General features: G+C 41.2%; 2 protein-coding genes and 1 long non-coding RNA gene across 3 annotated transcripts; 2 read left to right on the forward strand and 1 right to left on the reverse strand.

Moving 5' to 3' along the window:
• The first annotated feature begins 215 nt into the window (after nt 1-215).
• Nucleotides 216-84,365, forward strand: MCM9 (minichromosome maintenance 9 homologous recombination repair factor). Its single transcript, XM_060030035.1, has 13 exons — nt 216-509; nt 2,855-3,165; nt 11,707-12,023; nt 12,492-12,573; nt 16,273-16,473; nt 20,309-20,434; nt 21,877-21,996; nt 51,485-51,659; nt 70,956-71,158; nt 71,781-71,984; nt 73,091-73,173; nt 73,897-74,042; nt 79,325-84,365. Exons 2-13 carry the CDS (start codon nt 2,862-2,864, stop codon nt 80,796-80,798), a joined length of 3,435 nt encoding a protein of 1,144 aa, XP_059886018.1. The 5' UTR covers nt 216-509; nt 2,855-2,861; the 3' UTR covers nt 80,799-84,365.
• ASF1A (anti-silencing function 1A histone chaperone) lies at nt 24,169-38,008 on the reverse strand. The gene is made up of 4 exons (XM_060030034.1): nt 37,611-38,008; nt 31,688-31,803; nt 27,230-27,406; nt 24,169-25,938 (listed from the first exon to the last, which is right to left on the reverse strand). Exons 1-4 carry the CDS (start codon nt 37,717-37,719, stop codon nt 25,726-25,728), a joined length of 615 nt encoding a protein of 204 aa, XP_059886017.1. The 5' UTR covers nt 37,720-38,008; the 3' UTR covers nt 24,169-25,725.
• Nucleotides 84,366-102,485: 18,120 nt separating the features above from the next.
• On the forward strand, nt 102,486-122,817 carry LOC132436956 (uncharacterized). The gene is made up of 4 exons (XR_009521937.1): nt 102,486-103,294; nt 109,711-109,842; nt 112,437-112,597; nt 122,108-122,817. It is a non-coding gene; the product is annotated as an uncharacterized lncRNA (long non-coding RNA).
• The last annotated feature ends 9,211 nt before the right edge of the window (nt 122,818-132,028 follow it).

Raw genomic sequence — 132,028 nt, forward strand, 5'->3', positions numbered from 1 at the left:
GGCCTTGGCTTTGGCGGAGTTCTGAGCCGGAAAGCCCGGGCCGTACACTCCCTCATAGCCAAAGCACAGCCCGGCACTCCTCCCCACTACCGAGCGGCGGCTCCGCCCAGTCCCGCCCGGGACCCTACTCGCCCCTCCCAGCCAGCCCTGCCCCGCCCCTCTCGTCCCGCGGCGGCTGGTGGGGCGCGCGCCCGCCCGCTTCTCCACCCGGAAGAGCCACCTGAGCCGCCAAGTTGAGGCAGTGCACGTCCCGGCGCCCCTCGGGAGCGCGGGGCCGGCAGAGCCGCCCGCGTGGCGCCTATCTCGTCCGGGCGCAAGGTGGGCGCGCTGGAGCCTGCGCGCCGCCGCGGCCGACGGCGCCCCGCGCGGCCCCACGCGCGCGCCCCGCCCCGCCCCCACCCGGGCCTCCTCCCGCCTCTTTGGACCCCGCCGATCGGCTTGAACTCTCCGCGCCCCTCGGCCTCGGGAGCACTGCGCCCTCGGTGACTTCTTACACCGCGTATCCGCCAGTAAGTGACAGCCGCTGCCTTGTTGCACCATTATTATTTTTCCCATAGTGCGTCCCAAGTCTCGCCCACACCCTGGTTAGTTCCAAAACTATTCAACTCTGGGACCAGGCCGGCGATGGAGCTGCCCGCAGCCGAGCCTGGGAAGTGTCAGAGACCTGCCGAATTCTTGTAGGGTACGGGCTACGTCCAGAGACGGAAGTGTGGAAAGCAGTTCTCTGGGCACAAATCGCCTCCACGTTTGCCGAGCGCCCGCGGCGAGCCAGGCATGAAGGAGGCGCCGACCTGAAGCGGGCGGGCGGGGAAGGGGCGGTGCCAGCGGGGAGGGTCTTGGGACGCGGAGGGGCGTGGCTCCCGGAGGGGCGGTGCGGCGGGGGGCGGGCTGACGCCTGGGAGCCAGCTAGATTGCCGCTGATGCATTCTCCCGGATTTTTCTTGTTGGCAGTTTACTCAAGAGGATAAGGTAGCACAACTTGTCTTTATTGATTTTGTCTTCAAATGTTCCATAAGGAAAAGGAAACGGAACTTGAAAGTTGTAAAACACTGCCGCCAGTCAATCTGGGTGAGCATGTTTCTAGCGTTTGCAAACTGCTAAGAAATATTTGATTAGTCAGTTGTGTCCAGGTATTGAAAGTGAGTGCTATTTTTTTTAGTGATGCTATTTCAGAAAGACTAGGCGAAATTTAATCTGATCTTAATCTGAACCATGAATTCTGCGGCTGTCTCCTTCCTGCCTTATGTGGAACTGCCTTTTAAATTGCTAAATTTGTGGCTCCAAATTTAATATGCATTTATAGAATCTTAGAGATTATTTTATAGCCACTCTTGGGATTCCAGATTTTTTTTTTTTTTTTTTAGCAACGGCCACATCGTGAATATATTGTATGATTAGCTGTTCCTTCCCAAGTGCTTTTTCTGCTTTATGCTTAGGTGAATTTATATTACCTAACCCAAACTAAATACTTACCAATATAGTGGCCTACACGTCTCTTAATCTCACATTGGCATCCTCTAGGTGTCAGGATTCTTGACCTAACTGTGGTATACCATGCCCCTCCCCACACACCTTCTAGTAGAAGGCAAATATTGCTAATAGCACGTGTAATACATATTTAGGATGCTAAACTGTGAATGTCATGTGAATGTCAAAATCTTCTTTAATCTTTCTGTTTCTAAAGCCTAGTACAATAAACGTTGGTTGAACGAAATTAGTCAGAGGACACTTATCCTTTGACTAATAAGAATTTCTTAAATGATCAGTTTGGACAGTTTATTTGTAACTGTCCATTGTCACATCTGGGATTATCACTGCATTTAAATTTAATCCTTCTCTTCTTTGTGCTCCTATTTGTATTGCATTTTTGCCACTGTTAGAGCACCGTTTCATTTGATCTGTACCTTGGTTCTTTGAGGGCACAGAGGACCTTTTATTATGCTTTTTTCATTTCCCAGAATAGTGCCTTGTACATGGTAGATATCTACGTGTATACATGAAAATAGAATGGGGGTAGGCCCTTTTAATCTGTAGGTACAAATTTAAAAATATGTACATATAGCCAGGAATTTAATATACTGTATTTACTTTCAATCATAGTGATTTATTAGAGACCAATTTCCTTTCCTCAGTTTAATGATCTAGTTTTTTTAGACTCTTGACAGCTGTTTTTGCTGAAGCTAATAGTTTTCCTAGGTTAGAAAAAGAAAATAGGAACAAGTTCACCTCCAAATGTAAATTTCTAAAGCCAATTTGTTAACTATTTAAGTCAGAATTGCCGACCAATCTGAATAGTAGTGTGTGTTCTGTTTAAGTAGCAGAATACAAATGAATGTGCGCGTGCGTGCGTGTATGTAACTAGGTTGTGGGGAGACAGAGAGAAAGATACGTTTTTTATGTGACTAAAATGTAGAACCAGGATGCTTGCAAAGAACTCTACTAGGAGTAACTTAAACCAAAAGACTGGCATTTAAGATTTTATACTTGAGAGCAAACGCATATATGGAATCTGATTAAAGAAAAGGCAAAGGACTTTTACATGACGTATTATAGGGTTAAGAGGAGGAAGTTTGGGGAAAAGATATGGGCAAGGCATTAGACCATTTTGGATTTCGGTTATCAGCACCAACATAATTCTTTGACTTAAAATTAACTTCACTCACTGAAAAAAATAAGTTTGATAAGTGACTGTGACTCTGTCAGATCTAATTAAGATTTGAATTCAGATAGTATTTTGAGATTAGAGTGTGGCCCAAAGTCAGAATGATTTATAACCAATCTTTTTGTAAACTAGTGTATAAGTCTAGAAAATCAAAGGTATAATACAGTCCTTTGTCTTTCTTTTGTTACCTAGATCCAAGATGAATAGCGATCAAGTTACACTGGTTGGTCAAGTGTTTGAGTCTTATGTTTCGGAATACCATAAGAACGATATTCTTCTCATCTTGAAGGAAAGAGATGAAGATGCTCATTACCCAGTTGTGGTGAATGCCATGACCCTTTTTGAGACCAACATGGAAATCGGGGAATATTTCAACGTGTTCCCTAATGAAGTGCTAACTATTTTTGATAGTGCACTTCAAAGATCAGCCTTGACAATTCTCCAGTCCCTTTCTCAGCTTGAAGGTGTCTCCATGAAGCAGAATCTTCACGCCAGGATATCAGGTGAATCACTTAAGGATTTTACTGCCATGTTATTGTTTAGAAAGATTTTGAGAAATCCCAACATATATTGAATTTAAGCACTAAGAATTAATTGACATTTATACTTTAAAATATATCCATTATGTAGTTGATGGTCACTTTTGGAAAAGAATCATGATTTTATACTGTTTTCTCTGGACATTTGGGAGGCTGGGGTACTAGTCATGCCAACTGAGAGGAGGGAGAATGTGTGGAGGCAGTATATTTGTGTGCATATATACATATATGTATGTGTGTACAAAACTAGTTCAGCTTTCTGAGCTTTTATGACTCCTGACAATGAAAGAATTGATAATTCAAAGAATTAGCAAAGTGGTAGATGCTACCTAGTGATCTTCAAAACTATTTTAGGAAATGCATTATTTTTATATATCAAGTTTAACATTGTGCTGGCCACCTATTAGGCACTCAATAACTTTTTTTGAATGAACGACAGATAAAGCCTCTTAACTTTAAAGAAATCACAGTGGAGCAATCAGCAACTTGTGGTGTCAAAGCTGTGTCTTTGAATTCCTGCACTCTTTGATTAAGTTGGAGAACACATGTACCATTTTGTTTAAAAATAACTATTTACTTTATAGTACATTTTAGAAAGGTGGGGATTTATAATCAGCAAAAATGATTACTGTGATTCCAAAAAAGGTTAGGAGTCACTATAGAATTTCTTGGAGATAAATTAAGATTCAAAAAACTTCCAGACATTTGATTTAAGTGAAAAATTAGTATCTGAGTGAAAAAATAGTATCTGCGATTGCACTTACTGGAATAAAATTATGAAGATTATTAATATTCATGCATCAGACACTAGGTAATCTCTTGCTAGGATCAAGAAGAAATGTCCTCTTCTGATAATGTTGCAGAAGGATTATTAAAAGAGGCTTTAGTTAATGTTATTGAAATGGTATTTAGCAAATGGTTTTAGGCTGTCCTTACATTTAGAAACTTTTCCATGCTCAGTTTAAATACTAAAGTTCTGTCTGCCTGAGTGACTCTATTGGTTTCAGGTGAACTTAGCCTAGTTCTTCATTATTCTCTGAGAAAGTGAGTTGCAAATTATGTCACTACCATAGTAACATTCATTCTACAAGCATATCCCGTGTAGGCATTTGCTAGACACTTGGGAAACCAAAACGAATATGGTATAGTCCCTCATCTAAAGGAGTTCAAGGCTGTAGGGGAGACAGCTATATATTCAAATATTTCCATATCGTGTATGTATGCCCACAGGTACATGCATATGTACATATTAAACATAATTGTAAAGGAGCTTACTGGCAGCTTTTACTTATGTGATGCATGCATCACTCAAGGTACGTGTGAGATATATTAGCTCACTGGGCAGGGAGTGAATTGTCCTAGGGGTTTCACCCAAAGAGTCAAGACTAGATGGTGAGATTAGGGAGGGATGCAGGTGTCCCAGGCAGTGAACCAGGGATGGGAAAAGTCTGGTTTTAGGTATATTGCACCTCCATCTTGGACTCCAGACAAGTGAATTAGTAAAACCCAGGATGCCTCTGTGGTTCAGTCTCCCTAGGAACATTGCATTGCTCTTTGTCTTCTGGGATTTTTATTGGTCGAAAGTTTACTTGCTATTCCCAGTGGTTTTGATGAAAGGTATTCAAATACGCAGTTAGCATCAAAGTATTGAATAAATGAGGAAGAAAAAAATAGCCTTCACGTGTTATTTAAAGTAGTGTTTCTCAAACATTAATGGGCATCAGAATCACCTGTAGGGCTTATTAAAGCGCCGATTGCTGGGCCCCACCCCCAGAGTTTCTCACTGAAGAGGTCTGGCCTGGGGTCCAAGAATTTGCCCTTCTCAAAGCTCTGAGGCTGATGCCGATTTCTAGGGACTGCACGCTGGAAACCATGGACCTGAAGTAATTGATCTGGACATATCTCTAGCACAGATGTGGACATGTCTCTGTTTTAAATAAAAATTTATTTACTTATTTTGATCCGTGAATGAGTCAGAGAATGACAAAGGTTTTTGTTGTTTAGCACTAATGGTGGCTTAGTGCCTGATGTACCCTGCTTCACTGGGATAGTTGAAGAACACACTTAGTAGCATACAGTAAGACAGAAAGATTAAAATGAATTGACATTTCTATCAAAACACTGTCCCTTACCCTTTTTTAGTTCTAAGGTTTTGATTTTCATGGTCAGTTTTGCTTAACATTATGTTACTTTTATCTCTGTCTTTATATTATAAATTTACTTTAAAACTTGTGATATGAAAGTAAAGACTCTGAAGATCCAAAAATGTACTCACCTCTGCTACCCTTTTCTTAATATAGTTACTTTATTATACAAAATAAACCACTTAATGGTAATGATATCATGTTTTAGACTAATTTGCTTGATTCTAAAAAAAAAAAAAATGTTTATCCTAACAGGTACCATATACATGATTCCATTCAGTAAGATAAGAACATTAAGGATGGCATATTGCCCCATATTATAAAAGTATAGAAGATAATGAAAAGCTAATCTTAGAAAAATTGGTTGTAAATGTTTACATAGTTTTTTCTTTAGAGGTGCTGTAATTGGGTTTAGACACAGGCCCCTTGTTGGAGGTGGGCGGCAGGGAATTCACTCTTGCTGGCCACACTTCAGGAGGGACACAGAGAAGGTTGGTGAGCATATGAGGGACACTTGTGGCTGAGCCTGACGCCCTCCGCCTCTCACCTGCCTTCTTCCTGAGTGTGTAATATCTCTCCAGCACATCTCCTTATGCTGATTGAAATAAAATCAGTATTGCATAGACTTGTCATGACCCAGCATGCACAGGCCTAAGTTATCATGTGCAAGGAAAGGAAGGTGTCTCTGGACCTAAGGAGTATCTTCTTTTGCACTCTTCCTGGCAGAAGTTTCCTCCAGATATAAGAAGCATCTTTTATGCAATGATGCATTCATTTGACCATTTTGCTTAGCTGTTCCATTTGTGTCTGTGTGAGGGTGCTAGCCTGGACTTAGGGAAGTTTTCTTGCAAAAGGGTAAACATGAGTGTACTCTTCCTGGCTGAGTGAACTGGGGAGAGTTCTCCAGACAAAGTAGCATGCCTAAGGAAAGCTACAGAGGTACCACGAAATGCACAGAAAAATTCATGCACTTTGTCTGGACTAGGAGATCGGAGGCCAGATGTGATAAAGGGAAGGCTAGAGAGAGAGGGAAAGCCCATTTCCCCTTCTCTTATTCTCTAATTTTCTCCTTATCTAAAAGTACTTAATAAAGCACTGGGCTGGGCACAGAGGAGCATGGAAAGGATCTCAAGAAGTGACGCTACCCTCCAAATACAAAACAGTTAGGGAGCAGGCGCAAAGCAATACGTGACTAAGGTCCTAAATGACTGGTTCAGGCAGTAAGTGATTATGAACGTCCCTATCATGTTGTCATAGCATTTGGGGCAGGTCGTGTAGGATGTGATCTAAACAGGAGCTGAGTAGGCAATAAGAGACGTTAGGGCATTACTATTAAATGAAAGGAGGGGAGGGAGGTTTAGCGACTGTTCCCACAATGTAAGCCCCTTTTTCTATTCTTAGAGGTATTGATATGCAAGTCGATAGAACTATGGGACTGAGGATTTAAATAAGAGGTTCTTCAGGGTTATTATGTTGAGAAAGTTACAGATCCTCTCCAGAAAATGCAGGTGTATATATATTTAAATGTCTGCCTGAATTTCAAGAGGTTCAGGGCTTTCCTAAAGCCCAGCCATGGCCTCTACTCAAGAATCTGGATTTAGATGAGACATGCATCCTGGTAAGTTACCATCTTAGGGAGATGGGTAAGCCAGGTGCTAGAAGTCAGTCACCACTCATACCAGCACCCCCGGGGGAAGCATGGAGCCTATGGGGGTGTGGTGGGCGGTGGCCAGGATGACCAGGAATCCTTTCTGTCTCCCTTTCAGGAGAGAGGCCCCTCTTTCAACTCTGTGTCCCCTCTACCCTCCATCTACTCTCCTTTCATAACAGTGTTTTGACAGAGTTCATGCCTTCTTTAGCATAACCTTCTCCCATTCACCCTTTCACCTCCACCACACTGAACGCACCCACCCCCACCTTCCCAGTGGCTGCCTCATGGCCAGACTGAGGGACGAGTGTCGGGATTTCTCTTCCTTTATTTCCCTGCTGGATTTGATACTGTTGCTTCCTCCCCCCTTATGAAACTCCAGCCTTGGCTCCACTGACAGCACTGTCTTGCCCTTTCCTCCCTCTCTAGCTGTGGCTTTTCTCCCTGCTCTGGGAGCCTCTTCCTTTACTGGTCCTGTAGGTGTGAGGTCCTCAGGGTGCAGATGTGGCCATCTGCTCCTGAATCCTGCGTTCTCTTCCTGATGGGGTGGCCTCCATGCTGAACCTAGGCTTCAGCTGCCACTTATAGAGCAACAAGCGCCAACTTGATTGATTGATTGCTTGATTGCCAGAATCTGTCTCTTAAGCTCTGTATTCAGAGATCCTCTTGTCCGTCAGATGTTTCAAACTAGAGATATCTTCTTGCAAACTCAGTGTATCAAAAAGGGTAGTCATGATTTCTCTCCCCTCTCTGTGCCCCCCTCCATCTGAAAATCGTATTTCCTTATTTATTCTTTCAATAGATGTTTACTGATTGACTACCATGTGCCTTACAGAATTCCCTGACTTGGTTAATGGAAACCAGAGAACTAGGAGTCGCTCTAAATTTCACCCTCTTCCTTATACCTTATCTCTAATTGGTTTCAAAGCTCATGTAGTATCTTTAATATCTATTCCTCCCTTCTTCCTTGCCTTCCTTTCATCTATCTTTCTTTCGAGTTTTTTCTTTTTTAATGCTTACTATTTATAAAGCGATGATAATATAGTAGTGAATAAAATTTACCTCTGCCCTGCCCCCATGGAGTTTATATTCTAGAGTGGAAACATAATAATTATGTATCCTTTTTATTTAAATTGTGGTAAGTGGTATGAAGGAGAAGAACATTGTGTTAAGGCACATAAAAGAGGGAATTTAACCTGAAATGGGTTAAAGAAAGATTTCATTAAGAAAATTATGTTTAAGCCATCCTTTTAAGGGGGAAAATGATAAGATTACATATAAGAACTGTTTAAATGGTGCTTGCTATGTGCAAGTTACTTTTCCAAGAAACTTTATATGAATTCTTTTAATCTTCTTGTGATCCTATGAGGTAGGTTTTGTTGTTATTGCCGTATTACAGGTGGGAAATCTGAGAGGTTATAATTTGGCCAAGGTCACACAGCTAGTGCGTGATAGAGCTGTGACTCAACTCACTCATTCAGGCTCCACAGTATGTATTCTGAACGCTTATGTTGCTTCTTAGTGTGGGTATTTTTGAGGGACAGAGTAGGGAGGAGAGTGTCAGGCAAAGGGGACACTGTATGAGAGCATTTGAGTGCCCAGAGGGCTTGGTGTGAGAAGAAGCCCGTCACAAAACGTCCTGTGGTCCAATCCCACATTTGGTTCCTTATTCTTAGATCTGGGAGCAGCATGGAAGGGTTTAAGTGGAGGAGATTAAAAGTTAGGCCTTTGTTATTTCTTGCCTGGATTACTATAGAAGCACCAGGGAATATGGTGTTTCACTCTTCCACTTGAAGATGCTCTTCAGAGTAAGACACAGAATCAATTTAATAGTAGCTTTTTAGGAAAAAACTACAATAAAATTATACATAGCTTCATTTTTAAACTGAAGTTTGTTTTTAGGACAAAAATAGCAAGCATCTAACTAAATGATTATGTTAAGACCTCATTCGTTATATGTATGACTTCATCATATTGAACATCCAGAGTCTGCTGAATTACACTGGGCAGTCTGTGGTTTCACTGGGCATTCTGCTCTGTGCATGGCATCGGAGGAACATAGCACTCTCCCTAACCCACTTCTTGTGATCTTAGTTTTTCTTAAGTTTTAATATATTGACAGTAGAATTTAAACCGAACAATCAATTTGCATCTGAAGCAGAGCTAGGAATGAGAGTAGTAGAAATGGGATGAAAAGTGTTATTTCTTTAGGAGCCAAGAAAGAGAGAATGGATGTTTCAAACATCTAAGTGTTTTCAAAAATATAATTGTTGTTAAGTTCTCTAACCCATCACTTTTTTTTCCTATTCTCCTCCTCACTTTGCTCATCTTTCTCAGAAGTAATTTTGATAGATTTTGTTTATACTTTAAGAAGCAAATTGGGTTAATAATCCTGTTTCCCACTTGAGTATCCTTTTACATACTTACAATAGAGAACACTTAGTGATTCTTTGAAAACTTAAAAAGTAAAATTATTATAAAAAGTATATTCAACCCAGCAATCCTACTCCTAGGTGTATGCCCAAGATAATTGAAAACAGGTATTCAAACAAAAACTTGCACATAAATGTTTGTAGTAACATTATTCATAATAGGAGAAAAATGTAAACAACCCAAATGTCCATCAGCCGATGAATGTATAAACAAAATGTGGTATATCCATACAGTGGAATATTTAGCCATAAAAAGGAACGAAGAACTGATACATGTTACAATATGGGTGAATCTTGGAAATGTATGCTAAGTGAAAGAAGCCAGACACAAAAGGGTGCATATTTTATGATTCCATTTACATGAAATGTCCAGAATAGATAAATCCTTAGAGACATAAAGTAACTTAGTGGTTGCCAGAGGCGCAGGGGAGGGGGTATAGAGACTGTCTGCTACTGCGAACAGGGTTTCTTTTCTTTTTTTTTTTTTTTTCTTCTTTGCGGTACGCGGGCCTCTCACTGCTGTGGCCTCTCCCGTTGCGGAGCACAGGCTCCGGACGCGCAGGCTCAGCAGCCATGGCTCACGGGCCCAGCCGCTCCGCGGCATGCGTGATCCTCCTGGACCGGGGCACGAACCTATGTCCCCTGCATCGGCAGGCGGACTCTCAACCACTGCGCCACCAGGGAAGCCCTAGACCTGTTCTTAATGAAAAGCTTTTGGTTGTTAGTTTGGCTTTTACTTGGTTGTAACTAGAAATACTGGTGTGTTCTCAACATTTAGCTACATGCAGCTGAATTAACAGACGCCTGAGATGAGCACTGAGAAATGAATACAGTGGGTATTTTAATGGCTAAAACCTGCTTTATTCCTGCCCCAACCTCTCTGTCTATTCCTGCATGTATGATGTAGCACTGGTGAGCCCCAGGGTGTTTTAATGAAGCGTTCCCTAGGAATTTGGAAATAGGAAAATAAGTTTGTTTTCTGATAGTTAAACTGTAAAGTTGACACAGAACAGAGCAGAGATACACAAAATCATCGTAAGCAAAAGTATGGCTCCCTTACTGGCAAAGTGTGATACAATCCAAGTTCAGATAAATAAAGAGTATTTCCATTAGAAAGCAGGCAAGTCAGCCTTGGAAGCATAGAAAAAAGAGTCATAGTGGCAAATGTTGCAGTGCCCACCCTGTTTATACAGTATAGGATATATGGAGAGAGAGTCTCAGCCAGCAGCAGAGAAAATTCAGGTCTGTCTGTAGACGTCTAAGCTGTATCACCAGATTAATGTAGGCTGGCGCCTTAAGCATTCAGTTCATCTAACCAGTCTGCTGCTTTTTTTTTTTCCTTAAATTCCTTGCATCCCAAACTGCCTTCTGATGACAGTGATGATGACAGTGATGATAATGATTTGGCTTTCAGAATAGATCTATAAACAGGGAGAAAATGTTCTGACCATAGAAACTTAAAGTGTAATCATGCCTATTATGGTTATTTCTTATGAGCTTGGCAAATCCAATAGATCTGTCTTCAGTGTTCATACTTACCAGGTTTCAGAGCTAAGTTCAAGGACAAGACCAGAGACCACGGGACATGAACCAGTGTAACAAATGCTCCCTTGATAAACCTGTTAGGAGGCAGCCTTTGACCATCACAGACAGCATCTCTCTACTCCAGTGGTGCCTTGTAGCCAAATACGAGAAAGAGGGCATTTCCACATAAGAATTTTCTTTGGCATTTTGCACCTTTTAAGTTGCCTGTTTATTAATGGTGAAAAACACAAGGTTTTTAAAGGATGAAGTGGTGCTGTAGGTAAACCTCTAGGTAATTCAAGACTTGAAAACACTATCCGATTTATGTATTAATAAATCCTGAACCTAACTAGAAAAAGCACTAGCCTTTGTTCATTCCACTACCATCTCTTTATCATTCAGCTTTGATTTTATGTGTGGCATGTGGCAGTATATTCTTCATTGAATGAGGTTAAAATTATATACTGCGTTTACATCCTACTGAGATAGCCCTCTTAAGAGAATCAATTCTTTTTTTAATCCAGGTTATTATCAATATATCATCTAGATACATACTTTTAAAGAGAGTCCTTTGATAATTGTTATTTGAAATAATTCTTTTATATTTTCTTGAGTTGACCTTTTTTCTTAAGTAAAACACAGAGATTTCTTTTTCCTGAAATTATACTTTCTCCCTCAGGAAATATGAGAAAAATGTATTGCATGGAGTCACATCCCAAGTAGAAGTTCATGTGTTTTTGTTTTGTTTCTCCATCAGGATTGCCTGTTTGTCCTGAGCTGGTGAGGGAGCACATCCCTAGAACCAAGGATGTGGGACACTTTTTATCTGTCACTGGGACAGTGATTCGAACGAGTCTGGTGAAGATCCTGGAGTTTGAGCGGGATTACATGTGCAACAAATGCAAGCATGTATTTGTGGTCAGGGCCGACTTTGAGCAGTATTACACCTTCTGTCGGCCATCCTCATGTCCCAGCTTGGAGAGCTGTGATTCTGCAAAATTCACTTGCCTCTCAGACTTGTCTTCATCTCCAACTAGGTGTAGAGATTATCAGGAAATCAAAATTCAGGAACAGGTAAGTGGTCAAATAAATGAGAAAAATAACAAATTAGAAGAAGTGTTTTTCATCTGTGGGCAAATTGCCAGGACTAGGGAACACATTTGTAATCTGTTACTAAGAAATAATCAGAGGCACCGAGTGATTTGTCTTATGACTAGATGCAGGAAAGAACTGCCTCTCTTTTCTAGTTAAGTAAATGTTACTGTGTTTAGTAGTTGGAGCATGTGTTTATTTTGCCCATCCACAAGGTAGATTATATTTTGAGATATTTTCCATATGGATGTTTTTATTTTATTGTAGTTTTAGTGAATTCTTAAACTGATAGTAGGCACAAGTTTCAAGAAAATTCCATAAATCCCCATCGTAATTAAATTGTGTGATAATACCAGAGAAATAGAAACAGTAATTGCAAGAACTGCTAGGCTTCTGAATACTTAGTATGTATCTGAGCATACTCAGTGTCTGCTTTCTTTTCCCTGCTAGGTTCAAAGGCTATCTGTTGGAAGTATCCCACGAACAATGAAGGTTATCCTGGAAGATGACTTAGTAGACAGTTGCAAATCTGGTGAGAATGTTAGCTTATATAGTAGGTCCTAAAGTATTGACTAGGAAAAGCCACTTTTTATTTTCCCAAGATCACTGGCAAGTGAGTGTGGGGAACTTGAGAACAGAGACTGGCATGAGGAGGTAGGTAATAGCAGGAAAGAAACTGGGCTGGAGTTCAGCGATCTAGTCTAGCTGCTTGTTTTACAGATGAAGCACCTGATTTGCCCATGAGAGCTTATCCTTTGTGTTTCCTCCTCTTATTCCAAACAGCTTAAAAACTGTTGCTTTTACTGTTTGCCTAGCAATTTCCACTGGCTGTTTAACATTTAATTTAAATTGAAGGTGGGTCAGAAAATGCAAATGATTGTTGTCAACGATTGCCTTTCAACTAACTTCAACATTTCCTGCTTTAAGTATTTCCCACCCTCACTAAGAACCCCTTAATCTCTATTAAAAAAAAAAAAAACTAGCACCAATGTGTCCCCTGGGCAGTAACAGGTATGTCTGACCTCTTATTTCATATCCCAGTGCTCCCCTACTGGACAAGTCGAAAATGCTTTATGTCTCTAAATTCCATCATTTCCTTTTCTTAACCCTAAGCTTCTCCAAATGCCTCATTTTTACTGAGCTGCCATTTCATTAAAATGATGAGGCAAAGGCTCTATGGAAACAGAGTTCAGTATCTAGAGTCAAGAATAATTCCTTGTCAAAATATTCTCCCCTTCCACCAAGAATCACCAACCCATAGTTTGAAATTTATGTCAAATATATTAACAGTTCATACTTGTCTAAACAGTATTCTAAGTAAATAACAGCTTCGATCATGGTTTGCCTGCTAAATGGACAAGGCTGTGTCAAAGTACCTTGTTCATATAAGACTCTAGATTTTAACCAGAATCTGTAATGTCTGGATCAGCAAAGCAGTGCTTGTATGAGCTTAGCCAGAACATGAAAATGTCCTTTGAAAGAGATTAAGATGTTTTCATGCAGTTCATCTAAACTAAATTCTTTCTGCACTTAAAAAAAAAAAAATCTGGGCTTCCCTGGTGGCGCAGTGGTTGAGAGTCCACCTGCCGATGCAGGGGACACGGGTTCGTGCCCTGGTCCGGGAAGATCCCACATGCCGTGGAGCGGCTGGGCCCGTGAGCCATGGCTGCTGAGCCTGCGTGTCTGGAGCCTGTGCTCCGCAACAGAAGAGGCCACAACAGTGAGAGGCCCGTGTACCGCAAAAAAGAAAAAAAAAAAAAAAATCTTAAGCTATTTTTCTTTCACATGTCACTAATAGAGAATGGATGGAAGCAGTCTGTCATCAGCTGTCTTTCATTTATCCATTGCTACAAACCTCTGTGAGAATCAGAAGACATAAATGGCATAATCCTTGCCCTTCAGGAATTTACAGTCTAGTTAGGAACCCCAGTCTGACGTTGCAGAGTAATAAAGTTGGAGGTTGTGTACTGATAACTGTTAAGTGCTGCAAGAGATCAAAGACGGGTCTGACCAGGGTGGCTGCAGTGGTAAATATGCTGCAGAAGATAGAGGGGACAAAGAGATTGGATTGTAAAAGTAAGAATTTTAGCTTTCTGAAAATAACATTTTTTCCAGTAACATTTACTATGGAAAAACATGCAAGTTTCAAATTAGTATCTATTGCCTTGGACTATCATGTATACCTCACAATTGTTCTGATGATCATATGAATCTTTCTCTCAAATATCTGAATAAATGAACACATGTATATATTAAAGGGTGTTTAATGGTATTAGTTGCTTTACAAATGTAAAGTAGGTTTACTATAATAATAGCTAATATTTATTGAGCATGTATTCTAGATATTGCATGAAGTACTTTATATATATTATCTGACCCAATTCTCACTATAGTTCTGTGATGTAAGTATAATTATTCCCATTTTGTAGGTCAAGAAATAAGCTCAGTTTATTAGGTAGCTTGCCACACAGCCAGTGAGTGGTGGAGCTGGGATTTGAATCCACATCTGATGAGTCAGTGCTCTTGTCCATTCTTGAGCACTTCACATTTTCCACATTACTGCTGCTTAGTAAAGTCAGGTTATTACTAGTGGGTGCAATACCTGAAAGTTAAATTTCTCATTTGACTTAATGTAGAAACAACCTATATATAACCCATTAAAATGACCGTAGTAGAGAATTCTTTGAAGTGCTCATATAAAGTTGCCCTGGCCATTTTCATCTAAAAAATTGGGGGCAGACAATATAGTAAGTGATCACTATTCCCGATTGGATTTGAAAACCATCCAGCAGTGGTTGAGGAAGTATCTTGAAAATGTGTGAAGATTTAATGTGTTCATCACCATTTACTGTGAAGTTGCCTTTGGCTAGAAATATGCCTTCTATTTGGTGAATTGCTACCACCAGTTCCATGCATTTAGCATTCACAGAACACTTTTCTTCAGGAAATCAAAAGCCATGCAGATTACACATTATACATTGACATTTAGAGAGTGAAAGGCATTTTGTATCAGCAGATATCATATATTTGACATAGGCTTGGAAATGAAGACTTGCCTGTTAGTTCAGAGTGTAAATACTAGGATTGGATTTAAGGTATGTCCAACATCTTATGTTCAACAAGATTGAAATCTGGGGGACTAGGATTATCTTTCCTTTTTTGCCCACTTTTCTCCAGTACCAAAATATCGAATGCCAAGCACTCACCTATACTCGTTAATTGAATTGTATGTAATAATAAAAACAGTTGTCATTGTGCCTGTAAGTTACCCAAGGCCTCTTAGGAAAATCTGTAAAAGTTTAATATTCTACCCATCAATTAGGAATGGGAGAGTTTCCTTAGATGGGAAGGAACCAGCCAAGAAAGAACAAGCAGAGTTGTATCTTCTGCTTTCATAGCTTATGGAAAGGAGCTTTGAAGTAGAACAAGTATTCATTCATTTCTTAGTGCACTCATTCTTTTGTTAATTAAAAAAAAAAGGCAGCGAGTGAATGTTAACAAATGCAGTTAAGTAAAAATGAAATATACAAGAAACTAAAACTAGTATAGTATCCATTATCTCGAGATTATCTCCTTTCCTGACACCAAATTGATTATGCAATTGACCCTTGAACAACATGGGTTTGAACTTTGTGGGTCCGCTTATACACGGATTTTTTTCAATAGTAAATACTACAGTACTACACGATCCATGGTTGCTTGAATCTGCAGATGCGGAACCTCAGATTCAGAGGGCTGACTGTGGACTTGAGCATCCGTGGATTTTGGCATCTGAGGTGGGTTCTGGAACCAATCCCCTGCAGATACTGAGGGCAGACTGCACTTTAACCTTTTGGCTGCAATTCCTACCTCCAATTCTCCTTAAGTGAGAACTATATGGTTAGAGATTCTGAGAGGATGAACATTTCACCCAATATAATCATGATGAATAAATCATCCAGTAAACTATTTTCCCAGGGAAAGTTTAGAATTTGGTGTGATTATCATGTGGCAGATTAAGAAAAATTAAAATGCTGGCTTTAGCTTCTAGCCGTGCAAATACAAGTGCCTGTTTAAAAAAAAAAAATCGGGACTCTGTGGTGTTCTTTTGCCCCAAATGGTTTCTGGAAGAATGTGTACTACTCTAAACCATGGTGGGGTAGTGGTTTATTTCTTGGTTCTGGTCCTTTGTCGAGTTTGTGCCCAAGCAGGCAGGATGCTACTGCTGGACTCACTCGGTGCTTTGTCCCAGGTGATGACCTCACTATTTATGGGGTTGTAATGCAACGGTGGAAGCCCTTTCGGCAAGATGTGCGCTGTGAAGTGGAGATAGTCCTGAAAGCCAATTACGTCCAAGTAAATAATGAGCAGTCTGCAGGGATCAACATGGATGAGGAGGTCCGAAAAGAATTTGAAGATTTTTGGGAATACTATAAGAGCGATCCTTTTGCAGGTTTGTGTTAAGGGTATAGAGCTGATAATTATTAACGGCATTTTATTCATTCGTTAAATATAATGTTTGTGATTTACATGCTATGTATCAGTGAGTGTGTTCAAAGGGAGTAGCATTAGTCAGTACCTCTAGCTGTAGTCTCCCTTTGCAGCCCTTTTCTGGTATAATCTTTTCTATTTAGAGATCTTACTGGAAATTCCAAGAGATTTTCCATTTCAACTATTATTTTAACATCTCTTATATTGCCAAAATAGTTTCAGAGCTTTCTACCTTCTTTACCAATTAAATACATACATAGTTCTGCCTTAAATAGGCAAAACTCATCCTATTATGAAACTTCATCCTATTAAAACCATGTCTTTTCTGATGTATCTGATACAGTTAAGACAGCTTCACACAGTTTTAGCTGAAGATTTAAAAATATGAAGTAGGAAAGAGATGCAAAAAATAATCTTTGTCATCACAGCAAAAAATTTTGACTGACACTAAGATGTCATTACACAGATTAAAACATTATAGCCATTGGGTTTGTAGAGTATTTTTTATTTTAAAATCCCAAATGTATAAAACACCAATTAAATCTTCAAATGTCTATTTTCATTCTTCCTTGGAGGTATCTTCTGAGAAAAATAAACGGAAGCCAGTAAAAGACTATTTCTGATAAACCTCACCTCAAATCTAATACACAGTGATTACTTTATTCTTAAATCACATGCTGAACTGGACAGATACTATTTCACAAAAAAAGACTTTCAGGGACTTTCCTGGTGGTCCAGCGGTTAAGACTCCATGCTTCCAATGCAGGGGACGTGGGTTCGACCCCTGGTCGGGGAACTAAGATCCCACATGCTGCGTGGCTCAATGAAATAAAAATTAATTAATTAATTAACTTAAGAAAAGGCTTTCACTTGCCTAAATATAGGCAGTTTGCTTTTATTTTGTGGGATGATTTTATTTTATTTTATTTTGCTTATGTGTGTAACACAAGTATGGTAGTTACGGATTATTCTTTTATTTGATCCACACAGAAAGAAGCAAAGGTCTCTATGTTGTGGCTTTATTAAGCAAACCTTTTAAGAATCATGTATTTTTAAATAAGTTTTTTTACTTAAAATTGTTTCTTAGGCTCAAATCCTCACAAAAAATCTGTAACTCTTCCTTGGAACGTAATCATTCCTTATTAATTCCAGTGCCACAGCTACACTCCACCTAGTAACAGTGAAGGAAGGGCATCATACAGTGTTCCAACTAGGCCGTCAGAAGTTCTCTGTGCTGGTGATTAGTCTATTTTGTTTTAATTAGAAGGCCATAGCTATACATCTCATTTACTGGATGAAAAGAAGAAATTAATATTCTGTGAGAAGACAGGGAGAAAACGAGGCAACTATTTTCTTTTTAGCATGAACAGATTCTGCTTTCTTCATTTCCTAAGTACCAAGTATCAGCCCACTATATTTTACCATTTCAAAGTGTATGTGTGTGTGTTGGGGGGTGTGGGGAGGAGGGTGGAGGTGGGGAGCTGCATCCAAAAGCGTGTCTTCATTTTGCTGGTCTAAAGCCAGAGATGACTTCACTGCTCAGCTCTGGGAGGTTGGCCTGCTTCATTAAGCTCTGGTGCTGTGAGTATTGACGAGGAGCTAAAGATTTTCTTCTGATCTACACTGATCTCAGGGATCCCCTGGCCCTGATGCATAGAGGCTGGATAGAAACCCAAATATAGGGGTTGGGGTCTTCTGGGCCATCTCAACCCACTCCAGGGTGACTCATTTATCTTAAATCCTAGAAGTTCTCTTCCTTGGGGTAACTGAAGGCCATGCCACAAGAGTGGATTACATGGGCACACTATTAACATGGTCTAGAACCAGAAATTTGAGAGGGAGGGAGGGAAGGAATGGGGTAGCATTCACCCTAATGCATTCTCTTCCATGATATAGTCATGGGAGCTTCTATTGCCATGACCCAAGGAATCAAGTTTTTCAACTTTAGATGACAAATTTAGGGAATGGACCTTCCCCTTTGCTTTTCTCTGGTACCTCAGACCTGACTTCAGAGTGTATCTTTTGTGTTGACCACAGTGTGAGGAAACCTTGAGATGAGAAACAAGCACAAGTAGTACAGGTAATATAATAGTTAACAAGTAAGTAGCTCCTACTATGTGCCAGATACTATTCTGTGTGCTGTGCACCTATTAGCTCCTTAACAACCCTGCGAGATACCATCATTATCTCCATTTCACAGATAAGGAAATGGAGGTGGAGAGAGTAAGAGACCTGCCCAAGGTCAGACAGCTAGTGAACAGTAGCACTGGGCTCTGCCACCAGAGCCTGTGGGATGTGCTTCCTGTCAGCACATTAGTCACTGAATCCACCTTTACTGAAAAAGCTGGCTCTAACAGCTCCGGCTTGAGTGTCTTCCAGGCCAGTTTGCCTACTTGTTCCCTGCTTGCTGAGGCTATTCTTTCTTTCTTTGTATGTGTAATCTCCAGATTCTGGTCAGAATTTACATACCTGCTGTCGGGTCTTAACTATGTAGATCTCAGACCTTTCATCTTTTTTCTCTAGACTTTCTACCTCAGGAAAGGAGGGATTCCCTCCAGCAGTTAATGAACTTCCTTCCAGGATTTACTAATGCTTCTTTTTGGTTCCCTTTTTACTAAAATGTTTTCTTTCTTTTTCATTTCTGCCATCCCAGGTCACATCACCATAGCTTAATTGCCGCTGAGTCAATTTTGATTCGGTAGGAAAAGTAGCCTTTGTGCATAGGGACACAAATTATGGAGGAAGGCCCTTTCCTTTATCTTGACGGAAAAGCTTCTGGAACTGGAATCATCAGCTAAAGTAGTACTTCTATGATTATTTTCCTCCTCAAAAGAGCTATCATTGAAACATGAGTACAAGCTCAGAGTTAAATATAAAAGCCCTCAAACGTGCAGATTAGTTACCAGCATGTGGACATTAATTTCTGGTAACTTGAATGCAGACATACAGAGTACCATCACAGTAGTGAATTCCGTGTAAGACAGACTCCGTAGGGGCTTGTTAGAGTCTCGTAAATTCTGTGGGCCTCATTGGTTGATTGGCCAATGACAGAATGAAATACCTACTTTATTCATTGATGGCATAGGCAGATCTCAGATTTGGTGTTTGATATTTCTGAAAACAGAACCTAAAACCGTGGTAATCGCTTATGTAAAGCATTTTATCAGAAGAATCCTGAGACCTCCAGCTTGGATTGCTAGAGTTGTCGTTTATAATGATCTTCTAAATATCCTGATACGTTGATGCTTAGTCTAGATAAGACAATTTACCAAACTGCTCAGAGCAAATGCTGAATTGACTTGCAGGATGGGTTGATTTTACCTCTCTTACACCTCTGGAGAAGCTCCATGAGCTCCAAGTTACCTTTTGTATTTAAAGATTACAGGCGTCTACAATCTGTCTCATTGTTTCTGAGATGGAACACCTTCCTTTTATTTAGGCAGTGGAGTAATTTTACTGAAATTATTGCACAAGAAGTGCAGCTGGTATTATTTTTAAGGGATAATGTTGGTCCAATGAGGGAGAAAAGAGATTTCTTTCTGTCCCTTGTAAAGTACGCTAAATTTATAGAAACAAACAGGGAGCACCCAGGAATAAAAAGAATTTTCATCTCATGGCATTATAAGAAGAGGACTTTTAGGACCAAAACAAAGTTATTCACTCCTTTTAGTCATTTGGAAATGGTACCCTTGATCATTTTAGAGCATAGAGTGTTTCTAAGAAGATAGGATAGAAAGGGAAATTTCAGCTAGGATTTCTTGAAAATTATTGGTAACTCATCTTTCTGCCTTTCCCAGGAAGGAATGAAATATTGGCTAGCTTGTGCCCTCAAGTTTTTGGAATGTACCTAGTAAAGCTTGCTGTGGCCCTGGTGCTGGCTGGTGGGATTCAAAGGACCGATGCTACAGGAACACGGGTCAGAGGTTAGTACCCATTTAAAATTTTTGAGAAATATTAACACACAGAGTAAGAAGAGAAGCTAGAATTTTTCTTTCCTGAATAAAAATTGCTTGTTGAGCTTTATTTTCCAAATGTAATCTTTTAAAACTGACAGTTGTTCACTATGTAATACTCAGTCCAGCATCAGGAACTACTGTGTAGAATAACAGTCTTTCCAAAGACTTTCAATGAGTATATATTTTTGTTCCAGCCTATCAGGGTGCCACAAAATAAAATCTTTACATTTCTTTTACTGTCTGTGTTTTTCATTGGATCCCCAGTCTCTCTCCAAGAGGAAAAGATAAGAAATAGTGCTTTTTAATGTCTCTAAGTCAGTGTCTCTCCATCTGTGACTGTCAGTGTGTTTGTCTCAGACTGCTGCTCTCAGTCATCTGCCTGCTGGTTCCCCTTCTGCTGGTGGGTAGCAAACGTGCCATCTGCCAAGAGGTGCTGCCATAGGTCATGCATTCCAGCAAAAATTACTCTAAGTGTGTAATTACATCCAAATGGCAGAAAGCTCTTTTGTGGTTAACACACTTAACTGACCTGACTCTGGCATAAACTAGGTTTATTATGGCCCTCATATAAGCAATATGAGGGTCATAACCAAAGGCTTAACCGAAAGACTAAAAGGACATTATTGTAAATCAGACTGTTAGTAGGGACTTAAAAACCATACTGTACAGTATAGAATAGTAAGTATAATAAGGTTTATGTGTATTGTATGTTTTGATTACCTACTGTTTGCAAGGCCTTCTGCTAAATGTTGAGCTTATATAGTATTTCCCTATTAATGTATTCAGAAAATACTTGAATATTACTGAATAAATTTGCTTGATCAGTGAGATAACATATGCTGCAGGATGCTCATATGTTCATCTATGTTATGTTTGAAAAATAAGAGTACTCGATATTTCATTAAACTACTAAAATTTTCATAGAACGAAAAGGTTTTCACTTAACTGTTAGAATCATAAGTGATTTGGTATTTATAAAGCACTTATGAAGTCCCAGACACTTAAAAATACTTAAATAAAAATAGAATAAAATACTTATATGGTGGGATGGAAAGATTTAATCACAGTATTTTGATACTTAAAATAGATTAAATAAAATCAGAAACTTTATAAGCCAAAAATTTTTTAAATGTTAAACAGTCTTAAACATCTGGAAATAGCACAAAAATCTGTTAAAAAATTTAGATTTTAAATGGTATTCAGAAATCAATTAAAAGATTGTTATTTACTTTGAAAGTCAACTTTTCTAAGATATTCTGGTTAAATCCCTCCTTGAATGACCTTAAGCAAAAGCACCATATAAAATATAAATTGTGTGGGCATCCCAAGTGGACCATTTTCTTTTTGATTAATTACACTTACGAGTCTTTTCATAGAAATTTAAAACTACATTATTTATATTTTTCTAGGTGAATCTCATCTTTTATTGGTTGGGGATCCTGGCACAGGGAAATCTCAATTCCTCAAATATGCAGCAAAAATTACACCAAGGTCTGTGCTCACCACAGGAGTTGGATCTACTAGTGCAGGTATTTTATGTGACAATTTCAATTAATTTAGTGTTACTGCAGAAGCTAACACAATGGTTGCTTTCTTGTGAAAAAGTACCTATAACAGGATACATTTCAAGATTTTTGAGTTACTGCCGAAAACCTAAGTAAATATGTAGCATTACTTTTGTAGCTCCAAGAAAATATTTTAAAACCTCCACCTTCACTTAAAGTTATTTTCCAAAAGCTTATTCCATATATCTTTTTGCATCTTAGTTTTGAATGATCCTATTCAATTTTCTCATTCTCTGATTACTTTCAAACATGTTTATGCAGCATCTGTTACTCTGTGAAGACCCAGCAAACAGTGCTGAAATTAATAGGGGGAAAAATCTCACTTCATAAAAGTACATAGCTGGCGTAAAGCTTAAGACATTTTCATGCTCATGGATCTCACGGGCAACAGTAATTCCTACTGAAAATTCTTAGGTAGAAAATTTGTCTTAGTATGTGGAAAGCGTACTTTCATCATTGCAACGTGTAGCTTCATTCATACATTGTAATGATTCTTCAACAAGTATATTTAAAGCCTTTGCTGATATGTCAAGATTTGATTATAAAGTGACTTCAGGAAAAAATTATTTTAAAAAACATGTTTTGATGCCTTTTTGAATTTTTACACTGTTTTGATTGGGGAAATATTTCTCCTATTCTCCTACAATAGGCCTTTGGTTTCACACATTTTAAAAATGTTATTTGTTACTTGTTAGGGTTGCCTACTGTCCGTGGCTTGTGCTCAGATTTCTTATGAGAAGCTTATAGTCGAAAACTTATCATAAAACAGCAAATGCTCCATTAATGGTCCTATGTAACAAGAGCCCCATTTTAATGGACTCTTAGGTTTTGAAATATAACTAAACAGTACATTAAGCACTGATAAGAAGGGATTTATGGATTGAGAGGCGTAGACAAGCTTTAGGATACTAGAGGCAAGCATATATGAAGAACACTTCATGTGCATTTTAAAATTGTTATGACCCAGTGTTCTAGAGTTCTGTATTAAATGATATTAACAGCAAACAAATAAAGGTGTTTCCCGAGTTACAATGTGGAATGTTTCCTAAGTTAATTATATGGAGTGTCAAGAAATGAGTCCAATTTGTGGACTATTAGTAACTTTAGAGTATTTGGACAGTTTTAAAGTGAATGGCTGATGAATTCACTGTATTAGCCCTTTTCCTTCTTTTTCTTATTGCCAAATTCATAATCCGAATATGAAAGAAATGACAGGTAGAGGGAATATAAATTTTAGAACTGTAGAAAAGTTATTGCTACTTCTTGTCTACCCAAAGGGCGAGACTAGCCTTTCTTTAAACTGTATCACAACCCATTAGAGGGTCATAAAGTTATTTCAGTGGGTCAAAACCAGCACTTTCAAAAAAAAAGATACTAGAATATACTAGTGCACACAGTAAAGGTGCACTATTAAGGGCACATTTTCATGAAAATTGTTAATATAAATATATATTTGTGTTATCAGGTCATACTTAAATTTTTTTTTTTTACCATGGATTACATAAAAAGTTTTGAAAACTGCTGCCACAGGCTTTCTTGGTAAAACTAGAACCCCCAAACCTGAGGGTAAGACCACATGGAAGCCTACGGTTGTATAAGGTTATAAATGAACGAATGCATGCACGTTTCTCAGACTTCTGCTTGTTTTCTCAGCTCAAATGATATCCTCATTCCCTCTAGCCTACGCGCCTATCTCTTTTGTGGCAATAACTAATTTGTTCATGTTTATCTTCTCAGGACACAGCTATTTACTGTGATCAGAAAGGGAAAAAACAGTTCTAAGCTTTCTAGCTATAATTCAGGCAGCATCTAGCTAAACAGGAAAAATAAAAAACCACCTGTGCATTACAGTTTCTTAGTTCCTAATGTCTGAATACTAAATATTTTAATTTTTAAAATTATCTTATAGAACCATAAAAATTTTAAATAAGAGATAATAGTTTTTAAGTCTCAAACTTTTGTGAAAATTGGCTGTTGGTTTACAAATTGATATAAAAACCTAACCCTTTGATGTCAGTACAAACCAATCATAATTGATCAGAATAAAAACTCAGCAGTGAATTGATTTGGAAATTTGGCTTATATATGCTTTATTCCTGACAAGCACATATTGTGTTCTTGTTATATTAATCACTGAGCTCTTGGTTGGAAAGTATTACTTTTATTTTCATTTTAATATTTTAACATTTTCTTTTAATTGCAATTAGACAAAAATGAAATTTTCTTCATATGGTTTTAACAGGTGGATGTATTTTACTTTTAAAGTCTATGAACTAGTTAGTGGACAGTATTTTAATTATCTGGCATATTAAATTTCGAAGTTTAACATTTAGCAAAATTTTGCTTCACAAAGTCACTTTTTAGAATGACAGGAAATATATACAACTGAGAATCCATATGCAGACAAATGCCCCTTTCCCTTCCTCAAAATAAGCTTTAAAAAGTGCAGTATAAAAGTTTGAGATATGAAGGCACTGCATAACTCTGCATTATATGGCTAATGTCTTGCTTAGCAGCAAGAGTAATGAGAATATTCTACATTTAATTTACTGGAGCATAAGAAACTTTTTGAGGAAGGACCTAGCTCTCATCAGTGAAAAAGAACTTTTTGGCCCATTTAGTTAATGCATTCCTTTCCAAGACTGCTTTTAAAAAACTTACCTGGAAAAGCTATCTAAAATATGTCCACCACAAATATGCCTAATCTTATTGTGCATGAGTGTCAGGGGATATGGAGAAGAGTACTACATGTGAAAATATATATAGTTCCAAAATAGTAACTTATCTATTATGATAAAGCTAAATATATCTTTCCAAATCCACTGCTTTTATATAAATGCTGCCAACAACAGATGACCTAGCAAAACAGTTTTAAAGAGTTAAGTTCATAGTAGTATAAATCTAACGAACGGAACGAAGTCATTATACTCTCCTGCTCTTAAACTTAGGGAGTTTGTATCTGCTCTTGACCTGCTGAATTCACTGGGTAGTAATGATGTATGATTCAAGGAGTGTTCTGATGTCCTAAACTGTTATAAAAATAAAAATCATAGCCAGAGGACCTTACAACAATTAACCACATTTGTTGTCTTAGAAACCAAACTGAATGCTGGCTAACATTATATGAACTGAACAGTAGCCATAAGAGGCTTGAAGGTGGCCTGGAAAATCAGATCCTACAGTTCTTGGTAGCATACAGTTGACTTCAAATCCCTTCTTTAAGGGCATGCCGTAAAAAGAATGAAAACTTGCTCCTTAAATCAAACCAAATTATGTGTTATCACAGGAAGACACATTTTAGTTGAAGTTAACTTTGTTCTTTCAAAGATTAGTAAAATAGTGGTCCAAAGATTATTGTCCAAGAGGCTAAGACATCTTTACAACCTGGTCTAATGATTCACTTTTCTTTATAAGTGCTTTAATTACATATAGAGGAAAAGAAAATAATATATATGTTTTAATCAGATTAGTTTCAGAACAAATAAAATAACACATTAGAGAAAAAAATTACTTAAAAATAGTTGTATTTATATTCCACAATTTGCTCAAATACTGGTTTTCTTATAAACTTTCTACAGGATGTTTTTTAAACAAATTCTTCACATTGTATCTTGACTATGGACTTACGGAATTTCAGGGAAATAGTTCTGTGTGTTTTTATAGCTTAATTTGTACTATAGGGATGGCAGGTGGTCACATGCAGTCCATGTGGGATTCTAACATGACATTTAGTGAGTTTTCTGATGTGGACCATCCCTTTGATGCTGAAGGTAATGCATCTGTTGAAAGAAGTGATTGTAGATTTGGATTACTGCTCTCTGCATCTTCCAGTTTTTCTGTGTTATCTTCCCAATTAATGTGGAATCTTGTGACTCTGGGATTGGATGCCAAAATGTTCCTTTGAAGCTAGAGGAAGAAGGAAATATATAAATGGTAAACACTAAGAAAGTTAGATTACCATACACAAATAGACCTTAATAGAATGGTTCTTTATATTAGTACTCCTTAAGGGCTAATTCATATACAAAAGTGTAAGTCAAGTAAAGCACATTAAACATAACATAAACAAGAAATAGGGCCGAAGCAAAGAAATTATTTTAGTCTAATGGAAGCAAGATGTGGAGAACCTGAGGGAATTATCCAGCTCTTTTACTATCCAACAAAATATTCTAACTCTGTACTTGCTTCCTAAAGGGGAGAGAATCTCTTAAATGCTTCAGAGGATGCTTTATTTAACAAATTAACATGCTTTCCAGATTAATGTGGTGTTTCTTTACTAATATTTTCAAGGAAAATGAAAAATATTCCCACATATGACCTCTCATTATTAATAGTTTCCTATCTTTTGATTATTATGGCTCATTCTTAGAAACAATATTCTAGTTTCTTCTCTTTTTGCTATACAAGGAACCATACAGGTAACTAATAAATTAGAAATGGAACGTTCCACATCAGAATAAAAAACCTTCCAGCCTTATTATCAGAAAGGAGAACATTCCATTCTACTCCCATGTAATTTTTCTTGCATGGTCTGGCAGATAGAGTGTTATGTTCAATCTCACAAAAATCACCAGTTACTAAACTATTACGGCTCCCAATGGAAAATCATAAAGTACTTAGTATTTTTGAGAATACCGAATCACAGATTTTCAGCTTCTCACTCAGAAGCTACGCTGTTTTCACCACCAGATAATATTTAAGACCTTTAGTTTAACCCCTGAGAACAGCACATAAAGCAAGGCGTACAGGAGTTTTGAGATAACAACGTTCCTATGAAAAACAAACACAAAACTTCCCCCCACAATTTTGGGAAGAGTTACAGACAAAAATATTATTGAATAATCAGTAAAACATGAATTTGAATGTCTAAAGACTGAAATGGATAGAATCATGACGTATGGGGAATGCCACACAGGGAGCCATTACTAGAGACCTGTTTCTTATAGGAGGCACTTCCAATTTTCTAAATCATCAGAGACTCTCAAGGTGCCGAACCAACAGTAATTACTAATGACTAATCTGGAGGTAGGGTTTGAGGTCATCCCTGGTAATGGAACAAAGATTAGTTTGCTCAGTTGGCACAAGGACCTCAAATTTATTTTGTCTCAAAGCCATTTTCATAGTGTACCATGAAATGGCAATTGCTTAAAAAAGTTGTATAGTAAAATTAATGAAAAAGGAAAAATCAGAGCATTACCTTAGAAAAGTCTGGTTTTACTGGCGGATTTTCCCTTAATTCTGTCTCAGTATATTCATTATTTACATAATAACCAACTCTAATAAATTCTTGACCTCGATAGGTGCATGTAATTAGCACAACTGTTACACCTACTGCATCCGCATCTGGAATGAGTCCCGGATTAGGTGCATCAGCCTAGAATAATTTAAAAAGAAAAGAAACACACGTCACAAAAGGTTGTTAACCATAAGCAAAACTGGAGTTTTGGTTACACTGAGCACCTTTGGTTAAGGGTGCAGCAACCAAAATGTGGAAATCATACTGGGAAGGCAAATGCTCACTTTTTTTTTTGAAACTGACGTATAGCTAGAAAATATAATTCACGTGTTTCTCCACAGTATACCTAAGAACCCTGGGCACCTGAAAGCATCACTACATCTAGAGAAAAATAATTCTGGCTACAGTGTGTGGTTGTTCATGAGGGATTATGCAATATTCAATAATAGAACCTTTTATAAAATATAGTAAGCAAATCAATAGTCTTATTAATTCCAACCTTTCCCAGTCATAATTTTCAGACCTAAATTAGTAAATATTCAGTTATCTCCATATAGCCTTTTGGCAGCAAATGTTTGTTATCCAGTTTCCCAGGACACATATTCTCATATCCACTCATCCACCCTTCACAGATATTCTAATAGTAAATTAATATAAAACTGAAAATGGAATGGAAATAGTTATATAGATTTTCAAAAAATACAAATAGTCCCACATATGGAAATTCAATGAAGGTAAAGATTGTTTGAGGCAGATGTAATCAATGATCTTGTTTTGAATCAAAGTGCTGTAAGCTGAACCTTGAGGAACGCAGAAGGTGGGGCAAGTGAGCTAGAGGTGGCTGAGAACATAAGTGAAGGCTAGCGCCCTGTCCGCAGCCGTGTGGAAGACAGTAAGGACACTGGTTGGAAGGAATCACAGACTGGGGACAGGCAGTGATGGTGAGGCATTGAGCATGACCTGAAGCAGCTATTCTGAGTGGTAAGTGCATGAAGTCCCAGTAAGTGCATGAAGTCCCAGCAGATTGGCTTACTCTTGCTACGACACTAAGGACCATCCCTGGGCCTCGGTGAACACTTCAGCCAATGTCTTAGCTTGGGAACTCTTCTGACTAGTGTTCTCAATCAGGCCATTATCATAGAAGACTCATGATTACAGTATACCTACCATGTGTAGGGGACACAAAAAGGCATAAAACACTCACCTAGTTACCCAGACTAAAAATCTGTCACCCTCAGCTTCCCTACCTCCTCCATCTAGGCAGTTTCAATGTTTCCCATCTCTGACAGCAGAATTCAAGTCTTTATCTCTTATCTGGAATATTGCTAAAACTTCCCTACTGGTCTGCCCCAGCAGTAGCCTATTTGCACTGAGGCCAGCATTTGCTATCTAAGCACAGATCCATTCCCATCCCTTTACCAGGTTTTAAAACCTCAGATGATTACCCTCATTTCTGAGATAAAGATCTCAGTTTTTAACTTCATTTATAAGGCCCTTCACAACTGGTCTCCACCCAACATCACAACCCCTTTAACTCCACATCTCTTGGTCTAGAAATGTAGGTTCTTTAAAATGTAATAATAAGCTTTCATGCCTCTGTGCCTTGCATATACTCCTTCCCTAACATTCTGAAAAATTCATCTTTGAAGCTTGCATCAAATGTATCCTTTTTAGTGAAACCCTTTCTAACTCAAAGGTGTAATTAATAGCACTCTTTATGCACTCATATTATTCAACAAAAATTCTCTTTTTTTTTTTTTTTTTTTGCGGTACACGGGCCTCTCACTGTTGTGGCCTCTCCCGTTGTGGAGCACAGGCTCTGGATGCGCAGGCTCAGCGGCCATGGCTCACGGGCCCAGCCGCTCCGCAGCATGTGGGATCTTCCCGGACCGGGGCACGAACCCGCGTCCCCTGCATCGGCAGGCGGACTCAACCACTGCGCCACCAGGGAAGCCCACAAATTCTCTATTAATGTATGTCCAATGATCTAAATATGTTTCCCCTTCAGTCTTCTCTGCGATTCTATGCTTTATCTCGGGCAGGCATCCCATCCAGCTCATCTTTGTGATCTCGAGTCCAGCATAGCTCTAGGCACACAGTATATACTTAGTATTTTGAAATTCATTCGTAACTCAGTTCCTGCCCTGACGTGGTTTATGATCTCTCTTGGAGAGATACCAGAATGGGGACAGACGGCCTGTCCTCAGAATATGCCGTTTGCCTTTGGGTGGAGATGGGAAATAGAGGTAGTTCAGTAATATGGGAACTTTCCCCTCTATTGCTTCCCATCCCCTCAGCAAATTGGTTCTAGGCATGTTTGTGTTTTAAAAGTTGTTTGCCAAAGGATTCAGCTTGAGCAAATTCAAGGAGAGAAGCCTGCAGGCCTCTCAGATCATTTAGGATGGAGAAGGGATCAGCAGAGATCTTTGACTCCAACAGGCAATACTAGGCAGACGTCCAGGCACCTTCCTGCTAGCCTTATTCTGAGGCAAAATCCTGGCAGACCAGGGGAATGCTATGGTAGTTTGTTTAAAACATAAAAACTGTTTTAGTTCCTTTCTGCTGATAATGGTGAATCCTGAAAAATGCATAGGCTGAACATATGATCTAAATCCCACTGTACTTGCTTTGTACTTTTGGCAACATGTGCACAGGATACCAAGGTAAAAATCACTAGAGGGAAATAGTTTTGAGTAATTTTTTTCCTATGATACTTCAAGCCAAAAGCTAAGGAGTATTCTTAACCAACATAAACACACAGAAAAGATTTTTAAAAGTTTGTTTCAAAAACATGGCATTTATTTGCAAGTTCTGTTTTTTGTTTTGTTTTAGCAGCATAGAAAGGTATATTACTACCTCTCAAATCAAGTTTCTTGCATCATAAATTATCATCTGTGAAGTAGAGGTTCTCCAGGCTTGTGGGTCAGAGCAAATACTGCTTCTTTGTATAACAATTTCAAGAAGCTAAGAGAATAAAAGCTTAGTTCCAATTATAGAAATAGGCACTGTCTGTCAGTGATTATACTAAACTGCTTTATTCCTCATTTAATCCTCATAACGTTCTTATGAGGTAGGCTAGTATCCACGTTTTAGGGATGACTGGAGTGACTAGGGGAGGCTGGGAGCCTGTCTGAAGTCACACGTGGCTAATAAGCAGCAGAGTGGGATCTGAACCAGGTCTACAACTGCAGTGTATCCCCACACAGTCACACAACTCAGCTTCACAGCACTTTTAATATATTTGAGCCTTTAGTCAATATATTTAAGCTTTTCTTAACTGTTTATTTAAAATATAGTATTTGTTGCTTTTTATTTAATAAAAAGCACTAGGGCTAGGAGAACAAAATTCTGAATTCTATATTTAGGAGAGGGGAGGGAGCAGTAGCAGCTCTAGAGATACCATATGTTTGAGAGATTCTTAGCTCATATCTGGTGGGATTATTTGACCAACAGTATTTATTTAAATTGGTCCCATCTGTGAAGTGAGCGAAGTGAGAGGTCAGGGAGAGAAAAGTTAGATTTTCAGTGGGTTCTACTTAACTAATGAGACTGTTGGGTAGAAATACTTGTAACAAAATTAAGAATAATAGTTTTTTAAAAAGCAATGGCTAGTTACTCTTTGGATTATTATAACTATCTCCCTCTAATAAACATGGATAATTGAGAAGTGACTGAATAGTTTTATACAACAATTTGACATGGATTAAAAGAAGTAATATTTTTGAATGCAGAAGACAATGTCTGAAGACTTGGCACAGACCTAAATACTGTCAGTGGTATCTGAGAACATAATTATGTTAGCAGAATTTCTCCTCACAAATGATAAATAGAGTTGTGGATTTGTAACAGTAATCCTCTATAAGAACTGTAGAGTAGATGCTTTAGTAGACCACTGGACTTCATTTAGTTCCAGTGACCCAAGATCTCGTAGATCTCTATCTTCTAAGATACCTGATAACCTAGCTGAGTTATTGAATATGCTGAAATAAAGTTGTTTTGTTATATCATCATCATTCCTAGTGGCTGAAACTATAATCTGAAAATGCATATTACTAACTATCCCCAGTTAGTAGTAAGCATTTTGAATCCCTGTTTGGGGCTGCTGGACAGCCACCCTGAAGGTCTCATACTAAGGGACTATTCACAGGAAGAGCCCCAAATTAACCACCACGTGGCCCTGACAGAGTATAAGGTTTACTGCATGCTGTGCAAACCCTGAAGTATAAACATCACAGTAACATCTCTCAGCACACAAAATCAGGAAGTGGCATTCCTTCATGACACAGAGACTTCTTAAAACATGATAGAAGCAGACAAAAAGTGAATGCAGCAGAACCAGAGTGATTTAACCCAAAGGGAAAGGGTTAAGGACCATTTAGAAATGTATTTGGCATACATATTTACCAAGAATAATCTTACCTGAAATACAAACATATGCCTTCCTGCAGGAACAGGGCCCACTAAAACAGAGTCTAAAACTTGATCGTATTCTTCACTTTCTGCAGAGCCCACATAGATAATTTTCCATTCCAGGTCTAGGGTTAAAAACCAAAACATTATTTCATATTCATTAATTACATTATGAGATGACATCAAAGACCCTTTGAATGTCCACTTACACCATTTATTGGCTGCTAAAATTGGCTTTTCATAGCAGAAAACCCAGAAAGGCACTGAAGTGCTCCTTATAAATTTGAGTGTGAAATTCTTACATTTCATAGCAGAGTTTCTCAAAATGCTGTTTTGTGAAATACTGGTCCCTGGGCAGGGCTCCTCACAAACAAAACAACATGGCCAAAAACTTGGGAAATACTACAACCTTCTCTTGAGGATTCATAAAGCACACTGGCAGAGCAAGGGGTCTGAAAAATCCTTGAGTAAGGAACACCAGTACCATTAATCCAGTGTTTCCCAAACTGATTTGGCTAAGGAATCCCTCCCCCCCTTTTCTGTATGTCATCTTTTAACAACCTGCTAAGCACACTTTTGAAGGGCTCCCCCATGCTATGTTGCACAGATCCAAATCATCGAAGAGCTCCAAAGTGGAAAAATCATTACTTGCAAACTGCTCTTGTGGATCAGAAGCCCCTTAGGGCTTCAACTCATCAACTGTTAAGGGTTCACAGCAGGGTTTTTCCCTCATGGCACCCCTTCATGGCATACATTCTTTACACTGGGAAGAGGAAAACCAAGAATCCTTATACCACTTGATACATCAGAATATTTACAGTGGGAACAGGCACAAGTAACAAGACAGAATAAAGTGCAACCTAAGACGTTCCGTGTAATTCAGACTTTACTGAGCACCCTTTACAGTGTGCTCTGTGAGAAGAACCCAGAGATGAGTCAAATGATTGTTCTTTGGAAGAGGCCTCCTCTTTAGTAGGGGGAGAAAGACCACTCTACAAATTCTCTGAGACCTCCTGGTCCTCTTAGGGTGTTTGGCGCTGTGTGGCCTGCCTCTTGGATTCACTCCACAGAGTCTACACCAGCAATCCCAGAGGGTGTTTCTGGGCCACCTGTGGAGAATCCAGTTAATGTCACCATGTATTGTCATTTTTCTGTAACTTTGTAGATATTTTTGTTCCCTAAATAGATAACAGTAGTAGTATAGGTGATACTTATTCATACTGTATTACAAACTGCAAGTTATTGAACTAAAAGATCCCTTAGGTTTATATTTCTTTTATTATGTCATGGTTCTGTCCCAGACCTAGACCACCTTATCTCCAGTTTCTAGCACATTTCCAGATGCAGGGTCCTACATCTGACATCTCATGAGATCATCTGTTTGTTGATGAAGATTAAGAGAGGGAACAAGCAGTATGAATATCTAGTCAGAAGGAAAAGCAAGTACAAAGTCCAGGCAGTAGGCACATGCTTGACATGCTCAAGAAAAAGCAAAGTCGCCAGCGCAGGAGCAGAATGAGCAAAGGGGAAAACAGCCAACCATGAAATTGGGGGCAAGAGGCGTGGCCAGATGATGCAAGATCTTGAAGGCCATCATAAAGATTTTAGGCTTTTACACTGAGTGGCATGGGAAGCCACTGGAGGGTTTTGGGTAGAGGAGTGACATGATCTGACTTTCATTTTAGGAGGATCATTTTGGCTGCTGTGTTCAGTGTAGACTGTAAGAGGGCAAGGGAAAAAACAGGAGAATAGTTCAGCTGAGGCAAGAAATTATGGTGGCTTGGACCACATGTAGCCCTGGGGGCGAGAAGGAGTAATATTCTGGATAAATCCCGAAGATAGAGCCAGCAAGAGCCACTTATTTTTACAGGGGGCAGGGGAGGGAAACAATCAGGAGTTCTAGAGATAATGAATAAGTGGAGATAATGAATAGGTCTGGTAAAAATTTAGTTGAAAATAGGTGGGATCCCTAGGGAGTGAGCCTGGGCACTCTCCAAAGTTAAGAGGTTGGGGAGATAAGATCAATAAAGTCACAAAACTAGTGGCTAGTGAGGTAGGTAACCCAAAAGTCAGTTGGAGAAACGGTTTTAAGAAGAAAGGGGTGTGGAAGCTACTAAACTAGCTGAGTAGAGATAAGACTGGGAATTGTCACATACAGGTTTTCATAATGCTTTGTTCATTTCATGTGTATCTGTACCACTCTGTATCGTGCTCTTAGCTCAATTGGTATAAATTGGCATTTGTGGTCTGGCATAGGAACATGGTTATGACTTAAAAACTTACTTTCATAAAATACCTACTATGTGCTGGGCATTGGCCTTGCCACTTCACACCTGTTGTTTAAAACCTCAACAGCTTTGTATCATATGGATTTAATTATACCTATTATACAAATAGGAAAGTTAAGACTCAGAGAGGCTAAGTAACATACCCAAATTCATACAGCTAGTAAATCGAAGAATCAGAATCCAAGCTATGTCTCTGCTTGGACATAAACTCCAAAGCCTGGACCCAACTTGGACCCAACTCCAAAGCCTGGGCTCTTTCCAAAAATCTAAGGAAGATAAATTATTCCTTTTAGTTCTCAAATGAATAGTGAAATAAAGGAACTTAATTGTGGGAGGTGGGAAGGAATGGGTGAGGGCAGAGGCCATGAGGAGATAATCTAGCCTTAAGGAGTATAGGCTGTAACTCAGGGAACACCTGTAGCTTAATTTTTATGCTTATGGATGCTTGCTGTAGCTACTGAGTTTAAAACGCTCAGTACTTATTTATAAATCAGCATCAGTTGTTTTGTCCTTTTTTTTTTTGGAACCCAGCTTTCATTCCCTTGTCTCCTATATTTGAAACAAGAAGGGATATGGTCAGATGCTTTGCACAGATTATCACTTGAAGGAGTTTACTCATTTATTTAAAAAGTTAACTGTTTCATTTAATCATGGTAATCCCAGCCTGCAAATTATCTCCATTTGTGGTAGGAGTGAGGGAAGTCACCAAGGGAATTTCAAACTAATTACACTACTTGGGAAGACCTGTGATCTAGGGGGAAGTATGTAGTCTTTGTGAATTAGTACAAGCCTGAGGTTTTAAAGTAGGAAGCACCATTCAGTTCTGGTACATTATAAGTATTCAACTGACAGTAGCTATAATTATTGATATTGATCAACTTAAAAAAAAAGAAAAGGCTCCATTCAGTAAAGAAGCAGAGAGTCAGCAATCCACAAGGCATAACAAAGAGAGAAATAAAGTCAATCAAAACTTGTACAGGCTTGGTGACCATCAGATCAAACACATCCAAGGTCTCCTATCTCCCAGATTTACAGGAAAGCCTCTGCTTAAATCTGTGGATTGCTGTCCTACCCCTGTATAGGTCTTACAGTAGAAACAAGTATATTCTCTTAAGAGTAAGTACTCCTTAAGGCTTTCTCTGAAGCAAAGCTACAGGGCAGCTTTTAAAGGAAAGTGAAAACATTTGGGGGCTATTGAGTCCATACTTAAAGTATGGAAAATGGCGGCCAACCTCTGACTTGGGACTTGAGACAAAATTATAAAGTGAAAATTTCTCTTCAGAATATTCTTTAGTTCAATTTCAAGAACAAATTTTTTTAAAGAACTGCAGTATAAAAGATGGGACCTATAAGAAACCTTTGCTAAGTAAACTCAATTTCCTTAATCCACACAGCCTCTAGGTGGAGTATGTAAGCATGGCACCTTTTTGAAAGATTCCTTTGCAGCTTTGGTATGACTCAGCTTAAACTCTTAAACAATACTAAATAAACGCCCAGTATAGATGCCCTGGGAAGAGAGGTATACAAGCAGAAGTAGGTATATTCCTGACATTAGTAAAAACTTTGATGTGATTCAGCTGGGTTCTGAACAGATCCTAGTTAACAAACAGAACACATCAATGGCAGGTTTCAACCATCCAATGTCAAAGCCCTGTAACAACATCCTGAATCATCTAACTTCCTTGTTCAGAACTGGCTCCTAAAATGGAAGGTATCACTTAGAAATACCCGTAATTTCAAGAAGTTCTAATGCCTAAAACACTGTAGTATAAGTTGGAAAGGACTCAATAGTTTTTCATGCATTTGCCCATTTTTATATGCAATTGGTAATAAAAAGGGAAAATTAGTTTAAAGGGCATGAAAATGGGCCTGGTGGCTGAAGTGCTTATGGTAGTACTATGGGAAAGTAACCAAATAGTTTCAAAGTACCGTAATAAGAAAAATCCCCTTTAATGTTATTACCAATGGCCTATTTAGGAATTAGTTTAATAAATGAATCGTCTTTGAAAATGTGCCCTACTTATATATGTGCATTTGTGCTATATATATGTAGTAAAACTATATGGAAGAGCACAGACTAAAGTGTTAATTATGGTTACTTAGAGTGAGATGGGGGAAAGTATTGAGTACAGAGGACTGTTAACTTTATATATGTATGTACAACTTTTTAAAAAGTCTATTACAATGAGCATATATTGTTTTTGCAATTTAAAAAGTTACAAGTTAACACCCTACATAAAATACATTATACAGAGATTAAGAACTAATTTTTAAAGTGAAAGTGCTTTACATGCCTTGATTAGCATATAATTTAAAGTGCATTTTGCTAAACATACTTGTAAGTTCAAAGAAGTATGTCCCCTATTTAATTGTTGAATTACCATTGATGAAGTTAAACTTTTTCCCCCTCAAATTTTGAAAATGGAGCACTGGATTGTTTTAATAAAATCGCAAAGACCTTGGCAGATTTTAGCTTTTTAAATTTATTACTGCATATATTAAATATTTATCTTTTTGAAGACCTTAAAACGTACTTAGAAAAAATAGTAAAAAATTCTGCATTGCCATCAGGACTTTACCTTTTATTTCCTAGCCCACTTTAGTGTTTTATGTTCAGGGTATTTGGATGTGGAGTTACTGTATTTAGATTTCAACACGTTCTTGAAGAAAGTCTTCTTTCAGACTACTTAGAAGCCAGTGATTAAGTCCTGGAAATTATTTAAGTATTTTACTTATTTCTGTTCTCGGGTTAAATGTAACTTCCTAGCTTAGCAATATTTTTCTTCCTGAGAGGAGAGAAGATTTCGGTCATTAAGGATGAGGAGTCCACGCTGGTCTGGGCGAGCCTGAGTGCCAGCATCCCCAGGCGCCCCGAGCATCCCGGGCGCCGGCCGGGGAGCGCCGGCCCGCGAGCACCGGCGGCCCCCGGGAGCACCGGCCCGCGGCGCCGAGGGGCCGAGCCTGCGCCCGCCTCCCCTGCTGGTTGGTCCAGGGAGCCAGAAATCAGCGCAAGGACAGCCTCGCTCTCCTCCCCGAGGCGGCCGGGCATGGCCACCCGGGAGAGTACGGCAACTCCAGCGTAAGCCCTAAAAATGGATCTGCCTCTTGCTCGGGGGCAGGAAGGTGGGCAGGCGGGGCGCCGCGTTCGTCACCCGCGGAGAGGAGGCGTCGTGACGCCGGGGTCGGTGGCCCAGTTCTCTACTCTCGGTAAGATGGCTCCGCTGCGAACTCGCCGGCGCGACCACACACATATGCCTCTCCTTCCCACCTCCTCACTGGGGCCGTGGGGGCCGCGGAGGCCGTTGGCGGCCGGGGGCCAGCCCAGCGCGACCCCCGGCCGGCGCCACGGGCGCGAGTGCGGGTCTCGCGAACCGTCCGCCCGCCAGACAAAGCTGACAACATGGCTACCTCCGCTCGAACAAGTTCCTCGCAAGTTGAGCCGCGGCAGGCGCCCGGGCTGCGGCCGAACGCCGCGCGCGCCTCGCCGGCCGTCGTCCATCAACTTCAAGTTTCCCTCCGCAGAGCCGAGCCCGCAGCCCGCCCGGCGCTAAGCACCGGCCGCCCGCGCGAGGCCGGGCCCGGGAAACTTTCAACGTCTGCAGCCCGCAACTGACAGCCCGGCGGCGGGCGGGCGCCCGACTCACCTTCAGACAGGTCCTCGATGCACTCGAAGGTGATCTCGAACTGGAATGGGTTGTAGAAAGGAGAAGGGTTATCCAGCACCACTACATTGTTCACCTGAACCTTTGCCATATTTTGAAAAAAACACAAACAATGGGAACGGGGGCTTGTTGCGGCACAATAAAGTCCAGCGCGTGGCCGCTCGGGAGAGCGCAGACCCCCGCCCCGGCGCTGGCCCGACGTCGTGCAGCGAAGACTTGAGAAACTTTTTTTTCCTCTTTTTATTTACACGGGAACACTCCACAGTGTTTTGCAGCTTTCCTATTTCACTAAACTACAGCCCATTCTGCTCTGATAACTAGCAGCGTTGTCCACGATTGGCTGCACCCGAGCTCTGACCCTCCTCCTCCAGCGAGGGCCTCCGCGGCGAGCAAGATGGGCTCCCGCTCTCGGAATGGACTCGGAAACTTTAACTGCGGCTCCACCTGCTGGTGTGGATTAGGACAAAGGCGGAGAACAAAGTGAGTGGAATACGGGCTGTGAGGCCCGCGCGGAGGCCGCCGGCGGCGGCGGTGGGAGGGGCGGCTCAAGCCCCGCCTCCGGCCCGGCGGCTCCCGCGCCTCACGTCGGGCGTGGCCTCGGTGGGGCGGGGTCGGAGGAGGAGGCGTGGCCACGGCGGGGAGGGTTGCTCGTCGTCCGCACGGCGGCGGGAGAGCGCGATCTCCGGCGAAGCCCGCCCCTCGGGTTTGCTTAGTGTGGTTTTTTGGTTTTTTTTTTTCTTTTAACGCTTTCTTTACATAAGTCCAACGGCTGTGCCGGCTTTCTACTGAATTTAGCAGATGTGCATTCGCTGTCTACACTAGGTTAGGTTCAGTTGTCTGTATATTGGGTAGTATTTGAGGTACAGGGAAGGGGTGGTTGCAGTGGAAGTAAATTGCATTTTATAGACTGATGCCAGCTCGAAAGGAGCAAAGCCATTTTGGAAATCTAGTTCTTGGCCAGTATGCGTTTGGGCACGACAGCGCCGTTAGTTAAATAGATACAAAATGAAGGGCGAGGAGACGCTTTTCCACCCACACTTTGTGGAATAGGTAATATTTGGGCTGCACCTGGGTCTTCCTCCTCCCATTCCAACCGGAAAGTCTGGAATAAGAAAAAGATGATTAAAGGTGGGATCAGTTACGCCCAGGTTTCTCCCGTGCGGTGGGCACAGCAGGAACATAAAAGGAGAAAATGGAAGTGTCAGGAGACCAAAGGGCAACAGATAAAACAGAGAAGGGAAAAGCAGAGGAGAAACCACAAAAGCATACCAAGACATGCAATTTTCAAAAAATTCATGACCTAAACCGTTAGTAAGTAAAAATTTGTGGCAGACACCACAAGTTCAGAGGAACCTTTGCTTGATTATTCTCCATTCGGTGTCAGTGTATTTATGCTGCTTGACTACCTCTGTAGGGAAAGGGAGAGCTTGTAACACATTTTTAAGGTTGTTGAACTGCTTCTATTTACTAAGTGAGAGGGGTATAAAGGGATTTTTTTTTGCTGTTGCTGCATAAACCATTTTTTTCCTTAAGTATTTTGAAATGAAACAATTAAACTTGGCTAATTAAATTCAGAGAGAAAAGTATTTAAGTATCATCTATGCTGGAAGTTAGAGAGAAAATTATTTCTTAAGTATCCTCTATGCTGGAAGTTTTCTCTTAGAGAATTTTTCAGTTATCATTCTTTGGGCATTGTTCATACCTAAGTAGTTTGCTTTTGATGACTTTTGATGACTTCTTCATCTGATGGTCTTTTGAAAATTAATATGGGACAGCTAATACCAGGCCTCCCCGCATTTACGGAAAGTACTTAGAGTGGGGATCCCATTTTATCGTCAGTGGATTAGCAGTCCTATATGACCTACTAGAAAAGGTTGCCTCAAGCCCAGTTGCTTGTGTGCATTAGACTATAAGAGTGATACTGTGGCGACAGATGCAGATTGCGTTGAGTGATAAACTGTATTTTCTGTTCGCTGTTATTAATGCTGGGCCTAACACCGCCTCAGATAAAGTATAAATTGCTGTATGCTGTAAGACACACTGGACATATAAGATAAATAACCATTTGAAGTATAAAACATGACTCCCTTGAGAATGGTGTATGGAGTTTCCTGATTACTGCAGGCACACTTAAGAGGAGATTCTAATCCACTTGCTTTATAAAAATGACCTTATAAGCTTGGTAAAATCAAGTGCATTTTGAATCTGACCGTAGGTGTGTCATAATAAGGTGCGTCTTATCATAAGATTCGCTTCTGGTGGTATGCAGCATGAAGAATGAGAAGATTTACTGGATATTACTTGTTTGGCTTATTTTCTTTGAAATCTTTTGTTTAACATGTCGTATATAACAGTATTTAAGGGGGAAAAAAACCCTCCCTATTAGTTCACTGGAAGCCACAGAATTGGCTCCAGGCCTTTCATATTGCCTTTCGCCATCTTAACTCTCTTTGTTACTGCCCCTCAGAAGTATTAAAGAGCCTTTGGGTATGCTCTCCAATAGTTTCCTCACCGCTGACAGTGCTTTCTAGGAAAGGCCAAAGGGATTCTCAGACGTACCCTCGCATATCTCTAAATTAACTGGCATGCCATAGGGGTAAAGATTGTAAAAGCATTATTCTGGTTTCAGAGGCAGTCTATAAGATCTGTTGCTGAACAACTTTTTGGTGACCCTCAAACAGTTAACGATATTGCAACAGATGGGTCACCATGAATGCTGTCATGTCTTAGATACCGAAGGGGACCCACATGATGCTTGGAGGTCTACACGGAATGTAATCCCCAAATCACTTCTCTCTGTATAGACTGACTGGGGGAAGGATGGCTGAAAAAGGATGCTTTGGCTCTTAAATGAACAAAGCCTAAATTAATGCCTAGGACAGAGATAAATGAACCTAGTTAGCTATCGTTATGGGCCGAATTGTGCCCTCCACCCCCAAATTCATATGTTGAAGCACTACTATGTCCTCAGTCCCTCAGACTGTGACTGTATTTGGTGACAGGGCCTTTAAAGAGGTGGTTAAGTTAAAGTGAGTCCTTTAGGTTGGGCCCTAATCCATTCTAACTGGCATCTATATACAAGGAGGAAATTTGGACGTAAAAAGAGACACCAAGGGCACTCATGCACAGGAGAAAGACCAGGTGAGGACACAGCAAGAAGGCGGCCATTTGTAAGTCAAATGAAACCAACCTTGCTGACACCTGATCTTTTATGTCTAACCTCCAGAACTGTGAGAAAATAGATTACTGTTGTTTAAGCCACCCAGTCTGGTGTTTTGTTATGGCAGCCCTAGCCAACTAATGCAGGTGTAATTTTTCCTCCCAGAATTAAGTTTATTTGGTACTCTAAGTGTGTTTAATCCACGTACTGTCCATCTATCAAGGGGCCATTTAGCCATGCCAGCAGGCCGTGGGGTGGGGTGGGGTGGGGTGGGGTGCTGTAGCTGTTCCTCAGAGGAAGTGCCTGCTGTAGGGTGTGCACACCTTAAATTCTGAGCAGACCAGATGCAACTCGCGTCTGTGTTCCAAAGCTCATCTACAGAGGGCTCCTAAGTATCTTAAACTTGAAGTTAAATTGAAGTCACAGACAAAACTAGATGAAGGAGTGAGTTAAAATGTACTAGAATTAAATTGGATTAAGTTAAAATATACTAGATTAGGGACTTTCCTCGTGGCACAGTAGTTAAGAATCCACCTGCCAATACAGGGGACACGGGTTCGAGCCCTGGTCCGGGAAGATCCCACATGCCGCGGAACAACTAAGTCCGTGCGCCACAACTGCTGAGCCTGCACTCTAGAGCCAGCGCTCCGCAACAAGGCAGGCCACCGCAATGAGAAGCCAGTGCACCGCAGCAAAGAGTAGCCCCCCCTCGCCTCAACTAGAGAAAAGGCTGGGTGCAGCAACAGAGACCCAGTGCAACCAAAAATTAAAAATAAATAAATTAAAATATACTGGATTAAAATGTATTAGAACTAAGAATTAAATCAAAGTCTCAGACCCTACCTGCTGCAGAAGTTATCATAGGTATGGAAATGCTGACCTCTTGCCTTTGTTCAAATCCTAAATTTCACCTGGGGTAATTATATTATCACTGTCTTGAATTCTCTTTGAGAAGACATTTGCGTTATCGTCCCCATCTCTTAAAAAAATTCTCATGTAAGGCTTGTTGTAATATGATCTTTAGTTAGTTTAAAGGGCTCCCTATTCTTATTATAGGATGTCAAAATTTCACAGTTTTAAATGACAATTTCTGTATGAATGTAGAACGTAGAGATTTGCTGCAGTTTACAGACATTTCTAGAAGGAATAACTCCTAGAGTAATGATTTTAATAATAATAACTCATTATATATGTAGAGAGAGAGTATTTATTATGTGAATTATTGTGCTAGGCTCTGCGGAATATTCAAAGACAAAAACGTATGTGGACATTATCCTCAAAGACCTTATGGTCCAGTAGGAAAGATAACTACGTAATCAAGTCAGTATGGTACAGAATAGAAAGTGTTAGATGCAACTTTAACAGTAATGGTTAAAGTTCTATGGGAGGCAAAATACGGTATCACAATAAAGACTGTGTGTGTGTGTGTATATATATACGGTATACATACAGATATATGGCATATATGTATATACCTATGATGTTTTCTTTACTATTTGTAAAAAATTTTTAAATAACCTGTTTTTGAGCCTTGTAGCACACTGGTATGGTAGGAAGGTAAAATATTATCATCTCCAGATAACAAATGAGGACACTGGTGCTCAGAAACCTGCTCCTTTAAGTGCTGACTTAGTGCTTCTCTGTTTTCTGTCCACTGTGTCGGATAATATTTAAAGTGGACTTTACGTGGTGCAGAAAAGCAATTGGTATAATTTCCTGGAAGAACCCACAGGCTGGCAGACACTGTAGTAATGACTTGATGAATGAACTCTTGAGGAACAAAGCTCCATGAATGAGGTTTGCCCCGCTATATACTGGGAGTGAGAGGAGGCTGCAGCCAAGGCAGAGCTGTGGGAGCCTCCCCATTGAGGCTGCAGATGCCAAGTCTCCTGTTGCGGGAGGAGTGATTGGGAGGTGGGGAGGATAGATCCTGGAATGCATCATTACACTCTTAATAAGGTTTTTATGTTTGTTACATAAAGTGTGTCCCCCTCCTCCATTCTCTGTAACAGTTTCACTGTTTTGTGTTCATTGCTACCCACCATTAGGTTACAAATTTGTTGAAGAGAAGCTGTGTTTGGCCCCTTATCCATAGCTGGACTATACTGTTAAACAACTTTTGGATGGACTATACTGTTAAACATCTTTTGGATCACTGTCAATACTAGTCAGCTTTCTGAAGCACCATAATTATGTTTCTTGTGGACAGTCTGCTGATGTCAATATCATGGTATTGTTTCTGACCAGAAGAATATGGATGGACATGCTTGATAATTATATTGTTTCTTTCTTTTTTTTTTTTTTTTTTTTTTTGCGGTACGCGGGCCTCTCACTGTTGTGGCCTCTTCCGTTGCGGAGCACAGGCTCCGGACGCGCAGGCTCAGCGGCCATGGCTCACGGGCCCAGCCGCTCCGCGGCATGTGGGATCTTCCCGGACCGGGGCACGAACCCGCGTCCCCTGCATCGGCAGGCGGACTCTCAACCACTGCGCCACCAGGAAAGCCCTATATTCTGTTTCTTGTATCTAGTTTTTAACCATGTGTTCTTAGTCCTCTTATAAATGAAGCTCCTTCTAAACTCGTTTCCTTTTGAAATCAGTCTCTACTTGTAGTCCACTGTCCTTCATGTTTTACATTCTGTCCTTTTCTCTTTCACCCTCCACCTCTCCTGTTTGTCAGAGGCTCTGTCCTTTCCCTAGTACCAGGAAGAATTCAGTGGTAAGTAGAGAGGGGACTCAAGTCTTTAAAACATCTCTAGGCTGGACCACTGCTTGCACAAAACCTCTGCTAAGCACAGCAGCTTTTTTAGTCGGTTACTATAGAGACAAATGACGTTAGATGGAGTCACGCTTGACGGAAGCTAGGCAAGTCAGCTTCCTGAGATTGGAGGCCTTATATGCAGGGTATTTTAGAAAAGGTAGAAAACTAGCAAGGATAGGAAGTGGAAAGGTTTCACAATGAACTGATAGCTAATTAATTGGTGGATCTTGTTGGTAGAATTTGTGCCCGTTAAGGCCTTGAATCCAGCATGCAAAGAATCTATCTCTAAATACCCCCGGTATGATTACACAGTGATTTTTTTTTTTAATAACAGATATATTGCTATCAACATTTGTATACAGATTTTTGTGGGGGACATATGTTTTCATTTTTCTGGGTATATGCTTAAGAGTGAAGTTGTTGGATCATATGGTAACAAGAAGCTACTAGACTGTTTTCCAGAGTGGCTGCACCATTTCACGTTCCCACCAACAGTGTATAAGCTTTCCAATTTCTCCACATCCTCACCAACACTTGTTACTGTGTCTTTCTGATTATACCTTTGGGTGCTGTGAGAAGTCGTTCTCACTGTGGTTTTGATTTACATTTCCCTGGTGGCTAAAGGTGTTGAGCATTTTCCATTTGCTTATCAGCCATTTGTATGTCTTCTGTAGAGAAATGTCTCTTCAGCTCCTTTAGCCATCTAAAAAATTGGGTTATTTGTCTTTTTTATGGTTAGATTGTGAGTTATTTATATATTCTAAATATATATAGAATATATAGTCTCTGATAAGAGACTTGTATTTACCAGGTTTGCAAAATTTTTCTCCTGTAGTGTAGCTTATCTTTTCATTTTCTTGGGGGTGTCTTTTGCATCACAAAAGCTTTTAATTTTGATGAAGTCCAATGTCATAATGGCATAACGATATAGACCAACAGGACAGAGTTGATTGTCCAGAAATAAACCCATACATTTATGGTCAGTTCATTTTGATAAGGGTTCCAAGACAATTCATTAGGGAAAGAATCGTCTTTTCAAAAGTTACTGCTGGGAAATTGGACATCCACATGCAAAAATATAAATTTGGATCCCTCTTCACACCATATGCAAAAAATAATTCAAACTGGCTCAAAGACATCAACGTAAGGTGCTAAAAGTGTAAAATTCTTAGAAGAAAACACAGGCATCAATCTTCTGGCCCTTGATTAGGCAGTATTTTTGAGAGATGATAAAAAGCACAAGCAAAAAAAGTCTGAATATGGGGTGTTTTTTATTTACATCATTTTAAATTTCTTTCAACAACGTTCTGTACTTTTCACAGTATAAGTTTTATATATTTCTTTTGTTAAATTCATTCCTAAGTATTTTATTCTTTTTGATGCTTTGTAAATGGAATTACTTTCTTAATTATATTTTCGTATTCTTCATTGCAAGTATATAGAGATACAGTGGATTTTTTAAAATTGATTTTGTATACTTCAACCTTGATGAACTCATTTGTTAGTTGTAGTTTTTAGTGATTTCCTTAGGATTTTCTATATGTAAGATCATGTCATCTGCAAACAGGGATAGTTTTCCTTCTCCCTTTCCCTTCTGGATGTCTGTTATTTCATTTTTTGCCTAATTGCCCTTCCTAGAACCTCCAGTACAGTGTTGAATAGGAGTAGTGAGAGTGGACATCCCTGTCTTGTTTCTGATCTTAACAGGGAAGCATTCAGTCTTACATCAAGAATGATGTTAGTTCTGGGTTTATCAGGTTGAAGAAGATGTCCTTTATCAGGTTGAAGAAGTTCTCTTCTGTTCCTGGTTTGAGTGTTTTTTGAAGAAGGGTGGTTGAATTTTGTCAAGTGCTTTTCCTGCCTCTATTGAGATGATCATATGCCTTTTGTCCCTAATTCTATTAATATGAGGATATTACATTAATTGATTTCCAGATGTTATACCACCAATCTTGGATTCCTGAGATAAATCTCACTGGGGTATGGTTATATAGTCCTTTTTATATATTGCTGGATTTGGTTTGCTAGTATTTTGTTGAGGATTTTCGTATATGTAGTCATAAGAGATATTGGTCTTTACTTTGATTTTTGGTGTATGGGTAATACTGTTCTCATAGAGAATGAGTTAGGAAGTATTTCCTCCTTTTCTACTTCTAAAGATGAGTTTGTGAAGGATTCATATTTGATTCTTTTAATGTTTGGTAGAATTCACCAGTGAGGCCATCTGTGTATGGTTTTCTCTTTGTGGGTAGTTTTTAAATTACTAATTCAATCCCTACTTATTATAGGTCTGTTCAGATTTTCTTTTTTTTCTTGAGTCAGTTTTGGTAGTGTCTTTTTAGAGTTTTGTCAATTTCATCTAAATTATCTAATTAGTTGATATACAGTTATTGTTGTGTCCCTTTGTAATACTTTTTATTTCTGTAAAGTCATTAATAATGTCCCATCTTTTTAATTCCTGATTTTAGTAATTTTATTCTTCTCTCTCTTTTTGGTTTGGTCAGTCTAGCTAAAATTTGTCAATTTTTGGATTCATTAATTTTCTCTGTTGTTTTTATATCTCTGTTTCAGTAGTTTCTGTTCTATATTATTTCCTTCCTTCCGCTTTCTTTGGGTTTAGTTTGCTCTGCTTTATTTCCAGTATCTTAAGGTGGCAGCATAGATTGTTGACTTGAGATCTATCTTCTTTTTTAATGTAGACGTTTATAGCTATAAGTTACTCTCTGAGCACTGCTTTAGCTGCATCCCATTAGTTGTGGTATGTTGTATCTTCATTTTCTTTCATCTCGGTGTTTTCTAATTTCACGTTGTTCAGCCACCTATTCACTGCATAAATACGTTTCTACACTATCTCTGATAACTGGACTTTCCACTTTTACTTAAAGATTACTTTGACGAACAGTTTATTCCTTTGCAAAGTAGCTCATTCCTTTTTAAACACCTCAAGGTTTCCAGTAGTTCCCTGTAAAATTCTGCACGTTGGTCTCAGTAATTTCTTTTGAAGCCACCCCAAATTAGCCTAATTGCTCTTCCATAGGATAGTTCTCTAAATATGTAATAATTATTACTTTCTCTTCTCTAAATCTTTGTTTCAGGCTAATCATAGCCTATGCAGTAAACTATTTTTTAAGTGGTATTATTTCCATGTCCTTCATTATTTGTTTACTTTCTTTTTTATTAGTGTTTCTTTTAAAATTTGATGTCTCAATGTAGATATTAATACTGTACATCAGGAGTCAGCAACTTTTTTCTGTGAAGGGCCAGATATAAATATTTTAGATTTTTGAAGGCCATTCAATGTCTGTCACAACTACTTGACTCTGCCATTGTAGTGTGAAAACAGCCATAGACAGTATGTAAATGATGAGCATGACTGTGTTCCAGAAAACGATTTTTACAAAAACAGGTGGTTGGGCCAGATTTGGCCCACAGATCATAGTTTGCTGACTCCTGCTCTGGATGTTATCTAACCAGTGCAGAACTTAGTGTGATTTTATCTTCACTTCTGAATGCTAGTCTTGCCTTAATGTATTTTTTAGATTGTATTGAAATATTCTGAGGGGAAGTTGGATATAATTCTCATTTATGCTCCTCTATAGGTAAGATGGTTTTTTCCCCCCCTCTGGCTTTTTTCAAGACTTTTTTCTTTACCTTTGATTTTCTAAAGTTTAAATCATATGCATAGGTATGGTTTCTTTAGTGTTTTTCCTGCTTTATAGTCTCTGAGTTTTCTGGATCCATGGTTTGGTGTCTGACATTAATTTTGGGAATTTCTCATTATTGCTTCAAATACTGCTTCTGTTCTCCTTCTCTCTTTCTTCTTCTGGTATTCCCATTACATACACTGCACGTATGTTACACCTTTTGTAGTTGTTCCATAGTTCTTGGATATTCTGTTCTGTTATTTTCCATGTTTTTCTCTTTACTTTTCAGTTTTGGAAATTTCTACTGAGTATCCTTATTCTCAGAGATTCTTTCCGTAGCCATGTCCCCTCTACAAGTGAGCCCATCAAAGGCATTCTTCCATCTCTAGTGATTTTGATCTCTAGAATTTCTTCTTGATTTTTTCTTAGACTTTTAATCTCTCTGTTTACAATGTCAGAGACAAATTGTTGATATTCAATGTGAGAACCTGGTAGAGCTCTTGGAGGTGAAACTCACAGAAGTGTGTGTACCCACCCCCTCCATGACTGGGTTCCTAAGGAATTTTTAATTCTCAGAGTTGTCCACAAGGAGGCTCCAGCAATTTGTCAGTTACAGTTCAGGGTTTCCTGTCCCAGTGCTGGTGCCCGTAGAGGATTCTGTTCTGGTAAGTTATAATTCTCTGTCTTTCCAATTTTGGGGGCAGCAGTTTGCCCTGTGAGCTCATTTTTTTTGATGGATCTTAGAACAATTGTTGATTTTTCAGTTTGTTTAGGTTTTCACTTTTTAGGATGGATTAGCAACTTCTAAGCTCTTTAAGTGCTGCACCAGAAACCAGAGGAGCTCACATAGCTTTTTTCCTATTTTCTTCTATAAGTTTTACATTTTTCATTTAGGTCTTTAATTCATTATGAGTTAATTTTTGTATTAAATGTGAGGTATGGAGAAATAATGATTTTTTTTCTGTTTGCATAAGGATATCCAACTATTACAGCACCATTTGTGGAACAGATTATCCTTCCTCCATCGAATTGCTTTTTCATTTTTATCAAAAATTACTTGACCATATATTTGTGGGCCTATTTTTGGACTCTTATTCTATTTCATTATTCTGTCTATATCTTTTCTCCAATACCACACAAAATTGATTACTTCAGCTTTGTAGTAAATCTGGAATTGCGTCGTGTGAGACCTCCTAGTTTCTTTTTTGGTTTGATTCTTCTATTTCCTTTGCTTCTCCATTTAAATTTTAGAATCACCTTGTCAATTTCTATAACAAGAAAAATCCCACTAGGATTTTGTTTGGACTTGCATTGAATCTATAGAGCAGTTTGGGGAAACATCTTAAAAGTATTGAGTTTTCAGTTCATTCCATGAACATGGAGAATCTCTTGATTTGATTACATCATCTTTGATTTCCTTTATCAATGTTTTGTAGTTTTTGCACACAGATCTTGCACATCTTTTTTAAGATTTATAACCAAGTATTCATATTTGGGGGTAATATTATAAATATATTATTTTAAAATTGCAATTTCTAATTGTTTTTTCCTAATATATAGAAAGATAGTTGATTTTTGTATATTGACTTGCACCCTGCAACATTACTACACTTACTTATTAGTTTTAGTATTTTTTGTAGATTATCTGGAATTTTCTACGTAATCATTTTCTGCAAATATGAACAATTTTAATTTTTCCTTTTCAACCTGTACATTGTTTATTTCTTTTCCTCGTTTTATTTCGCTGGCTAGAACCTCCAGTATGATTTTGAATAAGTGATGAGAGCTGATCTCCATGCCATGTTCTGATCTTGGGGGTAAGCATTCAGCCTTTCATCATTAAGTATGTTAGCTGCAGGATTTTTGTAAATACCCTTTTTCAGATTGAAGAAGTTCCCTCTGTTCCCTAGCTTTCTGAGAGATTTATTCTTTTCTTTTTAATCGTGAATGATTGTTGAGTTTTATCAAGTGTTTTTTCTATATCTGTTGAGGTTTGCTTTTTCTTCCTTAGTTTGTTGATATGATGAATTACAGTGATTAATAGTTGAATGTTGAATTAGCCTTGCATTCTCAAGGTAAACTTCATTTAGTTATGATCTGTTATCATTTTATGTACTGTTTGATTTTTATTTTTTCAGGGTTTTTTGCATCTATATTAATGAGGGGTACTGGTGTGTAGTTTTAGTATATCTTTATCTGTTTTGGGTATCATGATAATGCTGACTTCATTAAATGAGTTAGGAAGTGTTCCTTGTTTCTCTATATTTTTGAAAGCTTTGGTATAATCGGTATTATTTCTTCCATAAATGTTTGGTAGGTTTAACCATGAAGTCATCTCAGCCTGTAGGTTTCTGTTTTGCATCGTCTTTAACTATAGAATCAATTTTCAAAGTAGATGCAGGATTTTGCAAGTTATCTATTCCTTTTTAGGTAAACTTTGGCAGTTTATATATTTCGAAGAATTTGACCATTTCATCTAAGCTAGGACATAGAGTCATTCATTGTATTTCCTTAGGGCCTATAGTGATGTCCCCTCTTTCATTCCTAATATTTATAACTTGTGTCTCCTCCTTTTTTTTTCCTTGATCAGTCTAGCCAGAGGTTTATCAATTTTTATCAACAGTAGTTATTATAATTACTCATTGTGCTCCTTTCAAAGAGCTTTATTTATATTCTATTTGAAAATCTAAGAATCTGTTAAGTATTTTCTATTGTTATCCTTTTTTTATAGATAAATAAACTGAGGCCTGGATACACGGGCATACCTCAGAGATACTGCAGGTTCAGTTCCAGACCACTGCAGTAAAGCAAGTCATGAATTTTTTGGTTTCCCAATGATATAAAAGTTATGTTTACACTATGCTGTAGTCCATTAGGTCTGCAATAGCATTATATCTAAAAAATAGTACATACCTTAATTAAAAAATAGTTTATTGCTAAAAAATGCAAACCATCATCTGAGTCTTCAGTAAGTCATAATCTTTTTGCTGGTGGAGAGTCTTGTCTCGATGCTGATGCTGCTGACTGATGAGGGTGGTGGTTGCTGAAGGTTGGGGTGGCCATGGCAGTTTCTTAAAATAAGACACCGGGGAAGTTTGCTACATCAGTGGCTCTTCCTCTCAGGAATTCTCTGTAGCGTTCGACAATATTTGGTAGCATTTTGCCCACAGTAGAACTTCTTCAAAATTGGAGTCAATTCTCTCAAATCCTGTTGCTGCTTTATCAGCTAAGTTTCTGTAATATTCTAAATCCTTTGCTATCATTTCAGTAATCTGCATAGCATCTTCAGTAGCAGTAGATTCCATCTTGAGAAACCACTTTCTTTGCCCATTCATAAGAAGCAACTCCTCAAAAAGTTTTATCGTGAGATTGTAGCAATTCAGTCACATCCTCAGGCTCCACCTCTAATTCTAGTTTTCTGACTATTCCCACCACATCTTCAGTTACCGTAGTAACAGGAAAGATCACCGATCACAGATCACCACAAGAAATGCAATAATCATGAAGAAGTTTGAAGTATTGCGAGAATTACCAAAATGTGACACAGAGACATGAAGTAAGCAAATGCTGTTGGAAAAATGGCACCAGTAGACTTGCTGTACTCAGGGTTACCACACACCTTCAATTTGTAAAAAACACAGTATCTGTGAAGTGCAGTGAAGCACAGCTCCATAAAACAAGGTATGCCTGTATTAGGAAACTTGTCTATAATATGACAGCCAGAATGACAGATCCAAGGTTCAAATCCAAGTCTAGGTGGCTCCAGAGCCTTTGCTTTTGACCAGCTCTGCTTTATTGACTGGTATAAAGGATGACTCAAAATCTGATAATACTTATGAAGGGAATCCTCTCCTTCACACTGTGACTGGCAGCAAACGTTTCATTTTCATCATTGGACTGCAGTACCTACTGTTCTCGGTCTTTGGACTCTTCTCTGTAAACAGCATATAGTTCAGCACTTATTGTCATAAGATCTCTGGAGATCTGTTTGCTCCATCTAAAAGTTTAGACTGCTCAGTGAGCGTACCTACCAAGGAGAGACAGAAAATTTGGGGACTTCTGTCTGCCACAAAATACTCAATAACACATATTAGATTTTCAGAACATAGAATCTCCCGAGATCTTCCAGTGAATGGATACCTGAAGTAGCTGTCCTGATGCCATCTGTTGTTGGTAGAAATTAAAGCCTTGACTCTATCCCCTTCCCTTTAAAATATAGGAATTTATTTACCTTCTTAGTTATAAGATATGCTTTCGAAAATAAAAACTAACATAGCTTGCTTGTTTCCTTAGGTCTGACGGTAACTGCTGTAAAAGACTCAGGAGAATGGAATTTGGAGGCTGGGGCGTTAGTCCTTGCAGATGCAGGCCTTTGCTGTATTGATGAGTTTAATAGCCTCAAAGAGCATGACAGAACCAGTATCCACGAAGCAATGGAGCAACAAACCATAAGTGTTGCTAAGGCTGGGTAAGAATTTATTTTCTTTAAAATGTATGGGAATAGTGAGATTAGTTAATATATGACTATGGGAAAATGTGAACCATATTGAACTGCAAGGTATGTTTGGTCCTCTAAGAGATTATCAACTGTCACCATTCAACACACATTAGTCTTCCCATGGAGATACGTGAAGAAGTAAATTGAGGTGTTGAGAAAAAGTAAGGTAAGGCTAAAGTATAAATGTAAGTTGACTTAATTCTTGCAGGGAACTTATGAAGAGCTTTCAATGCAGCATTCAACTCGTCCTCTCATTTAGTAATTGTGTGTCTACTCTGGGCATAGTACTATGTTAGGAATTTTGAAAGATTCGAAAAGAAAAAAAATGTAATTTCTGCTTTCGATGGCATTCTCCTTATATATCCTAATAGAAGGTTTATCACTGCATATAGAAACCTAAATAATATATATTAGCATAAGATGAAGTACCTACTGTGACTCAAGGAGACTCAGAGGTTCAGGTATGTGAGTCTCTGGCTGCACGTGACCAATGAGGAGCAAACTCTGCCCCACACCGCCACACGAAGCACAGGGTAATGACAGCTCAGCATAGAGAGAATTTGAAGTCTGTGCTGCACTAAGGGTAAAGATCACAACAGCAGTGCCAATCTCCAGACTAACTGTGATGGTCTTGCACTCTACCTGAAGTGGTATGGTATTATTTGAAGTTAGACTGTAACCAATTAAAGATACAAATGCTAGAACAACCACTAGAAAATAAGAGACAAAACTAAAACTAGGGCTTCCCTGGTGGCGCAGTGGTTGAGAGTCCGCCTGCCGATGCAGGGGACATGGGTTCATGCCCTGGTCCGGGAAGATCCCACATGCCGCGGAGCGGCTAGGCCCGTGAGCCATGGCCACTGAGCCTGTGCGTCCGGAGCCTGTGCTCCGCAACGGGAGAGGCCACAACAGTGAGAGGCCGACGTACCACAAAAAACAAACAAACAAAAAAAAAAAAACTAAAACTAATATGTAAGTTGTGGAGGTAAAATGCTATCGTAAATAATCCAAAAGAAGGCAGGAAGAGAAGAAAAAGGGAACAAAGAATAGATGAGACAAAGAGAATATAATTAGCAAGATGATAGATTTATTTATGTATTTATTTATTTGGACTACATCAACATTTAAAACTTCGGAGCATCAAAGGATGCAATGGAGTGAAAAATTAACATGTGGAATCAGAGAAAATATTTGCAAATAATGTATCTGAAAAGGAGTTAATAGCTAGAATATATAAAGAACTCCTACAGCTCAGCAACACAAAATAATCAAGTTAAAAACTGGGCAAAGAACTTGAATACACATTCATCCAAAGATGATACACAAATGGCCAGCAAGCACATGAAAAGATGCTCAGCATCACTAATCACTAGGAAAATGCAAATCAAACACGATATCACCACACAAATGTTAGGAGGCTACCATAAAACAAACAAACAAACAAAAAGGAAAGAACAAGTGTTTGTGAGGGTGGGGAGCAATTGGAGCACCTGGAATCCTTGTGGATTATTGGAAATATAAAATGTAAAATGATGCAGCCACTATGGAAAACAATTTTGCAGTTCAGTTTCAGTTTTGCAAGATGAAGTGCTGGAGACTGGTCACACAACAATTTAAACACATTTAACACTATTGCATGTACACTTAGAAATGGTTGAGATGGTGAATTTTATGATATGCATTTTTACCATAATAAAAAATAATATACAAATTTGAAAAAATATAACCCATTCACATTGTTGTACAACCATTTATGTACTTTTCAAAAGAGTTTTCTAGCCAATAGGAAAGTGAGGGTGAGAAGATACTTATGACTCTCCAAACTTACTTACTTCATTTGTATATGAAGGTGTTCACAGGGACTCCTTGTGTTTATGAACTCAGTTGATTCTCCAAAATAGTTTCAGAATTATTACCCCAACACCATTGCAAATAACAACAACCACAAAGAAACTAAGTAATATTTAAGCCTTCTTTGCAGTTCTTTTTGGGTTTAGAGTATATTCCACTAAGGTTATATATGGTCAGAGTGCATGTTCAAAAGTTATTTGAATTAATTCTTTTCTTTGTGTGGTCATATTACTGATTTGGTATACAGTTAGGAAACAGGTCTTTAAACCTATGTTTGTGTACACTTTTAGAGTTTGCCTTTTGATTAATTTTGTTTTCTGAATTTGTAAAACATATTTCAAAAGTCAAAACTATTATACCAAAGAAGTTATACTCATATCCCTTCACCTTCCATTCTGTTTTCTCCTATCCCTTTCATAAACCTTGGTTTCTGATTTATCCTTCCTATATTCCTTGTTTTAGCAAAAATAGTCAAAAACACACATGTGGGTATTTGTGCACACTCGCATGCGCACCTCCCCTCTTTCTTATGCAAAAGATAGCATAATATATATACTCTTTGTCACTGTTTTAATGGTATCCTGTAATTACTATATGTAGTGTTCTCATTATCATTTTTTATATGTTTTTTATAAATTCTGCAGTTTTGGTTTGTACATCCCCTTTCTCTCAAGGTTTTTTTTTGTTTTGTTTTTTGTTTTTTTTTGCGGTACGTGGGCCTCTCACTATTGTGGCCTCTCCCGTTGCAGAGCACAGGCTCTGGACGTGCAGGCTCAGCAGCCATGGCTCATGGGCCCAGCCGCTCCGCGGCATATGGGATCTTCCCAGACCGGGGCACGAACCCGTGTTCCCTGCATTGGCAGGCAGACTCTCAACCACTGCGCCACCAGGGAAGTCCCTCAAGGTTTGTTTTAAAGAGTTTTTTAACCTCCAGGTAGAAGGACCTTTTGAAAATTATTTGTTTTTCAATGGTGCTATTCATTTCTGGTTTTATTGTATTGTGGTCAGAGAATGTTGTTTGTATTATTTCTACTTTAAGGAGCTTCATGAGTGTTTTTTCTTTGTGGCCTCATGTTAGAACAATTTCATGACTGGCCCATCTTTGCTTGAGAAGTTATATTCTTTATAATCAAGATGTGATACACACACACACAGATACACACACACACACAAACGCACACACACCTATAAACTATACCTTATAAGGTCTTCTGTATCTTTATTTACCTTTTGTCTGTTTGATGTGTCTTAGGCTGAAAGTGGTTTGTTAAAGTATTATTACTGTGTGTCTGTTGTTTTCTCTTTGCATGTCTCACATCAGAAACTTTGCATAAAGTTTCTGCTTTATCAAGGTAGTTGCTGTGGCTTTAGCATTTGCAGTTTGTGTTAATGCTGTGTGGCCTGAATTTTACCTTGCCTGGTATCAAGATCACAACTCCTGATTTCATATTATTTACACTTGCCTAATATATCTGCCTCTTCCTTTATGTTCAGCCTTTTGATTGCAATTTGTTCTCTTGTATACAGCATAAAGTTGGTTTTATTTTACTTTGCTTTGTCTTACAAGTAACCTGAAAATCTTTTTCTTTTAATGTGAGTTAAGCATATTTACATTTATTGGTATTACCAATATGCTTGGTGTCAAGTGTTTCATTTTTTAAAAAACTTCGTTTCTTTTTCTATTTGTTTGGCATTTAGGAAGGTTTGCATTCTTGTTATACATTAGGGGTTGGCAAATTTTTTGTATAAAGGTCCAGATAGTAAATATTTTAGGGTTTTGTGGGGTACATAGTCTCTGTTGCAACTACTCACCTCTGCTAATGTAGACGATATGACTGCATCAATATGTCTATGATGTGGACAGAATAAAGAAGCCATAGACAATATGTAAAACAATAGGTGTAGCTGTTTCCCAGTGAAGCTTTACTTAAAAAATAGGTAGTGAGCTGGATTTGATCTGCTGGCTGTAGTTTGGCGAGGCCTGTTCTAGGGCTTACCTATAAATACCTTTTATAATGCCTGCAGCCCCCTTTATCTTCCCTTGGGAGCTTTAAGTAATATCCTTTGACTGTACTTCATTACCCATTTGGTAACCAATGAGCATATGCTACTTTCCCTTTTCTCCCTTCCCTTTACTATTAAAAAATTGTTATATTATTTATACTTTGTCAGGACAGATAACACTTATATGTATATACTGTTCTACTTTTATACCTTCCTTTGTTTTGGTCTTAGACCTAAAATTAAATATATTCAGGGCTCACCATCAATCCTTTTGCCCGAGTATCACTGTCATCTCTTGGTTGAATGAAGGTCTCCTCTAACAGATTCCTTGGGAGGGGTTCCTGAGTACTGTACTGAGTTTGTGCAGGTTTAAAGCTATTAATATTTTTCATAGCTTTGATACTTGAAGAACAGCGTGACTGTATATAAAGACCTAGCCTTATACTTTCTTTCCTGTCATCTTGCTTTGCATGTTGCTGTTGACAAATCTAATGCCATCCTGATATCCTTTGCTTTGTAGGTGATTTGATTTTCTTGCCTGAAGGCCCAGAAGGATTTTTCTCTTTGTGGTTTAAGTGTAATACCTTTACTAGGCTATATCTTAGTTGATTATCCTTGGTCATTTTTTTTAGATGTTAGTGAGCTCTTTGAAATGTATCAATAGAAGACTTCATTTCTCTCTGGAAATGTTTCTTGAATTATAGTTTCACATATTCTGTTCTTTGTTTTGTTTTTATTTTTCAGAAATTCCAATTACGTGTATGTTAGGTCTTCTTTGCCTAGGTTCTATAGCAACCAATATTTTTCTGAGACTTTTTAGCTGTTTTGTTTTTATTATCTTGGCATTTTTATTCCTCCCCTTAGCACCCTTTATTATATTTTCATTCCTGTCTATCCTCTCTTTGGATGCCCAGATTTAAATGTTCATTTCTGAAATTATTTTGTCTCCCTCCCTTCCCCCATTTTCTTCCCTGAGTCATCTCTGGATGTTCATCTTCCTCTTTTTTATATGTTTCTGTTCTGAGTTTTTGAATTCTGATTTGGAATGGTTCTTCATACGTACAAATGTTTGTTTAAGAATATTTAATTTAAGTGAGTGTATTAAATACAGATTGCTTCTGCTTTGTGGGCTTTTTTAGGGGGAGGTGGGGTGGGGGTTTTACCAACTAAGGTATTTTGATTCTTGTGGTAGTTTTGTACTAATAATGCATATTATTTCCATTCATTCTGAAATGTCTTATCTTTTCCTGAATCAGTAGTAGTTATTCTGTTAAGTTGGTGGTCAGAGGTTTGGATGGTGTACTAGTTTTTAGTTCAGGGTAATCTCAGCTCAGTGCATTTTACTTAATAGTTTTTTCCTAAGGTTTAAGGGGGGCAGGTGATGTGTTCTGATTTTGTGTTTCTCATTTGTGCTGTAGGATCTTTAATATACTGCTTGCCTCCTTCTCCTGATTGCCAACACTCCAAGGGACCCTTGCCCCTTGTAAGTCATCTCCATCCACTCCAGGACCCTTCCCAAGCCTGCCACCTCTGGTCCCAGGAACTTTCACGTTCCTCTTTCTATTGCCCAGTAGTCACTGCTTTGATGAGGTCTCAAGGCTGTTCTCAATATTTCCCCGCTCCTTGTGGGATTCCCTCCTTGTAAGGGTGGTTTTATCTGTGTTCCTCCATCATGAGGAACCCATTGCCCTCTCCTCCTTTTCACTCAGTCTCCACCCATCTTCCTGTTCCAACATGGGCTCTAGATTAGCTTTGCTGGTTTCTAATGTCTGTTTACATGGAAATTGAAGTTTGTAGTATTCTGTCTCTCTCTTAGCTAGCTTTCAGTTTTGTTTTACAGCTTTATTTGCTCTTCTTGTTTATCCCTAAGGTCTCTGGAGCTTGTGTTGAGAGATTTGGATATAAGCAGCTGCCATTATCCTATGGAAGCCTGGAAGTCAACATTTTGTCTTTTAAGCTATTCTTTCTTGTTGTTTAAATAACACCAACTTTTTGCTGTATATTTTTAAAACATTGCCTGTGTTTTCCTTGAACCATTTCCAGAAAAAGTAATTAGATTGTTATCTGCAATCATTTTGAAGGGCTCAAATATAGATATGGAATTAGACTTGTTCCATATTCTTTAGAATCAATGGATTGAAGGTTCAGGGAAGCATATTTAGAATCAGTACAAGCAAGACTTCTCAGTGGCTAGAGCTGCCTAGAGATAAGTAGGCTGCCTATAGGGTTTAGAGGTCTTCAAGTTCATCTAGAAAAAAGTTATATAAGGAATTCAAGCATCTAATGAGTAAATGGATAACCTTTAAGGTGCCACCTATGAGATGCTGCAAATTATGGGCTGGCCCACAGACTCAGCCATGATGAACGAATTCAGCTGCTGGCTGGTTTATTGCAGAATATGTACAATACGGTTTCACATTATATCATGAAATATGGAACATGATCTGTGCTAGACATGGAACAAGTTCAGGAAACTGCATCAAGAGCTCTACCTTTTTAAAATGACCACAAGAATGTATTGGGTATTGAAAGAATTATCATAATGATGAAGAGCAAGAGTCCCCGAGCTAGTCTGGCTGGGTTGAGGTTCCATCTCCACTTCCTGCTAGCCAGGCATATCACCCGACTCCTCTGTGCCTTGGTTTCCTCATGGTACGATGGTGAGAATTGTTCTATCTGTTTCATACGGCTGTTGTGAAAATTAAGTGAGTTAATCCAGTGAAGTGCTTAGGATAGAACCTGGCACATAATAAGTGCCTTTTAAGTGTTAACTATTATAGGTCTCTAATTCCTTTCAGAAACTCGTGGGGCCCAAATGCATGTTCGAATTCAGATTTTTTGTTTCAATTTTAAGAAAGCACTACAATGCATGTGTCATATATTATGAAACCCACTAGCAGTGTCTGAGACAGCACTCTGTATTCAAATGCCTTAATTATTTAATTATTTTGTGACACTTATAAAACTTCACACTAAATGGGATAAAGACTCACATCAATTTAGGTCAGAGTTTGCTGCCAGATTACCTATGAAAACCTTGCCTTTTTTAAGAGCTTTTTGGATTTTGAAATTGTTATAAGTGAATATGGGCCATTGTCACCATCATCATCAGGTCCCTGCATTTGTCTAGGATCCTTGAGCTGTCAGCAACATGGTTCTGCTCCAGGATGAAATAGTGAACCTACAAGGTGGATGATAACTGTAAAGGTTTTTTAAAGTTATAATGAGACTAGCTCAACTTACCTGAAGTAGACCTTAAGCCAGGCCTGCTAGGGTATGTGGGAGAGTAAAAGCTGCCTTTGGGTGTGACTGGAACATAACTTGGGGGATGAGAGTTTGTAGATATAAAATAGCAGCTATATTATCTCATTGCCACCTTAGCATCAGAAGTATATTCATTTTCAGACCTGCTTTCCCATTGTTGTGACTCAGATATTTTCTCTGTCTTTGATTTATCTGTGTGTTTGTCTTTTAGGCTTGTTCACCTCTCTTTAGTAGCTCAGCTCTCCCTCTTGTGTCCATTTCAGATACCCTCAAGAGAGGCCCAGTTAGATATTGTCATCTAGATTTATGCAAGAGCAGCCCAGAGATCTCTGGCCAGTTTATGGGCTGACTGCTCTTGGGTCAGGTTCCAATATTAGGCCCAGCCAGTCGTCCATGTAAGGCAGTTTACATACAAGGGATTGTGGAGTTACGTGCTTGGTGGGCATTCCAGTGGTTGGCCTGTCCAGGACTATAATGAGGACAAAGGATCACTTAAGAAATATACCAAAGAACAAGTCATATGTCAGTTGTAAGTATTAGTAGATTTGTCGGTGCTGGGAAACAATAGTTTGTTTACACAGACAGAGTACCCTGGTGAATCAATCTAAATAGGAGGTAGCTCTTCATGAGAAAAGTCTCGAGCTCAGTGGATTTCAAAGAGATGGACAAAAAGGATGGCAGGGTTTTAAATGACAGTACTTAGTCACATGTACCTAGTGAGTTGTAAACTCTTGGTCAAGCTGTGTAGTTTGTAGAAGTTCTTACAGTTTCTCCCCAGATCATAGCTCCCACCAATTATGCAATTATGTGATCTTCATTCCTCCATTCGAGTTGTCCTTTTACGTTTGGGTTTTTTTTTAACTTTTATTTTGACGTCACTGTAATAGCTGTAATACCACTTACAGAAAAGTGCAAGAATATGGTACATGTTGGTTTTGCTCTTGGGCTGGCAGTTAAGTGTGCCCTCAGTTACCACTGTCCATCTGTCATCTCCTTGGTGGTGGGAACCAAAGAAAACACTCTTCAGGTTCCACTTAGCTCATGTGTTCATTTTTCATAGCACTTACTCTGGGCCACTCTACAATTTAAGAAAAAGTTGGACCTGCTTCAAGCAGTTGCTCATCTAATTTTGTGGCCAACAGTGTTCAGAATCTTAAGTTCACTCTCCCTAATTAGAAGCCTGTTAATCTTCCTGATGGAAAGTATACAGTTAATTGCTAAATGCAGAACTCTTTCAGAAAATGTCTCTAGATACATAAAGCATGTCAGGTTGTTCATTAGTAAGCAGGTAAGAAGGGTTAAGTATGAAAAAGGAATACTTAATCATGTATTCAACTAAAATAAAATAAGAATACTCTGAATTTTCCTCTTGAAACACCTTACCTACTCCTCACTCCCCAGTTTTCAGACTTTTCTTCCTTTGGCTTTCGTCCCCTAGAATAGGAGTCCTTCAGTGAGCCGTCATCATCCAGATGTTCTGGGCCCTTTCTCTAGGACCATGTCAGGATTGTCTTTGAGATGTTTGATACCTTGCAGCATCATTTTTAGGAACTCTTTGATATGTATGCTTTTGTTTTCTCTCTCTCTCTCATGTCTCAAGTGACTAAAGTCTGATTGACTTGTGAAGGAATTTTTGTTTGAATTATAATCTCCCTTAAGGGTATCAATGTGAACTGCTGGATCAGAATGGCTGGCCACCAAGGCTGCAGGGAATCTTGCAGAGAGGGTGTGTGTGTGTGTGTGTGTGTGTGTGTGTGTGTGTGTGTGTGTGTGTGTGTGTGACTTTATATACATTACATAGAAGTAGAGAATTCTTTTAAAAAATAAGACCCACACACTTAATTGTTCCATGTAACTGTGCCAGTTCCACAAACTGTTTTTTAAGTTGAGGTTAAAGTTTATCCATGTGGTGAGCGTATACCTGTGAGGGCATATCATAAGCCATATACCCACCATTCAAATGCACAAGGGGCTGGGAGAGAATCAGTCAATATGATTTCTGTGGTGTAAAAGCTTGTTATGGGCAGTCAGAATAGAAAAAAATGCTAAAACACTCAGGATGTCTACTACGAATGTCTACGGTCTACTAAAATGTAACTTACAGTGTTAGTGCCAAAATATAGGTCTTATTGAATCCATATTTGTTTGAAAAGACCAATAGTTTTATTGTTCTCTGCTTATGTTACTTAAATCTGAAAACATTTTTAAAGTTTGGGAGTTTAACACTTTACATTTGTCCTGGCTGCTTAATGAAAGAGAAGAAGAAACCAAGAAGGAAAGGATGCAGTGTAAGCTTAAAAGGGGGTATCAGTATTTGAAAGTACCTGTTTAAGCTGTGCAAATCAGTCCCTGCAACTGGCAAATGGTAGCTCAGTGCCACTGTGTGAAGTCATTTGAGAGAGCTTTACGTGGTGATGATCTTTAAGGCTGTAGAATGCTAAACTAAATAATGATTTGGGAAAGATAGTGTTTCATGTATTTTCCAGGTTGCTTTCAATCCTAATAGGATAGCTTCTCATCAAAGGCAGGGTATCAGATTCTTAAATAATAGAGGATACCCTCACTATTTGCTGAGGACACATTTTAGGAGAAAATCTGACATTGCAATTATATATTTGCTGCTACCCAATTATACTCATATGCCTAGGTGGAAGTACGGTCTAAAATTTAAAAACAGCAAGATGGCAGATTCTTGTTTTGCTCAGCAAACATGTCTTGAACACTCAGCAACATCATGGTCTCTGCTAGCTACTGACACCACAAAGGTGAAAAGACAAGGCCTTTGTTCTCAAGATGCTGACAACCTTGTAGCGAGACAGACAAGTAAACATTTATTGTGCACCTCGATTCCAATAGCCATGGAAGAGCCACAGCACCAGTCCCCACTGGGCTGATCTTCAGTTTTCTAGCCCACACCAGGCCTACCAGTCAGAATCTCAGAGGTGGGACCTGGGAATGTGTATTGTCAAAACCCACCTGGGTTCTCATCGACAAGCCAGGCTTGGGAACCATGGCTCCAGGGTAAGATGCCTCCACCCCTGGCACCCAGCTTGCCTCCTCCTTCCAGGATCTTGAGAAGCTGCTTCTCTGGTAGCATCCTTCACAGACTAGCCTCAGGTTAAGAGGGGGAAACAGGGAGAGGAGGGAACAGATTGAGAAGTGTTCCTTAGAGGCATCCAAGCATGCCACCAAGATGTGAAAATCTAAGTGCACATCAGGTACTCGGAGAGTGTCCTGTTCTTTCTAGACAATACGTACGAGCAGTACTTTCACCCCTTTCCTCTTTCCTATTCCCATTGCCTGTGCATCTCTTGTTACCACTCATTGGGTCAATCTAGATGTGAAAGGTAACTTGTCAACTTTATCGACCTTGTTAGAAAGCAGGGGAGGGTGTGTGTACCTCAGCGTTTAAGATTGCCAAAAAGAATGTAATGGATTGTGAGAATATCATTATTATGTTTTTGCTTTGTATAGTTTTGTGGGTGTTTTCATCACATTTTTCGGGGTGCTAAACATTTTTATTTTTAAATTGAGGGCCTATTAATCTAGAAAAGTTGGATAATCCGGAAACTGATATGTGAATGCTGCATCCAGGCTGTTTTCTGGCCTGATTCTTTAGGTTAGGAGGAGATCACTTAAACACTGGGATGGTTATTGTCATAGCCAGCGGATCTGGAGCTCAGTAGAGAGATGTGCTGTGTATTAGTCAGGTCAGGCTACGCTAACCACTATAGCAAACCGTGGCTTAACACAACCTAAGAATTAATCCTCAACTACTGAGGGATCGTCAGTCAGTAATCTTTGCTTCCCCATCCCTGGGTGGCACAATTCTAATGTATGTTCCTCGAGGTTCCCTGGCAGGACTGAGCCCCAATTTCCTGCCATAGTAACTTGCTCATCATTGTACTCTTTATTGGCTTTTCTCTTTTTCTGGTCTGACTCTCCCCACTCCTAGGGTTGCCTCCCAAATAAACTCCCTGTTCCTAAATCCTTATCTCAGAAGTCAGCTTTTGAGGGAACCCAGCAATGCACGGTCGAGCTGAGAAAGACAAGTATGTTCCCACCTTACACAGTATATACCATGGTGGACCAGACTGGTTGATCACAGTAACAGCCTCTACTTAGAAAGGGGGAAAACGGAAAATACATGGCAGGCACTGGATTGTAGAAATTCTGGGGTCCTGCTGAGCGGGCATTATTAAGGGAGGTTTTGTGATTAAACCCTGGTTCTAATTCTAAGATAACTCCTTTTGCACTGTTCTCTGGCCCCTGGCTCAGCTCAGCACACAAAGGGTTCTCTTGTCCGTTATCCTCCTTTGGCCACATCTGAAGGCGGCACCTGAGCTTCCCAGCCTGCATCCTCCTGGAGCAAGCTTAGGGGACCAAGATTGTTATTTTTGTTTGTTTGTTTTTTACAAACGTACCATTTTATTTTGATTCTTTCCTCTGACTTTTTCTCTTAACAGCTTTGAGGTATAATTCACATACTACATAAAGTCCATCCTTCTGAAGTATACAATTCTGTAGTTTTTAGTATATTCATAGAGTTGTGCAGCTATTACCACTGGTTCCTGAGCATTTTAGTCACCCCAAAGAGAAATCCCATATCCTGTAGCTCTCACTCCCCATTTTCCGTCTCTCCCAAGTCCTTGGCAACTACTAATCTGCTTTCTATCTCTGTGGATTTGCCTGTTCTGAACATTTCATATAAATCGAATCATATAAGATGTGACTTTTTGTGTCTGGCAACTTTCACTTGTTTTTAAGGTTCATCCGTGTTGTTGCATGTATCAATAGTTTGTTTCTGTATATGGCTGAATAGTCTTTCTTTATATGAATATACCACATTTTGTTTATCCATTCATCAGTTGATAAAAATTTAGGCTGTTTCCAATTTGGGGCTATTATGAATAATGCTACTAAGAAGATTCAAGTACAGGTTTTTGTGGGGACAATATGTTTTCATTACTCTTGAGTGTATACATAGGAGCAGATTGCTGGGTCAAATGGTAACTCCATATTTAACTTTTTGAGGAACTGTTTTCCAAAGCCACTATACCATTTTACAATCTCTCGAGCGATGTATGAAGGGTCCAATTTCTCTACATTCTTGCTAACACTTGTTATTGTCTTTGTGATTATAACAGTACTAGTGTATCTAAAGTCGTATCTCACTGTGTTTTTTTTTTAACTAAAGTGTAGTTGATTAACAGTGATCCAGATATATATACAGTTATATATCTATATATCTATATATATATATATTCTTTTTCAGATTCTTTTCCCTTATAGGTTATTATAGAATATTGAGTATAGTTCCCTGTGCTATATACAGTAGGTCCTTGTTGGTTATCTATTTTATATACAGTAGTGTGGATGTGTTAATCCCAAACTCCTAATTTATTCCTCCTACCCCCCTTTCCCCTTTGGTAACCATAAGTTTGTTTTCTATGTCTGTGGGTCTATTTCTGTTGTTTAAATAAGTTCATTTGTATTTTATTATTTTTCAGATTCCACATATAAGCAATATTATATGTTTGTCTTTCTCTGTCTGGCTTACTTCACTTAGTATGATAATCTCTAGGTCTATCCCTATTGCTGCAGATGGCATTATGTCATTCTTTATACAGCTGACTAATGTTCCATTGTATAAATATACCACATCTTCTTTTTCCATTCATCTCTTGATGGACATTTAGGTTGTTTCTGTGTCTTGGCTATTGTAAATAGTGCTGCCATGAACATTGGGATGCATGTATCTTTTCAAATTATAGTTTTCTCCGGATATATGCCCAGGAGTGGGATTGCTGGATCATATGGTAACTCTATTTTTAGTTTTTTAAAAAACCTCCACACTGTTCTCCATAGTGGCTGTACCATTTTACATTCCTACCAACAGTGTAGGAGGGTTCCTTTTTCTCCACAACCTCTCTAGCATTTATTATTTGTAGACTTTTTGAAGATGGCCAGTCTGACCAGAGTGAGGTGATACCTCCTTGTAGTTTTGATTTGCATTTCTCTCATAATTAGCAGTGTTGAGCATTTTTTCATGTGCCTGTTGGCCATCTGTATGTCTTCTTTGGAGACATGTCTGTTTAGGTCTTCTGCCCATTTTTTGATTGGGTTGTTTGGTTTTTTTGATATTGAGCTATATGAACTGTTTGTGTGTTTTGGAAATTAATCCCTTGTCAGTAGCATTGTTTGCAAATATTTCCTCTGATTCTGTAGGTTGTCTTTTCTATTTTGTTTATGGTTTCCTCACTGAGGTTTTGATTTGCATTTTCCTAATGACTAAAGACATTGAGCATCTTTTCGTATGTTTATTAGCCATTTGTATATCTTCTTTGGAGAAATGTCTATTCCAATCCTTTGCCCATTTTTAACTGGGTTATTTATCATTTTATTGTTGAGTTCTAAGAGTTCTTTGTATGTTCTGAATATAAGTCCTTTATCAGATATATGATGTGCAAATAATAATTTCTTCCATTCTGTGTGTGGGTTTTTTCACCTCCTTGATGGCATCCTTTGAAGCATAAAAGTTTCAAATTTTGATGCAGTTCATTTTACCTATTTTGTCTTTTTTTTTACTTGTGCTTTTGGTGTCATTTGTGAAAAGGTTGTTTTTACAACTTGAAAGCAATTGTCAATGAAAAAAATTAATCAATAGTCGATCTAAGAAAGAAATGGAAAATTTTATTTGAGCCAACCTGAGATTATAACCTGGGTGACAGTCTTTCAGGAAGCTCTGAGGACTGTTCTGAGGTCAAAGCACAGTTACGTAAGTTTTTGACATGATGGGTTATATGTCAAAGGATGTATTATTGACAGTTTACACAATCCAGATCTACACATACAAAGTGAGCTGTGGGTCATGGATCATCGTGGCCCCTTACAAGATTAAGAAGGAAGGTTATCTCCTAAGGAGGTCTGGTTAATGCAGATACACAATACACACTAAAGGGGAGGGAGGAGGCCCAAATAGGCAGAGAAGAATTTTATGTTTAAATTTTCTTGTCTTGCCATAGAGTATGAATTTTATTCCATCACAGCAAAGGCTTCTTCAGACTGAGTTTGTGGTTTCTTTGGCAGTGCAGATCCCGTAGTAATTTAGGTCTCTGATCCCTTTGCTTCTAGTCAGTTGCATATGCCAGTATCCAGAATTCCTTTCTTGACATATTTCTCAAGCTCAGTTTGTTGGGTTTTGGGGGTTTTTCCTTCTTTGCCTTGGGCTGCTATAACAAAATACTGTAGACTGATTGGCTTAAACAACAGACATTTATTTCTCATAGTTCCAGAGGCTGGGGAGTCCAAGGTCAAGGTGCTAGCAGATTCGATTCCTAGTGAGGACCCACTTCCTTGCTCTGAAACAGCTGCATTCTTGCTGTTGCCCGCATGGCCTCCCCTCCACGTGCGAGCCGGAAGAGAGAGCTGTTGTCTCTCATCCTCTGCTTTCAGGATGTTAATCCCATTATGAGGGCTGTACACGCATAACCCCATCTAAACCTGGTTACCTTCCTAAGCTCCCCAACTCATAATATCAGCACTTTGGGTGACAGGGCTTCAAAATAGGAATTTTTGGGGGACACAAACATTCAGTCCATAACGCTCTCCATTTCATTTTTTTAAATTGTGGTTAAAAAACAAAAAACATGTAAAATTTACCATCCTAATTATTTCTAAGTATACAGTTCAGTAGTGTTAAGTACATTCACATTGTTATGTAACCGATCTTCAGAACTCTTCATCTTGCGAAACTGAAACTCTACACCCATTAAACAACAGCTCCCCATTTTCCCCTCTCCCCAGTCCCTGGCAACCACCATTTTACTTTCTGTTTCTGTGAATGTGACTACTGTAGAAACCCCGTATAAATGGTATCATATAGTATTTGTCTTTTGTGACTGACTTAATTCACGTACCATGATGTTCTCAAAGTTCATCCATGTTGTATTTTGTGGCAGGATTTCCTTTCTTTCAGGCTGAATAACATTTCATTGTGTGAGTGTGTGTATTGTTTATCCATTTATTCATCCGTGGACACTTGTATTGCTTCCTCCTCTTGGCTATTATATAGCTGCTGTGAACGTGGGTGGGCCTTCATTCCATTTTTCTTCAACTTAATGGTGGCTACCCTAAGGCCATCTAAGCTGAAGGCTTCACTCTTTTTTTTTTTTTTTTTCTTTTGGGCCTCTCACTGTTTTGGCCTCTCCCCTTGCGGAGCACAGGCTCTGGACGCGCAGGCTCAGCGGCCATTGCTCACGGGCCCAGCCGCTCCACGGCATATGGGATCCTCCCGGACTGGGGGCACGAACCTGTGTCCCCTGCATCGGCAGGCGGACTCTCAACCACTGCGCCACCAGGGAAGCCCAAGGCTTCACTCTTAATCTGGGTCACTTTATACTACTGAGAAAATTGACTGGGCCTTTGTTGTTCAAAGCCTGTTTCAGTCTTTTCCCTTACTTTCTGGGGTCTAGAGGCAACTGTCTTTTCCAGCCCTTCAAAGCCTCAAATTCCTGAGCTGTCTATTCTCTTTCGTTACTCCTTGAAAAGTGGTCACTTCTCTCCTGTGCTCATCTCTTCCTGCAGTGTTTTGCCAGAGGGAGTTTTTCTTGCTTGAGTCACAGTCTGATGTGGGTGGTGGGTGAGGCGCTGTGCTCCATAGTCCCTCAGGTGGCTGTCTGACTCCAGGGCCTTATCCTCACCTGTACCAGCAAAGAGAGAGAGAAGCGGGGAGGGTTGCACAGGAAGGCTTTTAGGAGCCTGACCTGGAAGTAGCATATGTTCTCCTACCCCCATTCCATTGGCAAGACTTGTTATTACAGCTCTTCTTAACTGGAAAGGAGGATGGGAAATTAAATCTTGCTCTGTCCCCAGGGAGAAAGGAAAACAAGGTTTGGTGAGCACAGAGCAGCCACTGCCACAGGCTAGAGCTAAATTTGGAGGTGCCAGCCTATAGGTAGTGATTAAACCCATGAGCAAAGATGGGGATCACCGGTAAAGATGTAATGAGAGTAATGGGGGACCATCACAAAAATAAGGGTACTATCCGGAGGGCCTGTCATGGTAAAAATAATTTATGTAACTTAACTTTACGATGTTTAGAAAAAGTACTCCCATGTATATAGGAAGTTTTAAACATGTGGATTAAAAATGGAAAAATAGCTTTTTCAGAAACTGGAATGTTTTCATTCCTTGAAGTTAATGCAGAAAACAAAATATATTAGCGTGATTATTTTATGACTGATGAAGCCTGTGAGTATAAAATGACCCTGAATTTTAGAAATACTGTACTAAGTAAAGATTAATTTTTATCACTTATTCAGTACATGTTTATTGAGCATCTAATATGTGACAGACAGTGTGAGCATTATAACAGTAAGTCACAGGCCCTCAAGGGGGATCAAATTAAGTAGGAAAAAAAATAAGGCAAGGAGGGCTTCCCCAGTGGCACAGTGGTTGAGAGTCCGCCTGCCAACGTAGGGGACACGGGTTCGTGCCCCGGTCCGGGAGGATCCCACATGCCGCGGAGCGGCTGGGCCCGTGAGCCATGGCTGCTGAGCCTGCGCGTCTGGAGCCTGTGCTCCGCAACGGGAGAGGCCACAACAGTGAGAGGCCCGTGTAACGCAAAAAAATAAAAAAGTAAGGCAAGTAATGGATACCTAAAACATGAGGCAGAATCTTCAAGACCACAGGAAGTATTTAAAATGTGACACCACCAGGGTGGCAGTCTGGAGATGAAAGAGCATTGGTTTTGGAGTTAAGCAGATCTGGGTTTGAATCACAGCTCTGTAGCTCTCCACATAACCTTGGGGAAGTTATTAACAACTTGGGACTTCTAGTTTCCTTATTTCCAAGTTGGTGATAATAATATCTACCTTTCAGGTTGTTGTGAAGATTAGGGGTAATATGTATACACAAAGCCTAACACAGTGCTTGGTATTACAAATATGGTAGTTATCTTCTTATTACTGAGGAAGGTAGAGCTCGTATTGGATTGGAAAAATGACCCTTACCTTCCACTAATTCATGAGTTCCTCATTCAGTAGTATTTAGCGAAGCTTTACTGTGCACACAGTGCTTAGACCGTGTGAGTATCTTTGTTCGCTACAGCCCCATTCAGTTTGTAATGCAGTCATGTTCGTACACAGGTCTGCAGCCACCAGGTTTATATGCTGTCTTCCCCTCTTTCAAGTGATCGAGACCACTCTGTCCCTTCTGACGCCGTCCCCATCCTCCTCTTTGCTATTGGCAGCTGCCTGACTTACTACCCCACACAGTCTTCTCTTCTCCTGCCCACCGCTCTACCTTCATTGCTTGAATTTCCACAAGCTGCCCCTCAGGAAACCTGTTTTCTTCACGTATAAATCTTCCTTAGCCCCCTTCCCTAAGCTTCTCCTTTCATTTTTTCCCAGTTACCTCAGGAATAACTCACCACCTTTTTTCTGTCTTGGCTTGCTCATTTTCCTTCTCACGTCATGGATATCGTTAAGAGTCTATGTCTTACACGTATCCAGGCATCTCCACAGAAGTCTCTCTTTGTGGACACTGACGCTGACGCCAGCTTCCGTTGCACACGTCCTGTCTGGCAGGCGCTGTGTTGAGCCTCCTTATCCTCCAGCAGTCCTATAGTAAACTAACTGAAGGCCGGGACCAGCTATACACCCTTCTCATTTCTCAGTACAGTCCTCTGCACACAGGAAATGGCTTGTAAATAGCTCTTGATCAGAGAAAGGAAGAACAATCAATTTTACCTCTCAGAAAATAATTTTTGAGAAATTAATTCATATACAGTTGTATTTTGTTTCATTGCCAGTATTGCAGCAATATTCCTTTTTTATGATAAATGCAAACAGCCTCGCTTCAGTATTGGATTAAATGTGCTTTTTGTGGGATTAGTTAGGGACCATTTATTACATTGTTTTTATGGCAAACTTGAATCTGAGTTCTAAACAGCTGCCTTTACAAAGTCATTTTGGTGCATAAATGTTAAGATGTGGACTCTCTGTTCAAAATTTTTCCCTATCAATAATTTTTTTAAAAAGAGGATTTAGTTTTCAGTGAAAGTGCCTCGTTTGTCTTTCTCTTCTGTGTCTTCTTGTGCCATTTACCAAAAATAAAAATTCTCAAACTTTTTCAGTCTTCAGGCATGAGGTAATTGCTAGAGCCAACTGGAAACAGATCAGGGATTAACAGACATAGCACATGTTTGCCGATGTCCCAGGGTTTTGACTGCTGAGAGGCAGACATGCCGCTGTAACTGAAAACAGTCATCACTAGAGAGCATACAACTTTACAGAGAAAGAATGCTGTACTCGTTGTTGTCAGTGAATGTGCCGTATTATTTTGAGGGCTTGCCCATCATAAACAAGTTTAAAAACAACATCTAAGTTATGTCACCTCCGTATCTATCCTGTCACTGCTCTGTTGAAGACTTGAGTGCCTCTTCCTGGGCCACTGCCCTTGTCTCTCCCATGTGTCCCGTCCGTGGTCCTTCCCCATCTGACCAGCCCTCCTCCGCAGCCTTCCCTTCACTGTTGCTCCTCAAAAACACTACGCTGATCAACCTTTCTTTTTCCTGATTTCTTCTTCTTTTATCCCTCCCTCCCTCCCTCCCTTTCCCTTCATCCTGTTTCTTTCACTTTTAGAAAACCGAAACAAAGTAGGTAAACGCACAGAACAAGTCCAGATGTCATGAAAGGCCCAGTTCAAAAACTACTTCGTAATGTTTCTCTGAGTGTCTCTTCCATCCACATAGATGAATACACATCATCTTTATTTCCCCTGGGAAATTTATGTTTCTAGAACTTACCATATTCTGCCTTGTCTTACCATTATAGCTAGTGGACTGCAAGCTCCCTAAGAGCAGTATGCATGTGTGGTTTAACTTTGTACACCTCTTAACACCCCTTAGCAGAGGGGTCCGCTCATACTCAGGGCATAAGAAGTGTTTGTTAAATACTTACTTCTCTTCAAGATAGGCTAGTGTAAATGTCCTTCATTTGAACTTGGTGTTTGTATCATTCACATTCTCTTTCACATGAGTGTAGATTTTCAAGGTGCAAGAGCAGTCCCTTTCTATTAACAAGTTTAATCTTGCTTTTCATTTGAATCCCAACAGTCAGTGAATTGTACCTTCTCTTTTGGTAGCCTCGTGTGCAAGCTGAACACAAGGACCACCATCCTCGCAGCAACCAACCCCAAAGGCCAGTACGACCCCCATGAGTCTGTGTCAGTGAACATTGCCCTTGGCAGCCCGCTCTTAAGTCGATTTGACCTGATCCTGGTTTTGCTTGATACCAAGAATGAAGACTGGGATCGTATAATTTCTGCCTTTATCTTAGAAAACAAAGGTACGTGGAGACGAACAAATCATTCAAATTGACAAAAAGTAGACGTAACAAATGAAATTTTTCTTGAAGAAAATTAAATAAATACCCAAGGTACCGTAACTAATGGGCAGTAGAGAGAGGCTTAGATAGAAAGCAGTGAGACGAGTCAGTTAGTGAGCCCAGAATAACAAACGGAAGGAAAAGGGTCTTTCTCTGCTTGCCATTGATGAGATTAAAGTTGGTAAATGTGTCCTTTGTGGTGAAAGGGGGCAACCTTATGATATATAATTACCACATGGTTCACCTCTTGCACCCAAAAAAATGGACTGAGTTTATGAAACAGAATTCTAAATGTGGGACTTCTGTCAAAAACTTAGATTTACCAAGTACTATTTATTTCTGTATATGGCAGAACAGAATTATTCTGAATAATTTAAACCTCTGTAGGAAGCTTACCTTTATTAAGCTTAGCGCCTAAGACTGTTTATTATAGAACTATATGCAGAGACACATCTAGATTTCAATGGCCACAAAACCTGAAGGTCATCTTTTTAAAAATGAGTACAAGAACTTTAGCAAAACCCTTCATATGAGATGTTTGCCTGTTCTTAGAAATTACTGACCCAATACGTGATATATACAGGTTATCCAAGCAAATCAGAGAAGCTCTGGAGCATGGAAAAGATGAAAACCTATTTCTGCCTCATTAGGAATCTGCAGCCCACACTGTCTGATGAGGGTAATCAAGTTCTCCTCCGGTACTACCAGATGCAGAGGCAGAGCGATTCCCGGAATGCTGCCCGGACAACCATCCGCCTGCTGGAAAGCTTGATACGATTAGCAGAAGGTTTATTTCCTTCAGCAGATAATACTTTTATCGGGTGTCCAGTGTGAGCAAGGCATGGGGCTTGGCACCGTGAATTCAGAGATGAGTGAGGATGACCTCTGAGGTGCTTGCTCATAGTTGCTTAAAAAGTAAAAACTCGGAGCTATGAAACCACTCTTCTGGGGACGGATTATAGATGTTGAGTGGAACGAAGCGTCGTTCAGAAAGAGGAATCTCTGTGACATCTCAGAACCTCCCATAACTTAAGACATCATTCATGTAGACCGTCTCATTTACGGATGTTTGTTTCTTGATGGCTTCTGTTAGCACTTGGGGTGGAATACTCCCTTACTGGGAAATATTTCCTATATAGCACCCTGGGTTATTTCTCACCAGTTGCCACTCACAGCCCACCACTAGCACAATAATGCTGAATTAACAGTACCATGCTCTATCCCATCCCTAAGGTATGAGACTTACATGCATACTTGCAGCTAATATGCGTCTCCAGACGTTTTCTTTTTTTTCTAATACTGGCTTTTACATTTAGCCCTTATTAAACAATCCTAAATTTTTTTCACATGAGCTGACTGTATCATATGATGATATAATATATGCTTACCAAAAAGTTCTATAAAACAAAAGTGCCTCCCTCACTTTTTCAAGGATTTATAACGAATATTAAGGCAAGAAATACCCAAGATTCAGGCTTGCAAATTTGGCAGTTTTGAAAAGCTCACAGATAAAGAGATGTATCAGAGATGAGAAATGAATATTAATTTTAATTTTGTATGATTTATAATAGATTAGAAAGTAAGGATTAAAAGTCACTGAATATTAAATATATGCCGCATAGCACCTTTCTTTGCTGGAGCCCAGAGTACCTTTTCATGTAAATACACAGAACTGCCATGGGCTGTGCAGAAGGATTAGGCCCATTATTAGAGAAACAACCTTAAAGCTAGTTGAAGTTAGACTTACGTGCTTGCTCTAGTAAAATGTATTTGTTATTAGTAGCTCATTTATAAAATACGGTTTTGGAATGGGGGGATCCAGGAGAGTATTACATTTATCACCTCAAAAATTCATAAAAATAATTCTCCATAATTTCAAATGCACCTTATTAGCTCATGCTCGCCTGATGTTCCGTGACACAGTGACTCTGGAAGATGCTATTACAGTGGTGTCGGTAATGGAGTCCTCCATGCAGGTAAGGATATTTTGTACCTGATGTTTTGTTTTGTTTTGTTTTGTTTTGTTTTTCCGGTACACGGGCCTCTCACTGTTGTGGCCTCTCCCGTTGCGGAGCACAGGCTCCGGACGCGCAGGCTCAGCGGCCATGGCTCACGGGCCCAGCCACTTGGCGGCATGTGGGATCTTCCCGGACCGGGGCACAAACCCGAGTCTCCTGCATCGGCAGGTGGACTCTCAACCACTGTGCCACCAGGGAAGCCCTGTACCTAATGTTTGAACCCTAGTTACAAGCATTGTTTAAAAGAGACAATTTATAGCCTATCAGGAGTTATAAAAATGATCATATTCTAGACCTAGTAATTCCTGGAAATATATCCAAAGGAAACTATTTAAAAGAAGGGGTAAAAATTGTCATAGAAACAGTCTCTGCATCAGTAGCATTGCTTTACCCACTGGTATAAAGCAGTGGGTCTCAATCCTTTTTCTCCTCAACACGCCTGGGAGATGCTTATGGTCCCACTAGAGACAGTGTGGCTTCTCAGAGCAATGCATGCCACCAGGAATTGAGGGACAGGACCACTGAAATTTGACAAAGGCTCCCAGGTGATTCTGATACTGTGATGGGGGTGTAGAGGGCTGGTCTCAGCCATCTGGGATCAGTGGCCTCTAGTGTGTACTTCCTGTCTGCAGGCTAGCCTGGTGACTCTCCCTGGCATTTCCCATTTTCTCACCCTTTCAGGGAGGTGCTCTGCTGGGAGGTGTGAATGCACTCCACACATCCTTTCCTGATAACCCTCTGGAGCAGTACCAGAAGCAGTGTGAACTTATTCTGGAAAAGCTGGAGCTGCACAGCCTCTTAAGGGAAGAGCTAAGAAGACTTGAAAGGTGAGAAAAGAAAACCAAGAAAAGCATGTGATGGAAAATGCTTGTTTGGCATTTAGTGAAATGGAAGAAGTATCAAGTAAGTGGAAAATCTGTCTGTACTCTCAGTAGGGGATTTCAGTTATCTAGTACTGTATAATCTACTACCTCAAAGCTCAGTAGCTTAAAAACAAAACAAAACAAACAAAAAAAGACACGACAACTTTTTAGTGCTCACTTTTCTGGGAGTCAGAAATTCAGGAGCTCTCAGTGGGGATGGCTTATCTCCATTCCACATAGTGCCAGCTGGGGTCACTCATACACCTGCATTTATTTAGCTGGGAGCTCAATTGGAATTGGAACATCCAAGATACCTTCCATGATGTGTGGTGCCTTCGCAGGGGTGGCTTAAATGGCCGGGGGCTAGCTGGGCTCTGTCTACGGTAAGGTAGTAAGAATTCTGAGGTGGTAGCTTAGGACTCAAGTAGCTTAGCAAAAGTGGAAGCTGCAGGCCTCTTATGGGCTGGGCCGGAGCTGACTCAGCATCACTTCTACCACATTTTGTAGTTCAGAGCAAGTCACAGGGTCAACCCACATGCAAGGTAAAGGGAAATGGACACCACCTCTCGATGGGAGAAGTGGCATAGACATATAGGAAAGAGGGACTTGATGGCCGCCTCTTTGGAGACCACCTTCCACAGCTGCATTTCCTTGGCTTACTGGTTTGGTGAGCCTCGTGGAGAACACTGACTGGTCCTTTACTGTATGTAATAAACTGGGTCCTGATTATATGAGAAGCACCAAGGTGTGCCACCTACAGTTTACACCCAACATGACACACAGTTTCCATCAAGAAACCTTGGTGAATGGGCTGTATCCTGTTTACTGCCACTTTGTCTTCTTCTCTTTCTTTGGCTCAGTATAAGAAGTAGAGCAGTGCTATTCGGAGAGGTGGCTGGGACTGCTGTTGAGGAAGAGGAAGTTGGCCTCTAAGGGAGTGACCTATCCCATCCTGGGCCAGACCCAGACACAAAATATTTTATAACTTGGCTGTATCGTTTTTCATCACCGGGAGAGGACATGTGCAATGGCCTTTACATAAAGAATCTTAGTGCTTATTAATATATTAATTCTTTTCTTACTGTTTGTAAAGCTTTCTTCAAAGCATAATAAATATTTGATCATTAGTCATTATATATCTCTGGTAGAAGAAAATCGCAGGTAGAGACCCAGACTGCTTTCAGGCCAGCCTGTGCTGGCACACTGGGAAGGTTACAGAAGTAGAAGTGGAAGTACTGACTCTCACCCAGGAAAGGCCTTCCTGGTCCATTAGCAGCAGCACTGACTTTCCCTTCAACATCATGATTTCCTTCCCTACATGCCCCAATCCATGACTTTTAAAATTTTACAATTTAACAGTCAGACTAAAAAAAACTCCCCAGTGAGAATGAGGTATTTTATGTTAAAGAAGGAACTGTTTTTCTTTTTTTTATATAAATTTATTTTTTGGCTGCATTGGGTCTTCGTCGCTGCGTGCAGGCTTTTCTCTGGTTGCGGCGAGCAGGGGCTACTCTTCGTTGCGGTGCTCAGGCTTCTCATCACGGTGGCTTCTCTGGTTGCAGAGCATGGGCTCTAGGCACATGGGCTTCAGTAGTTGTGGCACGCGGGCTCAGTAGTTGTGGCTCTCGGGCTCTAGAGCGCAGGCTCAGTAGTTGTGGTACACGGGCATAGTTGCTCCACAGCATGTGAGATGTTCCCGGACCAGGGCTCGAACCCGTGTCCCCTGCACTGGCAGGCGGATTCTTAACCACCATGCCACCAGGGAAGTCCCGACATTTATTTTAAATATTCTGTTTTAGTATCAGGACTCAGCACAATGCCTCACGTGGACTACTGAATAAATGACTGATTTTATGGCCTTATTCACACTGGGATTTTGCCACCAGGGAAGACCATGAAGGAACTGTTTTTCATCCTACAGGGGAACAACTCAGGAATGACAACAGCAATGTTTCAAAACTCCCCTTTCTAGTGACTTGTTAAAATGTGGACATGTGGGAAGGAATGTGTCACACACATTACCTAAAGAATTTTTGTCTGAACTTTCACGTTTGCATGCTCCCTAAATACATGAGCTTCTAAAAAGCCTGACTTTGAGTCTGTGCCTGTGAAGCAAGAGTGAGGAATGGCAAGTGTGTCCATCGGGCCTCTTCCTTGTTCGTGTGAGTGGGTTAATGACTGACCTGAATCTGGTTACCGGTGTTGATCTCAAAGCTGGGGGCTGGTGAATGGAGGGCATGTGGGAGCAGAGCAGCTGCACAGCGAGAATTTGGGGACCACACTGAGATTATTGACTGTTTAAGTAAAACCTTGAGAATTCTTTTCCTGGCATTTCTCTCCTATTTGCTCACTCTCTTCATCCAGCAGTGTTCTTGTTCTGTTTATAAAACCTCAGCACAGCCTTTTGGGGAAGTGTGGGGACTGGTTTTGTCCCACTAATACCCAGGTGCCAGCCTGCAGTAAACTTGCACTTTGTCTAAAATCAGACTCTTTTTTTTTTTTGGTCTCCTGGCTTTTTCACGATAAAAGCTCTTCCTCTGGTTCTTTTATAGTTTGATGTAGCTGATCCTTTTCAGGCCTGTCCTGGGTTTGGCTTTGCTTTTGGAAAGGCTGCTCATTTTGAGTGGCCAGAACCTGGTCATTTTGACTACCCTAAGCTGACATGCTGGATTCAGGAAAGAAGGAATGTGAGGCTCAGAACCAGTGTTGTGTGATAGAAAAATAGCAATTGGACTTACCAAATTCAAGATGACCCTCCTGGAGGGAAAGAAGGGAAACAAAAAAAAGAGTAGGTGATGGTCTAAAAAATAGACCTTAAAGTGGCCTTTGAAATGTTTTTTTTCTTCTGGTATTTCTCTGTAATGCAAGGGCATGTTCTAGAGCTGATCCTCACAGCAGCAAAGCCAGGTGCCCCGCAAAGGAACCTCCAAGACACACTCTAAAGCCAAGCTTAGCAAGAGGGAAAACCCCCAGTAGCACGTGGGTTTATCCCCTTGGGAAAGAGTTTTCTATTTCCTAAGGAGAGCACATGTGAATAATAAAGCTGTTTGTATTTTTATCACTTTTCTTTGGGAAAATGCTTTACTAGTGACGGCCAGCCTCAAATGGTGGCTGTTCTACCCATCTCAAAACGACCGAGCAATCCCACTCCTGGGCATATACCCTGAGAAAACCATAATTCAAAGAGTCATGTACCACAATGTTCATTGAAGCTCTGTTTACAATAGCCAGGACATGGAAGCAACCTAAGTGTCCATCGACAGATGAATGGATAAAGAAGGTGTGGCACATATATACAATGGAATATTACTCAGCCATAAAGAGAAACGAAATTAAGTTATCTGTAGTGAGGTGGATGGACCTAGAGTCTGTCATACAGAGTGAATTAAGTCAGAAAGAGAAAAACAAATACAGTATGCTAACACATATATATGGAATCTTAAAAAAAAAAAAAATGGTTATGAAGAACCTAGGGCCAGGACAGGAATAAAGACAGACGTAGAGAATGGGCTTGAGGACACGGGGAAGGGGAAGGGGAAGGTGGGAAGAAGTGAGAGAGTGGCATGGACATACATACACTACCAAGTGTAAAATAGATAGCTAGTGGGAAGCAGCCGCATAGCACAGGGAGATCAGCTTGGTGCTTTGTGACCACCTAGAGGGGTGGGATAGGGAGGGTGGGAGGGAGATGCAAGAGGGAGGAGATATGGGGGTATATGTATATGTATAGCTGATTCACTTTGTTATAAAGCAGAAACTAACACACCTTGTAAAAAAATTATACTCCAATAAAGATGTTTCAAAAACAAAAACAGCGTGTAAAGATGTCTTACGAGGTATAGTAAAATGCAGAATTTAAACAGTGGAGAAATTAATTTCACACATCAGAATCAGACTAAGATAGTAGGGCTAAATTATTCTACCCTTAAAATTCCCATAAATTTTTAAAGTTATGGAGCGTTACGAGTATCCCTGACCTCAATTTGATACTGAAAGTATACTAGATAGTAGTAATTTTGAAAGCTATTTGGGTTTTTTTTTTTGTTTTGCCTTTGTCTGGCTGTGACTACAGTGAACCTAGGTTTTCCTGTATTGATGTTCCCAACTCTACCAGTGACTATAGTCCAAAATAATTTTCGGGTATTTTTTTCCCCAATTGTAAGCAATAATGCACGTTCTTCATAGAGTATTTTGAAAGTATCAATAATAAATGAATAATGAAAAAATCAGACATAATCTTATTTCCCAGAGAGAGCTATCATTAACATGTTAATGTATTTAAATATATTTAAGTTTAAAATCCATTTAATTTTAACGTATTTTCTTCTGTTTCTTTTTCTATGATTACCCATGAGCTTTAGAATAATTTACTCATCTGCTTTTTGGTGTAGTTTCTGTTTGGATTTAGTGCATGGAAGCAGTCATATTGCCCCTTATACTGAGAAGGCATTTCTAGGTTGTTAGGAGGGGACATGCTTTTGAGAAGCTATAATCCCTGTTAGAAATTGGTCCTCTGGCATTATTCCAGTTTAAAACGAATATCACAAGATGAGCTCCGCCTTCTGGGCAGGTCAGTAGGTTTCAACTCTGTATCAGTCTAATGGAGAGTGGCTGCCCAGAACACATGCTGAAACGTGGCTGGGCTAGGCAGGGAAGAGGTCACAGCTGCCTGGAGGAGGTCTACCAGGCAGGTGGCTGCCAGAGGGGCGGGGGCCACAGCGCGGAGGAGTCACAGTCTGTTTACTCCTGAGGAAGGTGATTTTTCAGAGGCACGAAAATTCAGTACCTCAGTTAAGTCAAGAGATGTGAGGAGCTCGTAAACTATAGTCTTTCACTTTGGTTCAGATCTGAGGACTGGCTACCAAACAACTCGAGCCACTTCTCTTGGTCCATAATCAGCGACTCTGCACATAGCCACCAGTCTGTCTTGTAGGAGAACATTTAACACGAGAGAGAAGACTGAGCATTCTAAAATGAATGAAATGGACTTTCAGAGAGATCTGAGAGTATGTACACAAACCTGCTACTTCATTTTCTTTATTTTACTACCGTTTTAGGTCAAATTAGAATGATTATCAGAACACTTGAATTCTGTCCTGATGAAAGTATAATTTCCTCCTGCTGCTCTAAGGGACTGTATGTGGTATTAACCCGGAATTATATTGGACTTAAACCCTGAGATGGCATCTCAGAGAATAAAGAAATGAAAAGCTTAAAGCAGTACACGTTTTCCTTATCTTCTGCAGGTTACAGAATCAGAGTGTGCGTCAACACCGGCCACGGGCAATGGAAGCAGAGACGACTTCAGGGTCCCTGAGAGATGATCCAGGGGAAGAATCAAAGCTCAGCCCATCAGCTCAGCAGGAAGTGAACTGCAGCACACATCTGTCCTCTACTGGAGGCAGGCCTGGGGGAAGCCCACTTCCCAATCCCCCATCCCATCTGGGGCCCGATAGACTGACAAGTAGAAGGCATTCAGCTGAGCACAAAAATAGCCAAGATGACAGTTTGGACCGGTTTGACTCCATAGCAACTCATCCGATGGAACCTAAAAACACCGTTCCTGTGTCTCCTAGTCCCAAAACAAGTAGGGGGGAGATGGCTTTGAAAATCTCCAACAACAAATCTCAGGGTAAGGAAAAAAGGGAGCCAGGCCAAAGGAGCAAATTGGAAACTGGACCGCTTCCAACACCAGAAGAGACAGAAGCTCCATTGAGGCCAGACAGCCTTGAGGGTGAAAAGGCAAAAAAGGCAGCAATGGTTTCTGAAGCAGCAGTATCTGCTGATGAGCCAGACTCAGTACTGACTCATCACGTCCCCAGGAAACTGCACAAGCTGCGCAAGGAGAGGGCCCAGGAGTGGTGCAGGAATCCCGCCAGGCCGCCCTCGCAGCCCACAAGCTCTCCTCATCCTCGGCCCACTCCTGTACAGAGCCCAGAGAGAGTGCTTGGAACTCCCAAAAGAAAGAGACAGAAATCCCTTGCTCGGGTGCAAGAGCCGCACCTTGAAAGTGTTGAGAGTCCGGGTCCCCCTGTGGCCAAACTAGCAAAATTTACTTTCAAAAAGAAGTCAAAACTGATCCACTCTCCTGAAGACTGCAGCCCTGTGTCTCCTGGCACAAGTGAAACAGCAGTTCAGAGTCCTGAAATTCCCCAACGTAGAGCAAGAGGAAAAGCAGCTCTGCCTGGGAAGGGTCCAGACAAGCCGGCCTCTACCTCAGAAGTCAGAAGCCCAGCTCAGCTGCAAGATAAGACAAAGGAGGTGTCACGGCAGCCACCGGACAGAGACGGCCCGAGAGAGAAGAGGGAATGTGGCCCTGCAAAGGGAGCTGTCCAGCCTGACTTAGAGCTTGGGAGCAACACTGGGCGTTTGCATCTTGCTTCTGAAAGAGACAGAAAGGAAGAGGTTTCGTGCCATAGTAAAAGTGGCAAGGTTCGTGCTTGCACGTTAGCGAGATTGGCAAACTTCTCCTTTGCTTCCCCCTCTGAATCCAAATCAGAATCCCCTCCTCCTCCTGAAAGTAAAAACCTGGGTGAGGGAGGCCCCAGCCCTCTTCTTGTGACCGCAGCTACAGTGCTTGGCAGGAAAAGGAAAACTTTTCAGCTGGGGGGATCCACCGAGAGACTGAGTCTTTCCAAAACATCTCTCTTCACTTTACCGGAACTAGATGATGAACCATTAGACTTTGATTGGGATGAAGAAATAAGAAAAAAGCCATAATCATGAAAAGCTTTCTGGTCAGGTTTCCCCCTCATCCACTCAAGCCCGCACCTTCAGGATATCAACATGGTGTTTATGGATATATAGAAGTATTGGCCATATTGGGTGCCATTCTGAACACCAGTCCCCCCATCAGGTTTTATAAATTCAGGTTTATCTTCATGATTTGAAAAGCTGTATAATCAATGAAGGTCAGTGTGATACCAGTGCTTGAATCTAATTAATTAACAATTGTGCTTGATTTTGCAAACAGAGTACTTATATTCCCAAAGATGTTTCTGTTTGTTTTGTTTGGGTTTGGTTTTATTTTTTTAGGGGGTAGGTTTTCCTGCGATCCCTTCATTCACTCAGGAGCAAATGCCAGGAAGGTAACACTCACAACGCTGGCAAGTCAGATGAACTCTTTTTCTGTTTGTTCGTTTTTTTCCTTTGTTGTTTTTTTTTTTCACCCAAGATGTGCTGAGTGTGGTAAATATTTATTACGATTTGCCAAAATCATGTGATTTTTTAATAATTTTTTTGTACTTATTCTCATGTGTCAGATTAAATATGACTGAAGCTTTTGTTTCTTTGAGAGGTCTTCTCACAGTTCCGTGATAGTCATAGAGATCTGGCCACTGGTCAAATAGTAGCTTTCTTGGGGTATTGACCTTTTGCGTCTTCCTTTCTTTCTTGAGCCAACAGTTCGTGCTTCAGATTCTTTTTTATGTCTTGGGGACTTACCTTCAATACAATTTAAATCCTACAGTTGGACGAAGAGAGTGTGCAGTAGTCTCAGTCATATATCATGGCATCCATCCAAGTGGTTAACATGGAAACATGATTCCTACTAAGTTATGATTCATTTGTCTTTAAAACCAAGCAATAACCGTGTTTGGTAGGAAAAGACCACTCAAGCTTTGTCCTTCTTAAATGCTTTTAGAGTAACTTTTTCTTTTAGATTCTAGCAAGGCTTGTTAGGATTTCATAATTATAGACGTTCTCTTCTGAAGTTTGAACTTGGAAAATGATAATAGAATCTTTCATTGTCTGAGGGACTTTAGACATGAGGAATACTGAAAACTATATGTACTTTGTCTAATGATCACTTCATTAAATTCATACAGAAAAAAATTAGGAATCTAATTTTTCTTGAGCGTTTAAACATTAATTCCAAAATTGACTAATTAAATTTTCTGAAAAATTTTAAACTATGAGTACAAATTTAGTATGGATGAGTCTTGAAATCCTCCAACACCTTAAGCAGCTGATGAACAACATACATAAGCAGTGATTATAAGTTATTATTGCACATTCACATAAACCTGTCCTAAAACATCAAGGCTATGGTTTAGGTAATTTCTTCATTATTTCTGTACTTTACTAACTTCCCAGTGTAGTATGATTCTTAATGTGATATAGTCCTAATTTTTAAGTATTAGTACTTCCCTGAGTTTTAGCATTCTTACGAGAACTAAAGGAAAAGCAAAGCCTCTGGGTTGTTGACTGGTGATTCTTGGCCTGGATATGGTCTGATTGTGAAGACTAGGGTATTTCAAACTTGAGCCACAGTGTCGAGCTGACTTTTTTTATGGTAAACTTTTAAGTTCCTTTCTTATAAATTATTGTCTTTGAAACTTGGTATCTTTTGCACTAGTGATGTATGAAGCTGGGCATGGCTGATAATTCCTAACCTATTGATTTGCCATTAGGGTATTTTGATCTGTTCTGTTTTTTATCATTTAATATGGTTGTATTCCAGAGCTTTCATTTCAATCTTGATTGTAGAGCACTTAGTTTCATGTAGTTAACTTGTCTCTTCAGGACACTGAGTAATTCACATTTTAAAATACAATGTTGAATTGTCCGTCTTCCTTAGTTACTGTATATGACCGTCTATGCCATCTTCTACCTGGTGTTATCTCACCATATGTCCTATTATTTGTGTTAATAAATCCACCCTACTTTTTTTAGTACCTTCTTCTGCCAGGATCATTTGGTCAAGTTACAAGTTCCATGTGTTTATTCTTCAGTGCTTACCCAGAGAGCAATGACTATATATGTAAATATTATAAACAGACATAATTATTAGAAGAAATAAACTACTCAATATGACTGCTCCCCTACTTATTAAAAAAAATAAACTTCTGTCACAGCTTAGTTTCGTGTTATGACCACCTCTGTACTTGTTTTTGATGTGCAAATTCTTACAGCTCAGTCAATGGGAAGTCCCTTTATGTTCACACCAATGTCCTTTTAAGACTCTGACTTTCCCAAAAGCACCCAAGCTATCTGAAAACAACAGCATGTTCCAGACGCATTTTATTTTTTTTCCCAACTCAAGTCATAGAATCCACCACCCCTAAGGCACTTTATTCCTTTAGTGACAAACAGTATTAAAGGCCGAACACAGGGCTTTGGGGATGCGTGGGGAAGTCAGTACTGCCACTACTGTGGGGTCCCTTAGTTTCAGAGCCGAAAATGTTTAATGTCCTGAGGTCACATTTTATCCTGCTGTGTCCTACTTTTTTTTATACTGTGTGATTTCATAACCACTAAGACTTTCTCTTATATGGTATTTAATGTGTGTACCAAGGAAAAACACATGTCTCAGGGGAAATATGTACAGTCTCAAAAATCATATTTTTAGTCAATAAAGGAAAGTATAAAAATAACCTTTAATTCTGAATCAACGTGTCAGGATATAGTTTTTTCAGGCTAGTGGACTCCTTGAAAACATTTTAATAATGTAAAATTATATAAACACAATAAAAGCTGTACCTAATTTTCTTTGTGAGAGGACCAAACCAGGATCTTAATTCTATCATAACTACATAAAAGAGTTGAGTTTTCTGACATTGTTAAAGATACACTTTTCAGTGTATATGTGGTATTCTAAAATTTATAATAGGGATTTTATTATTTTAATTTTTAGTGTTTCTTAGAAATACAGACAAAACAAGCATGTTATTCTGATATCTTTAACTCTTTGGCTTAACTCAGCCAAACTGTAAACTGTTTTTTGAAGGTATACCAAAACTATAATAATAGAGATCTATTCTTGATTGACAGGTTTTCATTCTTGCAAACCTACGTATTCTTTATGTGTGTATTGTATTTGATTTCTGTGCCTTCCCCTAGTGCTAAATCTGCCTAGCTGGTGGAATTACTGGAAGAACAGTTCTAGAGAAAATCTTAGGTCAGCCACAAGGAAGATCCCTAGAGCTCACTTTCAGCCAATCCACAACACTTGGGTGTTCAGAACCTGCCTACCCTGATGAATGTCTAAGTCTAGGGACTACCTGGGACCAGGTTAACCTTTCAGATGCAGCTTATCAGACACCCTAGTTCCAAATCTGACAAACTCAAAATGTGGAAGGCGAGGCCAGTGTGTATTCCTCAGTGTTCAGAATAACATTTTCCATGTCTGCTTTCCATATTGTTAACATTCAGGAAAAGTAAAAGAAGGCTCCTGGCTCACATTAGTACTCTCTCCAGTAGAGGTTTTGCTGTCTATGACCCATCTTGCAAGTGGCGAAGCAGCCCTCCACCCCAGGTATACAGGGGAGCATTAACCACACTCATTCCCTTCACTGCCACTCAGAGGACACACACAGGAAACTGTGGTAACTCTTCTGTTGTTCTTATATCAGTTCCACCGTCTTCCCTCTTAAAGGCTTAAAAATGCATCTGAAGGTAATATTTGTAAACATGAACTTGACAGAAATGTTAACTTAAACTCAAGTAAACTGTTCATGTTTCTACGTAAATACTCTGATGCAAGATATAGAACAACAAGGGAAATAGGATATGCACGCTGGGCCTGATCTCACTAAGGAGTAGGGCGTAAGTTATTTATCTTGTGAGTGTAAATGGTTTTTAGGCCGCTCTTCTTTATGTTTCGTTGGAACCTTCAGCCTTGGCTGGATCGAACCACCAGAAAGCAAGTATTTGCATCGGGCACACTTCGATGTGGGGGCAAAGTTGGTTTAATTTAGGGCTTCCGTAATAAACCAGCGTTGAAAGACTGCTTAATATTTCAGATCTAACTTTTTCAGTGCCTACTGATACATCAAGGAGACTGGTAGCACAGCAAAATTGGGAATCGGGCGAATTGGGTTCCAGGACTGAATGATCACTGAGCAGCAGTTATCTTACTTGATTTGGTGTGGCTGACTCCTGTCCCCTCCCTGGAATCCTTTGTCACTTGGCCTCCAGGACATCACATGCCTGTGGTTTTCCTTACTAACCTCTTCTGGTCTCAGCTTTTCTTCTCCTTACCTAGTTTCTCCTTCTCTCCCAGACCTTTAATGTTCTCATTGAGTCTTAGGACTCCCCAAACCTATTGGTCAGCTGATGATTCCTTTCCTGAACTCCAGACTCCTCTATCCAACTCCTAGTCAATATACCTCCACCTCAACATATTTCAAATAATACTCCTGATCTTGTCCCCATCAAATGTGTTCACTTCCCAGATTTATCCATCTTGGGAAATTAGAGACTCCATCCTTCCAATTGCTTAGGCCAAAAACTTGAGTCATCCTTGACCATTTACTTTCTCTTGTACCTCACACCCCATCTGTTAGCAAATCCTGTGCAATCTCTATTTAAAATATATCTAGGGACTTCCCTGGCGGCGCAGTGGTTAACAGGGGACACGGGTTCGAGCTCTGGTCCGGGAACATCTCACATGCCGTGGAGCACCTAAGCCCATGCGTCACAACTACTGAGCCTGCGCTCTAGAGCCCTCAAGCCACAACTCCTGAGCCTGTGTGCAACAACTGCTGAAGCCCTCACACCTAGAGCCGGTGCTCCACAACAAGAGAAGCCACCACAATGAGAAGCCCGCGCACCACAAGGAAGAGCAGCCCCCGCTCACTGCAACTAGAGAAAGCCCACGTGCGGCAACAAAGACCCAACGCAGCCAAAAATAAATAATTATTTTTTTTAAATGGTCCACATCAAAAAAAAATCTTCAAAAAGAAAAATATATATATCCAGAATCTGTACACTTCTCACCACATTGCTGCCATCACACCAGTCCAAGCCACTATACTCTCTCACTGTGCTTCCCTACAGGCTATTCTCAGCACAGTAATCAGAGTGAACCTGTCAGGTAATACTACTTCTTACCTCAAACCCTCCAGCAGCTCTCATCTCATCCTGGGTAAAAGCCAAAGTCCATATAATATTGATCTCTAAGGCCCTGCACATCTGGCCACGTGCTACCTTTTTGACATCAAACACTAACCATGCTGGTTCCTATAATTCTCTAGACATGAAGCAGCCCCAGGGCTTTTTCACTTGCTCTTCTGTCTGTGGAGGGCTTTTTCTCTGAAGGTAATCGCTCCTCACTTCCTTCAGGATTTTGCTCAAATGTCACTTCAATGAAGACTACCTACCTTCAAAATTGCAAAACGTTCTTCCCCTTCCTTTATTTTTCTCTAGCATTCTTATCCTCTGACATACTATAACATTTACTCATTTAGTTTATTGTCTGTCACAGGTGCTAACCAAGGGTGAGGGAAATCTAGAATGGATGGTAGAGGAGAGAGACCCTGAGTATCATTTGCTGCCTCCAGATCAGCTGCTGTGGGCAGGGGGTGGGGGGCTGAGGGGTAGGCGCGGCCGTGGCTTATACCACATCTGGCACAACAGCTGCCATTGGCGCTACAGGTTAATGGAGCTTGGGGTACTCTGCTGACGTTTTCCCCGATCTAATTCTTGTAGAGGCCAGACTGACGAATTAAATGGAAATCGATGGGGATCGCCACTCTGCTTCCTGTAGGTCTTTAAGGGTGGCGCTACTTTCTGCTCTTTGCCTCGGGATGTGTGTACTTTGCAGTCTTGCTCAGAGGGGGAGTAAAGGGGGAGCTTCAGAGGCTCCCACTTGTCCTTTCCCACTTTCATTCACAGGCTAAGGAACCAGTGTGGATATGTGAGTGTTCTGGCGACTTCCCAGTATTATCTATGTCAGCCTACTCTGGAGTAGACCTGGGTCCTCTATTACCTGGCCCACACACACATTTTTTCTACCGGGGCAACGTGTTTGTATCATACTGGGTATCATTTTTCAACTCAGACCTTGTGTCCAGTGGTTCTCAAAGTATTAAGTATTGGGCTATTTCCTTTCCCCAGGGTATAGTTACCCAGGTAAATACCTGCCAGTCCCTTTGTAGAAGGACTGGGGTAATCACTGTCATATAGTCTTGCCAAGGTGTTGCAGGGTACTTCTACCTAAGGACCTGACCTTTGCTTCAGTCAATGGGCTCCAAGTCCAAGACTTAATCCAGGTCCAGAAGCTGGTCAGAGAATTCTGACTTTATTGGCACATTCTGACTTTATTGCCTCAGCCTCTTCCAGATCTTTCTCTTGACCAGTGCATCTGGAGTGCCTGGAGGCCGTGTTAAACTACAGATTGCTGGTCCCCACCCCCCAGAGTTTCTAACTGAGTAGGTCTGGGCTGGGGCCTGAGAATTGGTTTCTGACAATTTTCCAGGCAATGCTGATGCTACTGGTCAGAGACTACACTTTGAAAACGCTGTGTATAGTTTGATCTCGGGACTCATCTCCGGGCTCCAGCCATTTCCACAGCTCTGTGTGAGTGTCTCCCTGCTGTTCTGACCCTGCTCCGCAGTGAGGCGTTTACTCCCACCTTGCTTCTGACAGTTAAGCATTGTCATCTGGCCTCTAGGGTTCTGGGATCTTCTCCACGTGGATCAATCATCGGATGTAGGCTGCCCCTGGGGAGAGGGCCTGTCCTTGGGCTAGGGCTCTGCGCTGAGGGTAATCTCCGGGGGCGGGGACTCAGCTGTGAGCTGTCATTGCGGTACGCGGGCCTCTCACTGTTGTGGCCTCTCCCGCTGCGGAGCTCAGGCTCCGGACGCGCAGGCTCAGCGGCCATGGCTCACGGGCCCAGCTGCTCCGCGGCATGTGGGATCTTCCCGGACCGGGGCACGAACCCGTGTCCCCTGCATCGGCAGGCGGACTGTCAACCACTGCGCCACCAGGGAAGCCCTGATGCAATACTTTTAAAAGTCAAAGCGCAAAAAAAAAAAAAAAAATACACGAGGAGCAAAATATCAAATTTTTAAATAATGGCGAGATCAACGTTACTGATCTCTCTTTTTGCCTCAGCATGCATGGCACCGTCTGTCTACCCTCACTAGAGTGTAAGCTCCTTGAGGGCAGGGGTTTCTGTTTGTTTTACTCACTGATGGACCAATTCTTAGAAGAGTTCCTGGCACATAGTTGATGCTCGATAAATATTTGTTGAATGAGACATTTAAGACATTTGAGGGAAGAATGACCATTTGTCTACACTTCCCCATTCCTCTCTCTTCTTTTCCCAGTGTCTCTCAGTTAGTGTTGACTAGACACAAGAGGCTGCTTCTCCTTGGAGCCAGGAGACTCGAAGGGAGCTTTGTGCCATGTAGGGAAAGCGCCTGACAAAAATAGGACGTATCTTATTATTAAGGTCAGTTTTGAGATGTGTGTGTTTGAAAGCCTTTTCTTCATTGATTTCATCATCGGATTTAAGGGATAGATGTAGTACATGTCATTGTGCTAACTAACCACAGCTAATTTGTTGTCAGGCTTGTATAATTATGAGAAACAGAACTGCTCCTAAAAAGTTGCCCTGCCCCCAAAAATAGAGGGATTTAGGATTCCAGGACCAAAAGCAGAAGAACAAATCTTGATGCCAAGTGGAGAGTGTAAAGGTCAGCAGGCTGCTCTCCTTCCCTGCTTTTTATCTCCTTGAGACTTAACGATTATCCGCACTAAGGTTGGTGTTAGCACGTGGAGGGAACGCCCTCCAGGTGTGGCTGAGATGAGAGCGTTTTTGCACGTGATGCTGGAAGAGGACGTGATCAGAGCTGCTGGGCGCTGACTCTAGTGAGTCCCCTCCTTACTGGAGGGCCTGTTGTCACCACATCCTGCCCTCTTAGCACCCACGACCAACTCTAATTTCTTTTTTAGTCAGTGAAGGGAACTTGGGAGTCTCTGGGTCAGATGAGAATCTCAGGGGGTTAAAGGCAACTCCCACTCACTATAGAAAAATGAGATTGTTTGTGTCCTGCTAAGGCTGGAGTACAGAAGAAATCCCAAGCACCAGATCTCCAATGTCATTTCCAAACAAGCCAAAACAGACAAACAGAAACAAGCCTGCCAAATACAAATTTAGACCTGAGAAGTTTCAGAAGCAGATGAACTGAGTCTGGTTGTTCACTCCTGTCTGGAGCAAGAGCCGTATATGCAGACACCAGGGTGGCGATGGCGTCCTGCCTCATGACATGTGTGGACCGCTCTTCTCCCAGGCACAGAGGGATCTGAGAGTGGATGATTGTGACGATATGGGAAGGTGAAGGAGCTGACTGGTGTTGAGCACCTGCTATGTGCTAGGCATCCTATTAGACACTTCATGTATGTGTGTGAGTCCATGTGTATGAGATACAGATAGATGGTTAGATGATAGATAGGTATTTAGTTCTCGCAGCAATTCTGTAAGAAAGGTATCATTAACCCTGTTTACAGATGGAAACGTGATCAGAGGGACTGTGTGAATTTTTCAAGGTCACACAGCTAACAAATGGCTTCTGGAGGAGGCACTGTTTGATTTCAAAACCAGTGCCCCGTCAGCTATATCATGACAGCTCCCAAAAGAAATGTGACTGTGTCAGGGCAAGGCCAAAGTCATAAGGGCGTTGGCTCATCTCCCATTTAGTCATCATGTGCTTTCAGAAGGAAACGTGTGGGCAGCCCTCTCCTAGGGTCACTAAGCCAGGGCAACAGTGCTGGGCTGAGCACAGGTCCCTTTCCTCTACAAGCAGACTTGGGCAGCTGCTCCGTATCCGAAGCAGGGGACTCCTCCACACCTCAGCCCTGGTTCAGCACCTAAGAAGATGCAGTAACACTCCAGGGCAGTTGTACTTCACCACGCCAGGAGGGCCGTCACCTGTGCTGGGCTCTGGGCACCGTCCACGTAGAACACACTGAGAAGGCTGCCGTGGAGGACGGCGAGGTGTGGCCCAGCCAAAGGGCCCTTTTTATTTTCCATCAAATGTGTGCAAATACTTTTTTCCTGGAGGACTTTTCTTCATTAAAAAGCTTTCAGTCATGGGACCCTAGATAACCCTCCGGAAGGGGTTTTTGTCTGTCCGTTTCCTGTGCTTACTTGCCTTGAACAAACGTGGCTCTGACAAGCCAAGTACCCCTGAAAGGGAATGTAGGCCAGCCTGTTCTGCTCACACCGCTAGGGGGCGTGAAGGATCTCTGGCAGGGGAACTGAAAAGGCTGGAACGCCTAAACTCACCAGCAGAAGCTGAAGACCTGCCTGCATTCAACTCTCACGATGAAAACACTTCTTCCGCAATCAGCCTCCTCGGGCACTTCCAGCAGCAGACACACAGGCCACCTGAGGGGTGGACCAGAGCAGGTGGGAGCACCTCAGCGGGCACCCCATTCGGTCGTTGTGGGACAAGTTCCATCTTCTGAAGACTTTGATAATGTGTACCTGAAGAGCCGGCGGCTGCAGGGCTTTGAAACCCTCTGAGCCATGAGGTCAGAGTCCGTTTCATAGAAGCTGTACTCTGAAAGAATATACATTCCATCACGCGATTCCTTTGGGAGGTGGGGACAGAGAGTCAGACTCCAATCCACAAGGCCCTCAGATAGATTTTTGTTAATCAGAAGCTTTAAAAAAGTGCCCAGAATCTCCCACAAGCAATAGCCTGCATTATTTTTTTGTCATTGAGGTATAATTGACATATTACATAGGGTAAGTTTAAGGTGTACAACAGTTGTTTTGGTGCATTTATATAGTGTGTGATTACTGCTGTGGAGCTAGCCAGTACCTCCATCATATCACATAATTATCAGTTCTTTTTTGTGGTGAGAACAATTAAGATCTAATCTCTTAGCAACTTTCAAGAATCTAATGCAGTATTATTAACTGTAATCACCGCGCTGTGCATTAGATTTCCAGAACTTATTCGCCTTATAACTGTAAGTTTGTAGCCTTTGACCAACATCTCCCCATTTCCTCCACTCCCCAGCCCCTGGTAACTACCTTTCTACTCTTTGTTTTTATGAGTTCAGCTATTTTAGATTCCACATATAAGTGATATCATTACAATATTTGTCTTTCTTGGTCTGGCTTATTTCATTTAGCATAATGCCCTCGAGGTGTATCCATGTTGTTGCAAAGGGCAGGATGTCCTTTCTCATGGATGAATAATATTCCATTGTTTATGTGTACATCTTCTTTATTCCTCTATTGATAAACTCTTCAGTGGTTTCCATATCTTAGCTACTGTGAATTATGCTGCATCAAACATGGTGGTGCAGATCCTGTTTTCATTTCCTTTGGGTATATACCCAGTAATGGAATTGCTGGATCATATGGTAATTCTATTTTTAATTTTTTGAGGAACTGCCATACCGTTTTCCATAGTGACTGCACCAATTTACATTCCCACCAACAGTGCACAAGGGTTCCCTTTTCTCCAAATCCTTATCAACACTTGTTATCTCTCTCTCTCTCTTTTTTTTTTGATGATAGCCATTCTAATAGATGTGAAGTGATAGCTCATTGTGATTTTGATTTGCATTTTCCTGATGATTAGTGACATTGACCATCTTTTCATGTACCTGTTGGCCATTTGTATCTCTTTGGAGAAATGTTTATTCAGCTTCTCCATTTTTAAATTGTTGAAGTTTTTTTCTATTGAGTTGTATGATTTTTTAAATATATTTTGGATATTAACCCCTTACCAGGAGTATGATTTGCAAATATCTTTACCCATTTGGTAGGTTGCCTTTTCACTTTGTTGGTGGTTCCTTTTGCCATGCAGAAGCTCTTTAGTTTGATGTGGTCCCACTTGCTTATTTTTGCTTTTGTTGCTTTTGCTTTTGGTGTCAAATCCAAAAAAATTGCAAAGGCCTATGTCAAGAAACTTACCCACTGTTTTTTCTTTTCTTTTTTCCTATTTAAAAATTTTTTTTTTATTGGAGTATAGTTGATTTACAGTGTTGTGTTAGTTTCTGCTGTACAGCAAAGTGAATCAGTTATACATATGTCCACTCTTTTTTAAGATTCTTTTCCCATATAGGTCATTACAGAAACCACTGTTTTCTTGTAAGAGCTTTACAGTAGGTGTGGGTTTGGCCCTCAGCGTGTTAGGGGTACCCACAAGCCAGCTGGGGGATCCTCTGGTGAGGTTTCCCCAGCAGTTCATAAGCAGGCTTTCTGCTGGAGTTTAGAACACAGCAGGAACCGTGTCCCTTTAATGCCCTCTGATATGCTTATCTGCCTCTTTCCTAACCTCCTCCCTCCCCCTAATCATGGAACTCTTGCTTCAGTACTCTGGGTGCAGCTCTGGAGAGATGGTTTCTTTAGCAGCGTCCTGCACAGCCGGGACAGCCAGCCGCTCACTCACCACTCCCCCAGTCCCCCACCAGAGGGATCCCTGGGCTCTTCCTTCTCTAAGCTGGGCTGCCTTGGAGGGCAGGAACTTGGCAAAGTTCCTCTTACCCATCCAACACATCCAAACTTGTATTTTTTTATTTTTTTGCACCAACAGAGTGCTGGAACTTCTCCTCTAGAAACTTGAACTTCTACTAAGGCTCTCTCATCCATGGGTATCTGCCACAATCAGCATCTTCCAGGTGCTCTCAGACTGTGGCCCAGAGGGGTTGGAGCTGGTTCACAGGCTCCTGCTGGCTGCACAGCCCATACCAGGGTCTTCTGCCTGTTACCCAATGCACGGGTGGGTGAGATGCCTCTGGGTCCCTTGGCATGTGGTGCTGGATCCCATAGCTCCCAGAGGCACTTTTGTCCATGGATAGAGACCAAATCTTAGATGTTAAAGGGGAATGAAAATAAGGGACATCTTATTCTGCCATGATGCTAACATCACTCCTCCCAATAGCCTGCATTTTGGCAATCCAGGTTTTAGCGTCCATGCAGGTGTGACAATAGAAAGAGCGTGGAGTTGGGTGCCAGACAGAGCTGCTACTCACTAGCTTTGTGACTGCCAGAGGTACTTGATCTGAACATCAGCAAAACGGCACAGTTTCACCTTTGTAGGACTGTTCAACACCAACAAGTATTTATCGAGGGCCTACTTACTGTGTGCCAGGCACCATGCTAGGCACTGGGGATATGATAAATGGTAAGACAGACGTGGTTGGTACCACTCTTGCGCATTACAATCTAGCAAGGACTGTATCACTAGTAGGGATGTGTCTAAAGTGTCTGCACAGTGCCTGGCACATCCCAGACACTTAACACATATTAGTGTTTTTTTCTCCCATCCTTTCCCTCCCGTCTCCTTCTCCTCAAAAATATGGATTGTAGGGCCAGGTCGAGACTCCCCTTTGGCAAAGTGGGTTTCTGGAGCAAATGGCAGGATAGGCTCCTTTCTCATGGCTGAATAATATTTCATTGTATTTACTTAAGCATATTATGCTAAGTGAGACAAGTCAGACAGAGAAAGACAAATACTGTATCTCACTAAAATGTGGAATCTAAAAAAGGTAACCTTGTAATAAACAGAGTAAAATTGTTACCAGGAGATGGGACTGGGCAGGGACAAGTTTGATGTTGTTTAAGGGTATAAACTTGCAACAAGTAGCGAATAAGCCATAGAGATCTAATGCACGGTATAATGAATATAGACAACAGTGTTGTACTGTAATTATGTAGTGTGATGAATATCTCTACAATGGGAATCATATTGCAATATATAAATGTATCAAAGTAACACACTGTATACCTTAAATGTACACAATGTTATATGTCAAATTTATTCAATAAAAAAAGAGGGTTTCTGGAAACACAGTTAGAGGCGATTCATTCATACTTTACTTTTTAATCTGCCTTTACTTAGCACTTACTGTTTGCCAGACTGTGCTAAGCCTGAGGGATCTGTAGTAGGTATTTGTTATTGTCTGGCCACCATTATCTGAGCCGCCCTCCTTATTTGAGGAATTACCTCACCATCTCTGACCAGGCTGAAAACATCAGCTACTCACCTTCATTCTGAGCATGGGCGCTTTGACTGAGGCTTAGCCAATCAGGTGTGTGCACCCTGGTGCACCTGGGAGCCAGAGAGGCCAGGAAGTAGGGCGAGGTGGGTAATCCAGCAAGGGGAAGGCCTGTGGCAGATGCTGCAGCAGCCCGTCATTTCCAGGAACAGTCAGCAGTGCCAGCGGGACGACAGTGCATTCTGGACATCAGGTGGCCTGGTCTGGTGGTGTGATTCTGAGTGTGGTCCTGGTTGCTTTTAGTTTCCTTTTTTCATACCTACTTTCTGAATTTCCCACTGGTTCAGTGAGCTACCCAATTCCTTTTAGCAAAATCCTTGCATACTTAAAGCAACACAGATGGGTTTTGTTCTTCACAGCTAAGAACCCTGATTGGCAAAAGAAGAAAAACAGTTAAGTCTGACCCCTGTCCCTCAAGAGCTTAGCACACAAGTGATTTCAATACAGCCTGTGTACTGGACGAAAGACAGGACTCGTTTGGAACATCTACTGTGCTGGACAGTGGAATTCAGTAATGAACACACAGGACTTCTGGCGGCAAGGAGCTCAGTCTGTTGGGAGAGATGGAGCCATCAACAGATAAATCGTATAGCAGTGTCATAAGAACAGTGCTGGAGACGTGTGCAGGGAGGGATGGAAGCACCAGCTCAGGTGAGGCAGGGCTGCTGACGGACGAAGGCTTAAGAGAGGAGGACGCAATGTTTGAGGCAAGTCTTTTTTTTTTTTTTTTTTTTTTTTTTTGCGGTACGCAGCCTCTCACTGTTGTGGCCTCTCCCGTTGCGGAGCACAGGCTCTGGACGCGCAGGCCCAGCGGCCATGGCTCACGGGCCCAGCCACTCCGCGGCATGTGGGATCTTCCCGTACCGGGGCATGAACCCGTGTCCCCTGCATCGGCAGGCGGACTCTCAACCACTGCGCCACCAGGGAAGCCCTGAGGCAAGTCTTAAGAGTAAAAGCAAGTCAGACAAAGGCAGAGGAGCCTGGTGGAAAAGAAGCCATTTTCTGTGCAAGAGCAAAGGCCCAGAGGAGAGTCAACGTGGTGTGTGTGGAATTAAGCAGTTTGGTGTTGCTAGAACCACTGTGTTCCTGGTGAAGAGTAAAAAAGTTATCAGGGGCCAAGAGAGAGGCGTGCGCTGAGTACAAGACTTAGATGCAGAGGTAAGAGTGGGGAATAGCTCCCTAGGGGAATGGGAGATGATGAGGACCAAAGATAAGGAAAAGATGCCGTGGTGCAGAAGGCCCAGGAGAGGCTGGAGATCATGATATTTTAGTAGAACTTAGCCATGTGGTCAGAGATTTTCTCCAGAAATACTTAGCTACCAGTGTATAGCAGTAAAGAAGGATATTGGTCCAGAATTAGGGTTTTGCTGTAAAAATGAAGGCATCTGAATTTGGAGAGCCTGATCTTGGACCAGGTTTGCTCAGGTAGAACAAGCCACACACTTGAAACCTGCCTTCAGTTTGGATGGAAGAGAAGATATAGGACTGGGGTGAAGACGGTGGGAGGGTATAGTCTTGACTGAAATCTGCCACATATGGCCCAAATCCATTTCATGCCCTAACACAAGAGTCATTATATATTTTGAGTATAAAATTACGAATGTAAAAGAAAATTTTAAAATAATCGTCTCAATTCATGACACTTTGGGGATCAAGATGTTCTTCACATTTTTATAGTACATTTACACAGCATTCATTTCCCTTATGAGGAAAATGTACAAGCCCTCTTTAAGCATTTTAAGGAAAAAGCTTGAAATAATTGTAGCAAACATTTATAGAGGGCTTTCTATGTATAAAGCACTTATTTACTCTTCATAAAAACCCCCTGAGGGGGGCATCATTATTAACTCATTTTACAGATGGAGAAACTAAAGGGCAGAAAACTTAAGTGACTTGCCCAAAGTCACACAGGGGGAAGTGGGAAAGCTGAGATCCGAACCCAGATGGTCTGGCTCTGGAAGCAGTGCCCCTAACCATATACTCTACTGCCTCTCCCTGGAAATGTCACCACATCCTCACAGTTAGGGGCTGAATTCTGTCCCCTCAAATTTTATATTTTGAAGTCCTAACCCCTAGTACCTCAGAATGTGACTATATTTGGAGAAATGGCCTTTAAAGAGGTGATTTTGCTAAAATGAGTCCATTAGGATGGGCCCTAATCCAATCTGACTGGTGTCCTCATAAGAAGGGGAAATTTGGACACAGACAAAGGTCAGATGATGTGAAGACACAGGGAGAAGATGGCCATGAAAAAGCCAAGGAGAGAGGTCTCAGAAGAAACCAATCCTGCCAACACTTTGATCTCAAACTTCTAGCCTCCAGAACTCTGAGAAAATAAATTTCTGGGGTTTCAGCCACCCAGCCTGTGGCACTTTGTTACAGCAGCCCTAGCAAACTAATACCCTCATAGACCATGAGTTAAGAAGGAGAGGGAAAAGGGGGAGGCCAAAAAGAAATGAATCTTGCAAGTGAATTCCCCTTCTCATTTAAAATAAAAAATATATGCATTTCATTAGATAATAAAAGCTTTAATTGGATCGTGTTTTAAAAGAATTAACTTGGAATTCAGTTCTGTAATGGGAGTAAAATAAAGCATCAACCGAGCATCAACCATTGATATTGAGGTAATATCACAGACAGGAAAAGGCAGCTTAATTAAGGCCAAAGTGTGCTTGTTAATTGGCTGTCATCCTCTCAGGGAGCCTCCCAAGGGATGCCGTTTACAATTAGAGAGCATGGGTTTATTGACCGAAGATGAGGTAAGCTGGGCGTTAAGTGCACTGTGTTTCCTCAGAGGGCGGCAGTCCTTCATTAATAATGAATTCAGTCTTTCCTCATGTCTTCTGAGTTTCCCACTAATACTGGAATCATTGGTGTGAAACATGAGGCCTTCCAGCAATTACAGGCAATCCAGAGATTCTTAGAAAGTGCAATGGTATATTCCAGGGTAAAACTAATTTACAGCACACTTGTTTTTTCTCTAATGAATTTCAACCCGCGTGTATTCAGTACTGACTGCCTGCGAGGTGGTGCCGGCTGGCTCTGCAGACCTCGCTGGTGTCAGGATTCTGGAAGCTTTGTAGCCTGAGGCCCTTCGGAGGTCTGTTTTCTGAGAAATAAATTAGGGAACGTCCCAGTCACAGGTCTGAATCGTTTTAAAATCAAAAAGCCTTGTTTGTAGATTTGGAAAAATTCAAACTTTGACCAAGTTGTCACATTTTCAGTTCCTGCTCCATGCTTTATAGAGCTATGCGTTTCATGTTTCAAAGTTTAAAATCAGAGAGTAAAATTAAATGTCTCATTTTTACATGTATTTTCATTTTTACATTGTCTCGTTCCTCTCTGCACCTGAGAGTCTGGGTTCTCCTTTTACCGACTTATTTCTCACTAGCCTTGAAAGGCATCAGCATTCTGTGTATATCAATATAGGGTTGACATGATGGACGTTTCTGGAAAACTCCATCCCGGGTCAGGGAAATAGTCAAGAACATTTTTTTTCTCAAGGGCACTGAACTTTCAAAGATCAACTGAAGTACCTGCATGAAAAAGCTACTTGATTCAGAGTTGGGGGGAAGAGGAATTTGATAATTCTTAGAAACAATATACAGTGGTTGCCATTTAATGTAACTTTGAATAAATGAATGGGAAAAAAGGAAAGTGTGGGAAAAAGAGGCAAACACAGAAGAGACAGTTGGAAATATACAAATAGAGACAGTTTAAAATAAGTGATGCAGGGGTTTCCCTGGTGGCGCAGTGGTTGAGAGTCTGCCTGCCGATGCAGGGGACACGGGTTCGTGCCCCGGTCCGGGAAGATCCCACATGCCACGGAGCGGCTGGGCCCGTGGGCCATGGCCGCTGGGCCTGCGCGCCCGGAGCCTGTGCTCCACAACGGGAAAGGCCACAGCAGTGAGAGGCCCGCCTACCGCAAAAAAAAAAAGAAGTGATGCAGGAACAAAAGCATAGCAAGATGTGCCCAGGCCCAGAGACACAGGCAGAAATATATGTATTAGAAAGAAATACACAGAGTCATATTAGCGTCGTACCCAACTTTCATGACATCTCATATCTCGTCTTAAGATACTATTACTTTAAAAGCTGTGTCACATTCTTCACACCAAAACGAAAGCAAAAACCCCAAATTTAAAACATAAACAAGAAATAAACTTTGTTCCACAAGCCAAAATAAAATAACACTGAAGGCGAAATCTGACTGGGCTAGGGATTTCTCACTTCTACGTTTTGGCCACATGTGAGCATGTACATGAGCGCACACACACACACACACACACACACACACACACACACACACCCCTAATGGTTTTGGACAATGAGAGAAGCTACTGCTCTGCCGTCATATGGCTTGGCAGCGTCATTCACAGTGAGGAGACATACAGTGATGGTGATTTATATCAACAAGAGCAACGGCCTGTGGTGGGTTTGACTGTGTGTAGAAGTGGCCATAGGCTATTGGTAAACAGACTCAAAGCTGCACTCATTCTTGACTTTTCTTTTGTTTTAGGAGCTGGCCTTGGATGTCCCCTCCCAGGCTAGGCCTGTTCCCCGTCTTTCTTCTCATCATTGCTCTCTTTATTTTACTCCCTCACCAGTCAGAAAACCCAGGCTATATGGCCTGAACGGAATGAGAACTGTTGAGTAAGAAGAAACATCCAAGTAGAAAGAAAAGAATTTTCAAATTTCTTGTCCGACACTGGGCCTTCTTGATTAGCCTCAGCAATTGGGATCAATCCAGTTATTCCCATGTAGCAATATTTTTCATTCCCCAGCGTTTAGAAACCATCTCTGTATTCCTCTTATAGTCTCTGGTCTTTTGCATCTCTGTCTCTCCAGATAGCTTCTTTTTTTAAAAAAAAAATAAATTTATTTATTTATTTTCTTTATTTTTGGCTGCGTTCGGTCTTTGTTGCTGCGTGCAGTCTTTCTCTAGTTGCCACGAGCAAGGCTACTCTTCATTGCGGTGCGCAGACTTCTCATTGCAGTGGGCAGACTTCTCATTGCGGTGGCTTCTCTTGTTGTGGAGCATGGGCTCTAGGTGAGCGGGCTTCAGTAGTTGTGGCTTGCGGGCTCTAGAGCACAGGCTCAGTAGTTGTGGCGCACAGGCTGAGTTGCTCTGTGGCATGTGGGATCTTCCAGGACCAGGGCTCGAACCTGTGTCCCCTTCATTAGCAGACAGATTCCCAACCACTGCACCACGAGGGAAGCCCCCCAAATGGCTTATTTTTTTTTTAATTAATTTATTTATTTATTTATTTTTGGCTGTGTTGGGTCTACGTTGCTGCGCGTGGGCTTTCTCTAGTTGTGGCGAGCCAGGGCTACTCTTTGTTGTGGTGCACGGGCTTCTCATTGCGGTGGCTTCTCCTGTTGCGGAGCACAGGCTCTAGGCGAGCGGGCTTCAGCAGTTGTGGCATGCGGGTTCAGTAGTTGTGGTTCACGGGCTTAGTTGCTCTGCAGCATGTGGGATCTTCCCAGGCTAGGGCTCGAACCCGTGTCCCCTGCATTAGCAGGCAGATTCTCAACCACTGCGCCACCAGGGAAGTCCCCTCGATACATTTTAGAGTGTGTTTGCCCTTGGCACTATTCTGAAGGCAGCAGTGAATAAAAATTCTACTGGGAAAAATACAGTAATATTACAACTGGTGGTGAGGGTGAATTTGTAAACACATGTTTGTTTTCTGCGCCCCAAGGCACTCCCAGGGCTGAGAAGTTTGGTGAATTCGAGGAAAACAGAGGAACCTGGAAACCTGGATGTTCCACCACCTGCTCCCAGACCACAGGGAATTTTGCAGCCAGTACATTTGCAGAGGCTGGTGCCAGGGGGACTGAAAATGAAAGTGGGCTGTGGATTTTTCTGTCTTTTCATTCAGCTTTTTTTCAAACATTCTTCCCCTTTCAAGAAACATTGATGTGCCTTTCCTTTAAAGTTAACACTGTAAAGAATCGAAGCCTCATTTCCTGGAGATACAGAGCTGGACGGCAGCCATCCCTCAAACGGGCCCCCCCGGAGAAGACGTGGAGACGTGAGCTCCCAACTCAGGCTTCCGGCAGATGCATATTGAACCCCTCGGACTGGAAGCTGAGGTCATGGATTACTTTCTCATTGCTCTCAAGGGTCAGTTCAACTTATACTTCCTGTCATTGTTGTCTTAGACCACGCATAACTCAGTCTTTCTCAGCCCATTTCCACACACACAGATTTCTAAATCAGTTGTGAAAAAATACCATTAATATCTCTACATTCAAGAAGAGATGCTAATGGGAAAGGGGCAGAGGAACTGCTGTGGATTGGCAGTAATAGGGGTCAAATAAAATAGGGCGGAAAATCAGGAAATGGGGTAGTGGCAGTCGCTTGAGGAGAGGAAGTTAAGCAAACTGGCCAACATAACCATTGCAACATTTTCCGTTTTCCCTGGAAACTTCATTTGCATAACCGGGCCGGCAGGAGCTTGTGGTGGGAGGAGTGTGAGCTTTGCTACTGGATAAATACAGGTAGGAATCCTGCCTCTATCGCTAGGTTCTGTGGTATTGGACGAGTTTCTTAACCCTTCTCAGCCTCAGGTCAGGGATACTTCCTAACTTCCAAAACTGTTGTAAGAAACAGATCATGGATTGCCGAGTGGTTGGTATACAGAGGCACTCACTACACCGTAGAACTCATGGTGTGCCCCGCAGTGCACTGGCCTAATGCTCACTTTGATGGGGGCAAGGAAAGAGGAAAGACAGCCAGGAGGCTAGCAGGACCCTGACGAGAGCAACGTTAAACTCACATTAGCTACTTAATTTGCTTTTGTTGTCCTTATCACGTCCTCACCAGCATTTCCCCCAACCTCAAGTCAAATGATGACCCAAAGAGATGACAAGACAAAATAATGTCAATATCGTGAGGAGTCTGAAATTTTTACCCTCTTTGCAGGCTAACAAGTGAGCCAGTCACAGCTTCACTGATGCTGGCATTGACATCCCCTGGTCAGAGACAAAGGGCATTATTACTCGCAGCACAGCAGGCAGCGTGAGCTTCACATTCTCATGGCTTCCTCTTGAGCCCCGAGTCCCATGGGGGTGGTGCCGAGGTGGGCACAGGCGGGTGCTATGCACACAGTGGATTTATGTCAAAGCTGAGGAACTGTGAGCTTAGGAAACCTCCGATCTTATAGTGGGCTCTCGGCAAACCTGCCTAACCTTTGTTCCAGAGACAGACATTACCTTTATTATCCTTGCCAGAAAACAAATCTGCCCCCAGCCCCTGAAAGAGACTCCATCGCTATCCTCCAAGGCTTTTTTGTGTATGATATCCTTGGAAAGACGGTCTGGGACAAGAGTTGTTACAATGCATGTAGAAACGACACAGAGAATTACCCTCCATCCCACAACAAATAAGACACAGTCAGAGGCAGAACTCAAAAGAAGACAGTGTGATTAGATGGGAGGTGTTTAAAAATTTATTAATTTAAGCAATACAATTGATAACTTCCCGTGGAACCTTAAATAACATAGCTCTCAATTGCCTGAGAATATAGGGAGAGATGATCATTGCTCCCTTACATGCTAGTTTGGAAGCCGCCGCCTGCACCAATCATAGCACCTCAGCTGTGGGGACTTGGCTCCTACCGATCCCATCTTGGCTAAAGGGCCTGGACTGATGCAATTTCCAATTAGGTTGGAAATGGGATTTTAGCCTATTGAAAAGAAATGCATTAGGGACTTCTTTTTCCCCTAGTTAATGCAAAGGAAAGAAATAAGATAGTCCTTTCTGAGTTTCTTTGGACTTTATGAGATTAAAAATGGTTTTGGAAAAAGAATTCCTTCAGAGGCCACATGTGGAGATTGTGGAATCCTGAGATTTATCCAGATAAATCGTCTTATCAACGTGTGTTTGTGAGGTCAGACATGGTTCTCGTAATGACTTGAGGACCTGGAACACACCCCACCAAAGAGCTTCCAGTATTTCAGGTCCTACCTCGGAGCACACCCTTTGGAGTCCTAAAAACGGAACCATCTCGAGGACCTTACACCCTTATTTGGAGGCACAGCCCTGCCTCCGCTTTTAGACCACCCAGGGATCTGGTGTCCTATGTTTTGGTTCAAAAGTATTTTCAATATTTGCCGTGGGGCTTCCCTGGTAGCGCAGTGGTTAAGAATCCGCCTGCCAATATAGGGGACGCGGGTTCGTGCCCCGGTCCGGGAAGATCCCACATGCCGCGGAGCGGCTAAGCCCGCGAGCCACAACTGAGCCTGCGCGTCTGGAGCCTGTACTCCGCAGCGGGAGAGGCCGTGACAGTGAGAGGCCCGAGCACCGCGATGAAGAGTGGCCCCCGCTCACCGCAACTGGAGAAAGTCCTCGCACAGAAACGAAGACCCAACACAGGCAAAAAAAAAAAAAAAAAAAAAAAAAAAAAATTGCCGCAAAATGAAGTAATTGTCATAGTAAGGAATTCAGGGGCTGCCTTGTTTGAGAGTTTGATGACAGAGCAGCCAGGGCAGGTGGGGAGTGAGAGATGGGTGATTCAGGCAATGTCCTCCTTTCTTTCACTTCAGAGAGAAGGATGCAGGAGCCCCAGATCTGCGAGGCCAGAGAGCTGGTTCTCAGCCCTAACACTTCCTTTTCCCTTGCTTTCCACCTCTAATCAGTCAAAAAGTATTGTTGGGGCTCCTAAATGTTTTTGCAGCTCTGCCCACAGTCTTTTTTATTTTTTTTTTTACTGAGAAATTCTCTTATTTTATTCCTTTGTGGTCTTATTTGTTTACATACAAAAAAATCCATCTGAAATATTTCGTTTTTGTTGTTTCATCCTGTGAGGTAGAAATCTAATTGGATTTTTCTCAGGTTCCCAAGAAGAGTTGTCAGTGCTTCCTTCCTATCCCTAACACCTGCCCACTCCACCTAGAGCACACCCAAGACACCCCAGAAATGCACCCAGAGGGGAGACAACCCTTACTTTCATTCTACTCCAGTTCTTTCCAGTTGCCCAGAATTCTGTTTCCTTCAGTCATCTCTAGGTGTCATCCGAGAGGAGCCTCTGCAGGCTGGATTTTCAGCACAGACACAGAGGTTTGGCTGGCCTAGGGAAACTGGGATGCTTGGGGGTCCTGCCCCGCCGCCGCCGGTGCCGAGCCTGAGCTCTGCCCCAGTGCCGGGCCCCCAGCTCTGTCTCCTCCCAGCACCTGGGGCCGGGTGAGTGGCCCTCTCGGCAGAGGGGAGCTCCACCCCCAGCGTCCCTCTCCCCAACGAAGGAGAATTGCCCTCTGTGATTTTATGTGGAATCTGCCAGCAAGAGCCGCCTGAGAGACTAGACAATGGAGCTCTCTGTGTCACTGCAGGAAAGGAGAACAAAAATGCTGACACTTCAGTGATTACATCTGGTATCCGCAGTCACCCGGGAGCATCCCAAAGATGGCCCAATAGATGAGACGTACCTTTTCTTCAGAGCTTAAATTAGCTTTCAACTATCTAAAAGGTTAGAGAATATATCATTTAATTAAAGGGAAACTTCGCTTCCTTCTCCGTCCCCATAAAGCACTGGCGTGTGTGTGTGTGTGTGTGTGTGTGTGTGTGTGTGTGTGCATGCTCGCGTGCCTGTATGTGTGTTTTCCTTTGCATTTTTAAAAATTCTTTTAAATTGAAGTATAGTTGATTTGCAGTGTTGTGCCACTCTCTGCTGTACAGCAAAGTGACTCAGTTATGCACATATAGACATTCTTTTTTTTTTTTGCGGTACGCGGGCCTCTCACTGCCGTGGCCTCTGCCGTCGCGGAGCACAGGCCCCGGACGCGCAGGCCCAGCGGCCATGGCTCACGGGCCCAGCCGCTCCGCGGCATGTGGGATCTTCCCGGACCGGGGCATGAACCCGTGTCCCCTGCACCGGCAGGTGGACCCCCAACCACTGCACCACCAGGGAAGCCCTAGACATTCTTTTTACTTTGTATTTTTTGCACGGCTTTTGCAATGCTGGGAGCTGCAAATAGCTACAGGCTTTCTGTACTCTACATAAGGTGGCCACACATTACGACAAGTTTTGGTTTTTTTTAATTTATTTTTGGCTGTGTTGGGTCTTCGTTGCTGCACATGGGCTTTCTCTAGTTGCAGCGAGCCGGGGCTACTCTTCATTGCAGTGCGCGGGCTTCTCATTGCGGTGGCTTCTCTTGTTGCGGAGCACGGGCTCTAGGCGCGTGGGCTTCAGTAGTTGTGGCTCATGGGCTCTAGAGCGCAGGCTCAGTAGTTGTGCACAGGCTTAGTTGCTCCATGCCATGTGGGATCTTCCTGGACCAAGGTTCGAACCCATGTCCGCTGCACTGGCAGGCGGATTCTTAATCTCTGTGCCACCAGGGAAGTCCCGACAGTTATTTTAAACATTCTGTTTTAGTATCAGGACTCAGCACAGTGCCTCACATGGACTACTGAATAAATGACTGATTTTATGGCCTTATTCACACTGGGATTTTGCTAGTAAATATGGATACACAGAAGACCCGTTTGGTAAACATTCCTTAATTCTCCCTTGGTAAAACAAATTCCCGTAACTCCTGCGCCTCTTCACTCTGTTGTCCAGCAGGGATCTCTCTTGTCAGCAGACGTGAACCACGTGGTCGCTGCCCGAAGGCCCCATGTTACGCATTGTCACTGCTTTGCACATTCACAGCAGATTTGTTTCCTCACCAACCGTGAGAAGCTGTGTCTTAAACAACTGGAGCAAAATTATATTTGTCAAACATCAAGAACAAAGTGCATTTTTGTAAGTCAGTAGTCTTGTTTATAATCAACTCAGTTTCCTGAATATTTGAAATTCAGTCATCTGGCTGGAGGTTTCTGGCTTATTTACATAATAACGCTTAATAAAGCTCAGAAACCACTTTCAGCTCTATCTTTGTACTATGAGTCCAGCAGACTGAGGAATTACACTAGTAGTTATGTCATCCCTCCTCCCGATGCACGTGGACCCCAGGGGTCCCAGTATTGGCAGCTGGGGTTTGCCCGCCTGCCCTGCACCACAGCTCCAGTGTGTTACCTTCCAGGTGTTCAGTCCATGACTGAAGAGCTGGCGAGGGCCTCAAACTCGTTGCACTGTGCCGCAAGTTAGTTTGATTAATGCCAGGTCCAGGCCTGAGGCAGCTTGATTCTGACATGTGTTTTGCACTGGGGGCTAGGACCACAAGAGTTTGAATTGCATGATGGTTTTTTTGGCTGAAGAAGAAAGGAAGAACTTTAAAAAACAATTTTTTTTTTTTGGCTGCACCACACAGCATATGGGATCTTAGCTCCTGGACCAAGGATCGAACCTGTGCCCCCTGCAGTTGGAAGTGTGGAGCCCTAACCAGTGGACCACAAGGGAATTCCAGGAACTTTTCATTTTTTCGTATGCATCTGGGAGAAAAATTAAGATGAGAAGGACTTGTAACTCAGACACCAGTTCCTTGGTTAAGCTCAAAGACCAGGGGACCAGGACAGAAGGTGTTTGGAGCATGTGAAGACCATGCCGTGGGCTTTCCCGGGGATAGCTGTGGCAGTCACGGAGGATACGGGTTGCCTTCCTGTGACTTCATGAGCAGCCAGCATCACAATGACGGTTGGAATTCTTGGCTACAAGAGAGACAACATCTAGGACTCTCAGAAAAAAATTGTGAACTAGGGAACAGGCTGAGGCCCTTCATGAAGAGATGGGCTAAAAGCCAGTGAAACTGGAGCTGTTAATGTTTTTGGGGAAAAAATCCCAGTGTCCTGCCCTGTCTTCTATGGTGTTGTCAGAGAGCAGAGACCAGCCATCAAAAGCACATTAATTCTGGTCTTTACTGGTATCTCTCAAGTGACATTCAAAAGGAAATGCAGGGCTTCCCTGGTGGCGCAGTGGTTGAGAGTCTGCCTGCCGATGCAGGGGACACGGGTTGGTGCCCCGGTCCGGGAAGATCCCACATGCCGTGGAGCGGCTGGGCCCGTGAGCCATGGCCGCTGAGCCTGCACGTCCAGAGCCTGTGCTCCGCAACGGGAGAGGCCACAACAGTGAGAGGCCCGCGTACCGCAAAAAAAAAAGGAAATGCAGTTTACAGTCTGCAGCCTCACTCACTGAATCTCCTTTCCCCTTCCTCCCCAGCTCCCACTCTCTCACTCAGGCCTCCTGCTCCCCTCTTCCCTTTCTCAGCCTTTTCTGAGATAAAACTTCCCTCTCAGTGGTGCTCCTCGCACGGATTAATCTGATCTGAAAGACGGGTGTGAATTTTTATCAGGATCGGGATGATGTGGTAGAATGCTAAGCAGGAAACACTAGAATGTTCCTCCAGGGGTAAGGAAGGAACAGCTGTGAGTACTTATGCAGTCATAATTTTTGTCCCCATGTGTTGATGGGATTCTAGTTGTCCCCCCAGGCTAGAGAGGCCTGGAGAAACTTCGGTTACATGAAATTGTGAAATTAAAGTTTGTACTTAGTTCTCCAGCTTTGCTTTTCCACAGATTTTCCTCAGCATTCAATTGCTCATGCATTTAGAAAACATTTAGGGAATGCCACTTCTATGCTAGTAGCTCAGAAAGAAAGAATCTAGAGAAGGAGACAGAGAAGTAAACAAGTAATTACATTAGTATAATAAACACTATGATGGGGTTATAAAAGTATAATATAAAAACAATGACTGGTTTTTGCATTTCCCCCTTCCAAAAATTCAGAGGCTTAAATAAAAAGTGTATTTCTCTCTTATGTATCAGTACAAGAGTAAGTGGTCAAGGGATGCTATGAGGTTCTGGAGTTTCATTGTAGCAGGGACCGAAGCTGTTTCTGTCTTGTGGCCTATTCATCCAGGTCTTGCCCTGGTCCATATGGGATATGGTTCACCACTGTATCTGCTGGACCTGCATCCTGGCTAGCAGGAAGCAGGAGACGAGGAAGTGCTTCCTTTAAGGAGGTGACCTGGAACTTTTATTCTGCTCACATCCTATGGGCAACAGTTTACTCATTTAATCACATCTCGCTGCAAGGGAGCCTGTGCAATGTAGTCTTTTGCTGGATAGCCATGTGCCAGCAAAACTTGGGTTTTGTATTTAGGGGAGAATGGATTTGCGGGAACAACTCATGATCTCTGCTACAATTGATAACTAATTCACTATTTCCTAAGACTGTGTGAGCCAAGCAAAATACTTTGTTCTCAGCAGCAATGGCTTTTAACCCTGTGGTTTCCCTACATTCTTCAACATGGCCACAAGATATGGCCCAAATCTGGAAAGGCCACAAGACACTCAGAGGGAAACTAGGAGACAGATTCTTCTGGTATAGGCAGTATGAGGTATTTGCCAAACAGTTCAAGGCTCTAAGCTAAGGAATCTGGGTGGCAGATACCATTTGGCTCCCTTCCCAGCACACATGTTCCACCTGCTCATGATGAAAAAGGAGACACTCCCTGGAGGCTTGAGAGTTTATCAGCATGGGGCGTTCTGTGTACATCTACTCCTATCCATGTGGGTGCACATCACCTTCAGTGGCTCCCCACAGTCCCTCCCAAATTGCATCTTATACTTCATAGGCAACCTCAACAATGTTCCGACAACCTGGTGGAAGACATGCCAAAACTCCTACCAGAACCAAGACCTAGAGCAGTAGGAAGGGTGTGGGCCAGAAGGTGTTCAGAACAGCTCGGCTCCCCGTTCAGAAGGCTGCACACCAGGTGGCTGAGATGCTGCCATTTCGATGTGGATACTTAGATTTGGTCATCTTAACCAGAATAGCACCAAGCTACTAATTTTTCTTTTTATTTTCCAGAATGAAAAACTGCTGTATTATCTTCATCTAATGACAAAAATAACAAATACCCATTTTAAAAGAATCAGACAATGCCAAAATAATGACATTACAAACCATCCAGCACAAAATACTTGAATATTTTTTCCAGAATTTGTTCACTGGATAGGTATAAAAATCACTGGTTTGGGTTTTCTGGGAAGCAGATTCTGAGATGGAGTTTATTGTGCAGGACATTTCTTAAGAACTGTCCTTGGGGTCAACACCTGTGGAAAGAAGGGGATGAAAGCAGAAACAGGTAGAGAGAGAACTTGAGATGTGTTGCAACCTTGGCTCACCAGACAGGAAGCTCTGGGGTGAACATGGCCCAGCAGAATTGCTCTCTGTTGAGCTAAAATGACCGGCCTTATACCCTTACCTCCATCAGGAAGTACCCACCCTCCCTGCTCGGGAGGGCAGGACATTGGGAGAGGTAGCCCTGCAGCTGGGTCAGTTCCTGACCGCACTGACAGCAACAAATCCTCTTCTGAAGGGGCATCTGGGTGGTGCCGCTTCACATCCATCACCCAGGCACACACACTATTATTTTAAACAAAAATGTAATCATATCATCTATGCTATTATGACCCTGATATTTTTTATTTAGCAACACAATGTAAACATTTCCTCCATGACCCCAAATATAGATCACATTCATTTTTAATTACTGCATATATTGCATTGAATAGATGTACAATACTAACGAAATCCCTGTTGAAGGGCGTTTGAGAACCTTTCTATTTTTTTGCCGTTATGAGTACCTCAGTCATGAACATCCTAATGTATATATCTTTTCACACATGTCTAATTAACATAAAGTAATTCCCAAAAATGGAATGGGCCAAAAGGTATCCATATTTGCATTTGAAGTGTAGTGCCAAATTACTCCCCAGAACGCTGTACCAATTTACCAGAGCACTGAAGATAATCAACAGCGATCTTCTTAATCTTTGCTAATCTCATAGGTGATAAATAGCTCATTGTTTTCTTAATAACATTTATTAGTAAGTAGCCAGGTTAAATGCTGTTTCAGATGTTGACAGATTGTATCTCTTCATTTATTTTTCCTCTCGTGAATTATCTGTACCCATCCTTTGTCCGTTTCTCTCTGGTTTGTGTCAGTTACATTGAGGATATGTACCTGTTTGGTACGTATAATATAACGTTATTTGCTAGTATGTCATCTGTGTCTTATTTTTTCTTTTCCTTTTTCTTTCTCTTCTTATTTTATTTTATTAAACTAACCAAATCCATTTATCACCTCTTTCAGAGTTCTGGTTTGGGCGTTATTCCTAACAAATTTCTCTCTACCCAACTCTACATAGATATTCTCCTGAACTTTCTTCTGGTAATTTTGTAAATCCTTACACTTTCAAGTTTTCTATTAGTAAGTAATGTAAAAAATAGACATTCTCTCCCCAGCCCATTCCTTAATCTCATCTTATTCCCCAACCGTACTGAATTACCTATGATGGAGAAAAGCTAGGAAGAAAACACAGTCTTTATATTTCCAAATGGTCGTTTTCACGCAACTGCATCAAGTTGTCTGCTTTAATGGTCTTCCCTCCATCAGAAATGCCCCTGAATGGTCAGACTTTCCGTTTGGAGTTCATGGAAGCCCTGCCTCTACCTGCAATAGGAATCTGAGCCGAGAAGCAGTGTCCTTTCTGCCTCTAGACTGCGGACCTCAGGCCACCCACCTAGGCACGAGCTATGGACAACGGAAAGTGGACAAAATAAGTTCCAAACTGCAGCAGCTGTCCTAGGCATTGTTCCTGCTCACCCCCATCCGAGCTCCACATTCACCTTTCCTTTTCCCAGTTTCCCAGGCTTCCTAGCTCTGTACCTACATTTACGAGTTATCCACTCTGCTTTTCCCTCCTGTTGTTTTTTTAAAAACACCTTTATTGAGGTATAATTTACAGGCCACAAAATTCACTCATTTTTAATATACATTGCAATGGTTTTTAGTAAATTTACTGTGTGTGCTACTATCACCACAATCCAGTTTTAGGACATTCCATCACCCCACTAAGACCTTTTCTGTCCATTTACAATTAATCCCCACTCCCATCCCCAACCCCAGGCAACCACTAATCTACTTTCTGTCTCTATAGAGTGGCCTTTCCTGGACAATGGAATCATATACCCCTCTAGTTTTGACATTGCCTCTTATCTCCAATGAGAAATGCCAGATTGAACTTCAGCTCTGTGGAAACTGACCAGCTAGACATAGGTTCACAAAACTGGTAAGTGACAGAGCTCTGACTCAGATCCAAGTCTTGTGATTCCAAATTCTTTCCGCTCCCTCCTGCTTTCCTGATCTGGATACACTTTCAATGGTGAATGGAAAAATTTAGTAATGGCCACTTTAAAAAGCCTCAAAGCTCACTGGCCTTCTGAGTCTGGACACAGCTCCTGACTCTTCTCAGCCACCAGAGGGTGCCCCAAAGATCTATCTTTGAATTGGCTTTTGCTTGTCACAGTTGAGCATCTTAGGAAAAATTATGTGAATTGTGACCTGAGTGAGATCTTTCTGGGTGGTATTTTTCTTACAGTACTTTCCCTCTCTGGGTAACTGCAAATAGCAATGGAGAATAAAAGCTAGAAATGTGTTTGGTGCACATTGAAAGTTTTCTTTCAGGCTTCTCATACCAAGATTTCTTTTTTAAATACAATAAAAAGGGAAACTACAGATTTGATTTGGGAAGCTGGTGAAGTGTTCTTAAGTTATAACAATCCAGCATGACAGGTATCAGTTAATCATAATATTAAGGTGATTTTGTTAATCTTTTGCATTTTTACATAACTAAATTGATTCTTTGAGGGAAGGGAACTGGAAACATGTTTTTAAATTGTTACCCTGGGCTTCCTTGGTGGCACAGTGGTTAAGAATCCGCCTGCCAATACAGGGGACACGGGTTCGAGCCCTGGTCCGGGAAGATCCCACATGCCAGGGAGCAACTAAGCCGTGTGCCACAACTACTGAGCCTGCGCTCTAGAGCCCGTGCTCCGCAACAAGAGAAGCCACTGCAATGAGAAGCCGGCGCACTGCAGTGAATAGTAGCCCCTGCTCTCTGCAACTAGAGAAAGCCCGCGCAGCAATGAAGACCCAATGCAGCCAAAAAAATATAATAAATATATAAATGCAGTATCTGTGTAGCTAGAATTAACTGGATAATAATTCAATATGACAATTGAATTTATCTTTGAGAAATAATTTTATTGTGACATATCACCAGCTATCTGGACAAAAATGGCTGAACTCAGTTGTCAATTTAGCCTTTAAGAGGAGTCTCCAGAATCCAGAGGGCACATGTGCCTCTGGGCCTCCCCCAGCTGAATACCTCCTACACGCCCCTTCATCCTGCACAGAAGGATGGATGGATGGATGGGAGCTGATCAACAGCCAGGATGGGAGCTCCTGGGAGAATCTTCAGGGGAGCTTAATGATGACTGTGCTGAGCACCACACCTGCCTGTTGTCACAGTCACTGGAGCCGTATGTCTGGTGGTGCTATGTCCCTGTCCCCACCATGAACTGCATGCTCCCCAGAATCTGGGCTACAGCTATGGAACCAGGATTAGACTGGAGCCACAGGACAGGTTTTAGGACTGCATCTTCCCATACCTAGCTGTGTCACCTATCCTTTCTCTATCTCATTTTAAAAAGTCTGTAAAATGGCAATGCTATTTGCCTTAATCACCCTCTACCTTACAGGGTGGTTTCAAGGAACGAATGGCAAGAAAAGAATGCTGGACAAATGTGAAGTATGATTATTATAACACTGTGTCTGTGTGAGAAAGAGAAATAGATGCTGAAGCAAAGGTCGAGGACAGAGAGAGAGAAGGAAACTAGGAGAGGGAGAGAAGAAACCACAGTTCCTTAGGCACGACTCTTCCTGCAGTCACATGAAGACACCTTTCCCTATCTTTAGTCTAGTCACCCTCCTCTGAAAAATAGAAAATAATCCATTCCTGTGTTAGGAGATGATTTTACCAATATTTTTCAAGCACCAGAAGTTCAAAAACATTTTAATGTTTTTCCAGGAGAATTAATTTGCTTTTAAAATATAAATGTCCCAATTAAATCCTGGTATGGGACACAGCCAATCAAAACCTTCATTAACTGGAATGAGAGGTTGAGAACAGACTCACAAGTGAGAAGATGTGTCTTTTACACCTATCCTTCTCTTGACAACTAAGCCATTTGTGAAAACCCTGCCTTTAAGTGATGACATTGAAAGGAGGGTGCTTAGAATTTCAAAACATGGCAAACCTTCAAGTACTTTCAAAGCATCTACTTCTATGCAATGAATTAATATGCTAATAAGGGAGCACAGCATTCTAGTCACCTTAGTAGGGTCCCTGCTACCTAAGGAAGGGAGCATTTTATTGGTTTCTATCTCCAAATGGCAGCCCGTTAAAACCTGGGCCACCTGATACTCTCCGACTAGAAAATATTGTCTATATAAATTGATGAAACTGTGATGTTGAAATAGCACTGTTTTTATCATGCTAAAACACACACAACATAAAATTTACCATTTTTAAGTGTATGATTCATTGGCACTAAGTACATTCAGGGTTGTGTAAACATCACCATTAGCCATTTACAGGACTTTTTTGTCATCCCAAACAGACTCTTCACCATTAAGCAATAACTCCCTATTCTCCACCAGTCCCTGGTAACCGCAATATATCACTTTTATATTCATTTGGTATGTCTGGGGATGAGAAAGTCATTTTACAAAAAGGAAAAGTGGGGGAGTTAAAAAAGGGCAAAACTCTGCAGAGGTCATTATAGTGAAAATCATAAATCTGTCCATCTTTTCCTAACACAGAATGAACATCAGAATCGGCCTGTGATGGGGAATGCTGCTGCACACAGACAGTAAAGATGACACCCAGTCCTAGATGTGTTTGCTGAGCACTGAGGACGCTCCCACAAAGTAAGGAAGTTGCAGAATCTCCTGAGAACCCAGAGATGGCTCGGGCAAGGCTGGTAGGTGTGGGCATCTGCCTGGGGTCAGCAGTGGGGCAAGGCCATGGTCTCAACCTAAACCTTCACGCTAATTATCTGAACTCTGAACATTTTTCCAAAGCTAAAAATTTAATTACTACCAAAAGGGACATTATTCTATAGTTTGAAACACCTACACAATTACCTCTTAAATAAAATTCAACCTCTAAACCAACCACAATTCATACTTTTTAAAAAGCACATAAGAAAAACGTTAATGAAGATATTAATGATCTGTCTTAAATCTGGATTCACAGAGTCTCCTCTTTTGTGCTTTATTTACAGTCATAGGCACTTAATCTAACTGGCCTCTTTCCAAGACCCAGCTTCTTCTGAAAGCACATGGATTTCCTTGTGAAGGAAATGCTTACACTTAAAGCCTTTCTAGGCTCCCTTCCCCCAAGGCATTTTGCTAATGTGTACCAGAACAATCTTGAAAGGAGAAAAAAGGAAAAAGAGAATGAAGTGCTTTGTGTAGAAAAGAGTCTGCCTTTGGGCACATCTAGCACAACTGCCTCCTGTCCTATTCATCTGCAACCTGGTTAAGAGAACCAGAAATAATTTACTGTGAGTGGTGCTTCCTATAATAACAGCTAACATTCATTTGAACACTTGCTATGTGCCAGGCACTATGCTACATTCTAAGGATAATCTCATTTGCTCGGCATAACTACCCAATAAGTTAGGAATCATTTGTATGAATATTGCATATATTGAGGAAACTGAGGCTTTAAAGACTTTAAGCAGCTTGACCAGATTCACACAGCAAATCCGTGGTTGAGCCAGAATTTGAACCCTAACTAATCTGACTCCAGGAGCCCCCCGATGACACTGATCCAACTCATGCAAAATCTCTAGGAGATGTTAACTTATACTGTACAGGTGAGAAAACTGGATATTAGAGCAGTTAATTGATCGGCCCAAGGTTGCTGCTATTATGTGATTGAACAGAGAATCAGGCCTGGTGTTTTGGGCCCTCAAGCCCTTGTTCTTTCCAGTAAACATGCATGTCCCATTCCCCGAGGCCACTTTAAAAACAGAAGGGAAACTGAGTTGAGTGGCAGCTTATCCCTCCCACTGACCTTGTACTTCTAGGAAGTCTCCAGGGTCTGATAGATCTTTGCACAAATTCCCGGGCTGCCTGCAGCCTCCTGAAGCCACTTGACACAAATTAGGTGATCAAAGTTCAGTTACTGAAGGGGATGAAAATAATACAAATTGTAACATTTGTTTACACGCTTTCTGGCTCTGATAGGAACCACCAACCAACAGGTGTTCCCCGTCCACCTGAAAGAACAGAGAACATGTGAGAATAAATTTACAAGTGTTGTATGGAATGTTTTAAGTGCTATTACCCTTAAGCACTTGTTTATTTCTCTCAGGCAAAGCAACTCCATCCAAAGACCTACACTGTAATTTAGGACAGGAGGGTCTCTTTACACTCCATGAAATTCTTGCAAACTTACTTTCCAAACCAAACTGTGATGTCGAATTTTGACTGAGAAAAAATCTACAAATATGTATACATATATATATATCCCAGGATGTTAATTTTTATCTCTGTGACTGTTAGGAGAAAAGAATGGTTATAATCATTGAAATGAACATTACTCTCAGGGAGCCAGTCAATTAATAATTATGGAAAACCTGTGTTCAGTACATTTTAAAGATAGTCTATGGTGATACCATTTAAAATGAGCAACTACTTTGGCAAACATGAACAATTTATGCTTATTTGTCTGTTTTTTAAAAATTAATTTTCTTGGGAATTCCCTGGCGGTCCAGTAGTTAGGACTTGGTGCTTTCACTGCCCTGGTTGGAGAACTAAGATCCTGCAAGCCGCGCGGAGCGGCCAAAAAAAAAAATATTTTTCTTTTCTTTAATTTTTTAATTGAGATATAATTGACATATAATATTATATTAGTTTCAGGTGTACAACATAATGATTTGATATATGTATATACTATGAAATGATCTCCACACTAAGTCTGTTTAACATCCACATCACTACACATAGTTACAAAAATGTTTTTCTTTTAATGAGAACTTTTAAGAATTACTCTCTTCGCAACTTTCAAATACACAATACAGTAGCTCTTGTTTCAGACTGAGATTTAAAGGCCAAGAACAGGATGTTGAGAAAGCAAGTTGACGGCCCAAACTAGATTAGAAAAAATAATTCCAGAACAGGGACATGAAGAGCTTCTCTCTTTCTCTGGTTAGCAGGGACAAGAAAAGACAGCTAGGATACCTGAAGCTTACAACTCAGTAGGGCAACCAGAGCTTTCCTTTGAAGGAGCAGTAAACAGACAGCAGGTGAAAGTATGTCCTTATCAGAAACTGCTGTAAGGAAATGCCTTCTCATTACGCATGTCACCTAAGCCAGGCGTTTCCAATTGCCTTTCCCCTGAAAGTTTCCGCTGGTCTTATTCAGAAAGCCATTCCCTCTGGGGTAAGAGGGAAATAAAGACACCTAGAAGTGGGTCAGAAAACTGCCTCAGCCTACTTGCTACGTGTGGCCATTCTTTTGTTTTCTGGTTTATCTTCATCTTTTCCTGCCCCTCCCTTTCTTTTAGACTCTCAAGTTTGTGGAGGGTTTTTTTGTTTATTTTTTTGAGAACCACTGAGCTGTTTATTTTTAATTGAACTATAGTTGATTTACAATACTATATTAGTTTCAGGTGTACAACATAGTGATTCAATATTTTTATAGATTATACTTCATTTAAAGTTATTATAAAATATTGGCTTTATTCCCCATTCTGTACATTACATCCTTGTAGCTTATTTATTTTATACGTAGTAGTCTGTACTTCTTAATCCCATACCTCTATTTTACTCCTCCCCACTTCTCTCTCCTCAGTGGTAACACTGGTTTGTTCTCTATACCTGTGAGCATGTTTGTTTTGTTATATTCGTTCATTTGTTTTCTTTTTTAGATTCCACATATAAGTGCTAACATACAGTGTTTGTCTTTCTCTGATTTATTTCACAAGCATAATTACCTCCAGGTCCATCCGTGTTTGTGCTCTTGAAACTGCACACTCAGGCATCACCCATGATGTTGTCTCCATCTCATTCTTTCTCTTTGACATTCTGCTCTATTTGACTGTGCCGATCAGTGTTTTATTCTGCAGTGCAGGTAGAACCCCAAAGCATCTGCCAGGAAGCTCCTTCCCAAATGAGAAGAGGCCAAAAGCTGGCCTTTAGACAGAATACCAGAGGTCAGTGTGGTCAAGGTCAAGGCCAGGAATTCAGATTGTTGGAATAGAGCAAGTGGGAAGGACAAGTGGAAAGTTGGAAATAACAGAGCTCAGACTCACTGGAGACCACTGGGATAAGTCAGCGCCCGAAGTGGAGTAACTAGGAGCAAGAGGGAGTCTTATGTCAGCTGTTGTGCATAGTGCGGTGGGGATGCAGGCAGAGTGGAGCTGTAAATGAGACTCCTACAAAAAGGCCCATAACTCTAGCCCGTAGGGCCAAAGGGCTTTGGAGGTAGAGGCCGAGGCTCTGGGTCCATCACTCTGGTTCATAGGATGATGGAAGCCCTGCTGAGCAGGACACAGGGGTTCAGTTCTACTGCCTAATCCTGCCCACCAGAACTTACCTTTTAGATTCTGTACGTTATATTCATTATTGTCTCATCCTACCCCTTTGACCTTTGGCCTTCTTTATCTTCATCATCTCTCTTCATCCTAACTTCATCTTTTTTTCTCTGTAGATCCTCTCTTCCTTCAGCATCCCTGCCTTCCTTGTTCATTTCCTTGTTCACCCCGTGTTCTGGGATGTCTACATTCCAATTCTCTGGCTTGAACAGCCTCCCAGACCTTGCCTGTGGATATCCCACTGTCACTTTATGGGCTCATCCTGGACAGTCAGCTCTCACAGCAGAAACTTCTAACAGGAGTGCCACAGTTGGACTGAACTAGAACACTCTCCTCCCAACCTTTGGATTCAAGGGATGGGTTTTATCTGGTCCATGTTCTGGAGGCTCATGGTCCTTTTAACCCAGAATACAATCACTAATATTGGAGTCAGCACTACTCTTAAGGGATCCTGTCTGCCAGGGAATTGCTAGACCTTGTAGTCACTCGCCCTGAGGAGGCAGAGTAGGGCCACTCATTTCTGGGACCTCTGCAGGTGGCCAAGGTCACTTGCCCAGCAGTTCCTGCCCGCTAGGTTGCGAAGAGCACTTTCTTTCTTTGATCCTCTACGTCCTGAACTCACAATCGGGGTATTCACAGATCGATCAGTTCTCATTTATCCAAAATCCCCTGACCCCTTCTGGTTTACCTAACATGGGACTTTGGAATTTCTTTGTCCCCTTCTGGCACAACTCATTTCTGCATAATTCTTTCAGCACAGAGGTCTAAAAAGGTTTTGCAAAATTTCACTTTAAAATCTATGCAAGAAATATTACTCTTAAGACACTTGGAAAAATCTTCCAGAAAGAGTGAACTATTAATTATATCGGATATTTATGTGTCCTTCAATGTAGAATGAAGACTGCCTAGTACAAACAGTGCTTTCTCCCATGTCTTTTCTTTTTCAATAAACTTGAATTCCCTTGTAGCTTCTTTTTTTTTTTTTTGGCCACACTGCACGGCATGTGGGATCTCAGTTCCCAGCCCAGGGATTGAACCTACACCCCCTGCCGTGGAAGTACGGAGTCTTAACCGCTGGATTGCCAGATAAGACCCCCTTGTAGCTTCTTTTTTTTTTTAATTAATTAATTTTAAAATTTTAGGTTTATTTATCTATCCTCCCCCCTTATTATTTTATTTTATTTTATTTTTTTGGCTGCTTTGGGTCTCCGTTGCTGTGTGCAGGCTTCTCTCTAGTTGCGGCGAGCAGGGGCTACTCTTCGTTGCAGTGCGCTGGCTTCTCATTGCGGTGGCTTCTCTTGTTGTGGAGCAGGGCTCTAGGCACACGGACTTCAGTAGTTGCAGCGTGCAGGCTCACTAGTTGTGGCACATGGGCTTAGTTGCTCCACGGCGTGTGGGATCCTCCCAGACCAGGGCTCGAACCCATGTCCCCTGAATTGGTAGGCAGATTCTTTTTTTTTAATTTTTTTAAATTTATTTTTTTATACAGCATGTTCTTATTAGTCATCCATTTTATACACACCAGTATATACATGTCAATCCCAATCTCCCAATTCATCCCACCCCCACCCCCCACCGCTTTCTCCCCTTGGTGTCCATACGTTTGTTCTCTACATCTGTGTCTCAATTTCTGTCCTGCAAACCAGTTCATCTGTACCATTTTTCTAGGTTCCACATATATGCCTTAATATACGATATTTGTTTTTCTCTTTCTGACTTACTTCACTCTGATTCTCCCAATCCAAGAACATGGTATATCTCTCCATCTGTTTGTATCATCTTTGATTTCTTTCATCGGTGTCTTATAGTTTTCTGCATACAGGTCTTTTGTCTCCCTAGGTAGGTTTATTCCTAGGTATTTTATTCTTTTTGTTGCAGTGGTAACTGGGAGTGCTTCCTTAATTTCTCTTTCAGATTTTTCATCATTAGTGTATAGGAATGCAAGAGATTTCTGTGTATTAATTTTGTATCCTGCAACGTTACCAAATTCCTTGATTAGCTCTAGTAGTTTTCTGGTGGCATCTTTAGAATTCTCTATGTATAGTATCATGTCATCTGCAAACAGTGACAGTTTTACTTCTTTTCCAATTTGTATTCCTTTTATTTCTTTTTCTTCTCTGATTGCCATGGCTAGGACTTCCAAAACTATGTTGAGTAATAGTGGTGAGAGTGGACATCCTTGTCTTGTTCCTGATCTTAGAGGAAATGCTTTCAGTTTTTCACCATTGAGAATGATGTTTGCTGTGGGTTTGTCATATATGGCCTTTATCATGTTGAGGTAGGTTCCCTTTATGCCCAATTTCTGGAGAGTTTTTATCGTAAATGGGTGTTGAATTTTGTCAAAAGCTTTTTCAGCATCTATTGAGATGATCATATGGTTTTTATCCTTCAGTTTGTTAATATGGTGTATCACATTGATTGATTTGTGTATATTGAAGAATCCCTGCATCCCTGGGATAAATCCCACTTGATCATGGTGTATGACCCTTTTAATGTGTTGTCGGATTCTGTTTACTGGTATTTTGTTGAGGATTTTTGCATCTATATTCATCAGTGATATTGGTCTGTAATTTTCTTTTTTCGTAGAATCTTTGTCTGGTTTTGGCATCAGGGTGATCGTGGCCTCATAGAATGAGTTTGGGAGTGTTCCTTCCTCTGCAGTTTTTTGGAAGAGTTTGAGAAGGATGGGTGTTAGCTCTTGTCTAAATGTTTGATAGAATTCACCTGTGAAGCCATCTGGTCCTGGCTTTGGTAGGCAGATTCTTAACCACTGCGCCACCAGGGAAGTCCTGTAGCTTCTTATTTGCCTTAATATCCAAACTTGGGAAAGGTTTGTGATTTTGAAATGCAGAGCCTTTCTGAAAATTGGATGAAGATATTACAGTTTTACAACTTGTCCTAGGGGATAAAAGATTATGAGAACATTAAATCCAGAGTTGTAGGGATTGGTGCACTTTGCAAAGAATGGTGACTAGCATTGAAATGATATTTATGGCTCACTGAGTTACTTTGATAGCAGCAAAAATTACCCTGGGAGCCTCTAATACATTACTTATTCTGTTTGCTATTTCTCACTAACTATAGGCCTCAAAAGTTTACAATTCAAATACTGTAAGTTTTGATGTATGAGGATTGGAGTAAGCCAAGGAGGACTTGATGTGACTTATAAAGTAATGAAATGCTGAAGCATTTGTGCCATTTGAGAAGTCTTAGAATATTCCTGTTATTTTCTATAATAATTTGTATTCATGGCACACTTTACATTTTACATTATAGATGGAGTTGAGACCCCTGTATACTATTTCCTTCCCTTCCACCCCAGAAATACATACTACAATGAATCTGATATTTAACATTCCTGTGCATGGTTTCCATTTGTGTTATATATTAATTCATCTATAAAAATACATATAATATTGCTTTCCATGTTTTGAAATTCTCTCAAAATATAACATACTATATAAATCCTCTTTCAACTTGCATTTTTTTTTTGCTTAACATTCTTTTAAGATTTAGTGTATTGATTCATGTAACTCCAGTTTATTTATTGAAATTTCTATATAGTATTCTTTTGTATGAATAGACCTCAAATTATTTATCCATATTTCCTGTTGATGAATATTTAGATTGTTTTGATGTTTCTCATCATTACAAACAGTGTTGAGATGAACATCTCTGGATATGTTTTCTTGTGCATGTTTGTAAAGATTATTTAAGGTAAATACTTAGGAGTCAAAGTATTCTGGATCGTAAGCTATTTTTTTTAACTTTACTAGACAACTTTTCTATCAGGAAAGTTTTTGATTACAGGATACAGAAAAGCTCACCAACAGTTGTTTGTGAAATAAAGATTGAATTATCTAACATTGTCAACAAAGGACCCAGTCACTTTCAATCCTTCAACTCTTACTACCTTAGTGTGATGGCTTTGGTCCTCTTGATTGTCACCTCATGATCACAAAATGGCTTCCACAACTCCAGGCATCACAGTCTCATTCCAGTGTCCCAAACAAGAGAAAAGAGTATGTAGAAAAGGGGGCTTCTTTTTTTTTTTAGGGAGGAAAAACCTTCCTATTTTTCTAAGGGTAGACCACTACTGACTTAGGATGGGGACATGTTTGAAGAATAAAGGGAACCCCCCCACCTCTACCCCCACCCTTGGGGACTCTCGTGTCCTAGCAACCAGAAGTTCTTCATCAGACTTCCCTTTACATCCCATTGACCAGAATGGGGTTGCAGCCTCTTGGTGTCAAGGAAATGGGAAAACATATCTAGCAAAATGTTATAGGATGGTTATGATTGGCTCCAACCAGACATGATTCATACACTGAGCCTAAGGACATTGCTGTTCTAAAAATATTGGGGTTTGGTAAACAAGGAAGAAGAATGGAATGTCTAATCTTTAGGCGATTGGCCACTTCCATACTTTGCAAAGACGTTGTACCAGTTGACACTCCCAGGATCAGTATATGAGCATTCCTGTTGTGCCATATCCTTGGCAATACTTGGTATTTTTTAAATTTCAGTTTTCTTGAGGTATAACTAACAAAAGTATAAGATATTTAAAGTGTACGTCATGGTGATTTGACATACATATACCTTGTAAAAGGATTCCTCCCTTCTAGCTAATTAACACATCCAATGCCTCACCTGTTTATCACATATTTATCTTTTATTTGATGAGAACGTTTAAGTTCTATTCTCTTACCAAATTTCAATTATACAGTATAGTGTCAGCAACTATAGTCACCATGTTTTACATTAGATTCTCAGACCTTATTCATCTTTATAGCTGAAGGTTTGTACTCTTCTACCATCCTCTCCCTATTTCCTCCACCTCCTGCCCCCCACCAGTCCTAGCAACCACTTTCTACTCTGTTTCTATGAGTTATGACTTTTTTAAAAAAAGATTCCATGTGTAAGTGATATCATGCAGAATTTGTCTTACTCTGTCTGACTTATTTCACTTTGCATAATACCCTCAAGTTTCATCCATGTTGTTACAAATGACAGGATTTCCTTCCTTCTCGTGGCTGAATAATATTCCATTGTAAATATAAACCACATCTTTTGTACATTCATCTGTTGATAGGCATCTAGGTTGTTTCTGAACGTTGGCTATTATGAATAATGCTGCAATTAACATGTGAGTGTAGATATCTCTTCAAGATCCTGTTTTCATTTGCTTTGGATATATACCCAGAAGTGGAATTGCTGGATCATATGGTAGTTTAATTTTTAAATTTTTGGGGAACCTCCATACTCTTTTCCCCAGTGGGTGCACCAATTTACATTCCCACCAACAGTGCGCAAGTGTTCCCTTTTCTCCACATCCTCGCCATTTGTTATCTCTGTCTTCTTTTTTTTTTTTTTTTTTTTGCGGTACGCGGGCCTCTCACTGTTGTGGCCTCTCCCGTTGCGGAGCACAGGCTCCGGACGCGCAGGCTCAGAGGCCATAGCTCACGGGCCCAGCCGCTCCATGGCATGTGGGATCTTCCCGGACCGGGGCACGAACCCGTGTCCCCTGCATCGGCAGGCGGACTCTCAACCACTGCGCCACCAGGGAAGCCTCAGCATTAAGTTTTTCATTGTAAATATTTTCAGTTTTTTAATCTGCTATATATCCTTTTCATTGCAAACTCTATTTCTACTTTCTCTCTTTTTTCTTAATAAGTATTGCCAGGGATTTGTCTACATTATTAGTCCTTTTAAAGAAAGAGCTTTGCTTGTATTGATAATTTTTATTGTATCTTTGTTTTCTGTTTTCTTAGTTTTTGCTCATACCTTTGTTAGTTCTTTCCTCCTGTTTTCTCGGGGTATATTTTGATGCTAACTTCTCGAATGGGAAATTTAATTCATTAATTTTCTGTGTTTTTTTCTAATATAGGAGCTGAGAAAGCAAATGCAGAGCCTCCACCCCTGCCCATTTTCCTGCCACGGGCCCCAACTCCATGTTTCCAGGACTCACTCATGACCTTCTGTACTGACAGCCCCACAGGGGAAGCTGAAGCCAGACTATAACCCAGAGAGTCTGTTCAGCTGATCTCCAAGGAGCGGCAAACCGTCTTCTCCATACACAGCTAGGCTCGCGTTTTAAAGTCCAAAACCCAAAACCAGGTTTGTCAAAAGTGAACACTGTATTAAGATACACACACACACATATATATCTACCTATATATGTATGTGTATGTATGTATGTATCTACCTATATATGTATGTGTGTGTATATATGTGAAAAAATCATAAAGAAAAGCAAAAGAATGATTAGTTCAAAGGTCAGTACAGCTGTTCCCTCTGGGAAGAAGGGAGGAGACGATGTAAAAGATGCAGGGAGATTAATTGATAGAACAAGTGATTAAATATAAGAGGTAACAGAATCAAGGCCAAAATGAAAGAGTTAATCTTTGAGATAATCAGGGAAACTTTATTTTCTATAAATAATGATGGGAAGGATGTCTTTTAAAGTTGGGAATGCGAGGGAGAAGATTGAAGAACTTCGCATCAATCATTTCGGGAAAGTGGAATAAAGGTCATCTGCTAAGAGGCCAGGGAGCAGTGGGGGGTTGGGTGTCAGGCTCCAGTGTCTGGAACATTTTCTTGCTCAATAAATGTGGGTTGAATAAATGCTGGATACGAGTTTTTAAAATATTGGAATAAACACTGTTGGTCATTTGCTAGGAAGTAAACCATGAAAGAATATAAGAAGAAAAGAATACTTGGACAGCTCTGCAGGTTCAAGTGAGGTTAGGTAGCGTGAAACTATTGTAGTAAAGCCAACTGGCAACCCAAGAGCTCTGGAGAAGAAAGAAAATGGTGGGCTTGGGAAGGAAGGAGTAACAAAAGGGATGCATTGTAGGGGGTTAGTAAAAGCATAACAGAAATAGCGAGTCATGGGACCAGGCTGGCTAACAAGGGAAATGAAGCAAGGAGGGAAATGAAACCAGGCAGGGAGGAAGAGAAGGGTTGAGGGACTAAAGTTCCCTCCACTGAAGTTTCTCTACTGGCTCATTCCCATCACCATACAAACTTGCCGTTATTTCTCTCATCTTTAAACCAAACCAAACAAAGCCCTACTCTTAACCTCAATTCCCCTGTCGGCTTCCGCCCCATTTCTCTGCTCTACTTTGCAGAGGACGTCCTTCAAAGAGTCTCTTATACTCACTGTCTCAAATTTCCCTCCTCCAGTTCTCTCCGAAACCCACTCCAACGAGGCTTCGCTTCACGGACCTCCACTGAACCCACGCTGGTCAAGGTCACCAGTGACCTCCATTTCGCTAAATAGAGCGATCAATTCTCAGTTCTCATTTTACCAGCGCTATCAGCAGCATTAGACACAGCTGATCACTTCCTGCTGCCTAAAACAATTTCTTCACTTGGCTTCTAGGGCGCCACACCCTTGGCTTTTCTCCTTTGTCTCTGGCTGCTCATTCCTAACTCTTTTCTGTTGGTCCTCCTCTTTCCCCTGACCTTTCAACCCTGGAGTATCTTAACGCTGAATCCTTGTTCTTTGTCTCTTCACCGTCTATACTCACTCCTTGGCATTACTATCTTGTTCTAAGCCTTTAAATGCCATCTATGCCTTCCAAATCTATATCTCCAGGCCAGAACAGGCTCCTAAAATTCAGACTCATACATCCATCTCCTACTCGACATAATGGATACCTGAAGTTCAGTTTGTCCAGAACTGACCTTCTGACTGTCCCGCCCTTCCCTTCCCCTGCATCTGCTCCACCCAGAGTCTTCTACTTCTCAAGTGATGTCAAATCCATCCTTCCATTTGTTCAAACCAAAAGTCTTAGTGTCAGCCTTTACTCCTTTCTCTGACACTGCATGTTCAATCAATTGGCACCTCCTGTAGGTGCTTTCAAGATATATCTAGAATCCAGCCATTTCTCACTACATCTGTTACTGTTACTCTGAGCCATCACATTTCACCTAGGTAAATAGACTACAATATCTAGAATAGTTTTGCCTTGCTTGTACCTTTTCACTTCCCATCAACTCCCCACAACTTAATCTATTCTCAACATACCAAAGTGGTCCTTTTAAAAGTACATTAGGGACTTCCCTGGTGGCGCAGTGGTTGAGAATCCACCTGCCAATGCAGGGGACACGGGTTTGAGCCCTGGTCCAAGAAGATCCCACGTGCCGCGGAGCAACTAAGCCCACACGCTGCAACGAAGACCCAACGCAGCCAAAACTAAATAAATAAAATAAATGAAAAAAAAAAGGCACATTAGATCCCACATTCCTCTCTTCTAAAACCTCTAATAGCTTTCCATCACACTCAGAGTAAAAGCCAGAGCCCCCCCAGTGGCCTACAGCATCCTCCACAATCTGCTCTAAAATTACCTGGCCCGGCGCATCTTTGCCACTCTCCTTGTCTCTCACTTTCTCTGCTCTGTCCACTGGACTCCTTGCTCTTCCTAGGACACCCCCAGCCTGCTCCTTACTTTGGGCCTTTGCAGTGGCTCTTCCATGGCCTCAAATGCTCTCCTCCTAGATGACATATGGCTGAAGGCTGACTCCCTCACCACATTCATGTCTTTGCTCAAATGTCAATGTTTGATCTAAAATCACACCAGTGGTATGCTGGTAAATGTTTATCAGCTGCCTCTCTGAGAAAAACAAGCTGCACTTTGTAAGATCTGCACATTTCCACGGTGTGAATACTTTGCTGTTTCAGGTTACCAACGTGATGTCACTGAATTGATGCTCATGAACATGGAGCTGGAGAAGAGATGCCACAATCAGCTCCTGGAAGCTGATTTTCCAGAGCACGTATCACCGCCTTGCATAGCACGTTACTTATCCCCAAGTATTGTGTATTATCTGCCTCCTCCCCACCAAACCCCCAGGGACTTTTGTCAGTTGTGTTCTTGACGTCCTGTAAGAACGATGCCTAGCACAGAGTAGGCTGTCAATACCTCGTTAAATGAATGAACGAATTTCCTAATGAGGGTGATATAGTGCAGATATGCTAATATTGATTGACTAGGAGAATGTTCAGGCCGGGAGCTGTGGTCAGAGGGCTTTATGAGGTTGAATAGCAGCCCCTTGTTTTGAAGCTCTATACTTAACTTAAAGAGCATTATTTCAGACTGTTATTATTATGGGTTTGAATAAAAAGAATAATGTGCATTGAAAACTAACAAAGGAATTTATAGGTGTGCACTCATTAAAAAGAGAGAGACAGAATTCTTGATAGTTTTAGGAATTCTTTGCTGTCACTCTTCTTTAAATAATCTGCCCTAGAGACTTTCTTTTATTCAGTGAATGTGTCAGTGTGACACATTCTTCACATCCTGATCCAGGGCCTTGAACATCTGGATTTTTCTCCTCTTGCAAATGTATGCCCTCTTACAATTTAGAAATTCCGTTTACATTGAAGCTTCAAATAAAACTTTTTTCTTAATATACCACAGAAATCTATTTCTTCTCCATACATTCACTGACATAGGACCATGTCAGTGAGTGTGTCGTTTTTATGAGCTCGAAGACTAATCATTAGTTAACCGTCCTGCCTTTCTGAAAGTGGTGTACTGTTCTCACACTTGGATATAATCGGCCTCTGCCTACACTGCCTTCAATTTGAAAGGTACTTAGCCTATTAACAGCAGTCTCAAGCCTTTATAGGCACATTTTCTACAGCAAGTTGTTCTCATTTATCCAGTTTTTTCAAGGGATATCTTCCATGAATGACATAAAGGTTGAGTGCCATTTAATATTCTCCTCTGACACGTTGTTGGATTTGCTGTTTAGGTACAGGGTGGCCAGGATGGGAAATATTGATGTTATACTTACGTTTTTCTACTTAAAATTAAAAAAAAACAATTCATGCCCAATGTAAATTTCCAAAATCAGAAATGAAAGGAAGACCGGAATACAGACGATAAGTGTAAGTGCTGGTTCTTGGCACTGACAATGAGTGCAGACCTCTATAAGCATCTCCCGAAGGACATTATAGTCAAGATCTCCTGGGGAATCATTTTCTGCAGGTGTTTATTTTGGCCTTGCGAGAGCTGTGGCATGCCGAGTGTGGGCTGCGGTGGGGTGGCTGCCGTCAGCAATGTGGCTGCTGTGAATTCCTTCCCTAACTTGGAATTTTCATCATCCAGGGCTGGCCCACGGCAAGGCCCCCTCAGTGCATCCAGGATGAAGGTCTTGCCCTCTAATGTGCTATCCTGTGCCCTTCTCCCTGATGTTTGCCAGATGTTTCCCTGTGGCTCGCTATCCGTCTCACATGTCCCTACCCTGCTAGTCCTGCCTATTGCTTCCCGATAAGCTTTCCTTCTCCAAGTAGGGACTCTGCTGATCTGAGCCATGCTGATGAGACCCAGGCCACAGCTTCAGTTCTGCCTCATGATTCCATGCTGCCTCTGGCCAGCCACCACCCCAGAATTTGTCTTAGTCACAATAGGGACCAAGCCACAGATGCCACTGGATCAGTCCAAGCTGATCCCCCGCGCCCTTTCCTAGGAAAAAACCTTAAGGTCCTTGCTTTAGTAATAAATTCATTCAACAGCTATTAATTGGATCACCTCATCCTGGCATCTGCCCTCATGAAGCTTATGTGGGAAGTCAGGAGATTAATGGTTAAAAAATAAATTAAATTGGAGAGACTGCTGAATGCTATAAAGCAACTATGGCAAGGAGAAGGGGTCAGTGGGAGAGGGGGGCTCTCAGAGAACATGAGGATGGGAGTCAGGAGTTCAGCTAGAGCACAGGGTTCCCAGATTCAAATGCAGTGTGTGCCTCGAAACCAAGAACGACAGCAGTCCTTGGTACAGTGAAATCCTACTGCACATACGTCAGGCTTTTGTTCATGGAAACAGTCAAATGAGAAGATAGAAATGGTGAGAGGTAAAGTACAGTGTAAATGTTAAATTAAGATGAGCAAAGGAACACACTAAATTCTAAGGGGAGACATATATACGAAAAACCACAGCTGCAGGTTAGGGATTCTAATGACTAAAGCCTCGCGGGTTCCCCAGGTGAGGTGGATGTAAGCGTGCACGACCATCAGAGGCATAACCCTGCCATCACCTGTGTCAGAGCAGAATGTGCGTGACGCCTGCTTGCGGCGGGAAGCTGTCCTGCTCCCAGCCCCTAGGCTAGTCGGTAGCGCAAGGGGTCCTGCTGTATGTCACTTGACTCTGTTGCACTCAGAAACAGGAGCCAGGAGTATGTACCTGATCCTAGGACAACCAATCCAGAGGCTGACCAGTGGCCTGTGAGCCAACTCAAGGCGATAAGCTCTACGCCAGCCAGGTGCATGCTCTCTCTTTCTGCTACTAGGAAATATGGTAGCAGGAGGAAAAGCAAGAAAGCAGAGACCGAGAGAGAGGCTGAAGCACACTAACGCTGACCACTGGAAAGACCATCCTTCCTCAGCTGTGGTGAGTAGGTACTGGCAGTATCTGCCCACTCCTCCCCTCCCCTGTCCCCCTGCCAGCCCTTCTGCGGCTCTGACTGACGCCAGCCGCCAGTGTCCTTGTCTCCCAGTCTAAAGATCTTATTTCCAGAACTTGTAGCAGGCTAGAAGTATGAGTGAATTAGCACCTCTTAGGACCAGTCCTCAATCAGCGGCTCACCGGAGTTGCTCTATAAGTACTACCCCAGCTCAGTCACCTCTTGGCTTGCGTAAAGCTTTAGTCACCCACCGTGATCACACATCCTTTATTGCCTGCCTGCTACTCTATTCCCTTCCTTACTCGCCCCACGAGTATTTCCTGCACTTCCCAAATAAGGGAGTTGCACTTTAATTCTTGTCTAAGACTTACTTCCCTTAGGAGGCAAGAAGATGATTTAGACCCTGAAGCAACTCAGGTCTTGAGCACCAGTTGCCAACTCACTCCTGAAAAGCTGTGGTGGTGTCTTGGTTTTCGCTTTTTCCTTTTTTCAGGCAGATCCCTATGTGGCAGGTGTCCTTTACTAGTGACCAGAAGGGCCTAAATTCTCAAGGCAGGAAACAGGTGTCTGGGGAAGGCAGAAGTTGGTGGTTTCTTAGAGATAGAACCATATCCTCCTTTAGGAAGTATTTTTGATAGCTATTTGTTTCATGCTGGGATGTTCTATCAAAGCAAAGGCAGGTTCCTAGTCAAAATATTTAATTAGGGCTTCACAATGCCCTGTCTTGGCGAATATCCTATGACTTACTGCCATATGAGCATGACAGCATTAAAGATAAGAGGTGACTGTCTAGTACCATCTGTTCATGACACTGTTTTGGGGGAAAAAGCTACTATCCTATGATATTGGGGAATTCTTTGGGAATAATACATGGTTGGTTGTGGAATGCTTATCTAATAGACGCTACTGAAAGAGGGCCGGAGAACCAGGTGATTCTATTATATTTATTCTGAAGAGAAAACTTGTCTCCACAACTTGAATCTAGACCCATTTGTGTGTGTGTGTGTGTGTGCACGCATAGAGAGTGGTTACATTATAATACAGTCATATAATAAATATATAATAAAATATTAATTCAGGATTCCAGGAAAAATGCAGAAGACCTTGAAATGGGTAAAAATGACCTCTGAGTGTCTCGTGTAGCCCGCTCTTCCAGCTTATCTCCACCTTTCATGGTCTTTGAGGTATTTTGTATTCTAGGTTGTAGAAAATGATAATAGTGGAAATGACTGGTGTCCACAGAAATGCAAATGAACGGTGTCAGATGTAAATCATTATCACCTGGTGGATCTTGACCAGTTTTGCTGGCATGTTAAATTCATTTCAGCATTTCAGATTGCCTATATATGTATGGTACTTTGAATTCTCCTTTGAACTAGTTGTAATATCTTACTGATTCCATCTTTGGTTAATTAGTCAAATAAAATCTTTTACTTGTATTCATTTTATAATAACATAAGAGTCATGATTTTACCCTTTAAAAAGTTGCCCTTTGACAACGACATATAGGTAAGGGAAAAAAACCAAGTTGTGCGTTAGCATGAATTGTGAGATCAAGCTTCAAAGTGTAGGGGTTTGTCTGGAAATTGTTGGGAAGTAAGTTCAGAACCAGAGGAACATCTTTAGGGTGAAGACTGTGAGACTCCTCACGGGAAGGTGGCCTGATGTGGAGTTAAGCATGTAGGCCTGGGAATCAAGCAGAGATAAGTCCAAGTTCGGATCCTACAATTTACTAGCTTTATGGCTTTGGGCAAAACTCTTAACCCTTCCACACAGCAGTTTTCCTATTTGTAAATCAGCAGTATCTTAGGGTTCTTGAAGGATTCATTGGTGCACCTTACACCTTTCGTTGTGCCCTCACACACGAATATGTGGTAACTAGCTATAACGAAATATATTACCACGTGAATGGTCAGAATGTTGCAAGAATAAAAGTGGTTGAGAGTAACATGTGGGAAGGCTCTTCCTGGGCTGGGCCGGTCAGGGCCAGTCATGGCCAAGGAGATGCAGGGGAGCAGTGTGCTTGTGGGGTGAGAGGCGGTGGGCTGGATAGAAGGAAGTCACCAATTACGAGGGGAGCAGTTGGGAGGCTCTGGAGGAAAATGAAGTAGCCAGTGTTCTTCCTTCCTCTAGAGAGGCGAGTACTGGAGCTTCTAACACAGATTGCAAGGTCTATAAAGCCAGACTCTGAATGCAGTCAGAAAAGCCACACAGAGCAGGAAACTGAAAGAGTTCCATGCTTGGGTTTTGTGTCAATCCAGAGTTCTTGCCAGGAGACCAGGAGAGGCAAAGATAGGAACTAGAAGCAGAGCCCGAAGCCTAGACCTAAGAGTTCATGGTGTCAGAATTAGGGAGCTGGTCCAATCCCTGTCCTCCAGCCACAGGTGAGTGGCAAAGTCCTCATCCTTTCATTGTAAACTGTGAGTGTTGAACTCTGATTCCCTAAGGCTCCCCAGCCCGAAGATGAGTAAAAGTGGCATGCACCCCACGCATGCATAAATGTGCACACACACACACACACACACACTCACACACACTCCCACAGTGCTTCTGAAAGTGCCAGTGAGGGCCAGCCAAGAGGCAAATTACACCTGATAGGAGCGGTGGTGGCGGCAGCAGCTGACTTTTGAAGCCCAGAGTCAGGGCTCCCGTTGCTCCATTTCTTCTCTTCATAGGGTTTTGGGGAAGCACAGATCACTCACAGAAGAGGAAGGCATGAAAATATAAACAGGAGGCCTCTTACTGAGCGAGTGACAGAAGTCCCTAGGACACCATCACTGTTTCACTCCTGGGTGCTTTTTTTCATTAGATATATTCACCCTTCTCCTTTGTCTGTCTTTCTTTCATTTACAGAAAGGTTGAAAAATTCACATGCAACAGTCCATACAACCCCCAAAACAGAGTTCCCTGTTTAGCTGGGCAAATCCTCCTCTTCGCCTCCCTTGAAAGTATTTGGGGGCAGGGACATCACCTCGCATCTGCTCTGAGCCTGTTCCGCACTGCAGTTGCTTCTCTCGTTCTTACTGGGGCTGCTGGCGACCTTGGTGCTGGTCACTGCCTGGAGCCCCTGGATGGCTGTGCTACTTGGCACACGGATGCTGCCCCTGCACTGTTGTCAGTGGAGAGGTGAATGTGGGACCATGCCCTTTGTATTTCCCCCAACACTGTCACACAGACTGTAAAGACACCTCAAACTCTGGACGGGTTGGGGAAATGGAGAAGGTTGACATTACAGCAAGAAATCTACTTGGAGCTGAACACGGGGTCCAAGTCCCATGATCTGTAATTCTTAGTGCCAGAAATCTCTGAAAACTGATTTAAAATATTTGTATTCACCCATGAAGGCTCTGCTCTATGACATCACTCTTTGGTTATGTTTGCTGGAACTGTTTCTGGCTTCAAGAAAGAGCATGCTGTCAGAGAGTGTCAGAGTTAGCATTAGTGCTAGGAGCTCACATCGGTGGGAATGACTATAGCCCAACTTGGCTATACACCTGTGAATGAAGCAGTAACATGGTAACAACAACATAGTTTTCTAGAAACAATGACCCTGATAACATGCTGCCAAGAGAAGTAAAAGAGAAAGAGCCTTTCTGTAGGTGCCTGAGGGTTAAGGGCCTTTTTGCTGCAGTGTTTTAACTTAAAGCAAAATTTGTTTTCCCCACCAGATAGCCTTCTGCTGGCAGAGGTAAAGGTGTTTATTTCAACCAGCTGTCTCTTACAATCACAGTGAATCTTTCTCGGCAACAAAAGTTCACACTGGAGATTAGTCAAAGATAAGGCTAAAGAATTCACTTAGGGCATAAAGGTTTGTGCCTTGAATGGCAAGTTTAGGAATATAAACTTTGTAATAATGAAGAGCTTTAAAAAGTTTTTAAGCAAAGTATACAAATTCAGTCAATTCTTACTATTTTCAGTAGTTATGTTTTATAAAATTGTGGTAACACTGAATTAGTGAAGACTGACCCATTCCTCCTGGGGAAATACAGGGTTAATGAAAATTAATTTCAAAAATTAATGTGAAAAAATCCAAATGCTTAATATGCTTATATAAATGTGGCAGGATAATGGATATTTTTTCCATTTTCAAATAGAAAATGTATATTAAAGGTGAACTTGATAATAAAAAATATGATTTGGTTAGAAAAATGAAAGAAAAATGTTCATCTATTATAAGTGGAAGTTGGTAGCTATAAGGAGAAAAACACCTAGAGTTAGTAAATGTGGTTTGCCCTCAGCTTTAAAATGCTCTTAGTACTTTACTTTTACATGCTGTCACCTTGTCTCTGCATTCTTAGAGCAGGAACGTGGATGGCTGGGTAGGTTTCCACATCTTGTTGTGATAAACAAAGGGAACAACATGGAAATTGACTTTCCATCGACTACCGCATCTTAA

Source organism: Delphinus delphis, chromosome 14 (genome assembly GCF_949987515.2).
Source record: "Delphinus delphis chromosome 14, mDelDel1.2, whole genome shotgun sequence".
In the NCBI taxonomy this organism is placed as follows: domain Eukaryota; kingdom Metazoa; phylum Chordata; class Mammalia; order Artiodactyla; family Delphinidae; genus Delphinus; species Delphinus delphis.

Excerpts from the sequence above, each read along its gene's own strand:
- MCM9 (XM_060030035.1), top strand. The coding sequence starts at position 2,862 with ATGAATAGCGATCAAGTTACACTGGTTGGTCAAGTGTTTGAGTCTTAT. Across the intron at positions 20,435-21,876 it reads TACAGGAACACGGGTCAGAG|GTGAATCTCATCTTTTATTG; the intron begins GTTAGTACCCAT and ends ATATTTTTCTAG. Across the intron at positions 21,997-51,484 it reads AGTTGGATCTACTAGTGCAG|GTCTGACGGTAACTGCTGTA; the intron begins GTATTTTATGTG and ends TTGTTTCCTTAG.
- ASF1A (XM_060030034.1), bottom strand. The coding sequence starts at position 37,719 with ATGGCAAAGGTTCAGGTGAACAATGTAGTGGTGCTGGATAACCCTTCT. Across the intron at positions 31,804-37,610 it reads CATCGAGGACCTGTCTGAAG|ACCTGGAATGGAAAATTATC; the intron begins GTGAGTCGGGCG and ends TTTTAACCCTAG. Across the intron at positions 25,939-27,229 it reads TAAAACCAGACTTTTCTAAG|CTTCAAAGGAACATTTTGGC; the intron begins GTAATGCTCTGA and ends TTCTTCCTCTAG.